General features: G+C 38.0%; 1 protein-coding gene across 2 annotated transcripts; it reads right to left on the reverse strand.

The window, feature by feature from the left end:
* Positions 1 to 14246: 14246 nt before the first annotated feature.
* LOC121736062 (dopamine receptor 2) lies at positions 14247 to 105279 on the reverse strand. Of its 2 annotated transcripts, none has more exons than XM_042127108.1 (3): positions 103941 to 105279; positions 21250 to 21334; positions 14247 to 14590 (listed from the first exon to the last, which is right to left on the reverse strand). In XM_042127108.1, exons 1-3 carry the CDS (start codon positions 105191 to 105193, stop codon positions 14531 to 14533), a joined length of 1398 nt encoding a protein of 465 aa, XP_041983042.1. In that variant the 5' UTR covers positions 105194 to 105279; the 3' UTR covers positions 14247 to 14530. The 2 variants fall into 2 exon arrangements, with proteins under 2 accessions (XP_041983042.1, XP_041983041.1); XM_042127107.1 differs by lacking the exon at positions 14247 to 14590 and adding an exon at positions 16047 to 16127.
* Positions 105280 to 144179: the final 38900 nt, after the last annotated feature.

The raw sequence follows: 144179 nt of genomic DNA on the forward strand, positions 1-144179 counted from the left end.
CCACGCTGTGCTGGCAATCTGCTCTTCTTCCTTACGATTTTTTGGTCAGGTCCCGTGTCCACGTTTTTTACTCATCCAAAAAAGTTCAGCATATTTTTCTTCAAAACAGAAGGTCCCAATTACTTAAATGGCGAATTTAACTAATTAGATCCCAAAATGTACATTACTTTTAAACATATTTTAATTTAATTACAAAGCAGAAAGCTTACAAAATGGGATTTCATTTTGAAATAAATTGTTTAGACTAATTTGGACTAAAGACTAAACAGTGCGACCACTGACCGCTAGCTTTCAGACCTTACATAATTATAGGCCAAGCCATTTTCGACCATATTTCAACTGATAAAGGGGTGAAATCTTTATACACCTTAAAGATATTTACGAGAGGGATACATATTTGCGGCTTATATTTTAATCCCAAAATGGCAATTTATACTAATGTAAGTTTTATTTGAAGCTGTTATTATATTGATGACATTATTAATTCTACATTTATTGAAAAGTCTTGAAAGCTAATGAATGTAACTACCTTTTTTTTATAAATTAGGGGGAAAACGAGCAAACGGGTCACTTGATGGAAAGTAACTAACGTCGCCCATGGACACTCGCAACATCAGAAGAGCTGCAGGTGCGTTGCCGGCTTTTTTAGAGGGAATACGCTCTCTTCTTGAAGGTTTACAGGTCGTATAGGTCCTGAGGTCGAAGCGTTGCCGGACTATTATACAATAATACTCGTAGTCAAAAAGTAATAAGATGGCACAAGTGGTCATGGACCTTTCTGGTATAGGAGCGATGAGAAAAATGCTGTATGCAACAGCCTAACGTGATGACTGATGACTGATGATACATACATACAAAAATCTATGCTCCGTGCAAAGTAATGTATGAATGGCCCATAAGTTGTAGGTAAGCTCCACTCAATCCGAACCCACGTATTCGAGTGACAAGTCAATTTCCATACCTCCCGGAGGGGTTTAATCGTAGAGGGACATCCTTATTGTTACGACGAAAAGTAGTTCCTTGTGTTTTCCATTGAGACAGTGGAAGGCAGCAATATTTATTTATTTACTAGATGACACTCACAAATCTGTTCCAAAATTCGTGTATCGCGTGGGAACGGCACGTTTTTCCAGGAATAGTGTCCTGTCCTTTTTCGGGACTAAAAGTATCTCCATACCCAGCAAAATTGGTTCGGTGGTTTGGGCGTAAAGTGGTAACAGACAGGCAGACACACTTTCGCATTCATAATATTTATGTGGATTATCAAAACGAAGTAACCACTCATCACAAAATATACTGTAGTGCCTGGGACAAGATTCCGAATGTCCGTATGGTTGCCCAAGCACATACAGCTTCTCGCAACATAGTCGGCCTAGTCCAGAGGAATGAGCAGGTCTATAAATCTGGGACTAACCATGTGCGGGTTTCCTCACGATGTTTTCCTTCACCGTACGAGCGTCCGTATTATGTACTTCAGATTTGAAAGTGTCTCATTGGTACACCTCTACACCTGGAATCGAACCTGTACTAGCAACAATTTAGTATTTAGTACTACTTACTAACAAATCAAATAATTTTTATTCAGAAATCGGAGTTAATTTTTTACCAATTTTTTTTTCTGAACGTTGGAACCATGGTGCATACCACGCCTCGGGAACTAACCCGGTTAGAAGAACCGCCGTAAGAAACTCGTACATCATCTTTTACCAAAAAGATGATAATGATGATTAACAATAATAATACGTTATTAACGATTATTATTATTAAATAACCGGCGCGTTATTAATTGCTGTTGAGGAATTTCAATTAATTTTGATAAATGTATCCCACGCCAAGTAGCAATTTCCATATTTATGGTGCCGTTCCTCAGATATCTTAAATATATTAATATACCTATGAGAAGGGTAAACTTGAGGATGTAATTACGAAGACGTAAATAGATGAAGAGGGTAACTAAAGTTTTATAACATAGCTTAGGGACAGTTACAAATTTTTCTTTTATAATTTTAACAAACCTTGTACCATTGAGGTTATACAGTTTACTATTGGAAAATTTTGTGAAAATTTGAAAAATTTCACATTAAGAAATTATTTGGCTACAAACACAGACATGGATACGCATGTACTTTGCGTGCCATATCGCGTTCTCAAACGACGACCAATGCTCGTCTTTCGAAAGTCTTTTCTTTAGTCTGCTATCGGAATTGGACGTCAATCGGAATTATAAAAATGCCAAAATGCCTAAAAGTGCCGTATTAAGCTGCGCGGCTAAAATGGTCGTAAAGCAATGAATTGTCATAACTGTCAAAGTCACGAATGTCAAATTTAGACCAATTCAATTGGTCTAAATTCGTACTAATTTGACATTAGTGAGTTTGACCAATTCAATTGGTTTATATTCGTACTAATTTGACATTTTGACAGTTTTGATAATTTCTTTTTGTGAATTGATTGAGAGGAATTGCTATACGACCATTTTAGCCCCGCTGTAGAAATTCAAATAGAAACGTTGGCCTTGATACGTTATGCGCTATTGGTACTTCATCGTATAAAACAAATGAGTAAATATTAACACATGCCCCGCGTTCCATTTGATGTTAAAAACGTTCAAAACGCTCAAAATATGGCATTTTGAGCGTTTTAATCGTTTTTAACATCAAATGAAACGCGGGGATTATATACGCCAAAATTCGTTTATGGCGATGGCGATCAACAAAACTTGGTTGACTACGGAACACTAAAACGAATACCTAACAATCAGATTTTTTGTATCAGGTTAATAGTTATATAATTTAAGAGTATCATTGTCCTACAAACAACAGTCCTACAGAACAATCCATATTTTGGGACCATCAAATCAAAGTATGAAATCCTTTCTATCTCTGTTAGAGCTACCATTTTCGAGATTTTTCGCAGATAAAATTGTTGTTCGTATTATCAAAATGAAGCTACTCACAAAAAAAAGCTTGATAGTTATTACTATTATTATAGTTATTTTATTAAATCGGCCAAGTGCGAGTCGGACTTGCGCACGAAGGGTTCCGTACCGATATAGAGCGAAAGTAGACAAAAAAATATGTTTTAGAAGGCGACTAATCCAAAATTGTCGATTTTATAAATCATTTTTGTACTTGATAATAAGCCCCGAATTGTTTAATTTTCTAAACACAGATACTACATTATATTTCCGTTTTTTATTATATTCCGTAAACATGATATCGTAAAATTTTCTCGATAGAAAAAATCACAAACATGCATCTAACTTTGACGATTTTTTTCATATATTGCCAAAACCAAGCATTAAACTGAGTTAATATTTTTACACATCTAATAAAATTCTATCACCGAGGGCTCGACCTAGTGGATTTTTAATATTCTTTATATTTTTAAAGATATTTAAGAAAAACCACATTGGAGCTTCACCGCTAGATTTGTCTCACCTCTCAGTCGCCAACAGTCGCGTTCGCGCGCGCCCGAGGAGAGGATGTACTTCTTTTTGCTTTACTCGGAATGAGAAATATTTAATCGAAACCATGGGTAACAAACAAAAATTAAATAAACACACTAAAAGCAACCATTACAGGAGAAAACGGGAGCCGATGAACAATTGTAGAAGGCTTTTTAATTTAATATATAATATGTTTATTTGTTTACGAATATGATAATATTATCATGATTCATGACAAATAATTTGAATTGTTGCCGCCGCACATGCGTAGTGCTTCGTGCTTGAGATGATACCATTGGACGATCTGCGTGTATCGTCCAATGGTATCGTCTCATAGCACGAAGCTTTGTGACGATAGACGAATCAGCGGCCGCGGCAATAGAGATTGAAAAAATAAATCGGCTTTAAATCGATATCGTTTTGACAAAAACTAGTGTATGACAGCGATTTGAAAATCGATTTGGTTTCAATGAATGTCGTACTCGATACTATGGAAATATCGAATATATTTCTTCGGAACAACGCTACGGTCTGTAAATGATAAGATTAAATTGTCAAACAGTGATAACATTATAATATTATATGCAAAATTCACTACTTCGACCATTAGCTTGATAATAAATAATAATAAGAGTATGAACAAAGTTGACGGTACATTTATGTAAGTAGAAGTTTAGAAGAGTACATAATATACTTACTACTTAATATATTATAAGGTCTTTTATACCTATGATATTGCCGTTTTGTTTGAAAAATTGACTTTTGAGGGTTCCGTACCCAAAGGGTAAAAACGGGGCCCTATTACTAAGACTTCAATGTCTGTCTATCCGTCTGTCTGTCTCCAGGCTGTATCTCAAGAACGGCTATAGCTAGACTTCTGAAATTTGTTTGTTATAGCGGCAACAAATGTATACATCTAAAAAACAAAATAAAATAAATATTTAACGTACAACAAATCTGATTTTTTGTTTGATATCAATAATTGCTATAGCTATAGGCACTTGGGCTATTTTTAGATCTATAACGGTACGGAACCCTTCGTACGCGAGTCTGACTCACACTTGGCTGATTATTTCGAACTCACTTATTTCTGTTATTCAAAGTAATCACTCGTGCAATCAATGCACCTTTGCCAACGCAGTGGCAGTGTATGGATGCCCTTCTTGAAAATATCAGCTGGACGGCAGACTACACAAAATCTTTGACATTCCCGAACACGTGATTTTACTAGTATATCGAGATGAAATTTGAGCTGGGTTTTTTATCAGCACCAGCATCAGAGACGATTTTAGTGATACCATGGCGGGTAACTCCATCCGGGTTGACGGATTTGCAAAATTCCTTTGTTATTGTATAAGATGTAGTCCGAATTTCGTAACATGTTAACAAAAGTGGTGATCTGATGGTGCAATTCATGAGAAATCGAGGGTAGCTAAAAGGAGGAAACTAGCTGACCCGGAAAACATTGTTTTGCCAATAATTATTTTTATAGTATCAATATAAAAAGTAAATAAAAACTTATTGTCAGGCCTTACGAATGTAGGTACATAGCATTATAATTGGTTGAACCGTTTTGGATGAGTTCGTGCACAAATACTGTGACCCGAGAATTTTCTATACATATTTGACTAGATGATCCGACAAACGTCAGTTTACCACATAAATTATTTCTAGTATCAATAATATATTATATCAAAAGGCAGATAAAAAAATATCCTCAAGCCTAACGAATGTATGTATGCAAAATTTCATTGAATCGGTTGAGCAGTTCGCTTACAAACATTGTGACATGAGAATTTTGTATATTCTAATCTGACAAAGGTTAATATATTTTACGCAAATACACACAAAAACTAACCAAATTCGGACGTGGACGAAGACTTGGCTAGTAGATTATATTAAATAAAGTTATAATATTATTTTTGTAACAACTACAGCAGAATTGATCCAGTATTGTCAGAGCCTCTTCGATTTCGATAAATAAACATATCATAAAGTATTACTAGTGTTTATGGCAACAAGTATTAATTTGATTCTCAAAGTACAAATTGAAAATGTGACTCGAATTTCTCAAAATTTTATCTGATATATTTAGTTATACTACGTTCGTACAAAAAGTGATTACGAGAGTAATTACACAAAATAGCCGCGGTGACATTTTGAATGCGTTGGGCGAGTGCGGGGGGTATGAAGTGACCTATGACAGAAAAAAATCGGTTTTCACCCGATTTTTTTCTGTCATAGGTCGCCCCCTTAGGTATTTACTTTATTTTTATTGATTACGAGCTAAAAAGGCCAAAAGTTGTTATAGCGGCAATAAATATACATAATCTGTGAAAATTTCAGAAGTCTAGCTACAGCCGTTCTTGAGTTACAGCCTGGAGACAGACAGACTGACGGACAGACGGACAGACAACGAAGTCTTAGTAATAGGGTCCCGTTTTTACCCATTGGGTACGGAACCCTAAAAAAATGTTCTAGGGAACCCGGACTATATTATGGATTTTACATGGGAGTTTATACGCGGGAGAGCCATGTTTCGGCACGAATGGGCCGGCTCGACCGGAGAAATACCACGTTCTCACAGAAAACCGGCGTGAAACAGCGCTTACCCTGTGTCGAAACACAGGGTAAGCGCTGTTTCACTTAAAACTTGTTCCGGTAAACTCACTCACTCGGCGAACCGAGTGAGTGAGTTTACCGGAGGCCCAATCCCCTACCCTATTCCCTTCCCTACCCTCCCCTATTCCCTTCCCTTCCCATCCCTACCCTCCCCTATTACCCTATTCCCTCTTAAAGGCCGGCAACGCACCTGCAGCTCTTCTGATGCTGCGAGTGTCCATGGGCGACGGAAGTTACTTTCCATCGGGTGACCCGTTTGCTCGTTTGCCCCCTTATTTCATAAAAAAAAAAAAAAAAAACATAACAAATGTTTTAACGTCGCAATTACAGTCAATTTTTGTGGATAAGCTTCCCAAGTTGAAGTGTCTATTCGGCTGAGATCTGTGTAATTCGGAGATCTCCTGAAGGAGTGATATAGGTCCGGGATTAGTCCGGGATCGTCCCATCAATCCCGTCCTCATTGTCCCGAGGACACATTCACGTGATTCATTAATCACTGACGATTGTACAACTTATATTTATACTAGCTGTCCCGGCAAACGTTTCTTTGCCATATAAAGTATTTCGCCCGTATTATTTTATTGAAGTGACTAAAAAAGTATTAAGTATGTCACCATGGCAATGTCCATCGCTAACCCGTCGCACAAACAATGATCGTCGTTAGTCTCGAGTTGTAATCATTTACTATTATTTATTCAACTAATGCACTTATCAATATAATAAGTACCCAGTAGCCGATTCTCAGACCCACTGAATATGCATATAAAATTTGGTTAAAATCAGTAAAGCTAACATTGTGACACGAGAATTTTAAATAAGTATATAAGATTACGTTGTATTATCGTTTAAATCTGTTTATATACAACGTAATTATTATATAAAATATATTATGTATACTTACTAGATGACGCTTGCAACACCTTTGCGCCAAAATTTGTTTCCCGCGCGGGAACCGTACATTTTTCCGGGATAATAACTATCCTATGTGACAGGACTCGAAGTATCTCCATAACTTTCAGCAAAATCGGTTCAGCGGTTTGAGCGTGAAGAGGTAACGGGTGTAGAGCCATGCTTCGGCATGAATGGGCCAGCTCCACCGGAGAAATACCACGGGCTCACAGAAAACCGACGTGAAACAGCGCTTGCACTGTGTTTCACCGAGTGAGTGAGTTTATCGGAGGCCCAATTCCCTACCCTTCCCTTCCCTATTCCCTTCCTTACCTCCCTGTAATCCTATTCCCTCTTAAAAGGCCGGCAACGCACCTGCAGCTCTTCTGATGTTTCGTGTGTCCATGGGCGACGGAAGTTGCTTTCCATCAGGTGACCCGTTTGCTCGTTGGCCCCTAAATTTCGTAAAAAAAAAATACAGACAAATACTTTCGCATTTATAATTGTTTAAGTAACAAAACTAAGTGATAACACAGGGCTGTGAAAGTAGCAGCTGTGGAAGACCAACATTTTTTTTCACTTTTGTATGGGAAGCTCGTGACACTGGGGCGCTTGCCCATACAAAAGAGAAAAAAATGGTCTTTCAGCGCTGTTACTTTCACAGTGAACTATTTACAAGGAACACGTCCGTCGTACACATCCTAAAGTAATATCACTTAGTTTTGTTACACCCTGTATAGTATGTTTATAATATTATAAATATGGATATACAGGGTGTAACAAAAATAAGTGATAATACTTTAGGGTGTGTACGTGTTCCTTGTTGAGAGTTCACTGTGAAAGTAGCAGGGCTAAAAGACGTTTTTTTTTTTCACTTTTGTATGGGCAAGGGTCCGAGCGTCACGAGTTTTACCCTAAAGTATTATCACTTATTTTTGTTACAGCCTGTATATGTATAAGAATGGATATAAGTTATAACTGATAAACACGTCGTTGTTCTATTTTGAATAGATTAAAAAATTGTGAAATTGGTGCTGAATAGAAACAATTTTCAGTTTTAGATACATTTTATTTATTTCCTCGATCGTACATATACAAAAAATGTTCATTGTACAGGTGTGAAGTACTCACTTTGAATACAATATATTAGTTACTAAAGGGCTTTCCACAAATTACGTCACAATTTTCAACTACTCATGTTATTATCTTCTACAGGGTACACTCCGTAACCCGGCTGTAGCGGTCATTGACCCCTGTCAAAACAAAATATATTTCATAGTTATATTATAAACCACGATTAAAAATGAAGTGTGTAATGACATGTGTTTCTAGTCTAAGGGCGATATCGTATTTTGCATATTCGATGAGATGTGAGTACTAAGTATATCACTTTGAACTCATAAAAGTTGGAGATTATCATTCTAAGGCTCGATTCGACCAAACTTGAAGTTACACGAGTATAACTATCATGAGAATAAATTTACTCCTTTAATTTACTCTAGGATATTATCGTTTGCATTTTACCAAGTTACTCAAAGAGTATGAAATAAAATGTCAATTATAGTTCACAATGACACCGACCGTGACAGTTGCACCATGTTGTGCAACTATTCTCAGTTTAATATTTACTTCACCAAAATAGCCCGTGTAAATGTTTACTCCCGTGTAATTACTTCATTCTTGGATTAGAAGTTGGAAAAACGCAACCAGCTTACTCTTAAATTAGGAGACAGTTATGCTCGAGTAAAATTTTAATCCAGTTTGGTCGAATCCGCCCTAAAAAAGGTTTTCCGATAAATCTATAATAGTCTATGTCTTTATAAGAGTTCAGTTTTTTTCTTAAGTTAATAGACTAGAAAGGTCAATGACCGCTTTTGCCACCTTAATTCATTTTGATTTTAGAATATATTTTTAACGGTTTTTTTAAAGACTGTTGCAATTTATGGACGAACCCTAATACAGGAAAGGTAAAAAATAGCTTTACAACACCGATCTATTAAGTATTAGAAAAGCTACGCTGTTAAGAGGGTTGTTATATACAAAACTATTATAGAATACCTATAGGTAGATATTATACATTACAAGTAAATTGGAGATGTAAGTAAAAATAGTATACGAGTAGTATAACACTTTACAAGGCGGCTAGTGACTACCAAGATAGTGTAAGAGAGTTTTCACACTATCCTGTCCGATATCGGTGTCGGACGCCGATATCGGTAAATATTTCATACATTTTACTTACCCCGATATCGGATCGGCGTCTGACACCGATATCAGATCGGATAATGTGAAAATGCCCTTAAGGTGGCTTTCCGATTATTGCCGCAAGTGACCCCGATCGACAAAAATCACCACTATTTGACATATCGATTTCATTTTCTACCGACATTGTTCTAGCTTCTAGTGACTGCCGTAGCTGAAGGCCTACTACGAAACCGTTTTGAGACTCAAACAATCGGACGAGAATGTCGCGTCCTGCTCTAACAACGCCATTTCACGTTTGTTAGAGAAGGACGCAACATTCTCGTACGATTGTTTGAGTCCCAAAACCGTTTCGTGGTACGGGCCCTGTATCGCTCACACAGCCCCTACAAGCCCCTACAGTTTTAAAACATCCTTGTAGGAGTTGAAGCACAAATCTTTTTATGGACAGACAGACATACAAAGTTCTTGCTGTTATCTAGAAAGTTGGACTACAAAAAAGTATGAAAACATAAATATTACACGCACGGTGTGGATAATTTTATTAGCAAGTGTTGTATTCTTTGAATTGTTTCTAAAACAACCTACTTGCTTCAAATAAAATATCACAAATGGCTATTTTACAAGGTACATACTTGACTAGATACAATATACATCTATATTGTGGTTTCTACTCAGTTTCTCGAAATCAAATTTCTCAGAAACGTCAATTTAAAGTATTTTATTTACAATAGATATTCTTCAATTTTTATTATTTCACACTTATTATTTTATAATCTGAACACAATACTGAGTAGACTTTTAATTCTATAATATGATGACATAATAACTATGTATGTATATTCAGAGGAAAGCTATAGGGCGCGTTCAGACGTGCGCGTTTTCTGCGCGTTTCTTGCGGATTCAGCGCGCGTCGCGTGTTATGCCAAAAGTTTAGCCATTTATACCGCGTACGCACAGAAATCGCGGTCTATTCAAAGATTTGACAGATTAGCAAGACGTCTCACGTAATTGAAGTCTGTTAATTCAGTACAAATTTAGAAATGCATCTACTCGTCGCGTTGTGGTCTGAATTGACCCTTTGGCTGATTATGATCTGGTGGTACCGCTCGCTGACTGTTGGCGCCGACACCGAAATGTATGAAATATCAGCGCTGACCGCTACTCGTCAAAAAAGGCCGTATAGTATTTTATACATCTCCGGCCGTTTGCGCCGATAGCTGGTCGGCACGGCGTAAGAAATCAGCCATTATTCTTTAAATAATCTTTATAAAATGCAAGGATGTATTTACAATAGGTTTCGTGTACAGGCACGCTGGTGTTTAGGTTTGTAATAAATTATGTTTATTGCATAGCTTTAAGAACTGAAAAGGGCAATAGGCACATTCTATATGGCCTAATAGGCAATCTCACAATTACCTTTTCAATAGTTACGCAAAGGTCGGAGTTGAGGGCGCTACTAACACATACAGTCAATACATAATGCGACCAAAATCCGACATGTTACACGTCATATCAGAATACTGACCGTTGACAAACGTCGAACTTAAACTTTTTGTTTACTGTCTGTGCTGGTATTGCCGTGAAAACATTGCAGTCATATAGCGTATCCTTGCAACACTAAAGGGATCTTAAAATCGAATACTGTGATTATTTCTGATTTGACTAGAGATATTAAAGTTGTGCACGGACTTTAACTACGCACATTTATCTTACAGAAATTATATCTCATGTTTTTATTAGATTCTAGGCAAGTTTTTATGCATTTGTGCCCATTTTCCTTTATTATTTGACAGTAAAGTCAGATATAGTAAAAAGCACAGACAGTAAAAATAATCTCAGTAGTTACCTAGTTGTTCTACCTACTATGTTTTAAAAACACATAAAGTATAAATCTACTCTTAAGAACACTAGAAAGTAATTGTATTTTTCTATAATCTTTGATTATATTTTAATGACATATTCATGAGACTTACAAATATACCATGTACATTGTACAGTATTATATACATTTGATTTTAACCTAAAATGCATAAGTTTGCGGACTTAAGTTCATAATAATTGTACACATACATTTATTTTATATACATATAGATGAAAATTATATACAGACATTTATTTTTTTACTATTATTACACAACAATTTGACTTACGTTTTTTCCTACAGGAATTTAGAGCTGATTTTAAAAAATCGGCTAAGTGCGAGTCAAACTCGTGCACGAAGGGTTCCGTACCGTTAAAGAGCGAATATAGGCAAAAAATTGTATTTACGAGTATGTATGCGAGCCTTTAAATATTTACTTTATTTTAATTTTATTAATAAGTTTTTACAGTGCCTATACCTAGTCATTATTGATTACGAGCAAAAAAGACCAAAAACAACTTTCTTGTATTAGAGCCCCCTTAAATATTAACTTTATTTTATTTTTAGTATTTGTTGTTATAGCGGCAACAGATATATACAATCTGTGATAATTTCAGACGTCTAGCTGTAGCGGTTTTTGAGATATAACCTGGAGACAGACAGACAGACAGACAGACGGACTGACGTGCAGACGGACAGACTGACAGACCGACAGACGAACAGACGGACAGACATCGAAGTCTTAGTAACAGGGTCCCGATTTTACCCTTTGGGTACGAAACCTTAAAAACGACACATAATTGTAACTAGTAACTAAATCATAAAATAAATTATCACTTTGTTTTTTGTCTAATCGGTGACGTCACAAGCACTAACCAGTATACTGTGTTTTATTTCGGAACCTATGCTTTAAATAAAAAGTGACATGTCGATTAGATTATTATTGAAGACAATCAAGCACAAAAAATGCTTTCAGAATTATTAGTAGAGGAGACCGTGGGAGGTCGACCTTCACCGATCTGATAACCAGATGAGACATATTTTTTATCAAATATAATTTATAAACAAATATGCCTATAATTACTTGCCTAACTAAAAGTGTTATTTTTTTAAGTTTTTAGCTAGGCAACAGTACTTTAAGTATGATTTTTTGCAGGCAAGTCTATATGACTGACTTTGTTATCAAATAATCTAAAATTTGATATAACTTTCGATAAGTTAGCAGAACGATGGAGTCACCTATATTGACTTACCTGCTCACATCGGCTTGCCAGCTATACACAGAAATGAGTAGGCAAGCCTACTGAGGCATATTCTGTGTGTTAAAAACTAACAGTGAAATAAAATTCATTTGGTTATCAAAATAATAAAAGTGATGAAAAAAATCGATTAAAGTTAACTTAATTAAAAATAGCCATGAGCACTTTTAGATAGACAAGTAATTATAGGCATATTTGTTTATAAATTATATTTGATAAAAAATATGTCTCATCTGGTTATCAGATCGGTGAAGGTCGACCTCCCACCAGCTCTTAGACAATATAGTGTATCTACTTTTTGGAAGTCTCAAGTTAGTTAAAAGCGCATTACTTTCCACAAGGAAGACGGTATATACAACATATAAAAGTGACATACAAACACTAATTATATACATAGCTATTTAATCACAGCTCCTGATTGAGATTTTTCACATTTAACTCTAATTATTCTATTCATATTCTAAGCCCATAGAAATATATTATACAGATTATTTGCATATTTTGTCCTTGTCTCTTTCACTTGATAGACTAGGATAGCGATAAGGTCACGGACATTTCTATGCCTAAAACGAACACAGCATATTCAACATATTCCGTACTTATCTACTGTGTAGATATTTTTAAGAGAAATGTAAATGTCCAAATGAGTTCGTAGCTCTAATGCAATTTTACACCAAAACTGCCTTACTAATAAACCGAACAAGACAGGAAAGTTACTAAACTATATGGCTGTATATGGCTATGGGACGTACACAGCAACATGGATGAGTTACATCGGTCCTGCCATTGACATTACGTCCAGTTCAACCAAACGACGGTTCAACCAAATGTCCAGTCAAAACGCGAAAAACGTTAAAATTTTAGTACGTATTACGTAGGTTCGTTAAAATGACCATGTTATTATAATATCACGTTAAGAAGTAGCTGTTTCATCAATGTACACTTTTATTCTACGTTTTAATACTTCGAAATATGTAAAAATCACTTAGGCCCACTTGCGCCAAAACTTTGAGTTAAATAAATAACCCGGGGCTTACTAACTCAGAGTTAACATTTTTAATTTTTAACTCATACTACATATTGCACCAGAAGAATTTAATTCAGAGTCAACTAACCCGGGCTTATGTCATATTCATTCATTCTTTTTACATCCAGCCAAATATGATAGAGCGAATGCTGAATAATTTAAGTGTACTGCTCTCTCTCGCTCCATAGTACTTTAAATAAGGCTATCTCCTTATGTCAGATTTGAAATGACACGTGGTTCTATGTCGCATAGTGCGTGCGTGTTGTGATATTTTGTGCAAATAAATTAAGCGGAAAATGATAAAAATTGGGTAGAAACACTTGTGTCCAATGTTTATCTAGTCTACATATTTATGAAGGAGTTCACTAAAGACGCACTAATCCAATATTTATTATCATTAAACTTTGGTAGGAACTTACTTTTTATGCTCATTTGTATATTGCAATTATTTTCAATTTTATTTAATAAAAAGAGAACAGTTTCTTTTTCTAGGCGAAATCTTCGATGGAAATCTTTGTCTCTTTGTGAGTAAATACGGGACCCTAAACAGATCGGTCCGTTCTACAATTCTTCTGTAATACGAGTCCGAACTAATGTATTCGATAATTTCTTCATCATCATCAGATAACAACCACTGATCATTTATCATGGTTAAACACAAAATAAAACCGGTACCTATTACTGAACACAACAAACTACATAAGTCATAACCGAAAAATCTCAGTTTTGATATTACTAACCCAGAGTTAGTTGATTTAACCCTCCGACATCGGTGGGTTAAAAATTTTAAAAATTAACTCGAGGTTAACTCCTAACTCTTGGTGGTGCAAGATATGATGTCAATTTAAATTCGAAGTATAATTTAACTCAGAGTTAAGCGTGTTAACCCAGTCTGGCGCAAGTGGGCCTTAATTACATATTTTTATACTGTTTACTTGAACATTAAAACTAACCTAATTTGAGATCACCTCGGCTTTGGTTTGGTAAGTCACCCGTTTCTTGCTGGTGTTCCTTCGGATCGAGGAGTGGCGGCTTTCGGCCTCCAAGCTGACCTCGCTGACCGACTCGGAGTCGCACAGCTCCTGGCACACGTGCCTCTCACACTCGAAGGTCTGGTCCATCCTCATGGGGTTCTGGAATCTGTCGCCGTTCCTTCTAGAACGGCGGGTTTGGCATCAGGAGCACCTGGATCGCTGCCGGCAGCCGCCCCGGCCCTGATGTCACAACCGGCACATCTCGTGCTGGGAGACGGAGGAGTACATCATCGTGGTCACGGGATACTGAAAGATGAATTGATGTTTTAGAATCAGAGATAGATGTGTCGAGCTAGGGAGAAAAGGTACCCGGTAAACATTCTCAGACCCAATAAATTTTTTGAGAGTTGATTATACAATTACTGTGGCCACAATTATTACATGCGCTCATGCGCATAGGTATATGCGTCAAAACGCAATCCTTTTTGTTGTCATACGTAAGTTCTATTTAAAGTGTAGTAGTTTTAGGCCGGTATAAATAGTCAGTACTCAAGATGCATCTCGGTCTCAAGACACGGTTCAGGGTCTGTGATTGGTTGGCTGTCAAAATTTGGACCAATCATATTTAGAACCGAACCGAACCGCGTCTTGAGACCGAGGTGCATCTTAAGTACTGACTATTTATACCGGCCTTAAACTCACACATAAATGAAAGCCGGCCTCTTAAGTTGTTCGTCAAACTCTGTCTAACTCTATAGTTTTTATTCGGTCTGAGGCAAAGTAATAGTAATATCGGTATATTATTTAACCACTGTTTCTTTGATTAGATATTATTTACCACTGGAAACAAACAAAGCAAACATATTTTGTAGGGACACATATTTCAGGGAGTTGATAACTGAATAATTTACACTAGGATACAGTAAAATTTTATATGTAAAATGTATAATAATATACACACAAAACTTTATCATTACATAGATCTTGCGTGGCCACAGCTTAAATCAAGTAACAGTAAACAGACAATAACATAAGTGTTGACAGACCTTACAGGAAATGTGAATATTGTAAGCAGTTGTGTAATCACAGAAGTATTAGTTGCAGGACAGGTGGATAGACATTTCTGCAGAAGCCAAACATAGACAAAAGGGTTCAAGAGACATATTGTGATACCAGTGTAATGAAGTCTTTGATTACAATAATTTTGTGATAAGAAAAGGTTTTTGAAAGTTCGTGCCAATCGTGCAGTGCATCAAAGTATTGACAAAGGAATACTGTATGATATTTTACATGTGGACAGGTACATGCGATTTGATTTTTCTTGTAGTGACGTTCCGAACTTTGTCGCAAGCGACCGCATCCGACAAATATTTAAATAAAATGCCACTTTATGACATAAGCTTTATTTTCTACCGAAAGTAGTCTAACGACCCATGTCGCCGCTGCTTTGTAATGGCGTAAAGCAAAATGGGACCTATAGCGTTTTGTCATAAAGTTGCATTTTCTTTGAATTTTTGTTGGTCGCGGTCTAGCCGCGTTGATTGGATCAGTACCTTAAGGACCTTTTGCTTCATGCGGATGGAAAGGCTTAATTTAGAATACTTAATTTTTTTAAATTGTGGGTTAGGAAGATTTGCTTCATGCAAAGAAAGAGTATTAGAGAATTCGTGACTAAGGAGGTTTTGCTTCATGCTGAAAGGGTCGAAAGTTCCCACATACCTAGTACCAAGTGGGAGAAAAGGCACTTGGACAATTTTAATCGCTAAATGTATGTCTGTTCACACGAGTTTTGTCTGATCGCCTGAAGTTCGCCGGACGAGTAATATCTACGAGTTGTTCGCCACTGAAAAAAAATGCACAAAAATTTACTAAAAAAAGTAGTTTAAGATTAACTTAAGTAAATTGCTATTTAACTAATGTTAAAAACCCTAAATTAGAATGTGTAGATGTATGTTTGTTCTTCCACCCAAAAACTAAATGGATATTGATGAGACTTTGCAATGTACAGTACTCCCAAATTAATAATGCGTATGCAAATCTTCGCTAATTGTCGTAATCACTAAAACACCCGAATCTATGAAACGTAAGAGCCCCAAACAATGCTTGCACCTTGTTCAAAGGAAATATAAGTAAATATCATATAGCCGGTGGCTGTCCGCTGTCGCCGGTCGTTCTATAACTCACCGGGAAGCCATCGCGACGTTACCATGGTAACGTCCAAGCAACGTCTGGCGTCTCTACGCCGCCGCAAAGCGCTGTTTTTCTTAAAGTTAAGTTTAAAACAGCGCTTGCAGCGACGTCTTTCGACGCGACGCTCGGGAAATACGACCGTTGCCGAAAAATTACGAAAATTTCTATGCGCATTATCACTTTGATGTTTGATTGCCTGAGCGTTATTCTGATGAGCTACAGTGCCCCACTGTAGCTCATCAGAATAACACTCAGGCAGCTATGATGCAGAAGACGGATTTTCCGACATAAAAGCTTTTATGAAAAAAAATGGTCGGTTTTAAAAATATACATCACTTTATTTTTATTTAAGTGGCCGTAATTGGCCGATTCGAGCCGAAGCTTTGCAGATTAAGGTAAAAATGCAACAATAGTTAAGGCCCTGGGCAACCTCAGGCAATCTAGGTCAAGTCTCAAAAGCCTATGGCTTAAACCTTTCTCAAATCTATTATATGCATACGAGCTGTCCCGGCAAACGTACCTATTTCGCCCGTATTATTTTATTGAAGTGACTAAATAAGTATGTCACCATGGCAACGTCCATCGCTATCCCGTCGCACAAACAATGGTCGCCGTCAGTCTCGAGTTGTAATAATTTACTATTATTTATTCAACAAATGCACTTATCAATATAAAAAGTACCCAGTAGCCGATTCTCAGACCCACTGAATATGCATATAAAATTTGGTTAAAATCAGTAAAGCCGTTTCGGACGTACGAGGAGTACGGTGACTAGCATTGTGACACGAGAATTTTATATATAAGATAGATATTTTGTTACAGTAATATTGCTTAGTCTTTCCATATATTTTGTTACAATATATTGTATGTTTTTGGTGTAATCTTTTTTGAGACCTTATCATCTTTATTATCACCTGTATTAAATGAATTCAACTGCTATTTTTATTTATTTTCTTATTTTTAGGGGGAAAAGACTTTTAAGGGGAAAATTGTAAGGGCCTACTTTAGGTTTATTAGACTACTTTCTAAGTTTACTTTAAATTAGTTTTTATTGTTAAATGCAATAAAAACTTTTAACAGCACGATACAGCAATAAAACAAATATTGTAAGCGTCTTTAAAGAAGAAATTAAATCGTAAAGTCGCGACATAAATGTTGATTGAGTTGGGATATTAATTTTTCTGTAATTTAAAGGGCTCTTAAATTTAGGGTTGTCAGGTCGCTAAACCTAACAGCCGGACAAACCGGACAGCCTAGCCGGACATTCGTATCGGACCGGACCGGAGCCGGACTTGCTATTGAAGACTTACTGCCGCACTCAGAGTGGAACATTATTTACTTAATTGTAATTCATTCAAAATGTTGACATTAGCCCCATACATTATCTGTCAAACTCTTCATTAAATTCAAGGGTAAACGTAAATTTTAAATGTCTCTGAGTACGGCGGTTAGCATCTCAACTCTCAGTATAAATTATTCTCAATAAGTTCGGCAACGCGCGTGCGATTTTTCAGTTCAATCCATACTAGTATTATAAATGCGAAAGTTTGTTTTTCTGTTCGTCGGTCTGTCTGTTACCTCTTCACGCCCAAACCACCGAAATTTGGAATGGAGATACTTTGAATCTCAAGAAAGAACATAGGATACTTTTAATCCCGTAGTATGTACGGTACCCGCGCGTTATTTTGGCGCAACGGTTGAGTCACGGGCGTCATCTAGTCATATAATTCAATATCACAAAAAATAGCGCTTAATACGTTCTGCCTTTTCACCGTCGATAAGATGCATAATATCGAAATTAGTAAGATTTTTATATAAAATTGTAGTGGCTGAGCTCCCAAAAGCCGGACTTCCAATTTTGGCCGGACACGCAATCAAAAAGCTTAATCCGGCTTTATTCAGTCGCCTGGCAACCCTACTTGTATTAAGTTGACGTGAAGTCTGGAGGGGTTCCGTGGGAAATTCCTTCTTGGATTTAAATTGCACGACATCACATCAAGTGCCTTCGTATTTTCCTTGCGAGTTCTCTCCAGCCAGGTAAATTAGATATGAGTTTCTTAAAATATCCTGGATTTTAAAAACTTTCCTACAAGATTGTTATCGTTAATTAATATGGAACTGAAGAACTTCAACATTTTTGAACCCCCGACGAAAAAGAGGGGTGTTATAAGTTTAGTATGTCTGCCTGTGTGTGTGTCTGATTTAGTCTATTTTTTTCGTTTGAAAGCTGGCATTATCAATAGCGTTCTTAGATATAGTTCATCATCAGCCCGCACAGTGCAAAAAAGATTGGGTATATCTTCTTAAAACTTTTGAATCGGGTTTTTTCTTAACTTAATACAGCTGTAAACAAGTCATGACGTAAAAAAGACAAAAACTTTTCATGAAAATTTCTGCCACGTATTGATATTTTGATTATAGTTCTAAAATCAATAATAGGCAAAAGCATAATAATATTTTTGAAAAATTATAAAAATGACAAACAGGTTTATTACTAAAAAGTTTAAATGTAATTGTCTTTAGAGCGTGTGTGAAGAGGTGACTGGGAGACAGACATTATACAAAGTTCTATAATAATATTGTAATAATAAATGCATTACAATATTATTATAGAACTTTGTATAATGCTAATTTGCCAATGGAATCCTAAAATGCTAATTTTGTATTCTGTTTGGATTCTTGAATTAATTTTTGAGGTCTCCTTCATTTTATGGCTAATAAATATTTTTTGTCCATTTTATGTACAAGTATTACCAAGATGTTTTCAGTAAAACAAAATTAAACGAAGAAGAAAAAAACAGACACAAAATTATTTACTGTCATGAATCAGAATACATACAGTCTGTCAAAAAAGTCATGAAATTAAAAAGTGGCAACATCGTAGTGTCATCCCTTTCAAATCAATCTAAGAAAAAAGGGATGACACTACGATGTTACCACTTTTTAATTTCATGACTTTTTTCACAGACTGTACCTAATATTATGCTAAGATTTCATTACTAAGCCCATTATTAAGCTGACATAGTCAACAGACTATGTCAGTTCAATAATGACACTGTTGACCATGTCACCTTTCAAACAAAAGAAAGATTTATCAAAATCGGTAAACCCGTGTTTAAGCAACTGTGGAAGCAGACAGACTGGGGTTTTTGAAGTGAAATTAGTATTTCTTTTACATTAAAGAGTTGGAGCTACCATACCTAATTAGAACTAGATAATTAAGTTGTCAGAAACGAAGGTAAAACTCGCCTAAGTTCGTTAAATACTGCAGTGCTGTATCTTGAAAAATATTTTCTAGCTAGATGTTCCCCGCAACTTCGTTGCACTGAAATTTGTTTGGATTCTACATTTTACATACATTTTTTGGGATAAAAAATATCCCATAGGATCTTTTAATTTTTTTCCCGGGAAAGGATATGTCCTTCTGTCTCAAGTCTTCATACCAAATTTCAGCAAAATTGGATCAGCGTTTTGGGCGTTAGGAAGTAACAGAAAAACCGACAGACTTTACAGTAATAGGTATATCATAATATTGTGCTGAAGATAGCTGTGCAATCATGGTGACAATAATGGCTGGTCATCGTGGTCCAACGAAGCCTCGTAGGCTCCTTCGTCATGACCGACATACCCATTACCCCTGTAAATTGCCTTACTATCAAAAATATTTATACAAAAACACGCCATCGTGCATCGCCATAAGTACAATATTTTGTCCTTGTCAATGAATATGCTTAAGGAGGCGACTAACCCTAAAATGTCGATTTTATAATTCATTTTTATACTTGAAAATAAGCCCCGAATTGTTTCATTTTCTAAAATTAGATACTACATTATATTTCCGAGAATTCGATCTGAGCAAAAACACGATATCTAAAATTTTCTCTATAGAAAAAAATCACAAAGATGCATCTAATTTTCACGAATTTTTCATTTATTTCCATAACCGTGCATTAAAATAAGTTAATATTTAACACTTTGTATAAAATTCTATTATTGAGAGATCGACCTAGCGGATTTTAAAAATGTTGTATATTTATCGAGTTATTGAGAAAAAACTGATTTGGCGATGAATCCGCGTCATTCTTTTTCACCTGGCATATGAAAGCCGGGCGTGAGTGTGAAAAGAGAAGGACGATGTTTGATTTTTGGGGTTAGTCGCCCTCTTAAGAGATTTTGATTAATAAGGGTCGGAAAATCAGTCCACATTGCAACGCGATGTGATGAACTTATAATGAGCTATTCTAAATCGCACATTATTTACAACACAAAGTAAACATTGAATAGGAAATGTTACTCAAAGGTCGGAGCAGAGGGCGCTACTAGCACATACAGGAAATCCGACCAAAAAAAGAATTTTGACTGAAACGTTGTCAAACGTAGAACCATAAAGTTAATATACCTAGCGGAATAGAGAAACAAAGGCCTGAGCAAGAGAGATGTAACTATCAGTAACACTGCGTGGTAAAAAGAGACGTGTGATACATGACAGCAGCACTCTTTTTTTGACGTCCAGTCGGCACGTGCACCACGTTGACAATTTTGGTTTCGTTTGACAGCTCGAGATTGTTGCTCTATTCCGCTAAGTATATTAACTTTATGCGTAGAACAAAACTTTTTGTTTACTGTCTATGCTGGTGTTGCCTCTAGCATGAAAATATTGATTGCAGTAATATAATATTTATACTTTTGCCAGGTTTGAAGTGGCTCATTTAAGAATGCAATCACGTGACGTTACAATGTGTACTGACCATAAGAGGGTATTAAGAGTAACCCACCTGTGACTGCTTAAACCGAAGTTGCGGTTGATATTTTCTTCTTAATTTTCTCGGACAGCACACACACAGGATCCTTAGAAATGCCCTGGAACAAAAAATATATATGTCAGGGGTTCCCAATCTTTTTCAGCCTGCGGCGCAGTTGCACGTCACAATATTTTATCTCGGCGCCCTTCTCTACCTAGCTATTAGAAAAAGATACGTAAATAAACACCTTTGATTATAGTTAGGTAAAGGAGGTAAATTATAATGAACGAATATTTAATCATTGATTGAATAATAATCATCTTTTCCGTTTTAGGCGCAGCACGGACGACAGACTATCCATGACGGATTTTTTAGTCCGTGGAAATAGAACGTATGCAATTATATGCAGTAACGCACACGTCTTCGCTGCGCGTCGTGTGCGTTACTGCATATAATTGCATACATTCTACATATTTCCACGGACTAAAAAGTGCGTCACGGATAGTCTGTCGTCTGCGTTGCGCCTTAGGGTTCAGTTGTCAACCAAGTTTTGTTGATTACAGAGCCCTATAACGGAACCTTAACGAGCTAATATTTTGTATATTGATAGATAAATAGTCCTCCAAATAATCCTACAAATAAAACAGTCCATACTTTAGGACCATCAATTCAAAGTATGAAATCACTTACAAGATTTTTCGCAAATAAAATATTGTTCGTCTTATCAAAATAAAGCTACTCACAAAAAAATTATTTGATAGTAATAAAAAAAATGTTCTAGGGCTCCCGTACTATATACCATAGACATAATATATACTGTCGTAAAGACCACCTGACAACTCGAAAATGCGTGACCATTTTTGATCTGTCAATGTGTGCGTGTGCTAGTGATGTATATTTTACTATCGATAGTATAGTATTTTGCTATCGATAGTTTAGTCCGTTCGAGTTATTTTACCTGAGTTTCTATAAGAAATAAATAATATGCAACTTTGATAGATTTGTATTTCAAATTAGGTATCATAAATTTTAATTGGCAAAAAAAGGTGACGATTGAAAAGTAGATACACATTTTCTTTTGGAATGATTTTTCAATCGTCGGATATGTTATGACATGAGGTTCTTATAGGGGTAAATAATTTACACTTAACACATTATAAAGTTACTTATTTATTACTCAGGTAAAATCTATCTGGTAAATCAGTCCTTACATTGAAAGTAAACGTTGAAAGTAAACAACACACATAGTATATTATATTTTATTCTTAAATTAAATACATATTATAAAATATCATAATATTTTATTACAATTATTTTGAACCGACTTCCAAACAGGAGGAGTCTAGACGTTCGCCTGTGGATATATTTTTATGTATGTTCAACGATTACTCCGCCGTTTATGAACCGATTTTCAAATTTTTTCTTTTGCTGTACATTGTATTGTTCCGAGTAGGTATCATGTTCACAAAAGTGGTGGTCTGGTGATGGAAACAATGAGAAATCGAAGTGACTCCTTGATATTCAAATGGGAACATATGGTCCCAGAAAACGTTCAAAATCTTTCGATTAATAAATTTAAAAAAGTAGTCAAAGAACGTTTTGTGCCAAAGCCAAAATGATTTCATAATTGATGGCACATCTTGGGAGTAGAATGCTGAATGACTGCTTGCAAGGCTACTTCTACATGACTTACAATTATTATGTATCTATCTATGTTTACATTGTATAATTTTTAGTTACAGCATTGTAAATTTTGTTTTAAAAGATTATTTTTTTTTCTCACTTTTTTTGGTAAAAAGTGGGCGTGCGAGTTTCTTACGCTGGTTCTTCTCGTCGGCTTAGTTACCGAACCGGTGGTAGGCACCATGTATTCTGAAAATAAATATATTTTATTTTAGATTTGTTCAGAAATAAAGCAATTTTGATTTTGATTTTATAAAACACCAACTGTAAGTATAGAAAACGTTAAGGACAGCTAAAATGAGTAAAATTATTATTTTTAAACAAAAAATTAAAACCGACTTCCAAGGCAATGACAATAGTAATATTATACTTAAATGAACTAAAAAGTATTAAATAATTCTTATTCTGTACTCAGTATTAATTCTGTTCTCAATCTTCATTATTTTGCAATCGGTACCAGCTAACCTAATCGCCAGTTCTCTGACAGAATAGGTATAACATCAACTTATATACTTAGGACTGGTACCGACTTCAAAATTATGAAGATTGAGTACAGAATAAGGATTATTTAATACTTTTTAGTTCGTATAAGTATAATCTTAAATGAACTAAAAAGCATTAATTGCTTATAATTGCTTATTTTTAATAATTTCTTCAGTAACAAGTGCAACAGTATGTCAAACTTACTGGCACAAATAAAGTTGGGATAGCTCCTTTAACCAAAATAGTATTTATTCTAATTTTTCTTTAAAAATTTTTAAGACCTTATGGACTCAGTCATAAGGTCTAAATTCAAACACGCTAACAAATAAAGGGTAAACACGTAAACAAACATTGGACCTTTTTAGAAGGTTCGAGTATGTACTTGCGCACCACGTGTCCGTATACCATGTACCGTAACACTACTCCCCTCTTAGAGATGCTCGTCCCGAGCATCATTGTTACTGCCATGGTAACGCGCCAGACGGTCTATGTGTACCACTTTGAATGTCCCTCTTGGTTGCTTTTGAATCCTGTAAGTCACATCATTCAATCGGGTAACCACTTTGTATGGGCCGTCCCACTTGGTCTGCAACTTTGGAGATTTGCCTTTTCGGCGAGTTGGGTTATGCAGCCACACCAGTGACCCTTCTTCGAAGCCGCTTGTATTCGATTTCCGGTCGTATCTGGTCTTCATGTTCTCACTTGACTGTAACCCATTTTCCCGAACCATGGCGTGTATATAGCGCATCTTTTCCCTTAAACCGCAGACATAATCTGGTACGGTCTTTGGTTCTTCCGGTGATCCTCCTGTCAAAAGGTCTACTGGTACTCGTAGTTCTCTACCGTAATTGACATACGCCGGGGTAGCTTTTATGCTCTCATGCTCGGCGGTACGGTACGACAGAAGGAAGAGTGGTATATACTTGTCCCAGTCCTTTTGTTTGTCATCTACCAATTTCGCCAAATGCCTCTCAAGGGTCTGGTTAAATCTCTCAACCATTCCATCAGACTGTGGCTGGTACGCGGTGGTCCTCGTTTTATGCATTCCCAAAATTCTGCACACTTCCTGGAAGACCTGCGATTCGAAATTCCTTCCCTGATCGAAATGGATTTCTAGAGGCACACCAAAACGAGATATTACTTCTTCGACTAGCTTAGAAGCAACTGTTGTAGCTTCCTGGTTTGGTATGGCGAACACTTCGGGCCATTTGGTGAAGTAATCCATGACAACCATAAAATACTTGTTTCCTGATTCCGTTACAGGAAATGGCCCAGCTACGTCAACTGCGATTCGTTCCCACGGTGCGCCAACGTTATACAAGCGCAGGCTCCCACGGCTCCTTGTCTGTGGTCCCTTCACTGCAGCGCAAGTAGTGCATTTGCGGCACCAATCCTGTACATCGTCTCGACAATGCAACCAGTAGAATCGTTCTCGCACTTTTGTTAACGTCCTCTTTACTCCTAGATGACCTCCTGATACACCATCATGCATTTCACGGAGAACATCCGGTACTCTCGTTCTTGGGACAACTATCTGAAGATGGAACTCTCTGCCGTTGGTCTTCTCCCATTTCCGGTAGAGTATTCCGTTTTGAAGTATCAGGCTGTCCCATTGCGCCCAGTACGCCTTAGTGACAGCGCCAGTGGGTGCAACCTCACTCCAGATTGGTTTTTCATCACCCCGTTTCTTCCATGTGATGATGTGCCGAAGGTCGTCATCTGTTTCTTGAGCCTCCCTCATAGCATCATTCTCCCATGGGCCCAAAGGACTTGTTTTCGTTAACTTTAATGTTACTTCATTAGATTCCTGCTTAACACAATGTTTGCAGTCTTCCGAACACGGCCTTCGCGAAAGTGCGTCGGCATTCCCATGTGCCTTTCCGCTGCGGTGTTCCGTCTTGAAGTCATACTCCTGGAGTTGTTCAATCCATCGAGCTACTTGGCCTTCTGGGTTCTTGAATTGTAGTAGCCACTTCAAGGCTGCGTGATCAGTTCGCAGTAAAAACTGTCTGCCGATGAGATACTTGCTGAAATGTTGTAGCGTCTTTACGACAGCCAAGAGTTCTCTTCTTGTCACACAGTAGTTTCTCTCTGGCTTAGATAAAGATTTGCTGAAATATGCAATTACAACTTCTCTTTCACCCTGTTTTTGAGATAACACCCCTCCAATGGCCGTGTTGCTTGCGTCCGTGTCGACTATAAACTGACCTTCAGGTTGTGGATACCCCAGGATTGGTGTTTCACACAGATGTTTCTTTAGTTTTTGAAAAGAATCTTCGGAAGTCTCGTCCCAAATAAACTGTCGTTTATCTTCTGTCAGCCGATGTAATGGCTTGGCTATCTCTGAGAATCCCTTAACAAAACGCCTGTAGTAGGAGCATAGGCCAAGAAATGCCCGCACTTCGGTTTTGTTCTTAGGGGTTGGCCAATTTTGGACTGCTTCTAGTTTCTCCGGGTCCGTCTGAATTCCATCACTGGAGATAACATGGCCGAGATAGTTCACCTTACTCCTGAATAAACGACACTTTTTCGGATTCAACTTTAACTTGGCCCCCTCTATTTTGGCGAAAACTCGTTCTAAGTTTCGCAAATGGTCCTCGAAGTCGCGGCCAACAATGATGACGTCGTCCAAATAGACTAAGCAAGCCTCTCCAACTAAGCCTGCCAGTACACACTCCATGAGTCGCTCAAATGTGGCAGGTGCGTTGCACAATCCAAAGGGCATGACGTTAAACTGCCATAGACCTTTACCGGTGGAGAACGCTGTCTTCTCCTTGTCTTTTGGATGAATTTCCACCTGCCAGTATCCAGATTTCAGGTCCAGGGTCGAGAACCATTTTATGCCACTCAAGGTATCCAGAGTGTCGTCGATTCGAGGTAATGGATAACTGTCCTTCTTGGTGACATCATTGAGACGTCTGTAGTCCACACAAAATCTTGTGCTGCCATCTTTCTTCTTCACTAATACAACCGGTGAGCACCACGGACTTGCAGACGGTTCAATGATCTTATGCCTTCTCATGTCCTCCAAAAGGCCTTCAACTTCTTTTTCCTTTGCAATGGGTATCCGTCTTGCTCGTTGACGAATTGGGTTCTCGCTTCCGGTATCTATCCTGTGCTGAACCATCGACGTTCTTCCAAGGTCGCCTTCCTGACTGGAGAAGATATTCGCGTGGCGTTGTAAAAACTTCTTAGCTTTCATGCTCTGCGAATAAGTCAGATTACTCTTGCAGTCATCGAGTAGCTCACTCACTATTCCATAGTTGCTGGTATTTGCTGAGTCTGAGCCTGTGATCGAATTACACTTTCTCATCCAGACAACTTCCTCGCACTTTCCAATGACGCCACCTTTGTTCAGGCAGATCTCGCGATCACCAAGATTCAAAACTCTGACCATAGCGTTACTGCTTCCACTAACAAGGGTTCTCGCCGTCATCAGTTTTTGCGCTGATGTCTTGGTAGGTGTGTCTTCGATCAACACGCATCTGTTTGACTTCTTCTTTCCAGCTGGCGGTAGTTTCACCAGCACTCGAGCTTCCGCACGTCCAGGTATTATGACTTTTTTTACACATTCAACTTTCCCGCAGGCGCCTCCAAGGATGAAAATTTCTTCTTCACCACACTTGAAAACTCCGTCAGCGACATTAATTCTGCAGTTGTGCTTCTTCATGAAATTCAAACCCAAGATGCAATCATCCATAATCTCAGCCACGATAACGTCATGAGGGTATGAGGACTCCCCCACATTCATCGTAACTGACATTTCTCCCAGGACGGGTATTGGCTGACCGGAGGCGGTAAGAAGCCGACAGTTAATTCTCCTCTTGTGCCTCCTTGCGGCTTTTATCAAATTTGGGTTCACTATCGTCCTAGAGGCTCCTGTATCTAGAGTCATTTTGCAATCCGTCTCGTTAATAGTCCCCTGAATCACAAGACTATTCCCACTGCATGCTTGGGAGATAACAGTTATCGGGGCTTCCTCTGCTTCAGCCAGTACTCGCCCCTTAGTCCTGGCTTTTATTCGATTTCGGGCAGGGAACGAAGCCCCTTGCTTCTTCAGCTCCTCCATTTGTTCCTCGAGCCTTTTCATTCTTGCCATCTGGGTCTCCTTCTGCGGGCAGTTGAGCTGAATATGGCCCCTCTCGCCGCACTTGTAGCACATGGCTCCAGAACTTCTCTTCGTAGGAGCCTTAATCTCCTTCTGTGGGCAGTTGAGCTGAAGATGGCCCCTCTCGCCGCACTTGTAGCACATGGCTCCAGAACTTCTCTTCGTAGGAGCCTTAACCTCCTTGACTTCCTCAGAGACCTCGCGGATCTTATATGTCTGCCGTATGTCACGCCGAACAGCCTCGACCTCTAAAGCATGCGCCAATGCTTCCTTAAGCGAGGTGTGGTGACGTAGCCTCACTGCAGCTCTGACCTCCAGGTCTCTGATTCCGTCGACAAATGCTTGCACAATATTCGTGTCGACCATCTTGGCGTCAGCTCCTGGGTGTGCCTTCTTGACGAGTTTTTCAATTTCCAACGCCCATTGTTGTAGTCCTTCTCCTGGGCGTTGGACTCTGTCACGCAGTTGGGCACGGAACACGTGCTCCAGGTGTCGCTCCCCGTATCTGGATTCAAGTGCCTCCATCAGGTCTTGAAACCCATTTCCTGTATGCGCTTCTAGGACCGACAATGCTTGCCCTCTGAGCGCAACAGTGAGAGCGGTCAGGCGTTGTTCATCATTCCATCCGTTGGCAGAAGCAACAGTCTGGAATTGCTGACGATAAGCGTTCCAAGAAGTAGTACCGTCGTATGGTGGCACTTTAACTCTTGGTCCTTGTACCACTACGGAAGTTCCACTAGACGTCGCGATTCCTGTGGTTTCCACGCGCACTTTCCACTTCTGTAGTTCTGTGAGGCCAGTTTTCACATTTTCCATATCCACTCCTAACCCCGTAACTCGTTCGTCCATTACGTCGACATCTTTTCGAAGCTTAACCACCGTGTCACTAACATCCTTTATAGCTCCAAGCGCTTTTTCTTGGAGGTCTTTTTGTTGCTCTTGTGATTCTCGAATCGCTCTGATTTCAGCACCGAGCTTGCGTTCTTGTGACTCTTGTAAAGCGCCGAGCTTGCGGTCTTGTGACTCTTGTAAAGCGCCGAGCTTGCGGTCTTGTGACTCTTGTAAAGCGCCGAACTTGCGGTCTTGTGATTCTTGCAGAGCCTGAATTAACTCAATTAGGCTTTGTAATTGGGGAGCCACTTGAGGGGCCGCAGAAGCTACGGGCGATGCATGGTGGCTGGAGCCAGTAGGCAGGGGTTGAGCAGACGGAGCTCGGTGGGCGGAGCTAGTGGGCGTGGCCTGAGTGGGCGTGGCCTGGTGGGCGGAGCCAGTGGGCGTGGTCATGCCCAAAGTGGGCGGAGCCTGAGGGGCGTGGCCAGTGGGCGTGTCCCGGTGGGCGGGGCCAGGGGGCGTGGCTTCAGCCAAAGTGGGCGGAGCCTGGTGGGCGTGGCCAGTGGGCGGAGCCATGTGGGCGGGGCCAGTAGGTGGGGCCTGTCCCTCAGTGGGCGGAGCTTGGTCCCCAGTGGGTGTGGCCTCCGCAACTCCTCTCTCGGAGTCAATGGCAGCAGCTCGCTGCGCCCTTGTCCTGACACTCCCCTTGAAGTCCTCTCTCGGAGTCAATGGCATCTCCAAATCGCACTTCTGACACCAGTTGTTACGTGCTAGGGCTCGAGGATTTGGAGAGAAAGACCTGGTGACTCTCTTGAAGACTTTATTAACACTGCACTAAACACTAGGTCACAACACTTAGCACTAAATCCAAACACTAATCACTAGGTCCAATCACTAAGCACTATCACTGTCCTAGGTCGTAGCCAAGTCGCAGGTTTCACTGGTTCACTCACTATTGTTCACTTGTGTTCACTCCGAAATCGCCTTGATGATCGCTCGAACCGAACTGAATTGCCGGGCCTGCCTGCGGCTCTTTTTATATGGCGAGACGAATTCCAGAAATTTCCCGATTTCACGTAAACAAGTAAACAACCGTGGGAAATTTCTAGTAGGCTCGGGCATGTGCCACAATAAAACTGCCGTCCTTGCGATAAGTGCAGTAAGTTGAATTTAATTTAGACCTTATGGACTCAGTCATAAGGTCTAAATTCAAACACGCTAACAAATAAAGGGTAAACACGTAAACAAACATTGGACCTTTTTAGAAGGTTCGAGTATGTACTTGCGCACCACGTGTCCGTATACCATGTACCGTAACAATATGTCCTTTTTAGTCCGGCCGCACATCTTCCGAATTTCTGATTACGAAAATTCGGACGCCCCGCCCCGCTCATACATTTTGACACGTCAGAAATTCTTTTAGTATGATGGGTCTACAACAAAATGTATGAACAGAGTGCGTTTCGCCGGGCGTCCGAATTTTTCTGATCAGAAATTTCGGATTATGTGCGGCCGGGCTTAAGGTGATAAAATATATAAAGGTAAATGATTTTTATTTTAGATTTATGTTATTGTAAAATATCGATAAGCATATCGATAAATTTGATTTAAGCACTAGCGTATATGTAAGAAATTTTGATGAAAAATTTTTCTTCAAAATTTGTGTAATATAGGAACAATAGTACCTTTAGTTACGCAAAATATGAAAGTAAAAGGGAGGATTCACAATATTTTATTTGAAATTGAGAACTAAAGACCAGAATATAGCAAAAATAAACACATCGTAGCAATTAGGACATGAAGATTAATTACGGGTGAAATGTATATTTTTCAGGATTATTCCTATGATTTACACTGCAATCACTCACAGCACAAGTTATTATTGTTATATATAATAGTATTTGTTGAAAATAACATACGATTTAAATAATAAATTGCAAATACCGAAAGGGCATAAAAACGATTGACGACTTTTGACGACCTGTCAAATAAAAGTTGTTACAATTTTCATTAGACTGCCTCTCTCTTTTCATCTTGTTATAATTCCATAAAGGATTTTCTTCTCTCTCGCACTCTTTGTTGGTCTTTAGCATTATATTATGTCTATGCTATATACCATAAACCTGCAAGGTTTGTGGTATCCGTTATACGGATACACACTGACGTGATGTGAAGCGTCCATAGAATATATAATCTAACGTGGGAGAGCCATGCTTCGGCACGAATAGGCTGGCTCAACCGGAGAAATACCACGTTCTCACAGAAAACTGGCGTGAAACAGCGCTTGCGCTGTGTTTCGCCGAGTGAGTGAGTTTACCGGAGGCCCAATCCCCTACCCTATTCCCTTCCCTACCCTCCCCTATTCCCTTCCCTTCCCATCCCTACCCTCCCCTACTACCCTATTCCCTCTTAAAAGGCCGGCAACGCACCTGCAGCTCTTCTGATGCTGCGAGTGTCCATGGGCGACGGAAGTTGCTTTCCATCAGGTGACCGGTTTGCTCATTTGCCCCCTTATTTCATTAAAACAAAATTATATTAATAAGTAGACTATTTATGCTACTACAGCTGTCAATAGTACCGAAATATAACTACCCATCAAAATACGATTCGTAGTTTCCACATAACCATAAGAATTTATAACAATCGCGGTAATGGACCTGTATTGAATCTGTATAGTATATACGACCATTATACACCCTGTATACGACCATTACACAACCCATCAGCGCTATAAACTTGACATTGTATTGATTCTGTCGTATCTTCTTAATGGACTCAGTAAAAGTTACCAACAAAGTTGCTGAGAGCATTGATTTAAAAATCCTAAGTGCAAATTAAATTACTGTATTTGAAAACGTTGGAATTGTTTGTTGAATTTGTTTGTTAAAATTGTTAAATTCAAAATTTTGCGGATCTTACTGGATACTATGCATTACCGTGATAGCGAAAATGTACTCCGTATGAAATGGATCATGAGCATAGAAAAATACCCACGTATTGCAATTTTACTAATAGTATAAAGGTGAAAGCTTGTGAGTTTGTATGTTTTTTAGGGTTCCTTACCCAAAGGGTGAAAACGGGACCCTATGCATGAGACTTCGATGTCTGTCTGTCCGTCTGTCTGTCTCCAGGCTGTATCTCAAGAACCGCTATAGCTAGAGTTCTGAAATTTTCACAAATTGTGTATAATATACAAGAAATACTAAAAACAAAATAAAATTAATATTTAAAGGGAGCTCCCATACAACAAACTTGATGTGATTGAAGTGATGTTTTTTGGCCTTTTTTGCTCGATATCAATAATGGCAACAGGTAGGCACTTGATATTTGCACAAAAGCCTTAATTATATGTCTACTTCAATATTTAAGAATAATATTCAAATAAAATAAAAATTAAGGGAGCTCCCATACAAAATACAACCATTTTTGGTCTATGTTTGCTCTATAACAGTGCGGAACCCTTCGTGCGCGAGTCCGACTCGCACTTGGCCGATTTTTATGTACTTCTTCACGGTTAAACGGCTAGAGTGATTTCGACATACGAGGAGTTAGACTGACATAATCATTTTTAATCAACTTCCAAAATGGAGGATGGAGGGTGTTATGTTCGTTTTTTATTTTTTACGTTCAACGATTACTCCGCTGTTTGCGAACCGTTTTCTAAATGTATCATTGAAGAAATTGATTTATAGGCAGCGGGACTAAAATGGTCACATTTAGCAATTCCTCTCAATCAATTCAGCAAATGAATTGTCAAAGCTCTCAAACTGACAAAATTTGTCAAATTAGTACAAAAATACAGAATTAATGCATTCACATCATGATTCTTCAAAGCGACCATTTTCGCCCCGCTGATTATGGACGGTCTACTTTTTTGTCGGTTTATGTCAATTTAACATTAGTTGCAACTTGCAATCTGGCTGGGTTTGCCATAACGCGACCAAATCACTTACATAGTAAAAGGTATAGCCAAGTTGCTATTTAAATTTTTATATATAAACCCAGCCAAGTTTTTGGCTTCCCCGACTACTGCTTTTATTGAGCAGAATATTAGTCATAGTGTTAACAATTTGGAATATGTTCCAAATATTTATTTAAATTAGATATTAAGACAATGGAGGACATCTCTTGCACAAATGAATTAAGTTCAAGTCTAAATGTTGAAAATCCTACCAATAACTTGATAGACTCAATTAAACTGAGGAAAAATAAATGTAATTTGATTAATCTGGTGCATCAGAATTTACAAGGTATGGTAGGCAAAGAACTTGAAATTGAGTTATTTTTAAAGGAATTTAACATTGATATTATGTGTATATCTGAACATTGGTTCAGATCAAATGAACTCATTTTCAATTTCAATGATCACCAGATAGCAAGTTCATTCAGTAGAGAAAATGCCATTAGAGGAGGCTCTCTCATTTTAATCAGAAACAATTCGAAGTTTAAGGAACGTAAGGATATCGTGAGTCTCTCTACTGAACGATTAATAGAAGTGGCCTGCATAGAGATGAGCCATCTAATCATTGTGGGCGTATACAGGCCTCCATCAGGGTTATACGATTCTTTTGAAGTAACAATGGAAAAAATTTTGTCAAAAGTATGTGCATCTAACAAAAAGGTTATAACAAAAATATGTGGTGATTTTAACATTAATTTATTAGATTTAACCTCCACTACTGTTAGATTCACATCTTTATTTCAATCGTATAACCTTCACAGTTTGTTTCAGGAACCTACAAGGGTCTGTGATACTACAGCCACTTGTATTGACAACATATTTACTAATCTTATTTCTGTTAATAAAGAAATAATTAATAAGCTAAGTTCTGATCACTATGGACAAATAGCTTCTTTTAATATGAAATGTGACATTGACGCGAAGAAAAATCTTGTGTTTATTCCTGTGACCACAAAACGTATTGAGCAATTTAGAAGTAAATTAAATTCAAATATCCATTTATTGGATAGGTCACATAGCTCTGATGAAGCTTTTAATAAATTATTTAAGGTGATAAAAGCTCAATTTAATTCAATATTTACTTCTAAAACGGTTAGAAACAGTAATAAAAGAACTAAATTTATTAATTGGGCAACAAAAGTAATAAAAATAAGTAGGAAAAGATTATATGACTTATATGATGAAAGGCGTATTAACAATAGTGAAGTATTTAAAGCATATGTTAAAAACTACTCAAAAACCTTCAGAAAAGTTTGTAAAGCTGCTAAAGCCCTATATATAAAAAATAAAATTAAAAACTCTAAAAATAAAATCAAAACAACATGGCAGGTAATAGCTGGTGAGACTGGAAATGTCACCTGTCGTAGCTCTGATTTTGAACTATACTTTGAAAATAAAAAGATTACTAATGATCAAGAAGTTGCGACGGTCTTTGAAAAGGTTTTTTGCTGACATTCCGGTCTCAACCACAAAAAATTTAAATTCTTCGCCTGAAGCTGCCGAAAAGCTACTCAGAGACAATGTAAAGGAATGTGATGTCAATTTTAAGTTTAGAGAAATTAACCCCAGAGATATTATTGATACCTTTAAATTGTTGAGTATTAAAAATACTGCTGGTCTCTGGAGCATGTCCACAAAAATTATTAGATCAATAATTGACATCGTAGCTCCTCATTTAGCAATGATTTTCAATGACTGTATAATAAATGGTGTTTTTCCTGACTTAATGAAGCATAGCAAGATTGTTCCTTTATTCAAAGCCGGAACTAAATCGGATCCCACGAATTTCAGGCCTATTTGAAAAAATATTTTAAAACAATTACTAGTACATTTTAATTCAAATAATTTACTACATGATAATCAATACGGATTTACTAAGGGTCGATCCACAACGGATGCTGGTATAGGACTTCTTTGCAGTATTTTTGAGGCATGGGAGTCGCAGGATGCCTTAGGTGTGTTTTGCGATCTCTCCAAAGCCTTCGATTGTGTTGAGCATGCTACATTGATCAGGAAATTGCGCCACTACGGAATCAAAGACTCTGCTCTCAGCCTTTTGACTTCTTACCTTAAAAATAGGACCCAAAGGGTTGAGATAAATAGTAAAAGGTCCAAAGGAACCAAAATAGAATTAGGTGTCCCACAGGGATCTATATTAGGCCCATTTCTTTTTCTCATCTATATAAATGACTTACCTTATCTAGTTAAGGGTAATAATAATGAGATAGTGCTTTTTGCTGATGACACTTCACTTATTTTTAAAGTGAAGCGACAACAGTCGAACTACGACGAGGTAAACAGTGCTCTCTCAAAAATAGTACATTGGTTTAATGTAAATAACTTACTTTTAAATTCTAGTAAAACTAAATGTATAAGGTTTACTTTGCCCAATGTTTGGCAAGTCCAAACCAATGTAGTATTAAATGATGAGAAGATGAATTTAGTAGACAACACTGTATTCTTAGGTATTACACTTGATAGTAAATTACAGTGGGGTCCTCACATTGTAATCTTGCAGGTAGGCTCAGTTCTGCAGCATATGCAGTCAGAAAAATTAGGGAAATTTCTAACGAAGACACGGCACGATTAGTATATTTTAGTTATTTTCATAGTAGGATGTCGTATGGAATCCTTTTATGGGGAAACGCTGCCGACATTAATACAATATTTGTGCTACAGAAGCGAGCCATACGTTCTATTTATAAAATGTCTGCTTTAGAATCTCTGAGAGATAAATTTAAAGAAATTGGTATTCTAACTGTTGCTTCTCAATACATTTTGGATAATGTAATATATGTTAGAAAAAATATAAGTAAATTTAAAGTTAAAAGTGACATTCACTCTAGTAATACTAGAAATAAGCACAAGCTAGATATGCCGGTGATCAGACTTAGTAAAGTCAGTAAATCTTTTAAAGGTCAACTTATACGCCTTTACAACAAAATCCCAGAAAACGTTCAAAATCTTTCCATTAATAAATTTAAAAAGTAGTTAAAGAACGTTTGTGTGCCAAAGCCAGCAAGGTCAATGATTTCATAAACGATGGCACACCTTGGGAGTAGGATGGCTTCTTGCAAGGCTACTTCTTCATTATTATAGGACTTACAATTATGTATGTGGATATTGTATATAATATTTAGTTACAAAATTGTAAACTTTATTTTAAAAGATAAATTTTTTTCTCACTTTTTTGGTAAAAAAGTGGGCCCCATGCGAGTTTCTTACGCCGGTTCTTCTCGCCGGGTTAGTTCCCGAACCAGTGGTAGGCATCATGTAGGACATTCTGATTTATTTTAAATTCATTCAGAAATAAAACAATTTTGATTTTGATTTTGGAGGGGAAGTAAGTTATCTTCATACAAAAGCACCGCGCGCGGCTTGTATGTGTGCGCCATAGTATCAATGCGTCGCCACACGGCACACAACAAAATCTCGGACAGTATTTCGGCATTACCAGTCGGGGCTAATACTTTACGCTGCACGCTCGCGCCGCGCCGCGCCAAGGCTAAACGAATCAAAAATGTCCGATCATAATCGCAGGAGTAATAGATATTGCTGTGTGTTTGGGTGTTTTAATAGTAATGCAACAATTCCAGAATTGTCTTTGTTTAAATTACCTGTTGAACAGGAAAGGTCAGTACTACTCACTTATTCTAGCATAATATAATAATTTTTACTTGATGATCAGATACCTACTTACTTCATTTTTATTGTGTTAGTTTTCTATCACACAAAGGAAGTAGGTAGGTAGGTAGATCTACTTTCCATCTAGAACATAGTATAAATAAGATAATATTTTATGTACTTTTGATCCGTCAACTAATTTGCCGCTATTGCTTTGTTTACGTAATAGTAATTTGCCGATTTCTCTGTGTTGTAGACCGTATATTAACTAACTACTTACAGTCAATTACTTATTTTAAATCGTAATTAAAAATAATTAATTGACTAATTGTAAATCACAATACACATAAAGCAAAGTTCGAATCATAACAACATATTTCTTTATAGTATAAGAGACAGGCGTTAGTTTTTAATGTTGTTTTACAGGGTATTCTTATAATTTTATTTAGACATCGGATTATAGGCACGATCAAAGTGCCGAAATATGCACAAAATATGCACAATAAAGATTTGCTTTTTATTAAAAGTCGGGAGACCGCGACGTTACCGCTGTTCATGCGGTCGCGCGGACGCCCGCTTCCACACCAACCCGCCGCGCCTCCGCGCCGCCTAAAATTGACAACCCTAAGACAGTAGGTAATTATATCGCGGATTGGGCCGGAGTTATCCTACTTCCCCTCCTTTTACTATTTATTTATTTATTTTTTAGGCATATCAACAATATAAACAGACACATATACATTGATTACATTAATAACTACATTTTAGTGCCTATATCAATTACAGACATGCACAACATTATTTTATTAAAACACATCTATAACCAAATGAAATTAAAGTTAAGTATACAATTAATTCTAAATTTATAAATATTCAAAAATTAAAGAAGGATTATATTACACAGTACATAATTTAATTCAATGACATAAAAGTAATACATAATAAATAAATAAAACAAATATATATGGAAAATGTCCCTTTAACTATATAAGGCCTAGAATATAATGTCTATACTATGTCACTTAGGTCCACCATCTGCCTTAAACGTTTCTCTCATAGCACATAATCGTTTGTTTTTGTTGTATATCCACAATACGGGTAATTCTAGAATATTTTCAGCACCGGCAGTATGCTACAGAGAAATACGAAAGTATAGATAAAGCGGCTAGCTGCGATCGACAAAAATTCAATTAAAATGCTACTTTATGATATAGAATATAGTCTACGTCATAAAGTATGATTTTATTTGAATTTTTAGGACTATAGTCTTTGTCATAAAGGGGCATTATATTTGTTTTTCGTCGATTGCAGCTAGCCGCGGTAAAGATCGGAACGGCACCTTCAGTTTATCTCCGCTGTTTGTCTATACTTTCGTATTTCTACTGTAGCTATGCCACGCGCGGACTGAAATTATATCAACGCCAAATTGAATCAAAATTGATATAGCGTTGTTTGCGTGAATAGATAATATAGATACACTCTCGCATTCATAATATTAGTGTAATATATCTCTAGTAAATATCTACATTATACTAATTAACCGACTTTCATTTGAGGGTTTGATGTTCAAGGATGCTTTTTAATCTAAAGGACCTTACATCAACTTGACAGCGGCTCCATGTGGTTTCGAAGAGGATTAAGAAGTCAGTGAGGAAATCTCTCGTGATCGATGTATGGGTTTATAGGAATTAATCTAATGGATTTGACAAAAAGTTAGGAGTATGCTATTTCCATTACTATTGATAAGCAATTGACTACGTTCTCGTAACTTTGTCAAAGTAATTATACATAATGTACCTTTATTGGAACGAAGTTCCTTATCGCGTGTTCGGCGTAAAAGGGGCTAGACAGAACGTTATTTGACCTCGGCACTTTTTTATTAGGCCTTTTTTATGCAGGTAGCATAGTAGGGGCAGAGGGCGTTGATAATATTCCTGTGCGTCAACTAGATGGCGTTTTTTAAGAATAAAGTTCAGTGACGCGTTGTTAGAATTCCTAGGCGACAATAGATAGGGTTTTTTTTAATTGAGCGTATTTGTTATTTATAATAAATTAAACAATGTTATAAATATTAAAAATAAGACAAACAGACAGGTGAAGTTAATAGTCAAAGAATATCTTACTTCTTTAAGCTACAATGAAGTAGAGAAACTAATTGAGCCGATAAAACTATAGTTAAATATTGTATACACATACACGTGCACACACACACACACACACACAAACACACACACACACACACACACACACACACACACACACACAACATACAAAACTATAAATTAGTAGATAATAAATAATAATATTATGTACATAAGATTGTTTTGCTAAAAATTTATATTGTAATTTTGTAAATTTTTTTTTTTTTTATCTTAGCTTTTTCTTATAATATAATAGGTCTGTATTAGAACTAAGAGTTTTTGTAGTATTTAAGATTAGTTTGCTTCACTTTACTTAAGAGATTTCTTTATTTCCCTTGTAGATGTGGAAGAGGGATGTTGCCTGATACAGGCTAAGCCTACTAGGTAGCTTCCATCATTGTACTTTAACTGTAACTTTTGTAAATGAAATAAAGATTATTATTATTATTATTATTATTATTATTTGTATACAGGTCTTTTGAACATAAGAAATAACTTCATTCCATTCGAGTGTCCCTTGACACCTCTCAAGTTTTTTTTATTATTATTATTTATTATTATATTACTGTGTGGGTGGTTTCGGTGACGGTAGCTGTTTTCATTCAAGCTTGGCTAGCTATGCAGAAGTGATTTAATGGTTGGTATGTAGGCAGTACACAATTATCACTCTGTCATTCTTTACTTCCTTTACTCAGTAGGATGGACAAAGAATACGACTGCCGAGAGATCAGGGGCATGACCGACTTTTTACATACCCATCCTGAGCATGGATCATTTTCATCAGTTTGACCAAACTTGGATAACATTTTCTAAACGCGGGAATTAAACCCACTATATAGAAACACTTTGGGTCGAGACTAAATATTAGGACAGTCTTTAAACAGAACTTTACTTAAAATTTAGTTTGTTATTATTTTTAGCAACATTATTGCTTATGTGGTGGTGGTGTTTGCAAGTTCTTGCATGCGAGTGTACGCATAGGCAGTGTGGGAGGAGGGAGGTGTTGTACGCATGCCTTTGCGTACACTCACTCATTTACTTAAAGGTGGAAGTTTATTTCACGGAATATTGCTAAAAATAATTACAAACTAAATTTTAAGCTATGGATTTCCGCAAAGTAACGCCTGATTCCATCAACTAGAACTTTACTGTTACAGAAAATAATTTCTGCGCTAAGTTGCGTCAACATCTTGTATGAAATAAATGCGTTCATAATTTAGTGAATTTTATGCATTTTCTCGTCAGCTTACAGCTTGGGTTGGCGTCAGATTGTCGCCGCACACCCACGAGGAGTGGGTGGGAGACACGATGTCCTGTAATCTGACTCATAACTTCATTTAAAATGCATTGTCTTTTACAAAATAACAGAATGGGAATCGTGGATATATTTACAAATAAAATTACTATGCGGTACATAATAAGAATGAAAATAAATGATTCTTTTGTTGTTCCAACGCGGTGTAGTAGCGGGCCAAACTGCGTATATGCTGTAGTAACTTCGATTCAGGATTATAGTCCTGAATCGAAGTTACTGAGATGGCCATGACATATTATACAACGTCTAAAATGACGGATGAGACCATCGGCCTTCCCTCGCTTGGTCGGAAAACATTCTTCGTGGTTACCACTCATATTCCGACTCCATGACCTCGACCTCAGGAGTTGGGGTTCACTGAGCCACTGCAGCACGATGCCGCATGCTTAGTCATTTTGAATTCGCTAGTTACGACAATGAAGTTAGATGTAAAAAACACGGGAATTGACATAACGGGTCGCTAAGTGCAGCTAAGTGTCTTAAGAAGCGCTTACACGGCAATAAAGCGATCTGGAGCAATTAGCGGAGCAATACGGAGCAATTTATTTCATATCGCTCAAATATTCGATGGCCACATCACTTAATATTGTATTGCGCAATATTGCTGCTTGTTGCCGCAAATTGCTTGATGTAGTCGTGACGTGAAGTTGACGAGAATTGACTGGAGTTGAGCAATTTTAGTTGCCCGTATAAGCGCATCATTAGCGCTCTTGATGCGTTACATTAAATCCTATACATCATTGATATACTTTGCAATCTAATGCCAAAATACCCTGAACGACTTATGCCTTATCATGATGATACCTACACATTTTCGAAGTAAATACACACGTAATACAGAACGTAAAAAGCACATGTTTTCTGTGTCAGCTGTATGAATGCTCTACTTTCGAGCCTTTTGTCGCCATTGTGGGAATGTTTTGTTTGTAACTGATTCAAATTGTCTTAAACTAGGATGCACGAACGCATTTAAACAATGAGATTCTTGGAATGTGGAATAAACTACTATATTACGGTACATTTGGCGTTGGCTTTCAGTGTATGGAGAAGGAACAAATTAGAGACTACATAAAAGCTAATGCATAAATGAATAATGCATATTATATTAATGAACTAGCTGTCCCGGTGAACTTTGTGTCACTTTCAAACCTTCCCTGGACTTCTACGAATATTTTAAGACTAAAATCAGCCCAATCCGTCCAGCCGTTTTCGAGTTTTAGCGCGACTAACACATTATCCAGATCCGTTTAAAGAAAGACCTACATAATCTCGTCGGGCAACGTTAAGAGGATACACCAGGGGCTAGAGAAATGAAAAAAAAGTATGTGTAATATCTATAGCTGTCTCCCTTACCTCAAGCCTATACCGCAGAACGCGATAGAGACAACTGCAGAAAATCAACGATTCGTTGTCCCCTGATTTCTTCTCCAAAACTTAACCGATTTAAGTACTTTTTTTATTACAGATTAAAGAAAGGCTTGAGCTGTGTTCCTATGTTTTATTTTTTTTGTATAATCTAGCTAAATCTGTTTCCCGGATGTTTATTTATTTATTTATTTATAAATTCTTTATTTGCATTATAAACAATATAAAATAACAAAAAACAACATTAGGCAAGGAACATAGCAAATAGGCGGCCTTACCGCTTTCAGCGGTTTCTTCCAGGCAACCAAAATATGGTGGCAGAAAATAATCTTAAAGTGCTAAACTTAAACAAAGAAAAAAAAATATCCTCATATATTTATAAAATATATATAGTAATATATTTATATATTTTATTATATTATGTGTAATACATCACATTCAACACATATACATACACACACACATACATACATACATACACATACATATATATATATATATATATATATATATATATATATATATATATATATAAATATACATACATACATATATACACACATACATATATACATTAAAAACCTACATTATAAATAAAGGAACATTAAAATAATTTTACAAAAAACACCAAGAGTTTTACAAGGACTGAGCCTGATCTAGGTAGTGTGCTTTCAAACGTTTCTTAAAGATGTTAATTGATTCCGATTTTTTTATAAAATCGGGCAAGGAATTCCAGAGACGAATAGCGGAGATGGTGAAAGAAGAATCGTAGAATGAAGTATTGTGAGAAGGAAACGCAAGAGTCAGTTTGTTTGCAGAGCGAAGTATAGGATTGTCATGACCGAGGAAATTGAATTTTACTTTGAGGTAGTTAGGAGTAGAAGGACTAAAAAGGATGTTATACAGTAAGTGAAGTATGTGAGAGTTTCGACGCAACTTGATCGGGAGCCATTCGAGCTGAGATCGATAATTAGAAACATGGTCAAACTTTCGAAGGCCAAAAATAAAACGAATACATAAGTTTTGAAGGCGTTGAAGGGAAGAAAGAAGATTTTCATTTATGTCACAGTAGCAGACATCAGCGTAGTCGAGAATAGGGAAAAGTAAAGTAGTAGCAAGTTGTATTTTTGTTGCGATTGGCAAAAAGTTGCTCAGTCGTCTAAGGGAAGCAGTGGCAGCGTTCATCTTTTTGCGGAGTTGTTGGATCTGGATATTCCAAGAGAGAGTGCGGTCAAAATAGACTCCAAGATTACGCACTGAGGAGCCGTAGGAAATGGTAATCCCATCAAGGACAATATTGAGCAAGGTATTCCAGTCCACCTTCGCAATTAGCTGTCGGCTGCCAATGATTATACATTGTGTTTTGTTAGGATTTAGGACTAAGCCATAGGCATTGCTCCACCCCAAAATTTCATTCAAATCAGCATTTGTTTGAGCAATACCGTTGGATAGTAAGGGAAGTAGGACATGGATATAGATCTGTAAGTCGTCAGCAAATAAATGATAGGAAGAGGAAATATGGCGAGAAATAGAATTAATGAAAATTGAAAACAAGAGAGGAGATAAGACACTGCCTTGAGGGACACCGGCGAAAATATCGCACCAAGTTGACGATGTGTTGTCAACTTTGACACGCTGCCGGCGTCCCTGAAGGAAACTACGGAACCAGTTGAGCACGATAGGAGATAGGTTGAGTGAGCTGAGAAGAAGTAATAGTATATCGTGATCTACGGAGTTGAAGGCATTGCTAAAGTCTAAGAGCGTGAGTATAGTTAAATGATGACTATCCATCCCCAGACGAATGTCATCTGTGATTTTCACCAGGGCTGTGAAGGTACTATGTCCGAAACGAAATCCAGATTGTAGCGGGTTTAATAAATTATGCAAGTTAAGGAAGGTCTGAAGTTGATGTTGTACAGAACGTTCTAAGATTTTAGAAAGGAAAGGTAGAATAGAGATCGGACGATAGTCAGAGAAACTTTTAGGACTCCGTTTTTTGGGGAGAGGAATTATATTAGCGTTTTTCCAGGAGGAGGGAAAGGAACCGGTAGAAAGTGAGTAATTGAGGATATGGACCAGGACCGGAGCTAAAATGTCTAACAAGGGAACAATCATGTTTCGACCTATGCAATCACTGCCCACAGCCCTGGATGTGATTGACATAACAGCTCTTTTAACTTCTATAGTAGACAGCTCTCTGAAGGAGAAAGGAGCATTATCGGGAGAAGGTAAGGTGGTCAGATTGTGTAAGGTTTGAGCCTTTTTGTGAGCATCGAAGCTTCGTGGTGTATTAGCAAAATGGGAATTTAAGTGTTCTAGATTTAAATTAGAAGGAACCGATGCTTTTGCGTCCTTCCCAACACCCAACGATTTTAAAAATTTCCAAACTTTGGCCTGGTCAGCGTTATCTACAGAAGAATGAATATAGCGCCTTTGCGCATCCCTGCAAGCAGTGTTACAACGATTTCGCAGTTTATTGTAAAGTAACTTATCAGAATCTGATTTCGATTTTTTAAATTTAACTTTGGCTCTGTTTTTTCTATTAATTAGTGTTCTGATTTCTTCCGTTAGCCAGGGTGCAGGTAAGTGTTTGATTTTAATTGGTCGCAAGGGGGCGTGGTGGTCAAAGAGTTCAGTTATAATGTTATTGAAAATATTTACTTTGTTATCAATCGACTGGGCATTGAAAATCTCAGACCAATGTACATAGTTTGCATCCGCGCGAAGATGACCTAAATTCATATTTTTAAATGCTCTTTGCATAATAACCTTGGGTTTAGCTTTAGGTGTTCGCCATTTGTACGATAGAAAGATACAATCGTGATAGGAAAAACCTTCTGCTGGGTGCTGGCCATGCGTGTCAACAAGGTGAGGAGACGACACAATCATCAGGTCTAGGAGAGAGGGTGAGGAATGGGGATAGTGATGAGTGGCTTGTAAGGGAAGGATATTAAGGTTAAAAGAGTTTACTAGAGAAGTTAGTCTTTTTGACCGGTTGTCGTTTTTAAGAAGACATGTGTTAAAGTCTCCCATTAAGATAACATTTTCGTATAAAGGAGAAAATTCGTCAAGGATGTTGTCGAAAGAAGGGAAGTAATTTACGGAAAGATTAGGGCTATAAAAAACTCCTAAAAGTAATTTTGAAAAACCATTTGTCACTTCTAAAAGAAGATGTTCCGTCTCATCAGCAGGTGGTGGTTGTGTAGAAGATTTAAGAATTTTATAGCCGATATTAGATCGGAGGTATATAGCTACACCGCCACCAGGTCTACCAATTCGATCGTTCCTGATAAGTTGATAGCCAGGTAAGGAGTAGGATGTAGAGGACAGACACGGTTTAAGCCAGGATTCAGAAACAAGGATAGCATGTAAAAAGGTTTGAGAATCAAAGTAATTAAGGAGTTCGGAGTAGTGTGCAGGAATACTTTGAGCATTTATATGGATTAAATTGAAGTTATTCTGTTTCATAGAAGGTGAGAAGTAAGGGTAGAAAGCAATGTATTAGAAGAGGTACTGTAAAAGCTTTCATCGCCGCTATCTGACTCAGAGCAAGAGAAGAAACTATCATCAAGCGATAGATTTGACGGTGACATAAAACCCGTGAAGGTTTCGAAGTGTATTATTACAATGTAAAAAATAAAATAAAAATGGTGTAGGTATATGTACTTAAATATTTAAATAAACTGTATATAAATAAATAAAATAATAATAATAAATAATAATAATAATAAATAAATAAAATAATAATAAAAGTTTATATAAACTCTTTTTTTCTTACGTACCTATCTACCTAAAAGAAGCTACAGTCATTACAGTTAATTCTGACTAAGAAAGCAAGGTATGACGACAAACTAAATTAAATAGCCTACCACTGCTCGTTACTGTTAGTTTCGGATGTTTGAACACAGAGAAAAATCTGGCCATTTTTTGGGATTTTGAACGTTCATATCTTATTTAAATTATGAAAAAAAAAGAAAACATAGGAACATTGTATTAGTGGCCGTAGATATTCAGGAAAAAAATTATAACTCTACCGGCATTATTCAGGGAGGAAACAGGGTACAACGTTTGTATGGAAAAAAGGGCGGTGTTGATTAAGCTTGACCAAAAAATATCACTAACTCATTGAATTGCTATAACCCGACTTAATAATGTAGGTCTGCTATCTACCTATGAATCGATTACTGTGATACCGCTTTTGGACCTAAGGCTGGTTTTAAATGCAGTATAGCGGTATAGCTGCTACACCGTGAGATCAAAAGAAATAGTATGAAAAAAATAATTTAAATAGCGGCACGGTCGCGTTGTCGACACAATTATTGTGATCGCGGTGTAGCCGTCAAAACGCGCGTTAAAATCGAGCCTAGAGGGCGACTAACCCAAAAAATCAAACATCGTCCTTCTCTCTTCACACTGTCTTTCAAGTGCCAGGTGAAAAAGGACGACGCGGAATCATTGCCAAGTCAGTTTTTTCTTAATAACTCGATAAATATACAACATTTTAAAAATCCTCCAGGTCAGTGTCTCAGTGATAGAATTTTATACAATGTGATAAAATATTAACTTAGTTTAATGCATGGTTACGGCAATATATGAAAAATTAGATCCATCTTTGTGATTTTATTCTATCGAGAAAATTTTAAGATATTGTGTTTTCGCTCAGATCAAATTCTAGTACGGCCTATGTTTAGAAAATGAAACGATTCGGGGCTTATTTTCAAGTAAGTATAATTTTAAATGAATTATAAAATCGTCCATTTTGAGTTATTCGCCCCCTAAGGTACAATTCCGTGCATCGCGACAGTTGTACATTAAGTAAAAAAATACGCTGTGTAAATGTAAAAATAAATGACTATAAACAAATGAAATAAAAAAAGAAATGACTATAAACAAATGAAATAAAAAAATCAATGACTATAATCAGGAACTTTTTTCAGCAACGTTTGAGTGTTTCACCGTATATAAAGAGGGTTTGAATTGGAAAAATTCTTGAACTGCAATTTGCAAGTAACTAGACTATTAAAATTCTTTTCAAACTTGAAAAACTTCTATATCTAATACCTCATTCCTATCTGGCTTCCTGTACTTCAACTTTCAAGCTACAGAAATTTTCTTCGAGGTAGTTAGTTATACGTGGGAGAGCCATGCTTCGGCACGAATGGGCCGGCTCGACCGGAGAAACACCACGTTCTCACAGAAAACCGGCGTGAAACAGCGCTTGCGCTGTGTTTCGCCGAGTGAGTGAATTTACCGGAGGCCCAATCCCTACCCTATTCTCTTCCCTACCCTCCCCTATTCCCTTCCCTTCCGATCCCTACCCTCCCTTATTCAAGGGAATAAGGGAGGGTAGGGATCGGAAGGGAATGGAAGGGAAGGCCCTTCCCTTCCCATTCCTACCCTCCCCTGTTTTAAAAGGCCGGCAACGCACCTGCAGCTCTTCTGATGCTGCGAGTGTCCATGGGCGACGGAAGTTGCTTTCCATCAGGTGACCCGTTTGCTCGTTTGCCCCCTTATTTCATAAAAAAAAAAGTTTGATTTCAGTTTTAATCATAGTTATTACAATTTTTGTTACCTCCGACGGAAAAAGAGGGGTGTTGTAAGTTTGACGTGTCTGTGTATGTGACATCGTCTAAATGGATGGGCTGATTTTGATCTAGTTTTTTGTTTGAAAAAATTGTACTGCGGGACTGAATTCCTAATAATGATAGATGCAGATACAACACAAATTCTAAAAAAATATATAAAACATTTGAGTGTAGCCCTTACAACATATTATTAAACACTTTTAAACGTACAAATTAATACCTTAATGTACAAATCCGACTCGCACTTGTCTGTTTGTAGCCTTCACAACATGTGAAAAAATTAATTGAAACGGTTCATCCGTTCGGGAGCTATGATACCACAGACAGACAGACACGTCAAACTTATAACACTCCTCTTTTTGCGTCGGGGACTAATAAACACTTTTACGTTATGCACAGGACCCGTACGCGCTGAAGTCAACCGCTGGCGATCTAACTGACCCCAAGGGGTTGTAACCACACATTGTTTTGATACCGAGACCTCGGTATACCGCAACAAACCCTTTGAGTCGAATATCTGAAGCTAGTGTTTTCCAAAATTTTTCATGACATACAATTTATTTAGTAACGAAACCAGTGGAGTGGTTATTTTTAAGCTTTTGCAAAGCTTTTGTCGCGGGCTTTGAGTGCGGCGACCAAATCAAGAAATACGTTACGAAACCTAACACCCGGCACAGCGGTGCGGCGGCGTTGCCAGACTTCGGCACGGTGTTTGTGTGCGTGCGAATAGACGTATGCGAATAAAGCATTTTTTATCAACTCATCGATTCGCGGCAGTTCCCGAGTGCCACACGTATTTATATCGTTGATTAATCCGTTTAGGCAGCACTAATTCGTAGCACCTTTTATAGTGCCCAAATGTGTGCGCAGTACATAATAGCATCCCTTCTTATCGGGAAGATAGTCAGAACTGGCGAGAGATCGGCGCAGGACTAATTTTTTATCTTACTTGTCAGACAATCAGGTGATCAGTCCTAATCAAACTTGAAAATATGTTTCCAACGCGAGAATTGAACCCACGAACGAGTAAAGAGCCACGCTGTAAGCCACTGGACCCTAGGTTTCAATTAGCCATAAATCAATTAAGTACCATTAAACTGTGTAATGGATTTTCTTTTACAAGCCACTAATGGTCCCGCAAATTAAAGTTGGCCGGCAGTTGGTACCAAACTCCATCTAACTTGTGGACCTGACGTGGGCTTATCAAACGTTACACGTGTACAGTGGCGTACCTAAGAAGAGGGCCCCGTTTAATTGATAACTACAGCGGTAGCTGTTAAAATTTAATTTTATCTAAGGGTGGGTTGCACCAACTTACTTTAACTGTAACTGTAACTTTAACCATAACTTTAACTACAATGCAAAATGTCAAATCTTTGGTTAAAGTAAAAAATCTACGCCATATTTAAGCTATAACTATAGAGCTCAACAAGGCTTTAAATGAACGTGGCGAAAAAAGGAACTAACGCTGTCATCATACAAAAACGCCATTTTTGACAGTTCTCCTTCACCAGCAGCAGCACACGTTCATTTATAGCCTTGTCGGACCAGCAACAGACATCTGTCAAATTCTGTGGTCAAAGTTAAGGTTAAAGTTAAGTTAACTTTAACTATAACCATAACTGTAACTATAACCACGCTTTTGGTGTAACCCACCCTAAATGGAATTATGTTCAAACCGGGAAAAACAATCATTAAAAATGGAACTGGATATTTTGTGAATATATTTTCAAGTGCCTACGTGTCTACTTGCCGTGGCATCATTGACATGGAGTAAAAAGGTAAAAATTACGTTTTTTGTATGAGATTTCATTCTGTTTTGTTTTTTATATACAGAAATACATTATCTGTGAAAATTTCAGAAGTCTAGCTGTTCTTGAGATACAGCCTGACGACAGACAGACAGGCAGCGAAGTCTTAGTGTCTAAACACACTAGGCCGAAGTTACGCGGCGTAAGTTCCGCATGATTCCGCCTGCAATGTATTTTAAATTACCGATGACACACTATTCCGTCGCGTTCCGTCCGTATTTTGTATGCGTTTGACATTGCGGACGTAATCATGCGGAATTTACGCCGCGTAACTTCGGCCTAGTGTGTTTAGACTCTATGTCCCATTTTTTACCCTTTAGGAACAGAACCCTGACGAGCCAATAGTTACTGTCTTGTATGACAAGATTATGCAAAAAGCATACTTCAGTTTCATTTTCTATTTGGAAACCAAAAACTTTCCAGTTTCACAGCTCATTTGGAGGAAACGGGCGCGGCAGGTATTTCCCATTTTCCACCCGATTGGCCATCTCCATTTTACATAGCGCGGATGAGAGGACAAACATACGCTTTCTAATATTATAGATTGGGGTGTTTTGGCAAAATTTATTACTGAAGTTTTGTAAGCAAACAGTATAATATATTTTCATTGTTGAGTAGCGTTATGCTACGTTTTTTTTTACATTAAATAAGGGGGCAAACGAGCAAACGGGTCACCTGATGGAAAGCAACTTCCGGTGCCCATGGACACTCGCAGCATCAGAAGAGCTGCAAGTGCGTTGCCGGCATTTTAAGAGGGAATAGGGCGATAGGGGAAATTAGGAAGGGAAGGGAAGCATGCCAGTACGCAAGACAAGTGAATATATTATTATATTTTTTATTATTTTATTATAATTTGACGACCTCTGTGACTCAGTTGGTGGCGCTTTGGTAGCGCAAGCCGGGGGTCGCGGGTTCGAATCCCGCCGACGGAACAAAAAGTTTTTAATGTTCCTGGGTCTTGGATGTGTAAAAAATGTATAAAATAATAAAAATCTTAAATATATTATGTATAATATAAAAGTATTAAATATATTTCCGTTGTCTGGTACCCGTAACACAAGTCCTTCAGGTACTTAGCACGGGGCCAGACTGACGTGGTGTGAAGCGTCCATAGTCCATAGATATTTTTATATTATTATAATTATTAGTATAATACGTGTAGTATAAGTATGTCATACTATACAATAAGTATGCATAATATTCACTTTAGTATGATGTTAAATTTTTAGGCAGGTACAATAAATAGGCTGATCGGCGTTATTTCGCTTAGTTAAGACAAATCAATTATATGTCGTAATCTCTGGGATGGATTCAACATGGCCCAATCAAATTATATAGCTGTCCGCCATATAGTATCGAATTTATAGCAATTTTATTTCTTTCATTTATCTGTCTGCTAAAAGTTACATAACAGTTAACAAAGAAAAATAATCAGCCAAGTGTGAGTCGGACTCGCGCACGACGGGTTCCGTACCGTTATAGAGCTAAAAATAGCCCAAACATTCTAAATTTTGTATGGGAGCCCCCTTAAATATTAATTTTATTATCCATTATTAAAGTACAAATTAATATAAATAAGGATTTTGTAAAAATTTCAAGTGCCTAGCTATAGCCATTATTGATATATTAACGTTGTTAGTGGCGGCCGAAAAGGAAAATCTTCCGACCGAGCGAGATAGCATGCTCGGTCAGGCCGAAGCCCACTGACGTCATTTCAGACGTTGTATATATCTTGCCGTTCTCCGAAACTTCGATAGCGCGATGCAGGAATGTTAGGCGAATTGTGGGTACCGCCACAATATCAAGCAAAAAATAGCAAATAAAAATCAGGTTTGTTGCATGGGAGTCCTTAAATATTTATTTTATTTTGTTTTTAGTATTTGTTGTTATAGCGGCAACAGATATACACAATCTGTGAAAATTTCAGAAGTCTAGCTGTAGCCGTTCTTGAGATACAGCCTGGAGACAGACAGACGGACAGACATACATTGAAGTCTTAGTAATAGGGTCCCGTTTTTACCCTTTGCGTACGGAACCCTAAAAATGAACCTCCTTTTAACTTAGTCGAGTAAGAAGGTATGCCGTCCTTCCTATAGTTCTTGCAATCTACGAGTGCGCGGCGCCCTTAGTTGTGTTGGTGACCATATCTATACATGCGTACATGGCTCGCTCGCTACTGACTGCTCCGTTAGGTACGCACACTAACGAAAATGTCTATTCGTATTTCCAACCACAAATAAAGGCTATCACCTTATATTATTATGTAATAACATAATCACGTCATAAACTTAACTTTATGTTCAAGCAACTTGCATCTGGCGTTTTATAGTAGGCGATAATTTCATTATGTGTACACTAAGGACCGGCCATGATAATTTTATCTCGGAAATAACCCTTATGCGAACGACATAAGGATCACTGTGGTAGAAATTACGAGGTGGTTCTGAACGGGAATTTCTCGTATGTAGGTAAGTCTTAATCTTCACTGTTATAAATTCAAAGTATAATACGTAGTCGCTACCCTTTATCCCATAATAATAATAATAATAATATTAATAACTCCCACACCGGTTTCGGTGACGGTGGCCGGTTTCATTGAAACCAGGCCAGCTACGCAGGAGTAATTTAATGTAATAGTGCCCAAGTGTGTGCGCAGTACACAAGAGCACTCTCTATTCCTTTACTCTCATAACCCAGTGGGACGGAAGACCGACACGACCGGCGAGAGATCAGGCGCAGGACCGACTTTTTACATGCCCATCCGACGCATGGATCATCTTACTTGTCAGACAATCAGGTGATCAGCCTGCATTGTCCTAACCAAACTTGGAAATAATATGTTTCCAACGCGGGAATCGAACCCACGACCTCCGGGTCAAGAGCCGCGCTCTGTACCACTAGACCACGGGGGCCATCCCATAATAATATTATAAATGCAAAAGTGCGTTTGTCTGTCTGTCTGTTACCATCTCAAGCCTAAACCGCTGAATTGATTTTGCTGAAATATGGTATGGAGATACTCTAGGGCAGCTATCTCCAACCCGCGGCCCGCGGGCTGCATACGGCCCGCCTGAAATTTATCTGTGGCCCGCGTGATGTTAAATAATTTTTGAAATTCACGCCCACCGGCAAAATAATGTAAAGTCGTCGTGAAAGACATGAAATTTTTTCCACTTTTAAATTTTTTAATTTTGAAGAACGCTATTTTTTTAAACCTAAAAAAATGTTGCAGCCCGTGACACCAAGACCAAGACATTATTGTGGCCCATATGAAAAAAAGGTTGGGGACCATGGCTCTTGGGCCATAGCACACAGCACACAGTTGTAACGACTACAAAAACTCATCCGTCATCATCTGCTTCTTATTCGCATTTGCAACGTGCGATAGCGATATTAACGCACTAACAACGCGTGTTTGTATATCTACTATAGTGATTCTAACGCACGACCGTGTCGGGCGACAGCGGCAGAAAAGGTAGGTAATTGTTCTCAGGTATTTCTGTGCCGTTATTGAATCTCAATTCGCAAATTGCACTGCTAACGTTGAAAACGGACGTTTACTTATTCGCGTTTGTGCGCTTGCATCGCGACTAAATGAGCGTTCTCTGTGTCAGCTGGGCTACACACTCGACCGTTCGCGACTGTAGATGAAAATACGAGATTGTATCGCTACATAAAGGTCCACCAGCGCCCTTAGATACCGGAGCGTTAAGAGGAGTCCACACCGCCCTTTTTCCCATACAAACGTTGTCCCCTGTTTCCTCCCTGGATAATGCTAGTAGACTTATAATTTTTTTCCTGAATATCTACGGCCACTAATACAATGTCCCTATGTTTTCTTTTTATTCATAATTTAATTATTGAAAAAGATATGAACGTTCAAAAACCCAAAAAAATTGCCAGATTTTCCGCTGTGTTCAAACGTCCAGAAAACAGATTTGGCTAGATTATACAAAACAAGCAAAACATAGGAACACAGCTCAAGCCTTTTTTTAATCTTTAATGAAAAAAGTACTTAAATCGGTTAAGTTTTGGAGAAGGAATCAGGCGACAACGAATCGTTAATTTTCTGGATTTTCTGCAGTTGTCTCTATCGCGTCTGCGGTATAGGCTTGAGGTAAGGGAGACAGCTATAGATATTTCACGTACTTTTTTTTCATTTCTCTAGCCCCTGTTGTATCCTCTTAAGCGGATCGCTAGTTAAAAAATATAACAAGTTTCTAGACAGCGGAGTCAGCGTCTAGGGACTCGCGATTAATCACGATTGAGAGAAGACTGTAAACTGTCAAATTAATTGACGCTCAGCGTTCTTGAGTTTGACAGTTTCAGATTTTATAAAAGTATAGTCGTTGCTAAAATATAAGTACCGAGCAATATCGGTACTTATTTTAGCTACGTTATACTATTCACTGGAGGCACCTGGAAGACTCCTTTATATAGGAGTTAAGTAAACTATAACACTCCTTCGTTACGTCGAAATTCGTTTATCGGGTGGGAACCGTACATTTTTCCGGCATAAAGTATTCTATGTCCTTTCCCGGGACTCAAAGTATATCCATGACAATTTTCGGCAAAATCGGTTGAGCTCTTTGGGAGAAAAGAGGTAACAGACAGACACATTTTCGCAATTATTATAATAGTAACATGGATAGTGCAAGTAAGGTACTCTTAAAGAAAATTGTTCATTCTAGTACATGTATTTTTTGTGGCTTGTTTTTTATGTGGGAATCGTTTCTTTTTTTGAAACAAATATTGCGAATGATATTATTTCAGCGATAAAAATTATTAAAATATTTCTTCTCCTGGGCTCATAGTATATTTTTACCCATTAAAATCAACCCAGCGGTTGTTAAGCCGCTGCTAAGCTATAATATGAAGAGACCTTTCGAAACAATAATATTACTAGGGATTTTTAATGCTTTTTGTTTCTTCCATTTCTTTGATCACTAGAAAAAAATAACGTGGATTGGTGAAACTGGTGATACAAAAAGACCTACTAAAGACAGAATAATATAATCGGCCAAGTACGAGTTGGACTCGCACACGAAGGGTTCCGTACCGTTATAGAGCAAAAATAGGACAAAAATTGTGTTTTTTGTATAAAATATTGATTTAAATATTAATTTTGCTATCCATTATTAAAGTACAAATTAATATAAATAAGGATTTTGTAAAAATTTCAAGTGCCTAGCTATAGCTATTATTGATATCAAGCAAAAAATAGCAAATAAAAATCAGGTTTGTTGCACGGGAGCCCCTCTTAAATATTAATTTTATTTTGTTTTTAGTATTTGTTGTTATAGCGGCAACAGATATACACAATCTGTGAAAATTTCAGAAGTCAAGCTATAGCGATTCTTGAGATACAGCCTGAAGACAGACAGACGGACAGACAACGAAGTCTTAGTAATAGGGTCCCGTTTTTACCCTTTGGGTAGGGGACCCTAAAAATGATAATATTTTAATATATGCGCAATGACATTAGAAGGTTCTGTAATGACATTTAAAATGAGCAAGACTAAGGTCGGAGTGATATTTATGATTTTCATTAAAGGATTTCAGGGGCCATTTAATCTAACAAGATAAATTTCATTTCAAAGATTTGACTCGAACTCAATTATTCTACGGATAAAGTTTGATAAAAAACAGTCTTCATTTATAACCTTCAATAATTTCATTTCTTTACAGAATATTTATCTCAATTTTCGTGAGCATTTTTTTTTTCTAGTTTATCGCACGGTAATCGCACAATTTTCCAGTATTGAAACTACTGCGGGGCTAAAATTTTTTTCAATTTACCATTTAGCAATTCCTCTCAATCAATTCAGCAAATGAATTGTCAAAACTGTCAAACTGACACATGTCAAATGAGTACAAAAATACAGAAATGAATTTCAAGCAGAGTTGCATTTTGCGATTTTAGAAAAATGAATCATATTATGATTCATATCATGTTTCTTCAAAGCGACCATTTTAGCCCCGCAGTTCTTTCCCTTTTCTTTCCCGGAACTGAAGTTAAAACTTGCACCCATATTCCATTCAATCTCGATCTTCAAAAATTATGACGTGTTGTTGAATGTATGTGTATTTATCTAGTCCTTTACAAGCAAGAGAAATCATGATACTTAGGGCCTGTTTCAACCACTTCCTGATAAGTGTCGAAGAGGCTATCCACCAATTAACTTGACAGATCAAGTATGGAGCATCTGTCAAAAAAGTTGTGAGTAGCCTATTCGACACTTTATCAGAAAGTAGTGAAACAGGCCCGTAGTGATACTATAATATTAATGCAAGTAAGTCACTTAAAAATATATTTAAAAAAAAAAATAATGAGAACGGAGGAATGTAAACCAGAGCTAAAACTAAAGTGAAACAAAGTTATCTTGTACTTTTAACACTCAACTTTTAGTTCCAACTTTGTTGAACCTTTTGTTTTCCGATAAAGTTTCAAAGGACATACACGTAGACAAAAAATACAATTTAAAACTCACTAACTCTTTAATTAATGAAAAGAATTACGCTGTGCATATTATTATGTTCTGTCCTCGTCTACTAAGCGACTTTTCTCACATATTAGGCGAGAACCAAACTTTGTATAACTTTATTTTTTAATAATAATAATAATATCGATGGACGCTTCACACCACGTCAGTCTGGCCCGTGCTAAGTACCCGAAGGACTTGTGTTACAGGTACCAGACAACGGAAATATATTTAATACTTTTATACTATACATATATTTAAGATTTTTATTATATGATACACATATTCAATACACATCCATAGCCCAGAAACTTTTTGAAAACACACTCAACCATTGAGCCACAGAGGTCGTCAAAAGTTTTGTATGTGCGGTGTGGATCTTTTAATAAGGGGGGGGGGGGGGGGGGGGGCGTGATTTTGTAATATACAAAACAAGATGACGCTCGCAATCATAAAAAACTCTATGTCTTTTCCAGTTGCTTGAAATTTCATCTAAATCAGTTCAGTCGTTTAAGCGTGGCAGACAAACAGACACTCTCGAATGAATAGTATAATAATATCTACTAATGCAAAAAAAAATTGCCCACTGCCCCACTAACATTTACTTTTATTGAAATCCAAAGTTAGCGGAAAAGGAAATTAATTTTGATTTCTTGGCACTGATAAAATACTCAATAACTTAAGAGCCAGTCCACACGGCGCGTTGCGTCAGCGTTGCGTCGACGTAGCGCTGCCGTTGTGTTGTTTTAGATACGAATTACCAAAGTAACACGGCGCGCTGCGTCGTCGCAACGCACACATGACGGACAGCTACCCCCGAGACGAAGCGGGACGTGACTAGTTCATAATAATAATAATCTGTTTATTTCAATTAACAAGAAGATAAATTAATATAATATTTAAGTCTTATGATATTAATCTTACGTGAGATTTTATACATAAGGAGTTGCTTGTTTATAATTAAGTAGAACAACAAATAATAAATACATAATTCTTAGTTGTGACAGAACATAATAAGTATGCGTTTTAAATTTCTAAGGGATAATTACTAAACGCTGCGATGACACAGCGCCCGTGTGGCAGGCTATGCGTCAAACGGCAGCGCTGCGTCGACGCAACGCTGACGCAACGTGCTGTGTGGACTGGCTCTAAGATGATTACCAGACTCGGCCGAAAGCCTATTATTTTTAAATAGGATAAACATTCTGGGGGATATTACGTAGACAACGGTTTCTTTTAAGTGGCTTTTAACAAGAATACGAGTAAATTGAAACAGAGTAATAGGGGTTCTAATTGGTTTTATACGTGAGAGCCACGCTTCGGTACGAATGGGCCGGCTCGACCGGATAAATACCACGTTCTCACATAAAACCGGCGTGAAACAGCGCTTGCGCTGTGTTTCGCCGAGTGAGTGAGTTTACCGGAGGCCCAATCCCCTAACCCCTACCCTATTCCCTTCCCTACCCTCAACTATTCCCTTCCCTTCCCTACCCTCCCCTATTACCCTATTCCCTCTTAAAAGGCCGGCAACGCACTTGCAGCTCTTCTGATGCTGCGAGTGTCCATGGGCGACGGAAGTTGCTTTCCATCATACATACATGAGATAGTTGGGATGTAACTTTCAAAATGCTTTCTGAGTGGATGCCTCTATTAGAAGAGGAATACGAATGAGTATAGCGTTTCTAGCTTTATGGTGACCAAAAATGGCCTAGGATCCCTTCATAGGAGGACATTCACCGAGCTGGTTAATGGATGAAAAGTATTTTATATTCAATAACTACGTCAACAAAATTGCAAGTGGGTTGCCTAAAAATTTTTTTTTATGATATAAGGGGGCAAACGAGCAAACGGGTCACCTGATGGAAATCAACTTCCGTCGCCCGTAGACACTCGCAGCATCAGAAGAGCTGCAGGTGCGTCGCCGGAATTTTAATAGGGAATAGGGAAATATGAGAGGGTAGGGAAGGGAAGGGAATAGGGTAGGGGATTGGGCCTCCGGTAAACTCACTCACTCGGCGAAACACAGCGCAAGCGCTGTTTCACGCCGGTTTTCTGTGAGGACGTGGTATTTCTCGTGTCGAGCCGGTCCATTCGTGCCGAAGCATGGCTCTCCCACGTACATTTCAGTCCAGAATAAAAAAAAATAGAACAAAAAATATTTTTTTTAACATTTCGCTTTTGGTTAATAGACGAGAATACATCCTAGGCCAACATATTTTAACACATTCGTTCACCAATTATATTTTGTACCTTCAAGAAGTGATCAAACGCTCTGGAAACCTTACAATAATAATCTACGTAATAAGCCCACAAGTTCCCCTCGTGTTTAATGTTATCTCCCGATATTAATTATATAAAGGACCTCCCTACCGCCGCCTGCTGGACAAACAACAATGGCAACACTTCTTTCAATAACCCAAGCCTATAGATCTAATAATATACTAAGTAAATCTTTAACCTTAGTAGTATAGGTATTGTGCTACTTGTCTATACATAATATAAACTAATTTTTTATTATTATAAGAAAAATATTTTTTTCATTGAGCTCTGATATAATCTATCTTGATGAATACTCAAAAAAATAAATGATTCTATACTCGTAGTAGATATTAAAGGAGTGAGCACACTGAGACGGGCCGTGCCGGGGCTCAGCGTGCTGGGGCGCATCGCAAAAATCCGCCTCCATACAATTTGTATGGAGGCGGATGCGCGATCACACACTGTGCCGGGGCACATCGGCGCGGATTTTTGCTCGGCGGATTTCCGTCAATGCGACACGGCTCGACAAGACCCGCTGCGCCCCGGCAACAGTGTGCTATAGCAAGCGGCGCGCGGATGTGATGCGATGCGGCCCGGCAAGCCTCGGCTCAAAATCCGTCAATGCATTGCGCGCCGACCCGCCCCGGCACAGTGAGCATTAAAATCCGTCAATATGATGCGACCCGACCTGGCAATAGTGTGCTATAGCGCATTTTGCTCTGCGCTGCGCCCCGACCCGCCCCAGCACGCGCCGACAAAGTGTGCGCGAACCTTTAAAGAGCGAGTTTGCATTATTCTACATTTTGAATTGTCAACTCTCCAAAAAACTAGGGCTCTACGATGCGCTACGAAATGCTACACGGTGATACAAAGTGCTACGAAATGCTACACTGTACTACGAAATGCTACGCAGTGCTACGAAATGCTACACTGTACTACGAAATGCTACGCAGTGCTACGAAATGCTACGCAGTGCTACGAAATGCTACGCAGTGCTACGAAATGCTACGCAGTGCTACGAAATGCTACGCAGTGCTACGAAATGCTACACTGTACTACGAAATGCTACGAAATGCTACGCAGTGCTACGAAATGCTACGCAGTGCTACGAAATGCTACGCAGTGCTACGAAATGCTACGCAGTGCTACGAAATGCTACACTGTACTACGAAATGCTACGCAGTGCTACGAAATACTATGCGGTGCTACGAAATGCTACGCAGTGCTACGAAATACTATGCGGTGGTACGAAATGCTACGCAGTGCTACGAAGTGCTACGAAATACTATGCGGTGCTACAGAGTGCTACGAGTCCACGTGATGTCTTAAGAAGAAGCCCGGTGGCAAGGACGTAATGGCTGGTTTACACGTATTAAGTAGATAAGTAGTAACTTAACTCTAATTGTCATGTAGTTTAGTACTTACTAAATTTTAACTTGCTACTTGCTACTAAATTTTGTCTTTACATACAAATAACAACTTAAAATCAAGTTAAAATTTAGTTAACTACTAATCAACTTAATACGTGTAAACCAGCCATAAGCGCCAAATATACGCGTCGCTCGCGTGATCAGTTTGACACTTTCTTTTAATCTCGAATCGATATTGTACCATTATTTTAGACTTAGGCCCTTAGTCGGACAACTGATGAAATCGATGCGGGTCCAAAAGAGGACCCTCTGACAAATGGAGGCATTTATTTTACTGATAGTCTGTGCAAAGCTAAAGATAAAAGAAACATATAGTTCAAAGACAACGTACGTTACTGTCTGCAGCCTCTGAAATACGAAATATTATGGAAGCTAATTAGAAAATTTGTATGCAATAATAGCAAATATTCCCCGAAAAAAAAGTCTACTTATATGATTTTGACAAAACTTGTAGAGCCAAAGCAAAATTTTGTCAAAATCAGTCAATAAATTTTGGACTTTGGATTTTTTAGGCTTTTTTTTTTTTATGAAATAAGGGGGCAAACGAGCAAACGGGTCACCTGATGGAAAGCAACTCCGTCGCCCATGGACACTCGCAGCATCAGAAGAGCTGCAAGTGCGTTGCCGGCCTTTTAAGAGGGAATAGGGTGGTAGGGGAGGGTAGGGAAGGGAAGGGAAGGGAATAGTTGAGGGTAGGGAAGGGAATAGGGTAGGGGTTAGGGGATTGGGCCTCCGGTAAACTCACTCACTCGGCGAAACACAGCGCAAGCGCTGTTTCACGTCGGTTACTTAATGCTTACTTAATGCGAAGTCTAAAAAAAAACTTCTTTAATTTTTAAACGCGATCTAAATGCCCAAGTGCGCTCGAGTGTAACTGTCAGTTCGTGCTTTGAAAACACGAAACCCATTTTGTTTTCTTGTAATTATCGTATTCTTTTGACATTATCGTAAACGTTTACGTTTGTATAGACGTAGCACAGAAACAGTCTGGAGGGCTTTTAAATTTTATGAAAATGTCTTTACGTTACAACGGGGTACCTCAAGGTTTAGAAGTTTGAGGTTAAAAGTGTCAAAAGGGCCCTAGAGAACAGTGATAATATTTTAGGTTAGGAACTATTTGCAAACCCGGCATTTCGAAACCTGGAGGAAATATAATATTTCTTTTAAAAGAACGGTGAAGCGGTCGGTTTAGCCAATCAGATACACAGAGGAATTAAAGTTAATAAACCAGATTGTAATCGTCAGGGCCTAAATATTATATAATAGCTAAAACCAACGAATTTTAAGCTTGAGTTCACTTTCATCAGAACATTATACTGATACTAGAAGCTTGCTTCGTTGTGCCAAAATTGGTTTATAGCGCGGTAACCGTACATTTTTCCAGGGACTCAAAAGTACCTCCATACCAAATTTTAGCAAAATCGGTTCAACGGCTTGGGCGTGAAAATTTAACAGACAGACAGATACACTTTCGCATTTTTGATATAAGTATGGATTATGCGTCACGACGAATCACTGTTTGTTACTCATTAATAAAAAAGTTAATGACATTATTTGTGCCGTTCAACTCTAGTTATGATCGCACCGAAAACATCTCACGAAAAATATTTTTACATCCCCGCTGATTCCATAAAATAGAAACGAGTCCAAGTAAATAAAATCTGAATAATAGGATAAGATCTCGGGACCGAATGCTAACAAATATCCTAACAAAGTTTTCGCTGTCGTCATCATATACCCGGATCACAGAATCATCATCACCGGCCTCTATCTGGCAATATGTACGGTCTACGTGGACCTCTGCTGAGGGTATTCATTCATTGTTATATTTTTTTACTTGATGTCCCGCGCGGCTTCTCCCGCGTAAGTTTGGAATTTTACGGAAACCGTACATATTTCCAAAAAACAGCTTATCTCCCTTCACGTAGTCTATACTATATCTCTGCCACTTCATATCCACGTAACTAACACTGAAAGAATTTTTTTCGTCGAACATAAAAAAACTAACATAACACCTCTCCCAAAAGTTTTTGAAAGTCGGTTAAAATTGTAGCCTTTATGTTGTTCTGATGTATTATAAGCTTTATTATTTTAAAGTTTCATTAAAATTTAGTAACAAACATCCATACATACATCCATACCTCCATACATCTATACATCCATACATCCTCTCAAACTTTCGCCTTTATAATATTATAGTAGGATTATAAAGATTAATTTCTCCATGTTTTTGGTAAAAGATGGCCCCGTGCGAGTTTCTTACGGCGGTTATTCCCGCTGGGCTAGTTCTTGAACCAGTGGCAGGCATTATGCCTGCCACTGGTTATATAATAATTATACCTATATTGAATAAAAAGAAATATCGAAAGCGCCTATTATTACCACGTGAAGCGAAACTTCTGTCGAAGTTAGAGCATACTAGTTGTCTGACTATCCAACTGGGCTTTTTGTCAAATTGTATCCTGTAATTTTAAATAGCGAAGTTAGAAACTCAGAATAAATATAAAGTTGATTGTGTGTTTATAAATAATAGTCCTTACTCCGTACTAATATAATAAGTTTGAAAATGTGTTTGTCTGTCTGTTCAACGGTTGAACCGATTTAGATGAAATTTGGTATGGAGAGGTATGTGAAAGGACATAGAGTAGTTAGTAGAAGCGAATAAATGTACGGTTCCCATGCAATAACCGGGTTTTGGCGGAACGTAGTCGCGGGCTTTATCTAGTAATTAATTTAATTCATTGCATTACTTTATAATATAACTTGGGATGGCGAACCTTTTCGTATCAACGTGCCCTTTTTAAAGAAATCTTTCTGAAGAAGTAAACGTGCCATTCAATGTTTTCTATGATTCGGTCCGTATTTCAAAATTTGGCGTTGATGCTCACTATGCAGAGGTTGATCTATAACCTTAATTATTGTTGGTAAAATAATTATTTTGATACTAGTAGTTTTGTGACCAGTAGCGTGCTCCAAATTTTATGTCACGTGTGGCACGCGTGCCATTCGTTCACCATCCCTGTTATATACTACAACTACGTTGTCTGTTGGTACTCCGTTGCGCCAAAGTTCGTTTATCGCGCGGGGACCGTACATTTTTCTTGGATCAAATTATCTCCATACCAAATTTCAGCAAAATTGGTAAAGCGGTTTGGGCAAACAGATAGACAGACAGACACACTTTCACATTTATAATATTAGTATAGAAGTATGGACCTATGAAAAATACCTTTTTTTGTGTTTCAAATATCAATACGAGGGCTGCTATTTATGTATCCGGAACTGGCCACTTACAAGAACAATATTTAAGAAGTAATTACAACATTTGAAAATAGAACTCTTTGGTTGAAGAATACATTTTGTTTCATGTGACTGTCAATTATTTTTCCATTGTGGCGTCATTTTGAAAATTGCGTGTCTTCATTTGCCATGGATTTAACGCGTGAACATTTTCGTGCAATGATTTACTACGATTTTCGGCGTGGGCTAAATCAACAACAGTGCTTTATTCAACTCACCGCAACGTTTGGAGATGAAGCACCATCAAAAACCACTGTTTATCACTGGTACAGTGAGTTTAATCGTGGGCGGTCTATGCTCACGGATGAAAATAAAGAAGGTCGCCCAAAAACAGCTGTTGTCCCACAAAATATAGATGCTGTGCGGGAACTAATAATGCGTGATCGTCATGTTACATATCGCGAGATAGAGGCGTCCTTAGGCATAAGTATGACGAGCATACATAAGATATTACACGAACATTTGGCTGTAAAAAAAATATGTTCGCGTTGGATTCCGCACAACTTGACAATCGATCAAAAACGGGCTCGTGTCGATTGGTGCAAAAAAATGATAAAAAAATACAACCGTGGTACGTCAAAAGCCGTTTATAATATCTACACAGGTGATGAATCTTGGATCTATGCATATGACCCCGAAACTAAACAACAGTGTGGGTGTGGGTGTTCCAAGATGAGCCGAAACCAACAAAAGTTACTCGTGCAAAAAGTACTTTGAAGCAAATGGTCGCCTGTTTTTTTGGAATTAATGGACATGTGGCTACAGTGCCATTAGAGAATCGTAAAACGGTTAATTCTGAATGGTATACGACCATTTGTTTACCAGAAGTCTTTGAAGAAATAAGAAAGGACAACCAACAACGCAGAATCATATTACATCACGACAATGCTAGCTGTCACACCTCAGCTGAAACAACTCAGTTTTTGGAGGGTCAAAAGATCGAATTGACTGGTCATCCGCCGTACAGCCCTGATTTGGCACCTAACGATTTCTTTTTATTTCCATACGCGAAGAACAAATTACGTGGTCAACGTTTTTCAAGCCGCGAAGAGGCTGTTGATGCGTTCAAAATGCACGTTTTGGAGATACCTCAATCAGAATGGAAAAAGTGCTATGAAAATTGGTTTCAGCGTATGCAAAAGTGTGTCGATCATCGCGGCGAATATTTTGAAAAGCAATAAAACCATATTAAATGATATATGTTTGTTTCTTTTTTTAATTCCGGATACATAAATAGCAGCCCTCGTATCTAGTAATACAGATCTGCTACTCTCACAGTGAACTCTATAGGGAACGCACACCATAATACTATAATATGATCACTTTTTTTGTTACAACCTGTGTATTCTGTCACTTATCCTGTTTATCTCAGAACTTTAAGCAAACAATTTTCTAGTATTTTTGTGATCAGTTCGATAACAAATCCAAAATAGAGCTTTGTTACCGGTTACATAAATAATTACGCAATAAATATTTTTTATTACTTATTCATAATAATTATTAGCATTTTACAAAGAAAAATTAAGATTCATTACGACGTCTATTGTACTAAGGTTTCCCTTTGAAACTTATAACTATATAACAGGAAAAGGATACTTTGCGGAACAAAAGACTGTATTTTACTTGTATTAAAGTCGAATATTGTCGAATGTATTAAAGTGGGCAATAATTTTTTTGTAAAAAAATCATCAGAGGCGTTCTTTTTAGGAAAAAAGAATAAAACTTTAAGGCACATGACCTGATTGAAAACTAGTAAGACGAGAGTAGAGGATGCCCTCAGATTGCTATTTGCTTGTTTATACTTGGCAATCAGAGTTATTTATAACTCTGATTGCCAAGTATAAACAAGCAAATATAATAAAAGAATTTGGCGCAACAGAGTCTAGTAAGATGCCCACAACTCTGTTGCGCCATATTCGTTTATCGCAAAGGAACCGTACATTTTTCATGGATAAAAAGTATCGTTTGTCCTTTCCCGGGACTAAAAGTATCTCCGTACCAAGTTGCAGCAAAATCGGTTCAGCAGTTTGGCCATGAAGAGACAAACGAATAGACACACTTTCGCATTTATAATATTTGTAAAATGGCCAAATGTGAAGAAGGGCCTTAACATTATCAGTTTCAACATAATTAACTTTATGTCACTTGAAATCCGACAGAGCACAATCCTCAATCCATTCTAAAGTCTCCCAACTTCCGTCAACTTCTGTGAACTTCTGTCGACTTCTAATCAGTACGATCACCAAGACTTGTCGCAGATCAACTGACTCCAAACCCACAAGAAGGTGCACCATCCGTTTTGATCTTTCAGGACTAACAATTGGTATATTAAAAAATAAAAATTGTACTTAAAATTTTCTATCTCAAAACTACTGAAGCGATTTTGATGAAAATTGCAGTATTCTGTAAGTTGAACAATACCAAGTAAAACAAAAGAAATAATTACTTTTGCCGATCTTTAAAATCGTTTCACATACGGCGAAGTTATCCGCGAACAAATATATATTAAAAAAACATACCTATTATATTATGCATTTGAATTGCGGAACCTTCTCTTTTTTTTGAGTCGGCAAACACACAATTTTGATATGTTATTTATTATAGGATAGCTTGTGTAAAAGTAACACGAATGTTTCATAATAAATCTCCATTTCTTTGATGAGTTTTTGTATAAACTGGGAATATGGGATGAGAAGAAATTGGCCAGAGTTCAATTTCGGTTTTTCAATTTCTCTTGACGTTATTTGATTTTATAACGCTTGGAACTTTGAAACGAGAAGTTTTACGTTACAAAATGAAGTCCGCGTCTCCGTTACATACAGGAACCGCACAATTACGCAAAAATCTATCCTTTAGCCTTTACTAAGTATATCTACTATCTGCATACCAAATTTAATCAAAATCAGTTTAACGGTTTACGTTAAACTGATTTTGATTAAATTTGATATGCTTGTTAGTCAGTTAGATAGATACATAGATAGATAACTCTTTATTGCTCACAAATTGGCACTATAACTTACATATTTACAAGTAACTATTAACATATATTTAACTAATATGTTTACATTTATACGTGGGAGAGCCATGCTTCGACACGAATGAGCCGGCTCGACCGGAGAAATACCATGTTCTCACAGAAAACCGGCGTGAAACAGCGCTTACGCTGTGTTTCGCCGAGTGAGTTTACCGGAGGCCCAATCCCTTACCCTATTCCCTTCCCTACCCTCCCCTATTCCCTTCCCTTCCTTTTCCTTCCCATCCCTACCCTCCCCTATTACCCTATTCCCTCTTAAAAGGCCGGCAACGCATTTGCAGCTTCTGATGCTGCGAGTGTTCATGGGCGACGGAAGTTGCTTTCCATCAGGTGAGCCGTTTGCTCGTTTGCCCCCTTATTTCATAAAAAAAAAACTTAACATGTTTACAGTAAAATGTGGGCAAGGGCGGCCTTATCGCTTTTTAAGCGATCTCTTCCAGGCAACCCTGTGGCTATGGAGATGTTGCATAATAATTAGGGTTATACAAACAGGGTAATACAAAAAGTCGACAAATAGTAAAAACGGTTAGCAGATCTTAGAGAAAAACTTAATATCTAATATCTGGGGGCACGGGAGTGCCCCCGCCAAGATGAGCCAAGCGAAGCGCGCAAGGGCACTACCTACCTTTTCTCGAAACGTTTCGTCGTATTTTTGAACCCTCGTAACTTTGGTTTGAATAATGCCAGATAGTTAAAATTTTTAAGATATAGTGACATGGGTATAGTTATTAAATGCGAAAAGTTTAAATATCGTAGCTATTATATTTTAGATTTTATAGGTGTCCAAAAACCCACAATTTGGTCACTGACTCACCGATCATCAAAACTGTTAGGGTACTTCCTGAAGTCTTAGAAAGCTGAAATTTGGTATGTAACATGATATTAGTACTAAAACAACAAAAAAATTATTAAACCCAACTTAACCTATATCCGTACCATTATAGAGCAAAATTAGGCAAAAATTTGTGTTTTTTGTATGGGAGCCCCCTTAATTTTTTATTTTATTTTAATATTATTATTAAATATTAAAGTAGACATATAACTAAGGACCTTGAGAAAAATTCAAGTACCTACCTGTTGCTATTATTGATATAGAGCAAAAAAGGCCAAAAAATCGCGTTTCTTGTATGGGAGCCCCCCTTTAATATTACTTTTATTTTATTTTTAGTATTTGTTGTTACAGCGGCAATAGATATACATAATTTGTGAAAATTTCAACTCTCTAGCTATTACCGTTCTTGAGTTACAGCCTAGAGACAGACAGACAGACAGACGGATAGACGGAAAGACAACGAAGTCCTTGTAATAGGATCCCGTTTTTACCCTTTGGGTACGTAAGTTCGTAAGTTAAAAGAATAATCGTAGTCTTAGCATTTCTTTGCAAATATTTAATTAATAAGAATATTTCATTAATTATAATAATAATAATTAGTTACTTAACTATCAATCTATTTCAAGTTTACTTGTCTTAAAATATATTTTAATGCAAACAACATCGGTTTACGGTTAGTTAAAAACAAAAAAAAAAAGATTGCGTTTAAAGTTAAACGGCTATACCAAACATCTTCGCGTCATCGATAGTGCGATGTAGGTGCCCAACAGTGACATCTCTTGTCGATTAGAGTGCATTAACGACTATATGAAACTGTTTGTGCAAGCTATATCACGATGTAGACGACCAGCAGCGACATCTATTATTATCAAGAGGAAAAAATAGCGAAATATCACGTTTGTTGTATAAGAGCCCCCCCGAAATATTAAATAAATTTGTTTTTAGTATTTAATGCTATAGCGGCAACAGAAATACATAATCGAGGAAAATTTCAACTCTCTAATTCTACCGTTCTTGAGATACATCCTAGAGACAGATAGAATTACAGACAGACGGACAGACGGACAGCGGACAGACATCGAAGTCTCAGTAATAGGCTCCCGTTTTTACCCTATGGGTACTGAACCCTAAAAAATGAACTAAATAAAAGAAAAAACAACGTAAACTAGCTAACAAAAAGAAATGAAATCCCACCAAAAACATTTTCATGTAAAAATGTTGCCAAGATGAGAACATAATAATTTTATAGTTCGTCGTGTCAAAAAGTAGTGAGATCTCATGTAGAGCCAAGTTTCTAATCTTACATACTCAGCCCTAAATCTAAAAACCTTAATTTTACAAAAATATTTGATGATTATATTATAATGTGTCAGCCGCACGAGAAGAATCTAAAAACTCTACACATCAGTCAAAATCGGTGGCTTGGCCATTTTGTTATTCGTCAGGTCTTTGAACTTAATGATATTATACCGTAACTAATGATAAATGGCCAGGCCACCAATTTTAACTAATGTGTAGAGTTTTTAGATTCTCCTCGTGCGGGTGACACATTATAATATTATTATCACATATTTTGCCGCGCTTTAGTGTAAAATTAAGGTTTTTAGATTTAGGGCTGAGTATGTAAGGTTAGAAACTTGGCTACCGACCTTAAACATTCACCTGCGATCAAAGCGAAGTTCTAGGTCTTAAAATCGGGCCCTCGATTCCATTTATTTCGAGTACAAAGCATTTTGTTAATCACGCAATCACTTTCCTACTTTATTTTCTTTGTTATTCAAAAATAATCACATTTATTTCCGGAATATAAGTGACCTAACGGCGTAATTTTTCACTTTTATTACAGCATTTGTCTACGAAAAACAAACAACAATGATAGCTATATTATGGGTATTCATTTTTTAGTGTGTGTAATGCCTCCGTGGTCTAGTGGTATAGAGCGCGGCTCTTGACTCGGAGGTCGTGGGTTCGATTCCCGCGTTGGAAACATTTTATTTCTAAGTTTGGTTAGGACAATGCAGGCTGATTGTCTGATAAGTAAGATAATCCATGCGTCGGATGGGCATGTAAAAAGTCGGTCCTGCGCCTGATCTCTCGCCAGTTGTGTCGGTCTTCCGTCCCACTGGGTTATGAGAGTAAAGGAATAGAGAGTGCTCTTGTGTACTGCGCACACACTTGGGCACTATAAAATTACTCCTGCATAGCTGCCCTGGTTTTAATGATGATGATGGTTTTAATGATGAATCGGCCACCGTCGCCGAAACCGGTGTGGGAGCTATTATTATTATTATTCATTTTTTATGATAACTCAGACATCCATGCTAATATTATAAATGCGAAAGTGTGTCTGTCTGTCTACTACCTCCTCCACCTCTTGCCCAAACCGTTGAACCGATTTTGCTGAAATTTTGTATAAAGACACTTTCAGTCCCACGAAAGGACATTTTTATTAGGTAACTAGATGACAACTCCGTTGCGCCGAAATTCGTTTGTCGTGCGGGAACCGTACATTTTTCCGGGATAAAAAGTATTCTATGTCCTTTTCCGGGACTCAAGGAATCATAATACCAAATTTCAGCAAAATCGGTTCAGCGGTTTGGGCGTGAAGAGGTAACAGACAGACAGACAGACACACTTTCGAATTTATAATAATATTAGTATTGATATTAGTATGGAAGTATGGATTTTTATCTCGGAAAAATGTAAGGTTTACAAACGAGCGAGCGCCCTATCCTCCGACCTTCCTATAATACTCGTAATCACGATTCGAGATACGAATAAAAAACGTGGAATTTAATTTGAGCAGTCCATAACAGTTAAGCGTCGTTAAATTTTAAATGCTAAAGCGTTCGAGATTGGAAAACAAAAGCAATTTTTCTCAACCGTGCCCACTCGGGGATTCCCCGCAGTAAATTGTGTTGCCGACAAGTTAGCAATATCGGTATTATTGGCTATGGCATTCTGATTATTTTTACCTTGTAATAGTCTACTCTATCTAATCCATACTAATATTATATACTAATACTAGCTGTCTCGGCAAAAGTTGCTTTGCCATAATATAAATCAAGTATTTCGCCCATATTAGGTATTTTATTGAAGTGACTAAATAAGTATGCCACCATGGCAACGTCCATCGCTATCCCGTCGCACAAACAATAGTCGCCGTCAGTCTCGAGTTGTAATAATTTACTATTATTTATTCAACAAATGCACTTGTCAATATAAAAAGTACCCAGTATCCGATTCTCAGACCCACTGAATATGCATATAAAATTTGGTTAAAATCAGTAAAGCCGTTTCGGAGGAGGACGCGGCCTAACATTGTGACACGAGAATTTTATATATAAGAAGATAATGTTATAAATGTGAAAGTGCGTCTGTCTGTTACCTCTTCACGCCCAAACCACAGAACTGATTTTGCTGAAATTTGGCATGGAGATACTTTGAGTCCCGCGAAAGGACAGGACAAAGGATACTTTTTATCCTGGAAAAATCGACGGTTCTTGCAAGATAAACGAAGTTTGGGAGTCATCTAGTCTTTAATATAATGTGTGCTGTATAATATTATTGAGTACAATAATTTTGTGTGGAATTATTCTAAAAGGGCATCGCGATAGAACCATTACACGTCATTATGAATAATTTATTCGGCTTGACATCAAATAAATTATGAAAAAGTATTATCATGATTGTAACAATGTAAAGACGCTCTGGGTTATGAATTTGTCACGTGTCTATTGACCTTTAGAATTCTACCGAGTCGATATAACGACAGCAATATGCAGTTTGAACTTTATTACCAAGCAATAAGGTTCGTAATTAAAAAACTGCGTTTGCTGGAGACTACACAGTAATTTCATCAATAACAAATATACCAACTTTTATATTACACTGAGTAATAAATGTAGGCCACAAAACAGGAAAAGGAGATTGTTTTTTCATGTCTCGAATTTGTGGGTTCAGTAACCCTAAACACAACTATAACGTTGCGTCAATTATAATATTATTATTTTGATGCTTTCTATACATGAGAGGTTTTGGGGTTAAGTTCTAATAAGATAATACAATTCGTTTCTAACTTACTTGTAAACATTCGTTTACAAGTAAGATGTATTTTATTGAAACTTTAACATTACATTTTAATTTTAAATAAGCCTAAGGTGCCTTTGTATTGGTAAAATATTTTTGTGACGCCAAAAAATAAGAAGATAATGTTTAGGCCAATAGAAGTTGCATTAGAAATGTATTACTTATCTCTACTTTTTAATTTTGAAACAACAACGAAACCAACATAGTCTTATCGCCTGTATTCACTGTGATAAGTAATAAGTGCAGGTGATTATTTCAGGTGATTTGTGATCAGGAGAAAGTAAAGAAATAAGTGTGGACAGCGACTGATTAGTGCTTTACTTTTTCCTAATCACTGATCACCTGCACTCGGACGAATGGAAGTGAATATACTCACAACAGAATTACCTCATTTAGGTAACTCTATTATCGATTTTTAATTCTACTCCGAGAATTTCTCATGTAAAAAAAACATGACAGGTGTCAAGGGACACTCTAATGGAACGAAGTTATTTCTTATGTTCAAGAAACCTGTATACATACAAGGTACAATTAAACCTTCCTGCCTAATTTTTTCCAGGGCTTAGGTATCATTAGGAGAGTCCATTTAACAAAAAAAAAAAGGATGTTATTTTTTTTCAATGATATATTTTATCCCATTTAAAATCGTTGCAGAACGGACACTCGTGGCGCGGGGAAATGAGAGGGGGTAACGCGGGATGAGGCGCGCGCGCGGGGTGCGTCACGCGCGGCCGACGCATCGTGTCCATTAATTGTAGTGTTTTTTAGGATAACTTTCGGAAGGTATTTCTCAAAATTTTAGTACAGAGTGACTATAAAAGAAAAAATACGTGTATTTTTATTTTTAATAAGGATCAATATATCAAAATTTGGCAGGAAGGTTTAATTGCACCCTGTATAATAATTATACACGTAATATAATAAATATACAAGACGTGGGAGAGCCATGCTTCGGCACGGATGGGTTGGCTCGACCGGAGAAATACCACGTCCTCACAGAAAACCGGCGTGAAACAGCGCTTGCGCTGTGTTTCGCCGAGTGAGTGAGTTTACCGGAGGCCCAATCCCCTACCCTATTCCCTTCCCTTCCCTCCCTTATTCCGTTCCCTTTCCATCCCTACCTTCCCCTATTACCCTATTCCCTCTTAATAGGCCGGCAACGCACCTGCAGCTCTTCTGATGCTGCGAGTGTCCATGAGCGACGGAAGTTGCTTTCCACCAGGTGACCCGTTTGCTCGTTTGCCCCCTTATTGCATAAAAAAAAAAAACACTCAACAATATTAAAAAAACGCCATCCAGTTGACGCACAGTAATACTTAGATACTAATAACGCCCTCTGCCCCTAACATGCAGGTACTAATAAAAAAGTGTCGAGGTCAAATCAAGGTCAAATATCGTTCTGTCTAGCCTTCAGATATACGCCGAACGCGCGATAAGGAACTCTGTTCCAATAACGTGTTATTATTAGAAGAGTACATAAAAACTACAAAGCTATTAATCATGAGAGCACTTACTTTCTACTCTAAAGCCGCCGAGAACTTCCCCGGCAACTGTTACTTACACATTTTATTTGTTAAGTATTCCCAGTGTACCCGTCTTAAGGTAGCTTTTCGATGCCGCAAGCGACCGCACCGACAAAAATTCAATACAAAGCCTAACTAAACCGTTGTAAAAAACCGACGAAAGGAACTCGGAGCCAACATCCAAGAGGTGAAAAATTCTTCTTTTTAAAAACTGTGTAAAGATGACAAACAATATCAGCACTCAATAGGGTGTTGTAATATTCTAGTGCCGCCTAGAGGCACGCTAGAGCGTGAAAACATTGCAGTAAATATTACTATTTATATAAGTATCTACGACATTTTGCCCGCGGCTTCGCTCGCGTTAAGAAGTATTATTATATAAAAAAAATACAAACTTTCATCCCCTGTTTTAACCCCTTGCAGGTGGAATTGATCAAAATACTTTCTTAGCGGATGTCTACGTCATAATATCTACCTGAATGCCAAATTTAAGCCCGATCTGTCCAGTGGTTTGGGCTGTGCGTTGATAGATCACCATGTCAGTCAGTCACCTTTGAGTTTTATATATATAGATATTATACTGCAATGTTTTCATGCTAGAGGCAGCGCCAGCATAGACAGTAAACAAAAAGTTTTCTTCGACGTTTTACAACGTTTCTGTCTATATTCTGATATGACGTTTGCAACAGTCTGACTATTATCTGTTATTAGCATTACCCTCTGGTTAGGGTCATGTTAGGGTCAATAGAGATGAAGAGACAAACTATCAAAATTGAGAAAACATGTAGACAAAATTTTCTCGTTGTGAGCATGCTAGACACACCCCCTCCCTCCGCGGACTCGGTACGGTTAACATCGTCTGACGTGCGCTCCGGGAATTAAAATCTTTTTCGGTGGTGAAAATTGTTAATTGCGTGCTGAGTGTGTGTAAAAAGCTAGGTAACGGTGTAATCTACGTTTACTGTAAGTTTTTGAACACGTTTGCCCATATTTTATTGGATTTAACTCGGTAAGTAATTCCCTTTGTTCATTTTTAACAGTAAGGAATTGTAGGTAAGTAAAAATATTGTATCGTCGGTACCGCGCGCGCTGCGCCGGGCGCCCGGCCTTGCGATCAGCTGGTGATAAATAGTGTTAATGTTGTTGTTAACTTTGAAAACAAGACATAATGTCTAGTCATAATAACATGCCGTCAGATAAAAATACCAACCCATTTGAAAGAAGGGACGGCATACCTCGGTCCCCGCCAACTTCATCCGGCAAACGTTTGCTGTTCCAACTATCGCCTTCATCCGTGTCACCAGTCGAAAAACGTCACCAACCCATAAGGGACGAACCGCAGTCCCCGGTCATTTCATTATTAGACACTAGCAGCGCAGTCGATGATTCGTTTAATTACTGCGAGTTAGTCCGCGAAGCGTCCTCGTACTTGGGAAAAATTAACGAATTCGCTAACGACACAGTCTCGAGGCGCAATAACTTTGCCAATAAATCAGATATAATGAACTTAACACAAAAACTACCAACCATAGTTTCTCTTCTTGCCATTAAAAACTCGTCACTTGAAACCAAAGTCACGAATTTGGAGCGAGATTTACTATCCGTTAAACTTAATCAGGTCGTGAAACCGGCCCCCGCGGTGCCTCCGGTCTCTTATTCCGAGGCCCTCAAACTGAAACTCGCGAAATCGGTTCCCCCGTCGAGACACGTAAACCACTCCCGTGTGTTATAGCCTACCCCACGCAGGAAAAATCGGCGGAATTAAAATCGGCAACTGAGACCAAGCAGGCTTTGATGAAGGTCATAAACCCGGCCGACGGTTTTCAATTTTACGGCGTTAAGAAAACAGCTAATTCGGGCGTGCTTCTGCGCCTCACGAGCGAGTCGCAAGTTAAAAAATTAAAGACAGTCAAAGCGCTAAGATCTGCCGGCCTCCGTCTCGAGACACCCAAGGGGCGTAGCCCGCGCATCCTCATCAAAGATGTTCCACAACACATTACTGACGATAATTTTCTATTATCCCTGTACAACCAAAACGTAAACGGCGAAATTAATGTGACTCAAGATCAATTCATGAGTTCGACAAAAATAGTAAGACGTCGTATTTTAAACAAAGAATACAAAAACCGTAAATGGTTAGGTATCGAACTAGACCCTAAAGTGCGTCAACACCTCATCGAAACAAAGGAAAACTTTTTATCGACTGGGCGATGTGTCGCTTTGTAGATGACGTCGAACTCGTGCGCTGCGCTAACTGTTAACAGTATGGGCACACCGCTAAATTCTGTCGTGACACAAAGCCATGCTGTAAACATTGCGCCGGAGGTCATAGCTCGGATAGCTGACCAAAAAAAGATAAAGACGACTTTAAGCCGGTTTGCGGTAGTTGTTTGTGATATAAAAAACCGACCGACCACCCCATAGGCTCCCCAGATTGTCCTACGTATAAGTCTAAAATGGAGCAACTTATTTTAACGACTCGGTATGGATAGTTTGAATAAAGGACAGTTAAACCTTCACAATAATAAGCACGCAACGATAGAATTAGAAAAGTTGGTTTCCGATTACAAGTTAGATTGGTGCTCGTACAGGAGCAATATCAATTCGTGTCGCTACGGTCGAAGATAGTACAAATTAATAACCTAGCTCGTGCGGGTATTTATACACACCTCAGTCTCGATTTTCAGTCACGGCCTTAACTAACCTTTCGACGTCGCACTGTGCGGTAGCCGAGGTATCGTGTACTCAGTTTAGACTTTACGTTGTAAGCTGCTATTTTCAGTACTCGGACTCCGTAGGTCCACATTTACATCAACTTCGCCGCGTATTACAATCTCTCGCGGGTAATAAAATTATTATTGGCGCCAACGTCAATGCATCCTCGCCCTTATGGCACGGCCAGCTTAGGTACACTGACCGCGACCGACGTACCGCTGTAGAAGACTTTATTGCGGAGTTCGAATCGTCGATTGACGTCACGCTATCTAGCGCGTACATCCAGATTAGGAATTGGCGTGTCCTTCCCGATGCGTCATGTAGTGATCACCGCTTACTGGTGTACGAGTTTTCTCGTGCGGTCCCGAGTCATACCGTAGTCAATTCTAATGACTATAAATACAATGTTAAGAACGGCGATTGGAAATTATTCCGCTCCCTCATTACCGCTCATGCCGGAGACTTCACTCGGCCGGATTTAAACGTTAATGAGTGCGCGGAAATTATGTCAAACACATTTGTTTACTGTGCCGATGTAGCCTTGGGTCGTAGACTGTAAAAAAGATCACAACTGTAAATGGTGGAACAGTAAACTTCTTAATCTTCGTCGGGAATTTAGAAGGGCCAGGCGCAAAATTAATAATCTTCGTAAATCTGGCCACGACCGTTCGGATGATAATTACATAATTAGTTTAAATAACCTACGCATTTCAAGGTCACGTTATCGCGCTGCCGTGACATTAGCGAAAAATAATATGCTGAAGAATGCCGCGAATAGACTGGATAAAGAGGGTCCCTGGTCCTCTTTATATCACGAGCTTAAGCCCAGTAGTAGTAATGAGCCAAACTTTTTCTCAAATATTAAAATTAACAACTCTTACACCTGTAGTTTAGAGGAAACGGCGAAGGCATATCTAAACGTTCTCATCCCAGGGAAATCGACTGTGGACGCGGCGTTAGAAGTAAGAAAAATAGTTAATTTGTCGGATACTAAATACGTGGTCGCTATTTCATTAGATATTTCCGGGGCCTTCGACCATGCCTGGTGGCCGATGGTGCTATTAAAACTAAAAAATCGAGGGTGTTACTGCAGTATTTATTCTATAGTACATTCTTACTTTTCTAAAGGTTAAACTAAGCTTCGTCTAGGACATTGTACACATGTCAAGGATCGGTAATTTCGCCTAAATTATGGAACATCGGATTCGACGATTTGTTAAGTCTTCCACTTCCACCGCTTTGTATACTAGTTGGTTACGCCGATGACGGGTTTCTTATCGTTCAAGCAAACTCGCGTTCCGAAATTGAATCTAAAGCCAACAGTAGTCTTAATTTAATATCTGACTGGGGTAAGCGTAATCGTCTGAAATTCGCCGCGCAAAAAACTTACCAAATTCTTTTAAAAGGTTCCCTTATATCTTCCCCTAGCATTAAAATATTGTCAATATTAACGTTAAGCACAAACAGTCACTCTGTTATCTTGGTTTTTACTTAGAAAATAAATTTACATTTTTAGAACATATAATTCAAACCGGCGAGAAAGCGAATCGCAACTTTTACTCCTTTACCAAAATATCTACGTCGACATGGGGCCTCTCATTCAAATTTATAAATTTTTCCCTAACATTGAACGACTATCCAAACATTGGATGGATATTGATCACTGCGTTTCTCAATTCCTGACCGGTCATGGAAATTTTAAGGCCAAACTCTACGGATTTAATCTGGTAGCATCACCCATGTGCGAGTGCTCGACCGAAGGCAACATGTTTGTACAAACAGCTCATCATGTTCTCTGGGAGTGCAGTCTCTGGCAGGACGAAAGAACTACAATACTAAACAACCTACTTTGCACATCTGGTGTCGCATACTACGGTAATCTTGTGGACAGCGCTAGGAACTTCCGTGCCTTCAAGCGTTTTTGTCACAATTACTATTGGCAACAGTCTAACACAATAAATTAATTTAGCTCTAGCGTAGTAGTCACTATTACGAGTATTATTAACGTTTATTCCCGTGGTGCTTCCCCCTTCCAGTTCTTTGACTTTCCGTCACTGCAACTTTGTGCTGTCTCCCGCTTTATATTGGGGAGAGAATCTGGAATTCTTCCTACTCCTCCTATTTTCTTCTGATTAATTTCGTTGCGGGTCCCAAAACAGCTTTAGCATGTCCCTCGGGCTCCCTGAGATCATATCAAAGGGTTTTCGTGGTTGGATGCCGCTGTCGATCCTGGCGACACAAGAGATACAGTGGTGGGAATATGTAGTGGGCCAAAGCCCGTTTAAAAAAAAAATGCTAGACACACTGGATAAAATTTTGTTTACGAGGTTATGCTAAAAAATTTAACTAAATTTTCGCAAGTTTACGTGTATAAAGCGTTTTGTCGTAACATAGCGGCGCGCCGCTCTGTTACGGCGTCATAGGTTTCTAGACCATTGTCGGTAGAAAATGAAACCTAAGTCATAAAGTGGCATTTTTTCAAATTTTTGTCGGTCGCGATCGCTTGCGGAAAATATCGGAAAGCCACCATTACTTTAGTTATGTTACTTCGGTAGTTTTAATACGGCTACGACTGTAAGTCGAGTCTCTGGAGAGCCTAGTACTAAAACTTTCATTACTAATCATGTGATAGTATTTTTAATAGACTGTGTTATGGTAGTTTTATGTTCTTGTTTTAATGGATGCAGGTTTTGCCTTTTCTTGTGTAAAAATTGACGTAATTTTTTAAAGGCTGGATTTACACGCGACGGTCCAAACGCGCGGTCTGGCGGCTACACCGCGACTCGCGAGATTAAAAGCAAATGTATATAAAGCTAGTTTCAGACTACGCTATAATATATTAGCATAATATTATAGTATATAGCTCATAGCACAAGAATATGACACACCATACATTGTTATCAACACGCGTCAAGAACCAATCTGCCTGTAAAGTTTTTATTGAAAATGGTCAATACTATAAGGCCGTTTTTTAAACTGACTTCCGCTGGTCATTTGGTTCTGTGGAGTATTATCTTACTATATGTGAAATATTAGGACGTTCCAATATAAGGACGCTCAAAGAGCTATAAAACATTATCTACCTGATTTTCGGGTGATGTTTTCGATAGTTATTTTTAGCTTTACCAAAATGGCGTTGCAAAATATGTTCTCGTAGCGCATAACTTATGCATGCATGTCTTAGCACGTCCGTTTCATTATTATAACATAATGTATGCGCAGCTGCAACTTCATGGATCAACTATAAAATATCTCATTCGATCAGAGTATACATTTTTATTTCAGGTTATAAGAAGTTAATAATATGAATTGATAGGACTCATAACTTTATTTATATCCTTACTCCGTCGCTACTCGCTCGTGCAAAAGGATTGTAACGCACACTGTTGCGGAAATACAATTATGATTAGGCTGGTTTTATCGTTAAGCTTTTCAGCAGCGCCGTTGGGTCACTACTACCCCCGTACATCTTCAAACGCGCGGCGCTCCAATGGCGCTGCAAAACACTTAAGAGGAGTCCACACCGCCGTATTTTCCATACAAACGTTGTCCCCTGTTTCCTCCCTGGATAATGCTAGTAGAGATTTTTTTCCTGAATATCTACGGCCACTAATACAATGTGAACGTTCAAAAACCCAAAAAAATGGCCAGAATTTCCGCTGTGTTCAAACATTTACAAAACAGATTTGGCTATATTATACAAAAAAAACTAAAAAATTGGAACACAGCTCAGGCCTTTCTTTAATCTTTAATGACAAAAAGTACTTAAATCGGTTAAGTTTTGGAGAAGGAATCAGGGGACAACGAATCGTTGATTTTCTGCAATTGTCTCTATCGCGTTCTGCGGTTTAGGCTTGAGGTAAGGGAGACAGCATATTACACGTACTTTTTTGTCATTTCTCTAACCCCTGGTGCATCCTCTAAACGATAAAACCAGCCATAGAAAAGATTATATTTCAGAGCTCTACTAACAGTGGTCTATATACAGGGGACTCATACGTATCCGAAAGTATAATCACACTTTGTTTTGTTACACCTTGTATAATGTATTCTCTGTATGAATATTTTTATTATAGGTCTACCAGAATCTGATGGCAAAAAGTGAAAAATAAATTGACTCTAGCGATACCGGGGTAAATCGAATAAAAAATTTTGATCTATGTTTTTCCTTATAGCGGCTGATTCTGTGTGTGAAACATGCAAATATAAAAATGTATCTAATGATCAAGGATATTTTTGAAAATCTGCCATCCAAATTTGCCATCAGATCCTGGTAGACCTAAAGTAAGGGGTAGGAGTATCGCTCCTGCCATATATTATATTGATTAGTTATATTATATAGACTTAACAAATTTGTATGATTACAACATAAAATTCATTTCGCACTAAAAATCTCAAACCAAGCTCGGTGTAAACAGTAATTAGTAAACAAAGGCCTCGTTACGACCTAATGAATCCCTTCTGTTTCGCGCCAAATTTCAAATTTGGCATGGAAACCGAACGTTGATCGGTTCGAAATGAAGAGTTGCAAATGTGAGTATTGATCCATTTAAAGGAGGATTTTCCGCTGTCTGGTACCTGTAACACAAGTCCTTCAGGTACTAAGCACGGGGCCAGACTGACGTGGTGTGAAGCGGCCATTTTTAATGGGAAAATACTTTCCGCATCCCCGGGGATAGCGACAATTTGCTGATAAGTCTCTTGATATACCATAGAGGAAATTGATTTCTGGACAGTTGACGGACCTACGACATTTGGCCTATGTCCATTCATATTATATTCTTGTGCAAAGCTTACAGAACTACAAGCACCGAAGCCTTGCCCGTGTTAGCCGGAGTTTTACCCGTTGACCTTGAGATTCAGCGTCGGGCGACAATGTACTATCATAACAAAAACATTGACAACCCGTTCTTTTTAAGCGCTCGCGATAGAAATAAAATAGCAAGATTGGTTTGAACCTTTAGAAAACTCTTTGCAAAGCCTAATCTCCGAATGGCAGACGCGTTGGGACTGTTCCACCAAAGGGCGACATCTTTATAATTTTTTCCCTAATATTCGTGAACGACTATCCAAACGTTGGATGGATATTGATCACTGCGTTTCTCAATTCCTGACCGGTCATGGAAATTTTAAGGCCAAACTGGATTTAATCTGGTAGCATCACCCATGTGCGAGTGCTTGACCGAAGGCAGTATGTTTGAACAAACAGCTCATCATGTTCTCTGGGATTGCAGTCTCTGGCAGGATGAAAGAACTACAATGCTAAACAACCTACTCTGTACATCTGGTGTCGCATACTACGGTGATCTCGTGGACAGCGCTAGGAACTTCCGTGCCTTCAAGCGTTTTTGTCACAATTACTATTGGCAACAATCTAACACAATAAATTAATTTAGCTCTAGCGTAGTAGTCACTATTATTATTAACCTTTATTCCCGTGGTGCTTCTCCCCTTCAGTTCTTTGACTTTCGGTCACTGCAACTTTGTGCTGTCTCCCGCTTTATATTGGGGAGAGAATCTGGAATTCTTCCCACTCCTCCTATTTTCTTCTGATTAATTTCGTTGCGGGTCCCAAGACAGCTTTAGCATGTCCCTCGGGCTCCCTGAGATCATATCAAAGGGTTTTCGTGGTTGGATGCCGCTGTAGATCTTAGCGACACAGGAGATACAGTGGTGGGAATGTATGGTGGGCCAAAGCTCGTTTAATAATTATGTCCATTCAATGGCCTAGCCCTTAGGTCCGTCATCTGCTTAGGGATTGAACTTCTAGTACTTTAAACTGTCGTAATAGAAAACTACAAACAAAACCACATCGAGCAAACGTTTGTAAGGAATAAAATAATCTAAAAGGTGACTGACTGACATGGTGATCTATCAACGCCCAGCCAAAACCACTGGACGGATCGGGCTGAAATTTGGCATGCAGGTAGATGTTATGACGTAGGCATTTGCTAAGAAAGGATTTTGATAAATTCCAACCTCGAGGGATTAAAATAGGGGATGAAAGTTTGTAAATAATAATACTTCTTAACGCGAGCGAAGCCGTGAGCAAAAGCTCGTAAAATATAAAATTAATATCTAGGTACTCAATACTCATGATACAATCTACATTCGCTTGATAAAATAAATATTTATTAGTAACAATAGAATATTATAATAATTAATAACCTCTTATCTTGTCCCGTTTGAAAATGTATAACATAACACAATTCACAGTATTATTATGATTGTATTCACAATAAAACATTAAGAGCGCGCATTTAGCTTAATCGTCGATCTCATATTTCATTTTCAAACTCGATATAATGAGCCACGAATGTTATTATTTAGTGTAGATAGATGTAACCAATATTTATGACCAAACAACTATACATTTAAGTCTTATCTATAAAAAAAATCAAAAATAATATACAAAATTCATTTAATTTCAAAGAAAATTGTATAATATTAAAGAACCGGCTAAGTGCGTATCGGAAATCAACCCCGCTTTATGTGTAGGGGACCATACATATTTTTTTAAATTTTATATACCATTTTGTCGGCATCATTAATATTATCTTCATGGCGAATTACCGCTTTGTAGGCCCTATAGTCTTTGAGCAAAACCGCGGATAGATAGACGGACAGACAGACAGGTGGATGGACAGACAGACCGAAACTAAGGGTTCCTTGTTGACTACGGAACTCTAAAAACTAAGTATTAATAATATTATGACATTTGAAATAAAATGTATTACTGATGCTGACTGGCTGTCTTAGGGGTCCACAAATTACGTGAGGTGTATTTTTTATTTTTTTGACCCCCCCTCCCCCCTGGTGAGATTTTATGCAATCCACAAATCTGACGTGAGATTTTTCAAAATGTGGCTTTCTTACGCAAACGTTTGGTTTGAAAGTCAGTAGATTTTCTTTCGAACGAATCTTAAGCTCACGTATAATCTGGATGAAATTGACCAATATATTATTATTTTGTTGAGAAAAAAATTACGTGAGATTTGACTCGACCCCCCCTTAAACAGAAATACCTTGTCATATTTTATCTATAATATTATATGGGTAGAGAGAAGAATGTTTTGTGTTTTTATTCTTAGTTCATCCTCTTAAAGAAACATTCAGAGAGATAATTTCAAAACACGTCTGGAGCAGATAGCCCGACTGCGACATTTTTCATCGTAATATGCACTTTTCGAGATCTCAGAACACTAAACGTACATTTTTTATTATTTACTTGAGTAATGTAAGAAGCTTTTGTTTAAAATTATTATCATCTCACCTCAGAAAGGATTCTGAGCTCGGGAATTGTCGTCTAAGTCTGATATATTATTCTGTTTTAAAGGATCTTAGTTTATTTTATAGTACGTTTTTCACTGCATCAGCTTTCAAAATATTCTTAGCAGGCCCCATTGATACCGCAAAGTGTACGGTTTGCGCGCGTTCGTTTTTACAACTTCTTTTTTATAGTTAGTTAAGTTAAAAAAAAAATAGAGGGCGCCATTTCTTGTGTATTTAAAGCGAAGGCAATTCAGAAAACTCTTGTCATTATTTTCTATTACTTAGCCCTTTTAAAACCATGTCCCATTAAACTCGGGCCCTTTAACTGTTAAAAGGGTTTCCCAAACCAGAGTAGACAGAATGATATAGTATGCCGACTTAGAACTGATGTTGAAATTTTGAAATTTGACGTATTTTGACGAAAATCGTCGCTAGGGTTGTTAACTTGTTACCTATGAATTTAAAAATATAACATATTCGATGGACGTGTTTCTCTTTGGTCGTATTGTTGTTTGTGCATTGGTACATGCCATTAAAATTGTATCAAAAATAAATTATATCAGCCAACGCGAGGCACATTCCGTTTATAATCCTAGTGAAACCCGACGAATTTGACAGATATTGAAACCTGTCCGTTTCTTTGCAGTCAAACTACTGGTAGTTATGTCTATTGTGCCCAAACTGTTTCAGAAGTGAGTCTTAACTTAAATAAAGTGGTTTGACTTTTTAGAAGATTGTACCCTGGAATGATATATTTTATTTTACACAATATATTTTTCTGGGACTCAGGGTATCTCCATACCTTTCGTAAAAATAGTAGGTTTGGTGTTGCTAGCTTTAAAAGGTAATAATAATAATCAGAAAGTCAAAAACACTTTTGCGTTACTTATATTAACATAAGGATTAAAAACTATTTTTATCACCTACAAAGAATATTTTACCTTTACAACGCGACGTTCAAAGTTCCTCCAAAAAGTTATCTTCACGAATAATAATTATAATGTAGATGGAGGATTGGCTAACTCGGTAACTGCTTAATGTTTCACTCCTCATTTATTATAATTTTCAGTTACGACACTTTCCTCTGTACCATTAAACCCTTAGGGTAGGGGGCTATAATTGGCTATTACAACATTTTTACAAACATCAATAATTTGTAATAGTAATCCATACTTGTACGCTAATATTTTAAATGGGAAAGTGTGTCTGTCTGTCTTTCTGTCTGTCTGTCTTTCTGTCTGTCTGTCTGTCTGTTACCTCTTCACGCCCAGACCACTAAACCGATTCCGCTGGGTATGGATATTATTTGAGTTCCGGCCCCCAAGAGAGGACGTAGGATACTTTTTATGCCGTAAAAATGTACGGTTCTGCGTAAACTAATTTAGGTGCAACGGAGTGACGGGCGTCATCTAGTAAGACCTTATTTTATAATACAAGCTGATCCGGGAAAGTTTCACCACAATATTTTCCATTTGCCAAGCTTGATAGAAAACAATTATTATAATGAAATGAAATGAGATGAGATGAGATGAGATGAGATGAGATGAGATGAGATGAGATGAGATGAGATGAGATGAAATGAAATGAAATGAAATGAAAATATTTATTTCTAAGTAGGTTAACAAAGTTATCACTTTTAGAACGTCGCGTCTACATGAGGCCTACCTTACCATACCATTACCACCATGATTGCGAATTTTTCCTGGAGTAAGACCGTTGAGTAAAACCGGCACTACACAAGTACACATATTGCTTACTTTCTGACATCTGTCAGAAATTTTGTAAACAACATTTTTGACAGACAGCAGTGCAATATCTGCTATCAAACAACTGTTGCATACCTGTCGCAGGTAATCATCCTAGCAATTGACGATTTCAAAACAAATCAGGTTTAACTGTACAGAATAAAACTGTGATTTGAGCATTTGAGCGCTAAATTTCCCTCAGTGGACCTTATAAATTTATCTTTTAAACCGCTCCCGCCAAGTTAGAATACAAAATAAGTTGGATTTATAAACTGAATGTTTAATCCTGCGAACGGTTCGTTTAAATTAAACAGAAGTTAGAACAACTTTGTAACGAATACAATTATAAATTTATTGATACACTAATTACTAAGAAATTGTTTAAAAAGGTATGATCAAAATAACTGGATTTAATATAAACTTTGACATTTTATATGAAGATTCGTGCCTTGTTTTGCAGTTTCAACATTAGGGTGGCTTTCGGATCTTTGGCGCGAGCGACCGCAACCTACAAAAATTACAAAAAAATGCCACTTTATGACATAGGCTATAGGTTTCATTTTGTTCTACACTATTACAAAGCAACGTCGGCATGGGTCGCTAGAAAATTAAACGAAAACGTGACATTTTCTTGTAATTTTTGTCGGTTGCGCTCGCTTGTGGCAAAGATCGAAAAGCCACCTTAAGTTAATGAACGATAATTTGATCGTATTTTAATTTAAGTGTCGCTTAATTCTATAAAAATATATTCAACGTAGTCACTTGTTATTAAAATATCCTTTAAATATTTCATCATCTCGACCTATGACAAAGCAGCTTTGTGGAAACCTTACTTTTCGTAGAACTTTCATAGTTCAGTCACGATTTACGTTAGCCGCCGATGTGTTCTTCGAAAATGAATAATTTAATATGAAATGTATGATGGTCTATTTTATTTTGTTTTGTCCGACGATGAGTTTTACCAGTCTATAATAATAATATCTTCCACACCGATTCCAGTGGGCGGTTTCAACAAGTTTTGTCGCCTAAAATACTGATAATAAACTACAAAACAGGTTTTGTTCAAAGGCATCGGATAAACATAATATGGCTATTGCCGTAAACATTTTATGCTGAAAAGTACAGTGGTCTCGTTGGATGGCGTAACTATAGTCAGGACAATTTAAGGTGGCACCAGCGGTCATTGACCTTACTAGTTTTGGAGCTATGTGAACACTCGCACTGCATTCTTGTTAACTTAAGATTAAAATTGAATAATGAATTATTCTTGTAAAGAAACAGACTATTACAGTTTCATCGGAAAACGTCTTGGTAACTCTTCGTATGATAATCTCCAACTATTAATGAGTAGGAAGTGATAATATAATTCAAAAATATACTCTGTTCTGATTGTGTATGCTAAATATTGTATTTTATCTTATCGCTTTGTGTTTAGTGCCAGATGTTTCATTGTCTAATGACAATGAAACATCTGGCACTTTATTGTCAATTAAAACGACCGCTATAGACAGCATTCCGCGATTTGAGAACGATTTTGCCAGTAAAAGTCTACAACTGTTTAGTTGTAGACTTTAAAAAAGTATTAGCAAATATACAGCGTTTTATTGACATTGATACTTGGTGAGCTTAGGTGTTCGATGTACCTGACAATAGAGCTCACACTTTAGTTTTTCTTAAAAGATTCTCTATCTTACATCGAGGCCACACTGCTTCAGTGCGTCGCGGCATGTTGCCGCATCGCAGTTGTGGCGTCTTCATCGTTTTACGTATAAGTTTTATGACATGCCGCATTAAAGCGATTTTTTTGTCTTAAGTTTTGACAGATGAATCCTGCATCGCGCTATACAATTTTTAACGCGGCTTTACGACACTTGAAATCAATGTGGGGTTCTTCCTTAGTGAGCATAATATCACCTAGCTCGGTCGTAGGACCTTATCACTACCACTGCACTATCAGTCACAATTGCACTATCAGCGAAGTTGATTCATAGGAAGATAGGGGGATTATTTAGAACCTTTTACTAGTTCAGATAGAAAAAAAGATAATGACGTAATTAATTTGTATTGTCAGTTTTTAGAAATTATTTATAATAGGCCATAATATTATGTAAGTCATTAAACTCGATGTAAATTTATATTTAATATACAGTTGAAGTTAGTATGGTCTAGTCATTTGACTCCATACAACAAGCGGATTCCAAACAGGGATGTACTTTATTTAGACGGGTTATCTCAATTCAATGTTATTTACGAGCTATCGGCTTCATATAACGCACCAAATAACGTAGGCCAGCCAAGATTATTCGACGCTGCGTAACCGCAATGTGGCAATGCGTCTTTCCGCTCCGACAACGCACCGCACCGGAGCAGAGTGGCCTCATATGCAGAAATCAAAATGTAACTCTGACGATGCACGATAAATTATTCCGTCGGCGTTTCTCATTCGTTTGCCACGAAACTAATGTCATAGTAATATTGTTCGTGACTTTAACATCAATGGAACTGCGAAAATTTGAATAAAACTGTTTGTTGAAGTTGAAAATTCGACGCGATGTCATTTTGTTAGGAGTCTTCAAGCAATGACAATAAGTAATTCTTATACATAAACATTAACTAAACAGACGCCTGCAACCTTGTATCCGTTGTACCTTCTCGACTCTGAAAGGTATCTGTAGCTCTACCATGAGTTTAAAGCTGTAGTATTTATCGGTACTCGATACCGACTACGTAGATTTTTAGTATGGCAATTTTAGTTCCGCAAGTGACCGCTAGAGGCGCTGTAAAATTTGCCATACTAAAAATTTACGTAGTATCGAGTATCGACAAATACTATAGCTGTAAAGTCATAGTAGAGCTACTGTACTTCCATACCAAATCTAATTTAAATGTGTTCAGTCGTTTAAGCGTGAAGAGGTAACACACAGAAAGACATTTTTGCATATATAACAATATAGTAATTTTATTAAGAAAATAAACTTTAACTACTTAGAATTATTAATGACGAAGCTAGAGACAAGAGATCAGAACCCAAAGAAATGTATCTTTATTAACATTACTGATTCTAGTCCTGTATTTTTAGGGTTCCGTACCCAAAGAGTAAAAACGCCTAAAATCCCTATTACTGAGACTAAGATGACTGTCCGTCTGTATGTCTCCAGGATGTATCTCAGTAACCGCTACAACTAGACTTCTGAAACTTTCACAGATTGTGTATTTGTGTTGCCGATATAACAGTTACAAATAAATAATACTAGCTATTTGACCGAGCTTTGCTCGGTATTCGATAAAACACGAATAAAATGTCATTTTCTAAAAATGATTCCTAGCTAGATCGATTTGTCGCCCCCGAAACCCCCTATATACGAAATTTCATTAAAATCGTTGAAGCCGATTCCGAGATTCCAATTATATATATATCCTTTAAGTACACGAGTTGTTTTGGGTAACGTTCCGTCACGCGTGGGGTCTAGAAGTACCCCAATATAAATACACATATAAATTCAGAATGGTTTAATAATTTTTAAAACCTGTTTTATATTACGAGAAAAAATATTATTTTATTTATGAAAAGCATTTATAAATAATAAACTAACCATTATTTAGTCAGTAATGAATATTCTTCAAGACCCTAAACTGGAAAGGACGTGGCATAGACGTTAATGGCAAGTACCTCTCACACCTTCGTTTCGCTGACGATATCGTCATATTGGCAGAATCGTTGGAGGACTTGCAGGAAATGTTGAACGACCTAAATGAATCTTCCCGGCGGAGCGGTCTCGGGATGAACTTGGACAAGACGAAATTCATGTTCAACGAACATGTTCTCCCGAGATCGGTTGCAGTTAACGGTGTCTTTCTCGAAGTCGTAACGGAATATGTCTATTTGGGGCACATACTGCAGGTAGGTATAACCGCTACAACTAGACTTCTGAAACTTTCACAGATTGTGTATTTGTGTTGCCGCTATAACAATTACAAATAAATAATACTAACTATTTGACCGAGCTTTGCTCGGTATTCGATAAAACACGAATAAAATGTCATTTTCTAAAAATGATTCCTGGAGGCTCCTATACAACAAACGTGATTTTTCTGCCTTTTTTGCTTTGTCAATAATGGAAACAGGTAGGCACTTGAATTTTTCATAAAGTCTTTTGTTATAATATGTATACTTTAATATTTAATTATAATATTAAAATGAAATAAAAATTTAAGGGGGGCTCCCATACAAAAAACACAATTTGAGGCCTATTTTTGCTCTATAACAGTACGGAACCCTTCGTGCGCGAGCCCGGCTCACACTTGGCCGGTTTTTTATAAAATATCCGTGTATTTTTTTGCAACAAAAGCTTTATCATTTCCCTTGACTTAAAGAATCTGCAATCTGCATATCATTTAACAAAAATATAATAGGTTTAACTCTTTAAGACGTAAAGAGGTAAGCGTATTAAAATAATTATAGACTTTCTCATAATTTTATTATGGATCTCTCTTTTTCATCTGTAAAGTCACGGGGTCGCGAAACATAATAATATTAACACTGTCCCCAGCCTCCAAACTTTGTATTACACTTTTTACTTTAAGGCCCTGTATTCCCAGAAACGGACGATTTTCAAGATTTAAAAGTGACAGGAGACATAAAAATATAGTAATTTAAATTCTGAAAAAAATATATGTGTTAGTTAAGGATCTAACACAGTGGAATTTATATTTCATTACACAATATCATGAATTTCACTCGATAGAAAAAAATCGCAAAGTTACCTCTTCTTTTAACGAAATTGCCATACTATGTCCAAATAATTTGGATTTTTCAGATAATTTTTGTACTGAATTAAAGACAAAGAATGTATCAAGGGTGTTTGTTTTTTTGACTCAATTTAATATCTATCTATCTAACTTTAAAATAATTGCGGTATAAACTTTTATGCCCACGCTTTAACGATTTATACCGATAGGTGTAACAAAACTAAGTGATAATAATTTAGGGTATGTATGTTACCCTTATATAGAGTTTACTGTAAAAGTAGCAGCGCTGAACGAGCAATTTCTATTTTGTGATTTGGATGGGTAAGCGCCCGCGTGTTATGATTTTTTTCCCTACGAAGTACAAAAAAAAGGTACCCTTTCAGCGCTACTACATTACAGCAAACTGTATATAATATTTAAACATCCTAAAGTATTATCATTTATTTTTTTACATTCTGTATATATAAAGCAAAATTTTGATTTCCCGTTTCTCAAAATGTACATTAAGAGGATACACCAGGGGCTAGAGAAATGAAAAAAAAGTACGTGTAATATCTATAGCTGTCTCCCTTACCTCAAGCCTATACCGCAGAACGCGATAGAGACAACTGCAGAAAATCCAGAAAATCAACGATTCGTTGTCCCCTGATTCCTTCTCCAAAACTTAACCGATTTAAGTACTTTTCTCATTAAAGATTAAAGGAAGGCTTGAGCTGTGTTCCTATGTTTTATTTTTTTTGTATAATCGAGCCAAATCTGTTTTCTGCATGTTTGAACACAGCGGAAAATTTGGCCATTTTTTTTGGGTTTTTGAACGTTTATATCTTATTTAATAATTAAATAATGAAAAAAAAGAAAACATAGGGACATTGTATTAGTGGTCGTAGATATTAAAGGAAAAAAAATATAACTCTACTAGCATTATCCAAAGAGGAAACAGGGGACAACATTTGTATGGAAAAAAGGGTGGTGTGGACTCCTCTCAACATGCATCGCAGACACAATAGATTTGCAATTGTTATGCGGCAGCCGGCTGCCGCTTGGGGATTGATGGGTTAAATTGAATCTAAATTGATTTAGCCGCTTAGGCGTTAAGATATAACAGAAAGAAGGACAGACACACTTTCGCATTATATTATTAGGAACGCTATACGGGCTCCTTACATGCTGCAATGAAATTGTCATTCTCCCCACATTTCAACATTATCTCTATCAGCCACCGCGTACAAACCACGTCCCATGTTAAGCGATATTACGAGTATGTAATTACTCGTATTCTAAACTCCGTACAAATACAAGCAAAACCAATCCATACTTCCATACTAATATTATAAATGCGAAAGTGTGTCTGTCTGTCTGTCTGTCAGCTGTCTGTCTGTTAACTCTTCACGCCCAAACCGCTGAACCGATTTTGCTGAAATTTGGCATGGAGATACTTTGAGTCCTGGGAAAGGACATAGGATACTAAAACGAGTTTTGGCACAACGGAGTTTGGGGCTTAATCTAGTTTGCTAATATATCTCACAATGTTCGCTTGTCTATAGAAAACAATGTATGAAAAACTGGCGAGTGATCTAAAATATTACATACTAGACGTTCCGCGCGGCTTCGCCCGCGTAAATTAGATATTTCACAGACAAATTATTAGTCCACAAAAAATAGCATATATTATGATCCTTCACGTGGTCTACTTCTTATCTGTACCCAAATATTTTATATTTTATGTAGGACTCACAATCGAAAGCAAAAGCTAATCAGAGCTGCTTAATTGTGTAGTGAAAAGGTACCCTAATTACCATTCGGGTAAATCTCGCTTGAGGGCATTTTTCCGAGGCTTACCCTAATCTGGAGACCCTGATGTAGGTTATTTCAACTATTTGTCTAACGTGACTCGGGGCTTAATAAATTTGGGGAATTCCACGCGAAGGTATATGGAATTGGATACGAATCAACGCGTGCTCAAATGCTACTTTATTTCGGGATTTGCAGTCTGTTTCACTCACGCAATCTAAGTAGACTTTTTTCAAATACAAAAGAGCATTATGAAATCTATAATATATCTTTTATATTATCAAGTGTCTAAACTCTTTACGCCCAAACCGCTGAACCGATTTCGGTGACGGTGGCCGGTTTCATTGAAACCAGGCCAGCTACGCAGGAGTAATTTTATAGTGCCCAAGTGTGTGCGCAGTACACAAGAGCACTCTCTATTCCTTTACTCTCATAACCCAGTGAGACGAGGGAGCGACAGGACCGGCGAGAGATAAGGCGCAGGACCGACTTTTTTACATGCCCATCCGACGCATGGATCATCTTACTTGTCAGACAATCAGGTGATCCAGCTTGCATTGTCCTAACCAAAGTTGGAAATAACATGTTTCCAACGCGGGAATCGAACGGCGAACCCACGATCTCCGAGTCAAGAGCCGCGCTCTATACCACTAGACCACGGACGCGTTTTTGATATGGAGATAAAGCCCGGAAAAGAATATAGAATCTTTACTACCGAAAAAAATTAAGAACGAATCCCGCGCGATAAACGAATGTTTACCGTGCGCGTTACCGATTTTTTTTTTAAATGAAATAAGGGGGCAAACGAGCAAACGGGTCAGCTGATGGAAAGCAAATTCCGTCGCCCATGGACGTGCGTTGCCGTCCTTTTAAGAGGGAATAGGGTAATAGGGGAGGGTAGGGATGGGAAGGGAATAGAGGAGGGTAGGGAAGGAAATAGGGGAGGGTAGGGAAGGGAATAGGGTAGGGGATTGGGCCTCCGGTAAACACTCACTCGGCGAAACACAGCGCAAGCGCTGTTTCACGCCGGTTTTCTGTGAGAACGTGGTATTCAATGTTTCACATCTAGTACCTACTGTATAAATTATCCACAATGGATGCGAAAGCCTTATAAAAAAATAGCGTATTAATATAGCGTTTTGAAACATTTCAATGTTATAATCTTAAAACCTCCAGTATCATGTGATTTCATATTTTAAAACAATTTATTTCGACTACGGATAAATAAAAAAGACCGCAAATTTTAAGCTACTTCTCGCGCGGAGCGTGTAAAAAGAGTCGGATACGGATATGATATCCCGGATAATATGGGTTTATAACCTTTGATATTCCACATATTATTGCGTATCAGATATTTTCGGATAGTTTCACTTGCATATCGGTCCGGTCGAACCTTTGAAAGGATCTCATTAGGACTATCTAGGGTAATGGTATCTCTATTAAAATTTTCGAATTTCCGATACAATTCCGGTTCGGTTTCGGATAATTTGTCTGTCGGATATTGTTACATATTTTACAGATTTATTAATCAAATTATCTTAATATACTGTGAAAGCCAGTTATATTATCTTGACCTAATAGAAAACTGACACCATGATGGTAAAGAGAAGTGTTGCGGTATTAAAATTTTGAAGGTTGGTTAGTTGTTTATGAGTGACTGTAACAGCTTATTACAATCAAGCAAACCCACTTTTTACCAGATTTTTATCAGACCGATTTTCATGTTATTTTGCGCAGATATAGAACACGTCGTAGGACATAGGCTACTTTTGCCAAAAATGTACGGTTCCCGTTGAGCACTTTATTGTTGTGAGCGAAGCCACGTGGATTAAATAATCGGTTCGTTAAAAGTTATCTCTTGTATTATTTAAACTTTCACAGGTGCGAAGCGGACGTAAATCATGTTAAATCCTTTGGAGCTTCATTGCAAAGTTTGCTTTAATTAGCTCAAGAAAGAAAGACAAGAAATAGGAATAAGCCCGAGACCAAAGTGACAAATTAACTTTGTAACCTCTGCAGAAAACAGTGTTTGTCCGTGTGTCTGTCCCTGACAGCGTAGCTTCCAAAAGAGTAGGTCTATTTTGATATATTATTGTTTGAAAGCCGATACGATAGAGAGTGTTTTAGTTCGAATTCATCAGTATCAGTCCGACCAATGCTGGCAATATGCCACGATATAAAAGTCTCCTCAAAAAATTCAATAAGTTTTTGAATAAAAATGATAATCTTATACAACGTACTATACATTGTATAAGATTAACTTACATAATTTTTATTTTTTAAAGACATTTTTTTCATTTTTTCATGTTTTGTTAGTCACTCTACTAATATGTAACTCTTATAATACTTGAGTACACCTAAGTAATGCCTAAGTATGATTAAAGACCTACATTATGGGCAAAGACCGACGAATTACGTAGGTCAAGAAACTCCTAATTTATAAAATATTGCCTCATTATAAGAAAATATACCTATTTGAAAATATTCTGATCGGAATGTAATATTCATAATTGGTAACATTAATATCGGAGTATTTTTAGTCTGGTATAACATCTGGCAGTATAGATTAGCTAAATCATTTCAATTACGTCGGGTAGTCGAGCGGAAAATTATACGAATCCGCCGCGCCCAGAGTTTTACATATACCCTCATATTTCCTCTTGAACTAGGTGTTGTCCGCGACTCTATCCTTACAAAATGAGTTTATAATAACAGGATAATATTATATTACTGCAATTACTGCAATATTTTCACACTAGAGGCAGCACCAGCATAGACAGTAAACAAAAAGTTTCGCTCGACGTTTGACAATGTTGCAGGCAATATTCTGATATGACGTGTGGAACATGTCGGATTATGGTTGGATTTACTGTATGTACTAGTAGCGCCTTCCGCCTATAGGGGTAAAAAAATGTTATGCTAAGTACTCACATACGGTTTTACTCGATATTTTTACTCCAAATCGAGCAAAAACCACCGTGTGGACCGCAAAACTCACAGGTCGAATGCTGAATGTGTGAACGAAAGCCCGAGCCGTGGTTTTTACTCTACGTGATTGCTCGATCGAGCAAAACCGTATGTTAGTACTTAGCATAAGACTTACGTGAGGACATGTGATCAAAAATTCCTAAAACAGAGGTAGAGTCCACACCCGGCCCGGGAGAGGAGACGAAAAAAGCAAAGGAGATGAAATAACATCCCCGCTGTTTCTACAGTGTGATGAAATTGTATGCCCTGCTACTGCTTATGCTGTTATTTTTTTACTTTACACTATTATTTTATCTAGGATTAAAACTAATCTATGTTCTTCCTTGGAATCAAATACATTCTTTTCCGAATTTCATCAAAATAAGTTTAGAAGCTACGAATAATAAAAACTATTCAGGCCCGATTCAACCAAACTTGAAGTTACACGAGTATAAATATAGTGAGAATAATTTTACTTCTCCAGTTTACTCTAGGATATCTTCGTTTGCGTTTTACCAAGTTACTCGAAGAGGAAATAAAATGTCATTTACAGTTCTCAATGACACCGACCTGTTGTGCAACTATTCTCAGTTTAATATTTACTCCAAAATAGCTCGGGTGTGAATATTTACTCCCGTGTAATTATCTTATTTTTGGATTAGAAGTTGGAAAAACGCAAAACCAGCTTACTTAGGAAACAGTTATACTCAAGTAAAATTTTACTCCAGTTTGGTCGAATCCGCCCTAAGAAGTTTAAGCGTGAATCAAAAATACAGCATTTTGTGTAGTACATGCCTAATAATAACATGAACAGTTTATTTCTGCATAGAGTAGATAACATGTAGATACCCCACACATGTACCTACATCGGCATCGACGCGACGTGGCCTCAGCGTTTTGTCATCTGATAGGGCGGATGTAACGAATGGTGTTCGGCATCTGATTGTGCCGATTTACTGCGGCCCTTCTAATCTCGAAGGCTTAACTTACACTTTTGAATAGTCTCCCAGAATCTGCACAGATTTTACCCGAGTTGAGAAATAAGGGCATCCCAGGGATAGAATTTTAGGGTATTAAAAAGTATATATATATTATTGTTTCTAGTTCAAGTGGACAAAAAAGAAGAATATGCATACTTAACATAACTACCGAAAATGCAGTTCTATACCTATTGCACTTGGTATCGTTTAACTGAGGGAATATTGCCAGCTTCATCAAAATCGGTGCAGCCGCCTTTGAGATAAGGAATGTACTTTGTGATTTACTAAAATTATACTCATGAATATAAAAGTAAGTGGTTGACTAAATGAGTATGTTAAACTTTCACGTGTTATTGATAAAAATTTGTTTGTATTCTAGATGGAATAGAATATAAAAATAATTTCCTAATTGCTAGTTTTATTATGACCCTGTCACGAACAAATTATGTCAAATTATGTTTGCTTTGTGAAATTAATTTGAACCACGAAGTAAAAGTTGGGGGCCATTGAGGGCCCATTAAAATGCCAATAATGTTAAAATGATAAAATTGATTGTAACCAAAGATGTTAAGACCCAGGATATGGCATTGTTTATTTTTCACAGCCTTTTCTGAAGAGCTTTTTTGTTTTTTTGTTTTTTTTTTGTTTTAATGCGCTTATCTCACAAACAGCTGTTTTTAATTAGAAACATAGCTTTGAGTTAGATAGTCCATCTATCGAGGAAGGATTTAGGCTATATAATATCACGTTGCGACCAATAGAAGCGAAGAATCAGTGGGAAAACGGGCAAAATTGTTCATCTTTGTTATTATATTGTGTTAACGCGGACAAAGTCGTGAACAACATCTACATACAAGGATGAGTAATGTCATCAAAAATGTCATAATATACTTCAATGTCAAAATGGCCACAAACAGTATTGTAGACCGACAAGGTTAAAATATGAAGGTGGTGAAAAAAGAAATCGCGCTAAAAAAATCATTTTTGACATGATTTTGACAGTTCTCCTTCGGCAGCGCTCATTTAAAGCCTTGTCGATTGTCGGTCTATAAAGTGGCCACAATTTTTGCAGCTGCTTTTTACCTTCAGTGCAATTAAGACACTGCAAATATTAGGATTTTCCCTGAAGAGATAAAAAATTTGCTTTTTTAGAATTGTTCTACCTACATTGACGGGACCTGCTGGGCTAAAATGGTCACATTTAGCAATTCCTCTCAATCAATTCAGCAAATGAATTGTCAAAACTATCAAACTGACAAATGTCAAATAAGTACAAAAGTACAGAGTTGCATTTTGCGATTTTAGAAAATGAATCATTTTATGATTCATATCATGATTCTTCAAAGCGACCATTTTAGCCCCGCTGACCTACAAGAGAGCTAAAAAACTTCAAAGTCTTAAACCTCCAACAAGATAACTCTTAAATTTTTATCAAGAAACAATATAACAGTCCTAAGTAAAACACTTAAGCGTGTTAAATGGTTTAGTTAAATTGTTTTTAAACAAATCCAATAATTCAGTGTCAAAGGAGGTTAGAAAGGGAGGCAAGATGAGAGAAAGGGACAGGAGATGGGCGGCCAACTTTAAACGGATTATTATCAGAGCTGGCTCGTTTTATACACTTTCTGTTTGTGAATTAATGAAGAAATATTGTGTTCCGCATTCTTGACAAGTCATTTATTACTTCCACGATAAATAGTGAGGGTCCAGTTCTAATGAAGTCGATTTGTTGATTGACAGTTTATATCGATAAATGGGTCATTTAGGCCTACTTGTGGTATTCTTAATTTAAAAAATACATGTGGCACTCAGGGACTGCCGCGATAAAGTATTTTTATTATTATAAGGTTATGGATTATTCGCATATTATGTCTAGTCGCACGCACACAAACACCGTGCCGAAGTCTACCGAACTGCAAAGACGTTAGATGATGCACGGCAACGCCACACAGACGGCACGGCCGGAGTGTCAATTAGTGTCAGGTTCATTTTCGTAACGGAATTTCTTGTTTCGGTGCTAGAAAGAAGCCCAAACGTTGGGAATAAGAAAAGTGCATCCAAATCTCTAGGTGCCTAAAAGTATTATTCAGTTTTCAGGAACATTAAGGCCAAATTTAGGCCTTAATTTTCCTGAAAACTGAATAATACTTTTAGGCACCAAAAAATAAATAATAATATAAAATAAAGAATAGGATACAGATAAAATAAGAAATTAAAAATATTTGCCGAAAAGAAAATCTAACTAGGTTAAGCCCTAATTTTCCAGTAATCTCATAGAACACTCTGATCATTTCAAATTTCAAATAGTAAAAACTATATCAAAATCAGTCTACTTGTTTGGGTGTTACGATGTGAAAGACAGACATGACAAACTTATAACATCTCTTGTTTTTTTTAAATGCTATCTATGGATGCTTCACACCACGTCAGTCTGGCCCCGTGGTAAGTACCTGAAGGACTTGTGTTACGGGTACCAGACAACGAAAATATATTTAATACTTTTATACTATACATATATTTAAGATTTTTATTATATTATACACATATTTAATACACATCCATGACTCAGGAACTTTGAAAACTTTTTGTTTCGTCGGCGGGATTCGAACCCGCGACCCCCGGCTTGAGCTACCAAATTACCAATAGCCCACCAACTGAGCCACAGAGGTCGTCTTGTTTACGTCAGGAGTTAATAAATAATATCTCAAACTTTCCATTGATAATTATGTATATGTAAGAGATAGAGATATCTACATATAAACGACAGCCCTAGTCGTGTATATTAGAGAGATTTTAATTAAGAACGTTTACACATCGGAATTAACATAGCGATTACAAGACGCCAATTTCGAGTACCTGCGCCAAATCAAACAGGTTGAAGTATATGTAGAGAAATTTGAGAAGGGTTTCCTAATTCCTTCGCTTATATTTTGATAACAGAATATGAAAATTGGGTACGAACTTTCTAAAATAATTGACGTGGGAGAGCCATGCTTCGGCACGAATGGGCCGGCTCGACCGGAGAAATACCACGTTATCACAGAAAACCGGCGTGAAACAGCGCTTGTGAGTGAGTTTACCGGAGGCGCAATCCCCTACCCTATTCCCTTCCCTACCCTCCCCTATTCCCTTCGCTTCCCATCCCTACCCTCCCTTATTACCCTATTCCCTCTTAAAAGGCCGGCAACGCACCTGCAGCTCTTCTGATACTGCGTGTGTCCGTGGGCGACCGAAGTTGCTTTCCATCAGGTGACCCGTTTGCTCGTTTGCCCCCATATTTCATAAAAAAACTTATTAAAATGCTTAGGGCTCAAGCCAGGGCTGTAAGGCGGATGATCTAAAATTTTAACGTTTTGGGCTCCCAAAAACATCTTTGTAAAACCGGCGATGTGCGAACATGGGTTGTCATGGCTAGGAACACACGACGTCTTGAATCGTTTTTTTCGAAATTCGGTGATGACTGGTGGCAAAGAAGCTGTGGTATACTAGTCAGCGGTAACCGTTTTGCAATCTTCGGGTACAATAGTGGCGATGTGACCACCCTTTGTCACAATGGAGGCAAACATTTTTTTTAAAGTGATCTGTGAGTCCATGACTTTGGTCGAAAAAAAATGTTCTTTCAGCGCTGCGCTGCTAGTTTTATTGTGAACTCTGTTTTTTTTTTAATATGGAGGCAAACGAGCGAACGGGTCACCTGATGGAAAGCAATTTCCGTCGCCCATAGACACTCGCAGCATCAGAACAGCTGCAGGTGCGTTACCGGCCTTTTAAGAGGGAATAGGGTAATAGGGGAGGATAGGGATGGGAAGGGAAGGGAAAAGGGGAGGATAGGGGAAGGAATTGGGCCTCCGGTAGACTCATAAAATCTGTATAAGGGACACATACAAACCCTAAAGTATTATCACTTAGTTTTGTTACACCCTGTATATTTTCAAGAAACTAGCTGTCCCGGCAAACGTTTTTTTTGATTTGAAACCAGAACAGGTACGCAGGAGTGATTTTATAGTGCCCAAGTGTGTGCGCAGTACACAAGAGCACTCTCTATTCCTTTACTCTCATAAGCCAGTGGGACGGAAGACCGACGCGACCGGCGAGAGATCAGGCGCAGGACCGACTTTTTACATGCCCATCCGACGCATGGATCATCTTACTTGTCAGACAATCAGGTGATCAGCCTGCATTGTCCTAACCAAACTTGGAAATAACATGTTTCCAACGCGGGATTCGAACCCACGACCTCCGGAGTCAAAAGCGACGCTCTAACCACTAGACCACGGAGGCGACCACGTAGAATAATAATATATAGATAATAATCAAGATGCTAATGATGCTACAAAAGGTATATCCCCAACTTTCGCGAGTCCCGAAAAATATAAACGTGGCGAAATTGAAAAATCAACAAGGATAATCAGATTGTTTCCATTTTGGGGCCTTCGCGACTGCGTAGCTTATTGCGTTAGCGCGGCGTTAGCTGATAAACACAATTACCGCGCGACTGTACTTCGTGTACAGTCGCGAACATCGTCTTTTTTTTTATGAAATAAGGGGGCAAACAAGCAAACGGGTCACCTGATGGTAAGCAACTACCGTCGCCCATGGACACTCGCAACATCAGAAGAGCTGCAGGTGCGTTGCCGGCCTTTTAAGAGGGAATACGCTCTTTTCTTGAAGGTTTGCAGGTCGTATCGGTCTGGAAATACTGCTGGTGATAGTTCATTCCAGAGTTTTACAGTGCGCGGCAGAAAGTTACGCGAAAAGCGCACTGTGAAGCAGAGTGAAGCTACATCTCGGCGTAATTCCAGGGGGTCCAAGCTGTTTGAAACACTATGGCAGTCAACAATTCGAGCAGCCCTTCGTTGGTCGTCTTGTATGGATCATGCCTTGAAATAAATTAATATTCAAAAAACTTATAGAAAAAGCTTTTATTTAAACACTCTAGAAAGAAGAAAATAATTTTATGTTAAAAAGAATGTAAAGTACTTCCTAGATAATCGTAATTAATGTTGGTCTCTGAGTGTGGTATATAACATCCTTCGTATTCCTAATAAATAATAAAAAATGACAGCCCTACAGGGATAAAAGGAATCGACATTTGCTTCCCAGGAGTGAAGCCGCGGGACGAACATACTTTTAGTACTAAAATGTAACTTTGTGAGACATTATAAGGCATTAGCTTAAGTAACTCCTGTGTTTATTTTCATAGTTCAGTGACAAAATCTCTAGAAGCGCTACAACTCGTAGCACTTAGCTACGCCGCTTAAGTTTGGCTGTAACTTTTATAGTGCGGTTTAAAGAAGATTCACAGTTAGAAGAAATTTTTTGGTTAAAAACAAACCGAAAAAACATTAGTTTCAACCTAAACATCATTTTTCATTCAATTCTTAAAATATTATTAAAGCTCCGTGCAAAAATCCCCTACCCTATTCCCTTCTCTACCCTCCCCTATTCCCTTCCCTTCCCATCCCTACCCTGCCCTATTACCTTATTCCCTCTTAAAAGGCCGGCAACGCACCTGCAGCTCTTCTGATGCTGCGAGTGTCCATGGGCGACGGTAGTTGCTTTCCATCAGGTTACCCGTTTGCTCGTTTGCCCCCTTAATTCATAAAAAAAGTTTTAAGGGCCGGCAATGCACCTGCAAATCTTCTGATGTTGCGAGAGTGCATTTGCGATGGTCGTTGCTTTCCATCAGGTGACCGGGTGTGCAGAACGCTTAAATATTATGAGCCCGCGTCCAACTAAAAGCAGTTTGGCGTCCAGTTATAATCAAGTCCGGCCAGCTTCCGTCCACTCAGGTCGACTCACCTCCATCACGGAAATGTTATAATGGAACTGCTAATGCGGTGGCCGTACTGACGTATTTTACCTTCAATCGGTCAGAAAATGACAATATTTTGACGTTCAAATTTATTTGTCAGTAGCTACGAATAATCAGTAGTCAAAAATATTTTGATCTGAATAGGGACCGTGCAAATAAAAGTGGCAACACAATATGTCAAGAAAATAATTAATTTAAAGTTTTAGATTTTACACACTAGCTGCCTTACCTCGCGCAGAATCAGAATCGAATCGAAAATCGAATCAGCTCGATCTCAAAGCAAAATCGTGCTGCGGCTCAATTTGAAACTGATTCGATCTCAACGGCTTTTCCCACTCCTGACAGCTATACTAGCGCACGATCGTGCTGCGGCTCAATTTAGAACTGATTCGATCTCTACGGCTTTTCCCACTGCTGACAGCTATACTAGCGCACGATCGTGCTGCGGCTCAATTTGGAACTAATACGATCTCAACGGCTTTTCCCACTCCCGACAGCTATACTAGCGCACGATCGTGCTGCGGCTCAATTTGGTACTAATCAGACTCGTAAATCAAAATTGTTTGTTGTTGTTGGTTGTTGTATATAACTCTAGTAGTCTAATAGTCAGAAATTATAATTATTCTTTTTCTAAATATGGTTGATTCAGACCGCAACGCAACGAGGCGAGGCGAGGTGCGGCGCGGCATTTTGTATGGATTTGACAGATTTCAAATACGTGAGACGTCTTGCGTATCTGTTAAATTCTTATAAATTTAGAAATGCATCAAGCGTCACGTTGCGGTCTGAATTTACGTTTACATTGTAATACAATTAAATTTACGTTTACATTGTAATACAATTTACGATATTTTGTAATGACTGGTTCTTCTTTAGGCATTTTTAATAACGGTGTTCAAAATGACAGTGATAAGGAAAACCATTTGCATTGAAGATTAAAGCGCATAATAATAATTTAAAAAGCCCACTCCTACACTGCCAGAGTAAGCGCTTTTTCTTTGATCAGTTCTGTTATTGGATATACCGGAGATTAAAATATATTTTTAACATTAAAGATGAAACACTTTACATTTTTATTCATAACCAGATAACCCGGTGAACTTTGTATCACTTTTCTCCGAATTTAACCTTCCTTGGACTTCCACGATTATTTCAAGACTAAAATAAGCCAAATCGGTTCAGCTGTTTTAGAGTTTTAGCGAGACTAATAAAATTAATTTAAAATTTTCATAAATTAAAATAATAAGTAGCAATTAAAACACGAACTACAGGACCGATTTAATGTAATTTTGTACAGACATAATATATAGAGGAGGCCACGGCAAAATACATAATATTAGGCTATATTGTTGCTGGGAATTGTAAATGTACAGTTCCGATAAATTATAATTTAACTTATATTATAAAGCGGAAGAGTTTGTTTGTTTGTTTGTACGTGCTAATCTCAGTAACTGCTGGTCCGATTTGAAAAATTATTTCAATGTAAGATAGTCCATTTATCGAGGAAGGTCATATTTAGTGAAAAAATAAAGGAAAATGGGGAAAAAACGGGGGAAATTACTTGAAAGAGCTTATCTCACGAACTACTGGAGCAATTTTTATGTTATTTGGCACATATAAGAAGTAGAGCACGAGAAAGATCATAGACTATTTTTTGTGGACTAATTTGTCTGTGAAATATGTAATTTACGCGGGAGAAGCCGCGCGGAGCGTCTAGTACTGTATAATGTATATTATGTACGTTTATTCAACCTTTACATTACTTAAATTTACTACGCTTTAAAGTGGAACAGAAAAGCGCATAACCAACAAAATCTAGGATTACAGTCGCTTAATAACAGGCCACTAGCTAAACTCTCCCAGTTTTTAGACCATAAAATGAAATTCCGGACAAACTGCGCTCCGCAAGGACTTAACGAGAAAACAACGGACAAAAATCGGCTAAGTGCGAGTCGGACTCGCGCACAAAGGGGTTACGTACCGTTATAGAGCGAAAATACGCCAAAAGCTGTGTATTTTGTATGGAAGCCCCACTTCAATATTAATTTTATTTTGTTTTTAGTATTTGTTGCTATATAAGCAACAGAAAGACACAATCTGTGAAAATTTCAGAAGTCTAGCTATAGCGGTTCTTGAGATACAGCAAGGAGACAGATAGACAGGACAGACAACGAAGTCTAAGTAATAGCGTCCTGTTTATACCCTTTGGGTACGGAACCCTAAAAAGAAAACGATAGTTCGGGCTTCGACAATATTAGTCTTTTAGTGTAACGCCTGTAGATCGATTCTGCTTAAATTCCTTAATGTACAGAGTGTCTATTGAACAGTATCAAAACGTTTAGAATAAACTTAATAACTCATTTTATAAGTTGAAAAAAGAATTTAATATTGTTTCGTACAAAAACGCCTCAGTGCCTCAGCTTTTGTATGAAAAAGCAGTTTTTTTTTCAATTTTTGGATACTGTTAAAATGTAGACGTAAATACGTGGGAGAGCCATGCTTCGGCATGAATGGGCCGGCTCGACCGGAGAAATACCACGTTCTCACAGAAAACCGGCGTGAAACAGCGCTTGCGCTGTGTTTCGCCGAGTGAGTGAGTTTACCGGAGGCCTAATCCTCTATCCTATTCCCTTCCCTACTCTCCCCTATTCCCTTCCCTTCCCATCCCTACCCTCCCCTATTACCCTATTCCCTCTTAAAAGGCCGGCAACGCACCTGCAGCTATTCTGATGCTGCGAGTGTCCATGGGCGACGGAAGTTGCTTTCCATCAGGTGACCCGCTTGCTCGTTTGCCCCCTTATTTCATAAAAAAAGACGTTTTCTACGAGTAAAAAACAACGTGTAAGTGAAAAACAAACAGCTGACTTGCCATATTTTCGCTGCGCGAAAATGTTAATACCTCTACCTCTTAGGGTCAATTGAGACCGCAACGCGACGAGGCGAGGCGAGGCATACATTTATGAATTTGACAGATTTAAATTGCGTGAGACATCTTGTGAATCTGTCAAATCCATATAAATTTTGAAATGCATCTACGCGTTGCGTTGCGGTCTGAATCCACCCTTACTCTCTTGTCTTATTGAATTTTTACGGACTTGCAATAGACACTTCATGTTTTAAATATTATATCTTGTGTATTTTTTTATTAATTCATTTACCCATATTTCTGACTTTACCAAATCATTAATAGCAAAGTTCGATTCCCAAATTGGTAAATTAATAAAGTTTCCACGGCACGCAATATACACATTCGCGGTCAAAAAGTTCAAGTCAAAATAATAAAGCTTGGCACGGAAGTTCATCATTTTATGGCCCGTTTACATTATCCCAATCCAGTGATCCAACCCAGCGCTGGATTGCTACTGGAATAATGTAAACGGGCACTGGGATGCACTGGAATGGACTGAACTGCATTCCAGAGCATTTCAATGCCCGTTCCAACCAACGATAATATTATATCATTGGTTCCAACCATAAATAATGCATTTTATAAATTTCTGTGTCTCGTTTTACGACTTTGACCATAATATTATGTAACTTTGTAAAGTAACTTTTCGACACCAAAACATGTCAAGTCACGTTTTTGAATAATTCACAAAACATTAGCTCAGCCGTTTATTGTTCAAATTACTTCCATCATTATATTTATTATAGCTGGCCGAAACTTCTAATTTTATTGTAACAAGGACTTTTTTTGGCTTTAGCCATTGTTGTAAATTATTTGTTATTCTCGTTCTCGAGAAACGCAAGATATTTTATAATAAAAAAAAGACACAGTAGAATAACTACCTACATAAACAATAAATACACTACTATTATTCGAACACACTGACGCGATATTTCAGGTAACATATTAAGAGTGCTGGGGGGTGAGCCAAAATCTTTTCGTTTTCGCTTCGTTATAGAATCGCCGATGAAAATGTATGGAATTGACATAAGCGTTCGTTAATATGACGTTGACGTTCGACTCGTCTTATGTCAGTTCCATACATTTTGATCGGCGATTCTATAACGAAGCGAAAACGAAAAAGTTTCGGCTAAATGGCCAGAACAGCGCAGTATTAAGTCTCACTTAAAACTTGTATTTTTCTTGCGCGAACTTGATGTCAACATCACGTTTAAATTACGCTACTGTATACACTTGTATTGTGGCTATTTTATGCGCCATCAATTTTTTACTCTCCAAAGTAGTTTTAGTTGGAGCCACTAGTAAGTTTTTCCATTGTTGTCCGAAATAACGCGAGCTTAAAATTTATGAATTTTGCTTGACAAATGGACGTAGTTTGGAAGTTGAGACGTGCCTCAGTTTAGAATAGTGAGATGAAAACAACGAAAAACACTCAGTGGGTTTGAGGATACTCTTAGTTTAAAGTTAACCTAATTTTTTTGTACTGAAAAGTTGATTCATAATCAGATGGGGGATCTACGTGATTTGGTCGCGTTGTGACTGACCCAGACGAATATTCTGAATACGAGTTTGATGATAATAAATTGCGTCATGATTTTCAAGTTCAAGGTCGAATCTCGTAATTAATCTTTTGCTTTACATATTAAATTGTTAAGAACACTTCAGAGTGAACAATAATGGCGTGACTATAAAAACTTCTCGTATTAATCCATAATATAAGAAAAAGTCTCTAAATTTTTTCTGTTCCTTACAAACAAGGATATCATCGCTGTATAAGCTAATTTTGCTCAAACCAATCTATAAGATTTAATTTCATCCTAAAAGACTTTTTAACACTGCATTTTCATTCTAGGCACGTAAAAAATGCGTTTGGGAAATTCACCCAAAAGGAAAAATACATAATGAATTCAAAGAACTAAAACTTACCTTCTGAAATCTCGACTCCAGCACGCGTAGATGACGGGGTTCATGGAGGAGTTGACCCAGCCCAGCCACGTGACTATCACGTTGACGATCTCCTCGTGGGCGATGCACGACGAGCATATCCCCGACAGGAGATTCACCACGAAGAACGGCAGCCAGCACACTATGAACACACCCATCACTATCCCCAACGTCTTGGCCGCCTTCTTCTCTTTCGCGAACTTCGCGAGTTTGCGGGACAACGAAAAGTTTTTAGGCAAATGTTTGTTATGCGTCGCGTTCGTAAGTCTCGTCGAGGAGCGAGACAGCCCGTTGTTCTGGAGAGCCGTCAGTGGCTCCTGGTCGGCCTCCTCTGGAGTGCATGCGCTGTGACACACGTCGTTCCTCTGCCGCATCGTCCCACCCCGGTGGATTCGCAGCGTCAGCTCCAACTCCCCACTCGGACGCATCACCTGCTTCGTCCCCATCTTCAGCGACCTCGTCTGAATGGTCGCCTCCCGGTAAATCCGGTAGTACGTGAACACCATCACGAACAGTGGCAAGTAGAACGATATCGTCGACGAAAATATAATGTACTCTAGGTTTTCCGTGAACGGGCACTTGTAGTCTGGAACCTCCTCCACCCTGACGGCTCGCCACCACGCGATGGCGGGAAAGGATATCGCTCCGGAGCACACCCACACGGCGGCTATTAGAAAGGCAGCTTTGCGCCCGCTCATGCGCATCGGGTAGGATATCGGGTCGGTTATAGCCCAATACCTGTCCAGTGAAATTACGCACAGGTTCAGTATGGAGGCGGTGCTAAATAACACGTCTAGGGATCTCCAAACGTCGCACCAGTCGACTCCGAAGAACCACGTGTGCTCCAAGACTTCGTAGAGGGCCGAAAAGGGCATAACCACGAGTCCGACCAGGCAGTCGGCCACGGCGAGGGACGTTACGAAATAATTGGTCGACGTATGGAGATACCTCTCTCGAGCGACGGCCAAAATGACGAGCATGTTCCCGAAGACGGTTGTCAAAGAGAACAGCAGAAGAAACGTGACGAGAATGGCTCGGTCGTGCAGGAGCGTGACGTAATCGTTCCACAGTTCCCCGGAGCCATCTGTGGCGTTGGCCGTTGCGTTGTTGAAGGTGAGGTTGAATTCGACGACGGAGTTGTATGTGTTGGTCGCGAGTTCTATGTAGTATTCTGGTCCTTTTTCAGATTCGTACTGGCGTCTTGCCGCTCGTATGTCGGGCTCCGTCACGTTCATATTTTCCCTGTTCGCTCTAGCGCCATCCTGAGTGCTTCTGTTTTTGCTTAGCCCGCAACCATTTTGAGATGAGGTTCTTGGCCGGCATTATGTTCAGGAATGGCTGACACATTTTCGTCTAACATGTTTCACCGTCGGCGGCCGTCCATCCTGTAACAGAGAGATCCATTTATATAATTTGATTAGAGAATGGGGCGATGTAACGTTTTTGTGTTCGGCGAACGGGAATATTTTATTATTTCGCGCGAAAAATATGAACAATAATACCGAGCTTGACATTTGCTGGATCGGAAAAATTTGAACTCAAATCCGCGTCCAAAGAGAAAATTGATGGGCGGATTGAAAAAAAAATGAAATATCGAACCGGCTTAGTCTGGAATAATAGAAATCACAATTTTTAGCAAACAAACGACTGCCTATTTCTGGCATTCGGAACTTCTGTTGGCAATGTTTCAATACCCTTGAAATTACTAAAATATTATAGTAGCTGATCCGACAAATGTTGTTTTGCCAATGGCAAATAGTCCGGGAATATGCTGCTATTATTTCAGACCGTATCACGCCAATCTGAGGAAGTTGATTAGAATTACTACTCGTAATTTTGGACTCCAAAACTGGGACAAAACCTTAAGAAGGCAGCAAAGATTTTTTACTCTTACGCTTATTTTGTGACACAAATAGGTGTATTAACTATATAGTATAGCTTTCATGTCATTATAATTTATATAGGCACCAATAACATCGGAACGGTATGTATAGCCCTTGCGCTGTAAATAGCGCGGGGCGGGCACAAAACATCAAACGAATTGTGTCCCGTCGCCCGTGATGCGCGCTCACGTGGATACTGCACGATACACGATTATATTACTAATTTTGTATTAGACGTACTAGGGCAAACTACACGATTGCCAGTCGTATAATTATCACCTTAGGCTCGATTTGTATGATGGTCTGGAAGCTTCACCGCGAGGTGACAAGCAAGAGAATGTAACGTTTTATTTTAAACCTATGTCCTTTCACGTGGTCTATACTTCATGTGTACCAAATAACATAAAAATCAACTAAGCCCTTTTCTTACTTTCCTCTATTTCTTCGCTCCTATTAGTCTTAGCGTGATAAAATATAGCCTATAGCCTTTTTCAATAAGTAGGCTATCTAACACTGAAAGAATTTTTCAAATCGGACCAGTAGTTCCTGAGATTAGCGCGTTCAAATAAGACCTTTCAAATTATTTCCCCCCGTTTTTTCAACACTTTCCTCTATTTCTTCGCTCTTATTAGTCTTAGCGTAATAAAATATAGCCTATAGCCTTCCTCGATAAATGGGCTATCTAACATTGAAAGATTTTTTCAAATCGGACCAGTAGTTCCTGAGATAAGCGCGTTCAAACAAACGAACACACAAACTCTTCCCAATTATAATATTAGTATACATAGCTGCGCGGTATCAATAACAAAATCAGGGACTCCAAAAAGTATTTTAAAGTGTAAAATTTGAAACAAGATTACATTGCGGCTTGGTTTAGGGAACGAGTCCCAACTGGGCCCTGGAGGTCGTGATCATATTACCTCAGGCCATTACCTCCACGGCTCATGGACGTCGGCCTCGACTTGTGAGATTTTTCTTTTTAACCGACTCCAAAAAGGAGGAGGAGTTTCTCAATTCCACCGTATATGCTTTTCAAGTGAACTTTGTCACTCATGAACCGATTTTGATAGTTATTTTTTGTTAGAAAGAGGAGTTTCAAAAGAATAGAGTTTGAAGATTTTGTTTTGTCAAAATAATTAATAATTTTAGTACAGTCACGACCCTACAAATAGAGCTATTGATGGCAAAAAATGCTGCTTAAATGTATAGTTGGTGTCGATTTTATACAAACGCTTGTTAATAAATTGCTTATGATATAATAAAATATTTTTATATAATAATAATATGTTCTTATACCTATTAATTATTGTGTACGTACTTGAGAAAGCGTTAGCGATTACTGAAACCTTTGTGCATTCATAAAACCTACAAACTTCCTAGTTCTAAAGGCAGAATAATGGACAGAACGTAAATTTCCTTAAAAAAACTTCTTCTTTGCAAAGTAAATATACAGAGCCTAATAGCGTTTATTAACCGACCTACAAAAAGGAGTTACGTCAACATATTTTGTCGTTTGTCACAAATCACAACCTTATGGAAACAATTTGTTGTTCTGTTCCGGACATTGGTATATTGTTCGACAAATATTCGAGCGGTTTCCGCCAAAAATCTGGGGCATTACCATAAAGGTGAGACCGCACTAGTGCGACGCGGCACTTCAGTTCCATAGAATAGTCGCACTGGTTTCACCGGGTCAATTCAGATCCCGAAGTGCCGAGGCGAGACGATTAAATATTTCGACTGCAATTCCTTTACGAAGTGATTCGATATTTTTAAACTATCGATTAATTTTTGTTAGGTAACTTCCCTACTATTGTCAATTATAATGTGTCACGCATATCATCATAAAACGCACAAACTATAGTGACACTACATGCAGTGAAGCAACGCCACATGTCACAGCCAATTGGCCGTGACGTGTCCCGTTGCCCGCTATTTATAATTTAAAAAAAAAGAGTTCTTCGTATAAAATCGTGTAAGGTAAGCCGCGCATTACGCTACAGTAGTGCCACGTGACACTTCACATTCCTTAGCCCGACGCTGCATCGTAAAAATCTACGACGCCGCAGAACGCATCGTGGAGACTTCCATGCGACCACGTTGGTTCAAGTTGGTTAGCGTCATATCCTAGGCAGTCTACATCTAGGCTTTTAATGTCGTATCCTGACGACCTCTGTGGCTCAGTGGTGAGCGCGTTGGTAGCTCAAGCCGGGGGTCGCGGGTTCGAATCCCGCCGACGGAACAAAAAGTTTTTCAAAGTTCCTGGGTCATGGATGTGTATTGAATATGTGAATCATATAATAAAAATCTTAAATATATGTATAGTATAAAAAGTATTAAATATATATCCGGTGTCTGGTACCTGTAACACAAGTCCTTCAGGTACTTACCACGGGGCCAGACTGACGTGGTGTGAAGCGTCGATAGATATTATTATTATTATTATTATTATCCCATTAAATGTTTGCGTTGCGCCATCGCATCGTATTTTAAGTGCGATGTTTTTGCGATACGACGCCGCATCGCAGTGTTGTGGCCCATAAATAATATTTGGCCGCGTCGTATCGCGTCGCTTCGTTGCAGCTATGCGGTCTCACCTTTACGGTGATTTAGTTAATAAATTCTCTATGATTAATGGCCCCAAACAAACGGGTCACCTGGTCGTTCCTTTTGTTATCTTTTAGATTAATTTTCTTTAGAAATAGACCTGACGTCAGTATTTGAGGTCGGTTATGCCGAAGTTAAAGCTTCTATGAAAGATAAATGACATATTCATTTTATGGGATTTTCAGATGATTAAGGCCGTCGTATAATGTTTTCCGTATGCGATTTCCGGATTCGTTTTCCTTGTTCGGAAATACGAATGTATGGAATCAGTAGAAACTAACTGCCGCACACATTCCTTTTCTTTCCGACTGCCAGGAGGGTTATGTTTTCTCCGTACGGAACCAATTCGTTTCGTAGTGCAAGTCAGCGCGTTAGTGCGTGAAAAAAACGAACGTGAACACCTTAGTTTCACGGAATTCCGAATGCGTTGTTTGGTGGCTACAACACGAGGTCACAAGCAAAATATTATTATGTATGTTACGATTTATTTAAATAGCGGCGCGGTCGCGCGGACAAAACATACAATTGTAGGCTGTAGGCTGTAGCCTAAGAATTATAGTTTTGTTTTGTTTAAAATTCAGTGATTTGACTATCACAAACATATATTTTATTCGCGCTCGACTTGGCGGGGGTACTGCTGTACCCCCAGATTTTAGGGCCACACTCAGAGACAATTAATGATTACTTAACATAAATTTAATTAAAAACCGATCCCAAATTCTCACAAAAATCATGACGACAGTAACTTTCAATTTTAAATCCGTCATCGTCGTTGAGACAATCCCTTTCTGTCAAACCTTATCAGCTCCTTCGTTGCCGTGACACTGACAGATCTGTCAGCGCCTGATTTATTAAGTCACGGGACCCGCTGTCATAAATCTACACTACTATTATAAAGAGGAAAGATTTGATTGTTTGTTTGTTTGTCTTGAATAGGCTCCGAAACTACTAGATCGATTTGAAAGATTTTTTTACCATTGTAATCCTATATATAGTCCCCAGTACACGGAACTAACTTTTTTCTGATACATACAAATTTACCACTTTGTGAGTGCCTTGTTTACGATGAGTCCGACAAACTTTTCTATGCGAAAAATTTCGGCGCTGCTGCGTTTTCGAATGCTTGACTCCTGGAATTGTCGATATGACGTCACCATGGCTCCTCGTACATACAACTTTAATTTTTTGGAATTTGTTTAATAAAGTTAATTTAAAAACTGTGGTCAACTTGTCCGACAAGAATCACGCTGCGTATGGAGAGTCCGACAGCCCAAAGATGTTGATATTACGAGTACGTCACTATGGTTCTTCGTACAATCATGTCGGAAAAAAATAGCAATGATATGTTCCGGGAATTAGGAAAGCGCAACCCAAACCACCTAGGATGGGTGACCTTCCGGAGGCACGCTTGGCGCATCACCAAAGACCGTTTAGTTACTGCGGGCTCGATTTATTCGGTCCTATCGAAATTGCAATCGGTAGAAGAAGGGAAAAGCGATACGGCGTATTATTTACTTGTTTAACTGTCAGAGCCATTCATATTGAAATCGTATCGTCTTTAACAACGGACTCTTTGATAATGGCTCTCCGTAGGATGGCGGCTAGACGAGGATGGCCGCTACACTTGTATTCTGATAACGGTACGAATTTGCGAGGCGCCGATACCGAAATTCGTAAATCTATTCAAAATTTAAGTCCCAACACATTACAGTCGACCGCGATTAATTACGGCACAACCTGGACCTTTATACCTCCCTCCAGTCCGCATTGGGGTGGGGCATGGGAGCGCCTCATTCGAACTGTCAAAAGTTCACTTAAAGTCGTATTAAATGAGCGCACCCCCCGTGAGGAAGTTCTACTCACACTGATGGCTGAGGTCGAACAGATAGTGAACGGTCGTCCGTTAACGCATGTGAGCGTGGAGCCAGGGTCGGAGGAGGCCCTCACGCCTAATCATTTTCTTTTAGGTTCGTCGTCAAATTTACCGGTGTTAGGGGAGTTCGACGACTCCGATTTATTTTTACGTAAGCAATGGCGTATAGCGCAACGCCTTGCCGATATGTTTTGGTCTCGCTGGGTAAAGGAGATGCTGCCGCAGCTGATCCCTAGGAGCAAATGGACCCAGGAAGAGACACCTCTGAAAGTAGGGGACTTTGTTTTTATCGTGGACCCGAATTCTCTGCGAAACTGTTGGTTGCGGGGAACAGTAGAGGCGGTCATACCAGGGAAAGATGAGCGCGTCAGAGTGGTGGACATTCGCACTAGGGCTGGAATTTTAAGACGCTCTGCGGCCCGCGTCGCATGTGTACCTATGGGCTAGGAGTGCTGTTCCAGCACTGGGGTGGGGAATGTTGGCGACGCGACCTCCACCGTACTGCACCTTTAAGAAATGTAAAAAAGAAACTAAGTTATGTTTTGTCTATGGCGAAGCGACGCCTCGGAATTCAACTGTTTTTTCGTGTTATGATATAAAAGAGAATTGTCGGCGGATTTTGGGCAGTCTATTTTAGTTTTTTCTAAAGTGTACATATTTGTGGTCTTCCGTTAATATACCGTGACTTTACTCGTACATCCAGAATTTTATTATTCCTCCTCCCGTAGCCTACAATGTTATTCTAAATGCTTATATCAACTTGTCCGACAAATATATCGAGTTAAAGAGTCAGTCCGACAAGAAAATGAAAAAAAAAAACATGAACGAGATATATATCTAGTTGGTAGTTTTTTTATACGTCGTAAATTGTAAACCTTCATTTAACTTTCATTAAATTAACTGAAATATAAAAATGAATCAAAAACCTTTTATGTAGTTTCATAGAAATAAACCTTATTGCTGCTGCGGAACCCTTCATAGGTGAGTCCAACTCGCACTTGGCCGGTTTTTTAGCGTTCCGTACGCAAAGGGTAAAAACGGGACCCTATTACTAAGACTTCGATGTATGTCCGTCTGTGTGTCTCCAGGCTGTAACTCAAGAAAGGTAATAGCTTCAGATTTGAAATTTTCACAGATTATGTAATATGTATATCTGTTGCCCCTATAACAACAAATAAGAAAAAAATATTAAGAATGGGCCGGCTCGACCGGAGAAATACCACGTTCTCACAGAAACCGGCGTGAAACAGCGCTTGCGCTGTGTTTAGCCGAGTGAGTGAGTTTACCGGGAGCCCAATCCCCTACCCTATCCTTTTCCCTACTCTCCCCTATTCCCTTCCCTTCCCATCCCTACCCTCTCCTATTACCCTATTCCCTCTTAAAAGGCCGGCAACGCACCTGCAGCTCTTCTGATGCTGCGAGTGTCCATGGGCGACGGAAGTTGCTTTCCATCAGGTGACCCGTTTGCTTGTTTGCCCCCTTATTTCATAAAAAATAAAAACAAATAAAAATTTATATTTAATTTCCCATACCACAAATGTGATTTTTTGGCCTTTTTTGCTCTATATTAATAATGACAACAACTTGAATTTTTCACAAAATCTTTAATTATATGTTTACTTTAATATTTGATAATAAAATTTATATAAAATAAAAAATTTGGGGGGCTCCCATACAAAAAACACAATTTATGGCCTAATTTTGCTCTATAATGGTACGGATAACGGAACCCTTCGTGCGCGAGTCCGACTCGCACTTGGCCGATTATTTAAATATTGAAGGGCTTTCTCTTCCCCTTCACCTCATTAATATTTACTAAGGTTGCTTAAAAAACGGCCTGTTTTTCTTTAAAATCAGGCGTTCTATTACTTTAAAAAAGGCAGTTTTTAATTAAAGCAACCTTGATAAATATTGTGTTTTTGTGTTTTTTCCAATGACTGGCACTGTCCAATCACTAGTCATTTACCCTACTTTATTTTAAATCGAAAACTACTAAATTTAAAGTTGAATAATACAATATAATACTTTAAAAAAAAAAAAAATGGCCAAGTGCGAGTAGAGTTCTGTACCGTTATAGAGTAAAAATAGGCCAAAAGAGTGTTTTTTGTGTGGGAGCCCCCTTTTTATATTATTAATAATCATTAAAGTACACTTATAATTAAGGACTTTGTGAAATATCGAGCAAAAAAACCCAAAAAAATCACGTTTGTTGTATGGGAGCCCGCCTATATTAATTTTATTTTGATTTTAGTATTTGTTGTTATAGCAGCAACAGAAATACATAATCTGTGAAAATTTCAGAAGTCTATCTACAGCGGTTTTTCAGATACAGCCTGGAGACAGACAGACAACGAAGTCTCAGTAATAGGGTCCCGTTTTTACCCTAAAACTTCTACTCAAACTTGGCCGCCATACACCTTTGATCAGAGTAATGAAGGCGAGAAAGCGTATATAACATTGAAATTGATGTTTGTTTCTCTAATTCAATTCTGTCTGTACGTTTGTGGTTTTGTTCAAATCTCGGCTTTGTTTCGTCAATAGTTTGGAGCCTTTAGTTAAATCAAATTTGGCTTCCGATACATCAAACTAAATGGATTTGGCTTGCGTTGTTCGGTGAAATGTTTATTTTAGTTACTTTTGATCTCAATGTCAACAAAAAAATTAATCAAATCATATGCTATTGTATGATTTTAATACCACCTACTCTTAAATTCTTCCGATTAATTTTTTGCGGGACCCAAGACAGCTTTAGCATATCCCTCAGGCTCCTTGAGGTCATATGAAAGGGTTTTCATGGTTGGTTACGGCTGGACGATCCTGGTGACACAGGAGATACAGCAGATACAGCAGATCACGAGAGATACAGGAGGTGGGAATGTGTGGTGGGCCAAAGTCCGATAAAAAATATATTTCGTCTTATTGGTAGTATTAAAGCCTATTATAGGAAACCTGTGCAACGAAAGGGGCTGCAAACTTGTATTGCCAGAAATCAGCCCCAGCGCCTACATTATTTGTGTCGAGCTATGTCAAATTATATTCTGAACCTGTTATGGACCGATCAAATTTCGTAGGTCATATGAATAAATCTCTCTGACTTGAGTACGTGTATGGCAGGGCTGATAATATATTTTGTATTTTCACTAAAGAAAAACTATTATTATTCACTCGACTCGTATCAATTCATTCGATTTTCAGAAGCCGTTAAATCATTTTTCATCCTCGAAGCGTAAGCACATAGACATAGATTTGCCTACGCCGAATCTTATGAATAATAAAATACCGTTCATAAGATCCCCGATAAAAACCCTTTTAAGGGCCTGTCCACATGTCCACGTTACGACGTCGTCAACGTGGAACGGTGCGGTAACGTGGCACGGTACGTTGCCGTGGCGTGAAAATTTACGTCAACGTAACGAAAAAATGCACGTCACGACCTAGCAATATTTTATGATACCATGCCTTGTAAAACTGCTACATTCTTCAATACTTATCTAGATATGGACCGCACAATACGTAGTCTGCTTCTGCTATTGTTAAGAAGACAGAGAAAGAGATTTAAGAAAAAAAAAACGTAAAATGTTGCTATGCCGTGACGTTTTTCACGTTACGTTGACGTCAATTTTCACGTCAGCGTACCGTGCCACGTTACCACACCGTTCCACGTTGATGACGTGACGTGGAGATGTGGACAGGCCGTAAGATGAACTCACGTAAAAACACCAGTCATAGGAATCAATCAGGTCGAATATAAATAAGGGAGATGTTTATTTGACCTCAATTTGTGGTAAATAAATGATTAAGGGTTTCCGACGATTTTTATGGGTACGACAAACCCATCCATTTGGCAATAAAATATGTGACGTCTTTTAAGGCCTTTGAAGTCGTTGCTGTATAAAGGATTTATCCATACTAATAATATAAATGCGAGGATACTTTTTATCCCGAAAAATGTACGGTTCCTACGGGATAAACGAAATTTGGCGCAACAGAGTTACGGGCGACATCTAGTAGATTATAAAGTGGAAAAAATGCCAAAAAAAAAACTGAAAATATTGAAAAGTTTAATTATTACAGTAGAAATAGACGTTATTTATTAATGTAGAGAGCAGACCGTAACAGAATCGCTATTCTGGTACTGCGGTGATATAATATTCAAGCCTTATTAAATTCTGTACTCGTGAATATTATAAAGTGGAAACCGCGGTGCAGAATAATATAATTCTATAGACTATACATAATATTATAAAACAAAGTCGCTATTTTTTCCCTCATGTCCCTTTGTTACCTTTAATCTTTAAAACTACTAAACGGATTTTGATGCGGTTTTCTTTAATAGATAGAGTGATTCAAGAGGAAGGTTATAGGTATAATAACATTCATTAAACAGTGGAGAAATACTGATATTAATAATAATAATAATAATAAAACTCTTTATTGCACACCAAAATACATACACATTATGAATTATAAAATTATAAATATTACTTATTGATGTACAAAAGGCGAACTTATTGCAACTAAGCAATCTTTACCAGTCAACCTTTTGTAGACAAGATTTAAAATAAAGATAAAAGAAAATAGTGTAGGTGCACAAACTAAACCAATCTTAATGTTTACACTATAACTAGACTTAACTATAACTAGAGCTAGGACAATATATATAGTATTAATAATAATCGGCAATTAACTACGTTGATGGTCACAAAGCAACGATATAAAGTAATGAACTAGGGCATATTAAGGAAATAAAATTTAAGTTTACGTTTAAAAATATTAATTGAACCGGCTTGACGAACATCTAGAGGCAGAGAGTTCCAGAGAGTAGCAGCACGCACAGCAAAAGATTTGGAATATAAGGAAGTAGAGTGTAGAGGGATCTCGAGGGTAAGATTGCTTGAAGAGCGTAATGTTAGTTGGTGAGTGTCATGCAAAAATTTAAAATGTTTTTTAAGGTAAGAGGGAGAGAATGGAACAAACAGGATGCTGTACAAAAGGGAGAGGATGTGACAATCTCGACGCAAGCGGATAGGAAGCCAGCGAAGATTCCTCCGAAATTCTGAGACATGATCATATTTCCGCAGGCCATAGACAAATCTGATGCAAACATTCTGCAGTATCTCGAGTTTGTCTAAAAGTTCTTCCGTAATATCGATGAGACAGATGTCTGCATAATCTAAAATTGGCATAAGCAATGCATGAACCAGTACAATTTTAGTTTTTATTGGAAGAAAATTACCAACCAGACGAAGAGATGCACACGCTCGAAATAACTTACTACTGACTGCATTTATGTGTGGTTTCCAAGAAAGCGTGTTGTCAAAAATTACACCCAGGTTTTTGACTGTATCCGCAAACGGGATTATGGAGCCATTGAGTGTGAGAGATGGGAGTGCCTGAATCTTTATTTTAGACAGAAGTTTAGGGCTTCCAATATTTTTGGGGTTTCTAATGTGATGTCGTAAATAAATCCTTTTTTTCCGCTTTCATTGCAAACGCATGCTGAACCCTACAAGATTTATCAAAATAATGTACCAAGTATTGTACACATTGAAAAGATGTACAGAAAACTCCGCGATAGTATATGTCTATCTCTAATACGAGATTTATACTAGCGTCTCGTGGCTCGGCTCGCGGCGCGTCTCGCAGCTCGCGTCGAAGCGCGAGTGTAAACACAAAGCTCGCGTCCCCCTCGAGCTCCTTTGGAAATCGCTCCCAACGCGAGCCCTGCGAGCCGCGAGCCGCGCCGCGAGACGAGCATCGAGCTCGAGTTTACACTCAGGGCTCGCGGCGCGTCCCGCGGCTCGCCTCGTGGCTCGCGCGCGAATGTAAATCGAGTATCTTACGAGATTTATACTCGCGCCTCGTGGCTCGGCTCGCGGCGCGTCTCGCAGCTCGCGTCGAAGCGCGAGTGTAAACACAAAGCTCGCGTCCCCCTCGAGCTCCTTTGGAAATCGCTCCCGACGCGAGCCGCGCCGCGAGACGAGCCGCGAGCTCGAGTTTACACTCAGGGCTCGCGGCGCGTCTCGCGGCTCGCCTCGTGGCTCGCGCGCGAGTGTAAATCGAGTTTTAGGGATATCCCACAATAACATTTTTTGTCATATATTTTATACCCGATGCGAAGCCGGGGCGGGTTCTAGTTATTTATATCAGTGTTTTCAATATTTTTATCATACGTTCCCTAATCCCTGTATTTAATACCTGATCCGGCAAATGTTTTTGGAATGTGTTGATGAAGGAGTTGTCATATGCAGTTGTAAGGACAATTCCTTTCAGAATATCCAACTTTCATAAAAACTTTGATAGCGTTTGGCCCGCTACAACAATTTTTTGGGTAACAATTTTATATTTTTTCTATAATTTCAGTTGTCATGTTCTCATTAGGTTGTATGAGTATAATTTAAGCAACATTTAGTCTTGAAAAAATGGCCCAAAATATTTCAGTGAGCGAGCTGATGATGATGAACTTTGGTTTAGACGAATTATGGCAGAACATACACCGACAGACAGACAAATACATAAGAAGCCAAACTTACAACACCCTGTTTTCATCAGGGGTTAATAAAGGAGGTACTCAAAGCGAAGCCAGCGGGCGAAATCTGTGAGTAAATTCACAATTCCATTTTTTCCGGCATCTCCAAAGCATTTCATGAAGCAAAAATTTCTTGGACTCGTAATTTATTTGAATAAGCACACTAAACCATCAAACGGCTGCACTGCATCAAAGGTGCGGAACCATTGAGTCGTGTCCAGAGAATTTCATCTAAAGCTCAGTCATTCACTGGAACTATGGAAAATAAAGATCCAAACTCGTTGATTACGTTCAGTGTTCATTTTATTATGAATATAAACTAGGAAGTTTAACAAACCAAAAAAAATATAAATAGCTTAGAGCCAGTCCACATGGCGATTGCGTCAGCGTTGCGTCGACGCAGCGCTGCCGTTGCGTCGTCGCAACGCATACATGACGGACAGCAGCCCCCGAGACGCAGCGGGAGGGGGTGTTGACGTTAAGACTGCTTCGTAATAACGCTGCGATGACGCAGCGCCTGTGTGGCCGGCTATGCGTCAAAATATTTGAGTTGCGACGACGCAATGCAACGCGCCGTGTGGACTGGCTCTAAGAACTATTCTCATGACAGCTTTCAAATAATCTAGATCAAAATCGGCCCAATCTTTACGATTCTACGATGCCATAATATACAGATAGAAATAAACCCGAACAAAACCAATCAATCAATCATCACCGCCAATGCACTGTATCATAGCACTTTCGATGCATTACGTCAAATACCATTTATTTTTTACATATAAAGGTGATCGCACATTTATCAGCACGCACGCGTCGTGCGCGCCGCATCCTAAATGTCAGGAGTGGGAAAAGCCCTTACGTCTGAATTAGTTCCAAATTGAGCCGCAGCACGATTTTGCGCTAGTATATACGTCGGAAGTAGCAAAAGCTTTGAGATCGAGCTGATTCGATTCTCGATTCGATTCTGATTCTGGCGGGAGTGAGGGTTTATATTTCTGAACTTATATCGTTAGAGGTTCTCGTTTAATACATAAGTTATATCGTTAAAGGCCTCACCTGACATGATATTTTAAAACATCACGGTAAATACATTAGGGCGATGACTCGACAGAACAGGAGATCTTAATTATTACACTGACGGCTGCTCAAAGTATGATTAATGCTTGCGATCTGCTTACTCCATGTTTTTAAGACATTTTAATGTTAAAATCGTATCAGTGGAAGTAGAGACAAGAGCACAACATAACTTTATCATAATATAGTACTAAAGCAAGACACTAATTGAGAGCCAGAAAAATATGTTTCTGCTTATGTCGTGTATAACTATAAATATAAACATGGTAAAAATGGTGAGAGTCTACCTATCTGCCTTTTATTTGTTTATTTTTTGGGCCCAGAAAATGCTTTTAAGCATCTTGCGGAGGATCAGGGTCTGATCCACAAGTATGTGGTCTCTGCTGCGTCCAAAGATGACCGTGAACGCCTACCCACTAAGAACTCGCCCTAGGCGGCCCGCGGGATCGCGTGATCCTACAACACGACTCCGGCAAATCCGCCTATCTGTCTGATACTGAACCGACTGAGATGGGTATTGGAGATATTTCGAGCTTTTCATACACATACGTGGGAGAGCCATGCTTCGGCATGAATGGGCCGGCTCAACCGGAGAAATACCACGTTCTCACAGAAAACCGGCGTGAAACAGCGCTTGCGCTGTGTTTCGCCGAGATACCCTATCCTCCCCTATTCCCTTCCCTGCCCATCCCTACCCTCCCCTATTACCCTATTCCCTCTTAAATGGCCGGCAACGCACATGCAGCTCTTCTGATGCTGCGAGTGTCCATGGGCGACGGAAGTTGCTTTCCATCAGGTGACCCGTTTGCTCGTTTGCCCTCTTATTTCATTAAAAAAAAACTAAAAATTTACGGTTTAAGAGCACGCCATCGATAAAGAAGTTTTTACTTCAGAAATATACTTGTACGCTACAGTCAGAGTAGACAGAATTGCTACAGTAACCTTCATTGGTGTTTTTGGAAGATAAAATTACATCTGTCTCAATCTACCTGATCTGCGAGTTTCTATTAAATCAGGTTATTTACTTGGGATCAAATACGAATAAATTTTAATTCACAGGTAGAGCAAATAAAAGTTAGTTCGGAACAGCTGACTCCGGAGATACGGAACGCAAACACGAGACGAAAACACGTCGCTTAAGCGTCGAAAACATCCCGCTATTGAGCTATCTCTTCAAATAAAATATAGTCGTGTCGCCTGGAATAACAGTACTAGTTGATACCCGCACCTCCGTTGCACCCATATTCGTTTGTCGTGCGGAAACCATACATTTTTCCGGGATAAAAAGTGATCTATTTCCTTTCCCGGGACTTATTTTGGTATCTCCATACCAAATTTCAGCAAAATCAGTTCAGCTGTTTGGGCGTGAAGAGGTATCAGACACACTTTCGCATTTATTATATTAGTAAAGTAACGCCTCCGTGGTCTAGTGGTACAGAGCGCGGCTCTTGACTCGGAGGTCGTGGGTTCGATTCCCGCGTTGGAAACATGTTATTTCCAAATTTGGTTAGGACAATGCAGGCTGATCATCTGATTGTCTGACAAGTAAGATGATCCATGCGTCGGATGGGCATGTAAAAAGTCGGTCCTATGCCTGATCTCTAGCCGGTCGTGTCGGTCTTCCGTCCCACTGGGTTATGAGAGTAAAGGAATAGAGAGTGCTCTTGTGTACTGCGCACACACTTCGGTCTGACCGAGCTTAACACCTCGCTCGGTCGGAAGATCTTCCTTTAGCGTCGCCATGTATATTCCAACAATGTCATTAAAAAATAAAATGGTGTCTGAATCAAATCAGTAAAAGTGTTTTGTGGGATCCATAGTATAATGTATATTGTAAAAACTAGTACTGTTGATGTCTGCAACTCCGTTGCGCTAAAATTCGTTTATTGTGAGGAATCGTATACGTAGGAGAGCCATGCTTCGGCATGAATGGGCCGGCTTGACCGAAGAAATACCACTTTCTCACAGAAAACGGGCGTGAAACAGCGCTTGTACTATCGGGATAAAATGTATCATAATAATTATGTCCTTTCCCGGGACTTACTGTATCTCCATACAACAAACGAAATCGGATCAGTGGTTTAAGCGTTAAGAGGTAACAGACAGGCAGACAAACACACTTTGCCATGAATAATATTAATATGAATTAAGGTGTTGATTACTGTTTATCATTGAAAGCATTTTTTTCCGAAAACAAAAAAATCTATATAATATATATAAAACTCAAAGGTGATTGACTGACATGGTGATCTATCAACGCACAGCCCAAACCACTGGACTGATCGGGCTGAAATTTGGCATGCAGGTAGATGATATGACATAGGCATCCGCTAAGAAAGGATTTTGATCAATTCTACTTCCAAGGGGTTAAAATAGGGGATGAAAGTTTGTATATAATAATACTTCTTAACGCGAGCGAAGCCGCGGGCAAAAGCTCGTCGTATATAAAGTTAATCCAAATATTTACAATATACAATTACCTGCGAGTGGGACGAATGGACATCCCATTACACATACATATTCATGGCCCTGTATCGCGATGAGCTAATACCTCATTGGAGGTTTCATTACGTAACATTCCACAGATTGGAATCACAACAGGGCCCGTACCACAAAACGGTTTTGAAATTCAAACAATCGTACGAGAATGTTGCGTCTTACTCTAACAAACGTGAAATAACGTTGTTAGAGCAGGACGCGGCATTCACGTCTGATTGTTTGAGTCTCGAAACGGTTTCGTAGTAGACCTACTGTTTCGGGTAAAGCTCGTTGTACATATTGGGCCAACACATTGAAAGCGCACTGGGCTGAAGTGTATAGAACTGAATGCCGCTTCCAACTTATGGCTAAGCAGGCTACACTTTGGCCCAATGCGCTGGCTCCTTGAGTACAGTGGGTTTAAGGATTTTTCAAATTTGACTTACGTTGGTTAAATGGTAAAAATAAATGTTTACAACGCGTTATGGTCTTTTTGTCATTGCCAGAACGCGTCGTGACCGTTTTCATTAGAGCCACAAACGTAATTTTGCGTCATGGCTGTTTCACTATGACCACAACGCGTTGTGAGCTATTTTTCCGCAATATAACAGACTATGCACATAAAGGCTCTTAATTTTTATCCATTTATTACAAGACATGAAAATAGAACATTTTATTTTTAATATCATCAAAACAAAAGTATCTAAATCTGATGATCTACTTTTTTATATACATATTGTTTTATCGCAAAGCAATTTTCACGTACACTTAATAGAGCTTTGCTATTCAAAATGGGCGATTCGATGCGATTTATAACGCAAAATACCGATCGTTAAACGTAATAGCCCCCCGACATTAATCGTTTTATATTGGCGAGGATTCGCGGACATCAAATAAAATGACGTTTATTGTTTTGTATTGAATATAATCAATACGGATGGAACACATAAAAATAAATGTTTTGACAAAATTATAGAGGCATGTTTAATTAATTGAATTGACTGACTTGTGGTTGGCTTTTTTATAAGTAGCTAACTATCCCTATTTTTACCGACTTCCAAAAAGGAGTAGGTTATACGTTCGGCTGTACGTATCTTTTTTTTTTGTATGTTCAACGATAACTCAGCCGATTGTGATCCGATTTTCAAAATTCTTTTTGTGTTGTATAGAGTTTAACTCGAATTTGGTACCATGTTCACAAAAGTGGTGATCTGATGATGGGATCCTGGAGGAATCGAGGGGACTCCTTGAAATTTGTATGAAAACATATAGTGATTTTAATTTTTTCTGAAGCATTCAAGGTATATGCTATCAAAAAGTAAGATTTCGCACCAGGTTATACCCTGGATCCGAAGGTACCAAACAGAACTTTTGAATCCTTATAGATACAGGTTCGGGGATTTCGGCGTTGTTTAAACAACTGAAAGCATAAGCCAACACATCAATTTATTTGATCATCATCATCAAAATCATAATTATGCCATGGGTCATCACATTATGACCCAATTATTGATGCTTTTCGTGATATTTTGCATCGAAGCAGATGTTTTTGATGATTATTTCGCTGTTTGTGGACCGATTTCCAAAATTCTTGTGTTGTTGTATAGGATATAATCTTGATTTTGTATAATAATTACGAAAGTGGTGAGCTGATGATGGGATCTATGAGCAATCAAGGGAAATCCTTGAAATTGGTCAAAAGACTCGTAGTGGTTAAAAAATTGTTTCTAGTAACTTAAACATATATAACGAATAAGAGAAAGTTCATACGAAGCTGTCTCTTGGTCCAAAGACACTGAACAGAACTCCTGAACCTTTAAAGATAAAAGTTTTTAAATTGCAGCATCGCTTAGATAACTGCAAGCATTTACCACAATTTCGCTTATAGTAACATAATGTGAATATTATCTTGTAAATAACTAAAAAGAGTAAAATTATTATTTTTAACAAAAAATTAAAACCGACTTCCAAAGTAAAAACAATAATAATATGAACTCAAAAGTATTAAATAACTCTTACTCTATAATAATGCCTTTTTCAGAATTCATCTAAATCTCAACTATTTCTGTACATACTACAGTATTCATTACTTTGAAGTCGGTACCAGTCCCAAAAGCTTCAGATATCCTGACATTGACTGAACTCACGATAAAATTAGCTGGTACCGATTTCAAACAATGAAGACTGTAGTATGTACAGAAATAGTTGAGATTTAGACGAATTCTGAAAAAGGCATTATTATGGAGTAAGAGTTATTTAATACTTTTGAGTTCATATTATTATTGTTTTTACTTTTGAAGTCGGTTTTAATTTTTTGTTAAAAATAATAATTTCTGTAACGAATGTCTTGATAACAAAATATTTTAATGTATTTTTGTGTTTTTTTTAATGAAATAAGGGGACAAACGAGCAAACGGGTCACCTGATGAAAAGCAACTTCCGTCGCCCATGGACACTCGCAGCATCAGAAGAGTTACAGGTGCGCTGCCGGCCTTTTAAGGGGTAATAGGGGAGGGTAGGGAAGGGAATAGGGGAGGGTACGGAAGGTAATAGGATGGGGGTAGGGAAGGGAATAGGGGAGGGTAGGGAAGGGAAAAGGGTAGGCGATTGGGCCTCCGGTAAACTAACTCACTCGGCGAAACACAGCGGAAGCGCTGTTTCACGCCGGTTTTCTGTGAGGACGTGTTATTTCTCCGGTCGAGCCGGAAAATTGGTGCTGAAGCACGTGGGAGAGCCACGTCAAAAAATAAATGTGTTATAAAATATTAGGCCCAGGTTCCGAAACAAAACCCAGTATACTGGTCAGTGTTTAAAATATTAATAATATAATAATATTGTACTGGCGTGCCACTGGTGAGACAAGTGTGAAGTATTATAATGACATCCGAACTAACTCATATTACACTTGAATGCACTGACGTGAGTTTCGGAACAAATCAACAGTGTGGCATCTATTCTAGATGTCACGAGCACTGGCTAGTATATTGAGTTTTATTTCGGATAATACCTTACGAGGGTGACTAACGAAAAAAATCAAACATCGTCCTCTCATAAAAGGGGTGACAGACGTGCGAGTAAGTACGTGGACTTATGGCTCGACGATCTTAATCGCCTGTGTGTTACCTAAAAACCGCGTACTTAAGTACGCGGTTTTTAGGTGAAACAGCTTGTCTCGGCTCGCACGTCTGGCAAGACTGCGAGCCGCTAGCCGCGAGCCTGATGACATGGTAATCCAGTGTGAACCATTCTCGTATGTCACCGACGACGAGCCGAGTAAGTTCGCGAACTTAAAACTTGCGTGCTTAAAGTTCGTACGTCTATCAGGCACTTCACACTCACGCCCGTCTTTCATATTATGCCAGGTGAAAACAAACGAATAATAAATTTTTATTTTTTTTTATTTTTATTTTATCACCAAGTTAGTTTTTTCTTAATTAATAACTCGATAAATATACAACATTTTAAAAATCCGCCAGGTTAGTGTCTCAATGATAGAATTTTAATACAATGTGTTAAAATACTAACATATTGTAATGGATGGTTACGGTAATATATGAAAAATTCGTGAAAATTAGATGCATATTCTTTGTGTTTTTTTTCTGTAGAGAAAATTTTAGGATATCGTGTTTTCGCTCAAATCAAATTCTTGGAAACATAATGCAATATCTATGTTTAGTTTAGTTTAGAAAATGAAATAATTCCGGGCTTATTTTCAAGTATAAAAATGAATTATAAAGTTGACAATTTTGGGTTAGTCGCCCCCTTAAACAATGTTGTACGTATAAGTGGAAGTGCTATACAAAAATATTTTTATATAATATATTTATTTCCAGGTCAAACGGAATATTTTTCTAAATTTTTTATGCTTTATCTTCAAGTAAATTTTATTACTTCAAATGTCCGAAGGATGACAAGTTTTAATAGATTCCTTGTGCACGTTCACCCTACTACTCTACACCTCCACACTCTTATCTCCACCATTTAAGGGCCATTTTGGTATAGACTCCGAAGTAATATAATTGTGAACGCCGAACGGTAGACGGGGCGAATCGGGCGATCTATCAATCGTTTTGTTTTGTTTCGGCCGTTAGCCCTATCCATCATGCGGTGGCAACTTAATATTGTTACGTCGGCGGTTGCAACTGACATATTTTAATTGATACAATTACATTTTTTGTTTCTATTGAGCCATTTCTCTAGTTTCTTTTTGCTTGTTCCTTTACATGTTTATTTAGAAAGGTGAAGACAGAGTAGAAGCTGATGAATTAATCTTAAAAAATAGATAATTGCGGCATCACATTTTGTAAATTTTTTTTATGAAAGAAGGGGGCAAACGAGCAAACGTGTCAGCTGATGGAAAGCAACTTCCGTCGCCCATGGACACTCGCAGCATCAGAAGAGCTGCAGGTGCGTTGCCGGCCTTTTAAGAGGGAATAGGGTAATAGGGGAGGGTAGGGATGGGAAGGGAAAGGAATAGGGGAGGATAGGAAAGAGAATTGGGCCTTATTTTTATTCTTGCTAAATTAATTTGTTGTAAGCAAAATATGCAAATTTTGTTAAGTCACTATTTTCTTTCCCACACTGCCTATGCGTACACTCTGATGCAGTAACTTGCAAACACCATGACCAATGTAAGAGTTATAATATTTATAGCAAATTCGTGCCATGCAGCTATGTTATACGTCTACGAGAATCTGATGGCAAAAAGTGAGAAAATAAATTGACTAGCAATACCGGGGTAATTAATGGAATAAAACATTTTGATCCTTTTCTTTCCTTATAGAGGCTTATTCTGTGTGTGAAACATGCAAATATAAAAATTTATCCAATGATCAAGGATATTTTTAGAAAATCTTCCATCAAAATTTGCCATCAGATTCTGGTAGACCTATACAGCGTGTAACAAAAATAAGTGATAATACTTTAGGGTGTGTACGTGTTCCTTGTAGAGAGTTCACTGTGAAAATAGCAGCGCTGAAAGACGAAAATTTTTTTTCACTTTTGTATGGACAAGCGCCCGAGCGTCATGAGTTTCCCCCATACAAAAGTGAAAAAAAATTTTAGTCTTTCAGCGCTGCTACTTTCACAGTGAAGTCTCTACAAGGAACACGTACACACCCTAAAGTATTATCACTTATTTTTGTTACACACTGTATAGTGTGAATCTCGACGCGCGTAGACCGTGTAGCCTGGTGTAGCGTTGTCTACGAAATCGCGTAGCAGTCCGTAGCACTGCTACGCGAGACTGTAGATTTCAACGCGTTCGATACAAATTACACAGGTCAACAATAAATTTGGTGCCTGAAAACCAAAAGCTGTTTCTGTAAGAACTTTGTGCCCCGATCACATGTTTCTAAGAAATTTTCTTTCTATCAGCTCAGGTTTTTAAGATATTTCATTCCAAAGTTTCAAGAATCTAGAATTTTAGTCTTTTTCAGAATCGCTTTACAACTATTGAAATAATTTATTTTCATGAGTTTTGATAAAATATGTTTAGTAAGTATACACAATATCTATTATTTAGATCTCAATTTAAATTGCATATTATATTTTGTTATTAAAAGAGAGTTGTAAACTAAACTTTCTTTTTTCATACAAAAATTGTTACTCCACGTAGTATGAGCTAGGTAAAGCATTTTGAAAACCGTTATAATATTGGGGAAATTAGTCATAACTCATTGAAACAAGTTACATTCTCAATGTCTCCCTCTGGCATACATATTACAAAACTAATAAAAATGAATACTTTCAACAGCAATGTGATTCTGAAATGGGCTAAAATGCGAGATTTTTGAAACTTTGGAATGAAATATCTTAAAAATCTGAGCTGATAGAAAGAAAGCTTCATAGAAACATATATCGTGCACACAAAACTCTTATAGAAACTGCTATTAGTTTGCAGGATACAATTTTTTTTCGATTTTGTTGACCTGTGTTATTGTTGTTAGTCACTATTCTACTAGTACAGCTAATCCGGCAAATGTTGTTTGGCCATTTTTTGGATATTAAGGTAAAAGCACTAATGGCAGACGCTTTAAGGAAACATGGAACATTTGAATGCTGTAAAATATATATTTATTAAAATAAAGGATTGATAACTTCTTCCATGTCTTCAGTAACTCTTACAAAATAAAACTATTATGATTATTCACTGACAATTCAATTAAAAAATATATTATTGGTCTTTTTGTAAACTTAGTCATAACAACTAATAGATGACATCACAGAAAACGAACATCACTAATAGTAGACACCAATATGAACTAATAGTTGACATAGAACATTACATTACATTTAACATTTTTCCTATTATTAGGTCTTTATTTGCCGTTTTTTCAAAAGATTTCATTTACTTCATCATAGTAACTACATGCATATGAAATATTATCCACGTTGTCTCCAGATTCTATCCATTCTTCTTCCATGCTAAAACTATCTTTCCTTTTATTTTTTTCTAGCAAATTTACTTTTAGTCTTTAGTCTCCATGCTTCTTTTGCCTCTTCTTTTTTCTTCTTTCTTTCCTCAGCTCTCCTTTTTCTTCTTTTTACTGCTAAAAAACTAAAGCAATCGATTTTTAGATCAGACAAGGTCTAATATGTCAATTTTTAGGTACGGTAGTTCTAATTTGATAGCTTGTTAATAGAATTATATTTTCAGAGAATATTGATGATATTTGCAGTAGAATAAACTACAAAATAACTTTAGTATGTATTGCAAAATGATCATATGAGTTCCATGTCATCTATAAGGTTTTTTACATATTCAAGAACTAATAGTAGACACCCTTTATATTGTTAGGGAAAATGGATAAAAAAATCATAAATAAACATTAATTAGTGTATACAACATGACCATTAATCCAATGAAATCAATAGAAATTACAAAAAATCAAATAAATGTATTCAAAACTTACGTGCAAAATTTCGCCTTCCTTAACCTATTTGCTAAGAAACTGCCGAGCGCGTGTTGACGCGGTCACATTATTTACGAAAACTGATCCCATTTTAAAATTTTGTTCCCGAAGGCGTCCCTAATATATTTTTTCACGTCAACAGATAGCTTGAGAAGCTAATATTTATAGGGTTGAGAAAAAATTAGACTAATTCTTATTTTTATGGTATTTTTGTCGTAAGTGTCATCTATTAGTTCCGAGTCTACCATTAGTGCTTTTACCTTAATATCGACGGTCCCTACGTATAAAAGGTCATGTCCAAAATAGCAATTTTTTTTGCATCATGCACTACCATATTCCTACATTATTATTTTTTTTCTATCAAAAGTAATTGCAAAGATAAAAAGACGTAAATGACGACAAGTTGGATGTTGTATTAGATTTTACTGTGGTAGATGCGGACATCAGCTATACTTACCGTCTTGGACCGCGTTGGAAATTACGCACCGTTCCGCGTCATGTCATACATGTCCGTTTCTACCTCTAAGGTAGAGAATTATTTATAGACTTGTTATCATTTACATTATGAGCCTCGAAGGATGATCTTCTGACCGCGAGCGACAAGCGAGGAATATAGTGTGAGAAGTCGTCATATGCAAATTTTGCTGAAACCATAGTTTCTTATGGGGATTTCTTAAAACAAATAGGATTCTCAAGAAATTGGTTCATTTAAAACCGATCGCAACGACTGGCCTTTACATGTAACAAAATGAATGAAATGAAATGGTATTTTCATCAACTAAAACATCTGCAAAATCCCAAAGGTCAAGCTAATTCTACCGATTCCAATGTAAATAACTAAAATCCCGTGACACCTTAAATGTCTGACCGTTTGTCCACCGCCGTCACCGCGACGTCGCCGACCAAAATTAAAAGAAAAAGCCACTTTATGACCTAGACCAGGGGTTCCACATCATTATCCAAAACCACAAATATTAAATAATAAATGCAGGTACTAATGAACAAGTGTTGAGGTCAAATATCGTTCTGTCTAGCCCCCTTTTCGCAGAACGCACGATAAGCAACTTCGTTCCAATAAAAAAATAATATTATTTATGAAAAGCTGGTAGATGATTAAATATTTGTTTATTACTATTTACCTGCTTAACCTAACTATATTATAATTATAAAAGGTATTTGTTATTTTTCGTAATAGCTGGGTAAGGTAGGGCGTTGTGACAAAAAAAATATTGTGACGTGTAACTGCGCCGCAGGCTGAAAAAGATTGGGAACCCCTGACCTACACTTATAGGTTTCACTTTCTAACACTATCGGTCTAGCGACCCATGCCGCTGCTGCTTTGTAGTGGCGTAGAGGAAAATGAAATCTATGGCCTAGATCATAAAGTGGCATTTTTATTTGAATTTTTGTTATTGACGTCCCGGTTAGGGCAGCTTTGGACAAACGGCCTAACCTTTACATAAAGCGCCTAAATCGGGCCAGTTAATTAACTGGATGGCTTAACGAAATGGCTACGTAATACAATAAATAAGTTAACCGACTGGGTCAACAGGCGTCATACAAACTTTCCCCTAACACAGTTAGTCTTTGCTATTAAACTGAACTTTTCCGTTTCCGGTGTAAAAGTTACGAGGTATTTTTCTATACTATTTATTAGGTGTAGTAAAAGATATAGTATTGGTATATATATGTATAATAATAAATGTATTATAAGTTAATTGTATAATTTGTGAATTTAATTGGATAATACGTTATCACAGAATATGCGTAACGAACAGTTGTAATTACAACATCCACTCTCCCACTTACACGCTTAATATAACACTGTTATACGAATCATACATTTGTTTTAATGGATAAGGATTAACTTAAATTATATTATTACTACTAGCTGGCCCGGCCAACGTTGTTTTGCCATATAAATTATTTCTAGTATTAATATAAAAATTGAATAAAACCTACGAACAATAAAAACTAAGGAACACTATGACCCATACTTCAACCGTTTTGAATTTGGTTCCTTTTCGCACACTAAAATATGACAATAACTACTAAACACACACTCAAATTTTCGAAATAAAGTCGTTGACATTAATTGTCACTTCTATAAATATACAAAATTGAGACCCGAATACATGAATAAATTATGCATGTATCCCGAACACATGCTTACTATATGCATGTATTCTCATTTTGTACAAGTGTGAGTATAATATTATAATATCTACTAGTATAGATTACATACATTGTATATTATTTTAAACCACGACCCGCCCCGGCGTCGCACGAGTATTAAATATATATAGCCACTGAATAAATGATTAAGATCGATAGCCTATGATCCTTCACGTGGTCTACTTCTTATCTGTGCCAAATAACATAAAAATTGCTCCAGTAGTTTGCATGATAAGCCCTTTCAAATAATTTCCCCCGTTTTTTCCACATTCTCCTATTAGTATTAGCGTGATAAAATATAGCCTATAGCCTTCCTCAATAAATGGGCTATCTAACACTGAAAGAATTTTTCAAATCGGACCAGTAGTTCCTGAGATTAGCGCGTTCAAGTTAGCCCTTTCAAATAATTTTCCCCGTTTTTTCCACATTTTCCTCTATTTCTTCGCTCTACAATATAGCCTTCCTCGATAAAAGAGCTATCTAACACTGAAAGAATCATCAAAATCCGTTGCGTAGTTTTAAAGATTAAAGGGAAGAAAGGGACTTGCGGGAATAAAAGCGACTTTATTAATTTATAATATGTATAGATTATAGAAGATACATTAAAGTCCGGCAACGCCCTGTAGCTCTTCTAATGTTGCAAGTGTCCATGGGCAACGGTAGTTGCTTTCCATCAGGTGACATATTTGCTCGTTTGCTCTGTTATTTAATAAAAATTCATGATATTCACATCATAGTAGTATACCTTGAGCCGTTGGTACACAGTACACAAATAAGACAGTAATACACTTACTTGAAATACGCGGTGCACTCAATATTCGCAGCGGCGTGCAATTTTGCCGGTTAATATCCGACTTCGGAATACAGGAAGTCGGGATTGGAGCCAACTTGGTCTTGTCAACGGTAATATTAATTTGTCAGGCAAACAGACAGACATATTATTAACTATATATTTCAACGTGAAGACACCAGACGAATATTACGCACCTTTTAGTAGTATTGCTTCAGATATTTACTTTCAGAATATTAATACTTTCATACTAATATTATAAATGCGAAAGTGTGTCTGTCTGCCTGTCTGTCTGTAACTCTTCACGCTCAAACCGCTGAACCGATTTTGCTGGAATTTGGCATGTAGATACTTTGAGTCCCGGGAAAGGACATATGATACTTTTTATCCCGGAAAATGTACGGTTTCCGCGCGACAACCGAATTTTGGCGCAACAGAGTTGCGGGCATCATCTAGTTAACTATATATTTCAACGTGAAGACACCAGACGAATATTGCGCACCTTTTAGTAGTGTTACGGTACATGGTATACGGACACGTGGTGCCATCTAGCGACAAACCAGCGAAACTTACCGAGGGAGCACAGGCAACATAAATCCCCTACTCAATACTAGATGGCATGAGGTGCGCAAGTACATACTTGAACCTTCTAGAAAGGTCCAATGTTTGTTTACGTGTTTAGTTGTTTACGTTTATTGTGGTACATGCTCGAGCCTCCTAGAAAGTTCCCTCGGTTGTTTACTTGTTTACGTGAATCGGGAACTTTCTGGAATTCATCTCGCCATATAAGAAGCCGCAGGCAGGCCCGGCGAGTCAGTTAGTTTCGAGTTATCATCAAGGCGATTTCGGAGTGACAACAAGTGATCAATAGTGAGTGAACCAGTGAAACCTGCGACTTGGCTACGACCTAGGACAGTGATAGTGCTTAGTGATTGGACCTAGTGATTAGTGTTTGGACTTAGTGCTAAGTGTTGTGACCTAGTGTTTAGTGTTAATAAAGTCTTCAAGAGAGTTGTCAGGTCTTTCTCTCCAAATCCTCGAACCCTAGCACGTAACAGTAGTATTGCTTCAGATTACTTTCAGAATATTATGATATACCTATTACTGCAATGTTTTGACGCTAGATGGCAGCAGCAGCGTAGAGAGTAAACAAAAAGTTTTATTCAACTTTTTAGAATGTTTCTGCTAATATTCTGATATGACGTATGTGCAGCATGTCGGATTTTGGTTGGATTTATTGTAGGTGCTAGTAGCACCCTCTGCTCCGAAATTTGCCTAATCACACTAATATTAAAAAGTTTGTGCTTTTTCACGTCTAAATGTGTGGAGCGATTTTAATAAAATTTGGTATGGATTAATTGATAACGTGGATTACACATAGGCTACTTTTTAGTGTGGGAAAATATCTCAATTTATTTAAGAGGGCGTATAACCCAAAAAATCAAACATCATCCTTCTCTATTCACACTCACGCCCATCTTTCATATGCCAGGTGAAAAGTTACGACGCGGAATCATCGCCAAATTAGTTAATTCATAATGATAGAATTTTATACAATGTGTTAAAATATTAACTTAATTCAATGCACGGTTATGGCAATAAATGAAAAATTCGTGGAAATTATCTATGCATCTTTGTGATTTTTTTCTATCGAGAAAATTTTAAGATATCGTCTTTTTGCTCAGAATGAATTCTTAGAAATATAATGTAGTATCGTATTTTAGAAAATGAAACAATTCGGGGCTTATTTTCAAGTATAAAAATGAAATATAAAACCGAAAATTTTGGGTTAGTCGCCCCCTTAACCGCGCGTGCGGGTAACTCCACGGGACACATCATGTAGTATTCCATATTTTTGGCCGTACAAAGTTGTGTTGCATTATGACGTTTAGTTTCAATGTGACCTAGGACCTACCGTAAGTAAATAGATTACAAGAAAAGAAATCTGAAAGCCCAATATGTACTACCTAATATATTAAATTAAATCAAAACGTTTACATAATAAATTACAAGATCATTTAGATAAGAAATGAATAAAAGCTAAGGCTAACGTAGGTTGTTTTAGGATCCGTCGGCGTAGGATGGGAGTGCGGAGGCGACGCTATGCGAACCTCTTATCTCTCGTCTAACTAAAAAGAAAAAAAAGGGTTTGGATAACAAATACAGCGACCATCTGATGCTAAGTAACGTTTCTATACTTTTGATTTTGATGATTATTGACGACTTTTGACTAAGAATCTCTAGTTAGGTATTTAAACGAATCATTTTTTTATCACATGTTTCGAACAAAAAAAAAACATTTTGTTTACAATTAGTACAGTTATTTGCAGACAAATAAAAAAAAAGTAGAAAAAACTTACACATAATAAACAGTAGAATTAAGGGCGTAATTTTGAAGTTGGCTAAAACATTAATAAAACATGTAGATTTAACAAGAGATTAAGCCTTACTCTCTCTTCGCTTCGCGCCAGACCAATCATATAAAAATAATATATTGTAGATTTAACCTACCGTAATGAAATAATTTGTCTCGGCCACAAATCTTCAAAATATATTGATGTTTACGTCAAAACTCTAGAAGGTCACCCAAGTTCAAGAAAAACAGCCCGGAGAGGCTTTCCCGAATGAAAAATGATTCGATTCTAGAAGACACATAAAACTGTTTATAGGCTTTGACGAATGTTCGAATAAAAAAGGGAGATTTGAGCGGCAAATTCCGCAGTGAATAAGTACACCGTAAAATTTATCGTCAACCGTAAATGAACCGTTACATATTGCATTCGCGTAAAATAATGTGATCATTCCAAATGATAATCGAATTGCAAGATGTTAAAATTTCTGCGCAACAAAGCAACTGACGGCCTTTCTAGCCCAGTTGTATAGTCGACACAACCCGGGTTTGAATCCCGCCCATAAAGTTAATATACCTAGCAGAATAGAGAAACAAAGGCCTGAGCAAGAGAGATGTCACTATCAGTAACACTGCGTGGTAAAAAGAGACGTGTGATATATCGTCGTATCCTACGAATAAGGGCGCTGTTGCAAAAACCCTACTTTACAGGAGAAGGTTTTTTGTGTTAATTTCAAAATATTGTTAGACAACTTTTAGAAATTAATTATGAAATTATCGCATAACTACGTAGCGGTTGCTATGAAATTTTGAATGAGACGTTTAATTTGATATTTCGGGTAGATCAGTCCTTTATTTCTTTTTTCGGCGGAGTAAAATAGGTCTCATCAGACACAAGTAACGTTATGCCTTTTTTGTGCGGATTCAACGGGGTCTAAAGAGCATTTGTGTCTTTTTAGTGATCATTATCAAAGAATTTCTTTTTTAAAACTACATAGAAAAATCGGCCAAGTGCGAGTTGTACTCGCGCACGAAGGGTTCCGTACCATTATACAGTAAAAATAGCCAAAAATGTGTGTTTTTTGTATGAGTCGTCAATTATTGGTTCAAGTTGTTCAAGTAGGTTGTATGAGTCGTCAATTATTGGTCAACTATTGGTTTCCTTCAACTTGTAAAAATAAAACATATAGCGTGATAAGTATAACTGGCATAAAACTTTACAGTTTTATGCCAGTTATTTTAAATAACCAAATAGCATTATAACTATCGACTAGTTACTCTGACTATTATAATATTGGTTAACTTTCATGACAATTAGATTATCCAAGAGCCAGCGATAGACAGATTTTGTAATTTTATAAAAGCTGAAAGTTTTCCTGTATGAACAAACAGCAACTATAGAATTTCGATCGCGTTTAGGAGGTATCCAGTTTTGAAGGTCTAACTAGCCTTCGATACAATGTAAAGCGCTTTTTTTTTCTTACTTCTTTCGGAAATGTAGGAATCTCATCTCAGACACCCTTAATTATTCCCTAAAATGCCAAAAGTATTACACTTTAAGGTGGTATGGCAGTAGTAAGTAACTGGCATAAGTTGTCTGGCAATAGGGAGCAACTGTCATAAGGGTCCGTCAGTGGGATACGAGATTCGAGAGAGAGAGTGGGAGAGAGGAAAAAAAATACCTTAAATTTTATCGAATGTGCGGTAGACTTTCAAAACTGGATACCTCCTAAAGTATCCACAACCAAAGCTCTATAATAGTTGCCGTTCTTACCTCTATATGAGTTACTAGCTTTTGCCCCCGGCTTGGATTGCGTGAAATTCTCGAAAAAATCTCGTAAAACATGAGTATTTTAGGAACATTATGTTTTTCCAAAACCAAAAGTAGCCTTTTTTTTCTTTTTTTTTTGCGCAGGGGAAACCCATGGCGTAGTGGCGCGAGCGCCTCGTCCCCGCCCCGCGCATCCTCTCACGCACTCCAAGAAAACGGTCACTGAAGCCTTTGTTGCTTTTTTCGCCGGGGAATTTAAGAGCTAACAAATATGGCATTTTTTGAAGCTTCATTTACTGGTTATTAAAATTAACTTTTTACATTTTTTTACACTGAAGGTTATAGATAGGGAGCTGCCGATTTCGATTTTGCAATAAAAATAAAAAGCCATAGTGACCAGGGTGCCCTTATTCGTAGGATACGACGATATGACAGAAGCACTCTTTTTTTGACGTCCAGTCGGCACGCGCCGCACGTTGACAAATCTCATAGAAATCATCTTCAATCATGCTTGTGTAAGTGTATCCCATGCTATACGTGGGAGAGCCATGCTCCGTCACGAATGGGTCGGCTCGACCGGAGAAATACCACGTTCTCACAGAAAACCGGCGTGAAACAGCGCTAGCGCTGTGTTTCGCCGAGTGAGTGAGTTTACCGGAGGCCCAATCCCCGACCCTATTCCCTTCCCTACCCTCCCCAATTCCCTTCCCATCCCTACCCTCCCCTATTACCATATTCCCTCTTAAAAGGCCGGCAACGCACCTGCAGCTCTTCTGATGCTGCGAGTGTCCATGGGCGACGGAAGTTGCTTTCCATCAGGTGACCTGTTTGCTCGTTTGCCCCCTTATTTCATAAAAAAAAAAAATACGTACACATATTTTTACACACTGACGAAACCAATTTCGGTTTCGTTTGACAGCTCGAGATTGTTGCTCTATTCCGCTAGGTATATTAACTTTATGATCCCGCCGATATGGGGCAAAAAGTTTTTAATGTCCCTACGTCATACATGCCTTTTAAATAATATATTATTATTTAATAAAAATGTGCATAATGATAATAATTTTATAGCTCAGTGGTTAGTCGACAAAAGCCGAGTTTGAATCCCGCCTTTGGGGCCAAAAGTTTTCAATGTCGCTGGGTCAGGGATTATTGGATACGTTTAAAATAATATTATGTTCTTAAGGGGAGGTTATCCCTAAATTAGCAGGTCGATGTCTGTCAGTGCGAATATCGACGTAAATGACATTAAAATAACATTAATATCAGCGCGCCTTGTACAGTGGCGGTTACGACGCTCGCCGCGATAGGGCGAAATAGGAGAAAAAACCTTTTTACTTAGATAAAAAATAGTATAACTAAACATGTATCCGTACATTTCCCTGTAAAACTTTAACAGTAATCGAACTATCCAAATTATTTTTTGATTGAGTCCCTGTAAGTCCTATAAAACTGAAAATGTTTTTAAAATCGAGGTTGTTTCGGATTTTTTTTTATCGAGTAAAATTATCTGTATTTGTGTTTCTAACCATAAAAGTCACTAGTTAAAAGATGTATCTATACATGTATATATTTTTCAGTTTTTATTAATGACGCTTTCTTTAAAAATTACTCATTCTAGAAACGTGAATTTGGAATAACCTAGCCTTAACAAATATAATCCACGGAGTGCTAGCGACCAAACGGGTCATGTGGCTTCAGATGTATTAAAACTCCGTTAGCTACTTCCCTGAACAACCTTTTCTGATAATCTGCGTGCTGGCAGGCCGTGGGCGGTGGGTGTGGGTGTAGTGGGTGGGGAAAAAAGGAACAAAAAGTAGGTTCAGCGACTTTATTTTTTTCAAAACAGTTGCTCGGTACTTCCTGTGCACCAAAAAAAAATTCGATCTGCTGGGATACTGGTGGGAAGGGGTTGCCAGCATTAATTAAAAGTAGGAAAATTATTATTATTTCCACATGGAAATAATAATAATTTTTATAATAATAATAAAAAAGGCTCAGCTGTGTTAGCTTTTTTTGCCAATTTTTTTTGGGATTACATAATATAATCTCGCGTCAGAAAAGCGCCGGAGGCCCGGACGCGGCACGCGCCGGCGACGCGTAGTGTCCATCAATTGAGTTTCGAAAGCTATTAATCTGAGCGATTATAAAAAATAATCGTGTATGTTTATTTTTAACAAGGATCAATACATCGAAATTTGGCCTGAAGGTTTAATTACCCCCTGTATAAATAAAAAACTAATTTTAAATTTTGTTAGTCTCGCTAAGACTCGAGGATTATTGAACCAATTTAGCTAATTTTAGTCTTGAGATAAATGTCGAAGTCCAGGAAAGGTTTATTTAGGAGAAAGGTGGTACAAAGTTCACCGGGTCGTCTAGTTAGAAATATTTCCGTTGTCTGGTACCCGTAATCCATCATCCACACTAATATTATAAATGCGAAAATATGACACACATTGTGTGTCTTTATATCTGCCTCCTTGTCATCTCTTCACGCCCAAACCGCTCTATCGATTTTGATAAAATTTGATATTATGGAGATACCTGAGTCCCGGGCATACATTTTATCCCAGAAAAATGTACGGTTCCCGCATAAAAAAACATAATTTGGCGCAACTGAATTGCGGGCGTCATCTAGTTAGGTATATTTCCGTTACCGTAACAAAAGTTAATCTAGAACTCAGCACGGGACCAGACTGACGTTGTTCCATATTATTACTGAAAAATAATTATTGTTACGTGGTAGAGCCATGCTTCGGCACGAATGGGCCGGCTCGACTGGAGAAATACCACGGGCTTAAAAAAACGGCGTGAAACAGCGCTTGCGAAGTGTTTCGCCGAGTGAGTGAGTTTATCGGAGGCCCAATTCCCTACCCTACCCTTCCCTATTCCTTTCCTTACCTCCCCTACCTTGTAATCCTATTCCGTCTTAAAAGGTCGGCAACGCACCTGCAGCTCTTCTGATGTTGCGTGTGTCTATGGGCGACGGAAGTTGCTTTCCATCAGGTGACCCGTTTGCTCTTTTGCCCCCCTATTTCATTAAAAAAAACACCAATCTGGGGGTAGAATGGAATGTCTCGATGAGATGAATCTCGACATTGACAATATTTCCAGAATGTTTTATTCATAAGCCGCAGATTGATTCCAACAGAAATATTCCTTTGGATGATACATTGGTTTACTGAATAATGATTACATCATTATCTTCGGGTTAACCATTTGATTTTTGATTCGAGACTTTAATTCATAAGTACTAATATTATAAACGTGTGTCTGTTCTCTGTCTATTGCCTCTTTACGCCCAAACCGCTGAAGAGATTTTTCTGAAATTCAAATACTTTGATTCCCAGTAGGGCTAGAATAACAACAGTAGACATGGAAAAGAATCGACAAACTGGCAGAATTTATCGACAAAATGGCGAATTTCCATTGTCTAACTGTCACTTTGTCTATTCTTCCGTAGAAAGAAACCGTTTCTATAGTGACCATGCTACGCCTGCAGGAAAGGACATAGGATAGTTTTAAACCTAGAAATGTGTTTACTATGGCCGCACGAGAGACAATAATTATTAATGATTAATAGTTAAGTGAATTTTTGCAGAAAATCTATGAAGTTAAGGGTGGGTTGCACTAGAGGCGTTGTTATAGTTACACTTATTGTCAAAGTTAAGGTTATAGTTAAGGTTAACATTAACTTTAGCTTTAACAATGACCAAAGAATTTAACAGATGTCTGTTGCTAAAGTTTAATGGGGTTGAGTGTATAAAAAATGAATTATTATCCATACAAATTGACAGGAACAAATATTTTGTTATTGCAACACCGTGACCCTTATGTCAAATTTAACTCTAATCGAGTGAAATTGCGCGTTTAAGGTTATCGTCAAATATGGCGTCCATAATTGACTTTAACCAGATATTTGTCAGTTCATTTGACATTTTTTTATAGGTAAAATTAAAGTTATAGTTCAAGTAAGTTGGTGCAACCCATCCCAAGTAACCATTAAATTACCTTTATGAGTACGACCGAGGGTTGGTTTTAAAACTTGTGGGAATACGTGAAGGCCGCAAAGAAAGATCTTCCGACCGAGCGAGGTGATATGCGTCGAAGCCCACGTGATTGATTTCAGCTGTCGTATATTAACCGACGGCTTAAATATTATAATATATTACTACCTGTCCCGGTAAACGTTTCTTCGCCCGTATTATTTTATTGAAGTGACTAAATAAGTATGTCACCATGGCAACGTCCATCGCTATCCCGTCGCACAAACAATGGTCGCCGTCAGTATCGAGTTGTAATTTACTATTATTTATTCAACAAATGCACTTAACAATATAAAAAGTACGCAGTAGCCGATTCTCAGACCCACTGAATATGCATATAAAATTTGGTTAAAATCAGTAAAGCCGTTTCGGGGGAGTACGCGGCCTAACATTGTGAGTTGTGACACGAGAATTTTATATATTATAAGATATATAATATTATATTAAGTATATATTATATAATGAAAACTTAATACCATACCAAAACTTTGCCCAGCAGTGGGATAGCATAGGCTCATAAAAAATAAAAAAAACTTAATAGTGCTGAATTTTAAATGACATAACTATACGTTGCAAAATACTCAACACACACCCCTTTTGCAAGTCTGTTAAAAACAAAAAGGAAGAAATTTAAAGCAAACGCTTACTTTGTACGTACTAATGGCACTAAAGTACATAATGCACAAAGACTAAATCAAAGAAAAGAAAAAGTACTTCCGCTAAAGTAAGAAAGTATGTACAAAGGTACTACGGTCCTGTTTAAAGTTGTCCGTCTGTAATTCTTGCCTTTGTTTGTCTGTAATTTTGTTTTTTTTTAGTCTTTGCTGACAATAATAGAACTAAACGTCTATAAGATTTCAAACAAAGACCTAGAACGATGTTTTTGGCCGTCGTTTTTTTTTAAATTTATACATATTATGAAACTCAAACTGACATGGTGATCTATCAACGCACAGCCCAACCACTGGATCGATCGGGCTGAAATTTAGCATGCAGGTAGATGTTATGACGTAGGCATCCGCTAAGAAAGAATTTTGATCAATTCCACCTCCAAGGGGTTAAAATAGGGGATGAAAGTTTGTATATAATAATATTGACGTGAGATAGCCATGCTTCGGCATGAATGGGCCGGCTCGATTGGAGAAATACCACGTTCTCACAGAAAACCGGCGTGAAACAGCGCTTGCGTTGTGTTTCGCCGAGTGAGCGAGTTTACCGGAGACCCAATCCCCTACCCTATTCCCTTCTCTACCCTCCTTTATTCCCTTTCCTTCCCATCCCTATCCACCCCTATTACCCTATTTCCTCTTAAAAGACCGGCAATGCACCTGCAGCTCTTCTGATGCTGCGAGTGTCCATGGGCGACGGAAGTTGCTTTCCATCAGGTGACCCGTTTGCTCGTTTGCCCCCTTATTTCATAAAAAAAAATTCTTAACGTGAGCGGAGCCGTGGACAAATTTAAAGCTCGTATAACATAAAAGCTGTTACCAAAAATTTTTACAGCAATAATTTATAATATTATGGCTATTTTAAAACATAATTTTGGATGTGGTTTAGAGCGTGGCTCTTGACTCGGAGGTCGTGGGTTCGATTCCCGCGTTGGAAACATGTTATTTCCAAGTTTGGTTAGGACAATGCAGGCTGATCACCTGATTGTCTGACAAGTAAAACGATCCATGTGTTGCAGTGGCACAAAGTCGGTCCTGCGCCTGATCTCTCGCCAGTCGTGTCGGTCTTCCGTCCCACTGGGATATCAGAGTAAAAGGAATAGACTCGCTCAGATTGTGTACTGCGCACACACTTGGGCACTATAAAAATACTCCTGCGTAACTGGCCTGGTTTCAATGGAACCGGCCACCGTCATCGAAATCCGGTGTGGGAGTTATTATTGTATTATTAATGCTTTTTAATTCAGTTTTCCATTGCCTAATAAAAGCGCTGTAACAAAAGAAAAATGGTGAACATTTCTTTTCAGTACGACCGGAGTATAGTAAATAACAATAAATATATATTATCGATAACATGATCTGGCGAAAATAATAAGGGTAGCAATAAAATAGAGGAAATATTAGGTCACGATATTTTATAAGGTAGCATCCACTGACGTTCAGAGTGAATCTGACCAAAAGTAATTTTCTTAGTTTATTGTGCGTGCCCAAATATGTATTGTATGGATCATCATACACAGGGTTTTTAAGCTAGTGACAAAATATGACAGCTTTTTGACACGAAATACCCCATAACATAGCTTTAATAGAAATATATCGGTTTATTAATAACTTTTAAAACACGAGTCCACCAAGCGGCTCGCAATTTGGATATGTCATGCCCTTTAGCAATAAAGTAGCGATAAAGATTTATACGTGGGAGAGTCATGCTTCGGCACGAACGGGCCGGCTCCACCAGAGAAATACCACGTTCTCACAGAAAACCGGCGTGAAACAGCGCTTGCGCTGTGTTTCGCCGAGTAAGTGAGTTTACCGGAGGCCCAATTCTCTTCCCTTCCCATCCCTCCCCTATTACCCTCCCCTATTACCCTATTCCCTCTTAAAAGGCCGGAAACGCACCTGCAGCTCTTCTGATGCTGCGAGTGTCCATGGGCGACGGAAGTTGCTTTCCATCAGATGACCCGTTTGCTCGTTTGCTCCCTTATTTCATTAAAAAAAATCGTGGCTAGGGGCTCTGGGCCTGTAGATAAGTGGCAAAGCGCTAACGCTAACGCTAACGCTACAAAATGTATGCGATTTGACGTAAGTCATCGCTTGGCTAGTGAATACTAATGTCAAATCCATACATATTGTAGCGCTAGCGTTAGCGTTAGCATTTTGCCACTTATCTGCGGGGGCAGGTCTGCCCCCTAGCGGGAAGTCTGGCTAGGATTGACAAAAACTGATCAAACAACAAAAGTATTTCTTCTTATGAATCAATTTCTTTCATCTGACAGTACCCATGTTACAGTTTAAATAATTTTATATTGTTTTTATGTAAGAATATAACAACTAAGGACAAGATAACAACAAAGAACAAGATAATATTATTTATACTTATTTGTTGTACTATTGTTATAACAAAATATAATAGTAGTTTGAACTTAAAAATAATAACATTAATTCTGCAAAAACAAAATTTAATTAACAAAGTTAAATTTTTGATAAAAATTTACGGATGTTGAAAGTATACAAAATAAACAAAACCTCTAAAACAGTGTTAATCTGACCCCCAAATATTCACACTTTGACAAAACCAACTCGCCTTACACTCCACCTTTTTATATTCCCGAAACAAAACATTTTAAGACAAAAAATACCGAACTTTGTACAGCATAATAACAAAGACTTATAAAAGTTGGAAACAAAATTATCCAGCGTTTTAGCTCTGCAGCTGAGGTGCGTTCACACTTTACTATCTGTTCAATATATTCGCGGCTTTGGCGGGTTCGATTCCCGCGTTGGAAACATAATAACACTTGAAAGGTGTCAAGGGAGTAGGGACACCCGAATGGAACGAAAAACACCATCTAGTTGACACACAGGAATATGTATTTACTATCAACGCCCTCTGCCCCTAACATGCAGGTATTAATAAAAAGTGTCGAGGTCGAAATATCAAGGTCAAATATCGTTGTCTAGCCTTCAGATTAACGCCGAACGCGCGATAAGGAACTCCGTTCCAATCTATACAGGGTGTAACAAAAATAAGTGATAATACTTTAGGGTGTGTACGTGTTCCTTGTAGAGAGTTCACTGTGAAAGTAGCAGCACTGAAAGACAAAAAAAAAATCACTTTTATATGGGGAAACTCGTGACGCTCGGGCTCTTGCCCATACAAAAGTGAAAAAAAAATTTCGTCTTTCAGCGCTGCTACTTTCACAGTGACTTCTCTAAAAGGAACACGTACTCACCCTAAAGTATTATCACTTATTTTTGTTACACCCTGTATATATAAAACTCAAATTTGACTGACTGATTGACATAGTGATCTATCAACGCACAGCCCAAACCAGTGGACGGATTGGGCTGAAATTTGGCATGCAGGTAGATGTTATGACGTAGGCATCCGCTAAGAAAGGATTTTGATAAATTACAACCCCCAGGGGTTCAAATAGGGGATGAAAGTTTGTATATAATAATACTTCTCAACGCGAGCGAAGCCGCGGGCGAAAGCTCGTATTGTTATAAATTACAAACTTGATTAGGGTAATGCAGGTTGATCTAACAAGTAAGATAATCCATGCGTCGGATGGGCATTGGGTCGATTGGGTAATGAGAGTAAATTAATTGACATGTTTTTAGAAATTATTATTTTTTCTGTGGGTGAGCCAATTTGTATAATATAAATAAAAATGAATTTTAAACTTTGTTAGTATTAAACCCGAGAACGGTTGAACCAATTTAGTTAGTCTTCGTAAAATAATGTTCGTGGAAGTCTAGGGTTTATGTTAGGAGGAAATAAATACGAAGTTCACTGGGTTATCTACAGTTTAAAATTGACTGTAGTGACGGTAGAGCCCGGTAACTGTAGTGCGTACACACCTTAACTCCCAAAGCAGTGGGACGTCTAATAACTTAACTGGGAATTCGAGGCGGGAATCGCTGTATTTTCCAAAAGCTCTCATGAATGTTTATCAATTTAATTTACTACCGTTTCCCCTAAATCTTTTTAATGTTAGTTTCATTTTCATCTGTATTAACGAAACAGTTTAAATGATTAAAGGATTTTTGCGTACCAAAGCGTGGTAGTAACAGGACAATTTTGTAGCGTTTTTCTACTTTTAGTCTTGTTAATGATTTTTTGTTTGAATTCTATGTTATTGTGTTGTTGTTTTAGAGGAGGCCTTTGTCGAAAGACAAGCTGTTGAAAACCAACATCCATTTGCCGATGATAACAATTAATAAGTAATTACAGTTAAGCATTAGTTATAACTTTACAAATATTTAAATAACAAAATCCTATAGGATTTTGTTATTTAAATATTTGTAAATTTTGTACAAAAGCAGCAATAAAGGCTTTTTTTATTTTTATTTATTTTATTTTATTCTACTTTTGATAAATGAGATACGAAAATGAGATACGATTTTTTTTTAAATTTTGCTTCAATTAATCTGAAACTTCTGTTGACTGAATGTTCTGAAAAACAACTGTTTTTTAGCCGAGGTTAGCTAACCTCGGCATCTTTATTTTTCATTCTGAGCTCAGAATAAAAAATAGAGATGCTTTAACACAATCACTGTAGAAAAACATTCTTTTTGTATCACAAATAGTCAAAAAATTTATGAAAATTATTTTCTTAGATTTTCAAATTAAAACGTAGGAGACACTACAGATTCGAAGCCATAAACAGATTTTGATGTTTCTCACAATAAAATGACACGGTACGGCATGTCATTTTATACCAAGTTGGCCCCTACCCGTTGTTTTCCACCGTCTCTTGTAAACAAACAACTATTTTAATTGAATTCGGTTTACGGTCGGGTTAAGTGTTAGATTGGGGTTAATCCGCTATGGGTACCATTTACCCCATCATAATTATCGCGGGCGTCATCAAACTTTGTGTTCTTAAGGTGACTTTCCGATCCTCGCGACAAGCGACTGCGACTGACAAAATTTCAAATGAAAGGCTGCTTTATGACGTAGGTATAGGAATTTTTACGCCACTAAAGCAGCGGTGGCATTGGTCGCTAGACCAATGTCGGTAAAAAAATTAAATCTGTAGCCTATCAATTGAGACTGC

Source organism: Aricia agestis, chromosome 18 (assembly GCF_905147365.1).
Source record: "Aricia agestis chromosome 18, ilAriAges1.1, whole genome shotgun sequence".
Taxonomy (NCBI): Eukaryota; Metazoa; Arthropoda; class Insecta; order Lepidoptera; family Lycaenidae; genus Aricia; species Aricia agestis.

What these genes read in the sequence shown, in the direction of transcription:
- LOC121736062 (XM_042127107.1), bottom strand. Translation starts at nt 105,193, where the DNA reads ATGAACGTGACGGAGCCCGACATACGAGCGGCAAGACGCCAGTACGAA. An exon ending in TGGAGTCGAGATTTCAGAAG is followed by an intron (nt 21,335 to 103,940) that starts GTAAGTTTTAGT and finishes TTTTTGTTCCAG; the next exon opens with GGCATTTCTAAGGATCCTGT. An exon ending in TTCGGTTTAAGCAGTCACAG is followed by an intron (nt 16,128 to 21,249) that starts GTGGGTTACTCT and finishes ATTTTTTTTCAG; the next exon opens with TGGCGAACAACTCGTAGATA.